General features: G+C 37.5%; 19 protein-coding genes, 2 long non-coding RNA genes and 2 pseudogenes across 28 annotated transcripts in view; 12 read left to right on the forward strand and 11 right to left on the reverse strand.

The window, feature by feature from the left end:
* The first annotated feature begins 3,389 nt into the window (after window positions 1-3,389).
* On the forward strand, window positions 3,390-5,012 carry LOC135641984 (uncharacterized). Its single transcript, XM_065157716.1, has 3 exons — window positions 3,390-3,602; window positions 3,710-3,776; window positions 3,952-5,012. Exons 1-3 carry the CDS (start codon window positions 3,531-3,533, stop codon window positions 4,800-4,802), a joined length of 990 nt encoding a protein of 329 aa, XP_065013788.1. The 5' UTR covers window positions 3,390-3,530; the 3' UTR covers window positions 4,803-5,012.
* Window positions 5,013-10,445: 5,433 nt separating this feature from the next.
* Window positions 10,446-26,145, forward strand: LOC103980559 (centromere/kinetochore protein zw10 homolog). The gene is made up of 15 exons (XM_065157728.1): window positions 10,446-11,081; window positions 11,198-11,335; window positions 11,771-11,944; window positions 12,737-12,895; window positions 14,740-14,973; window positions 15,053-15,196; window positions 16,273-16,365; window positions 16,763-16,858; window positions 19,525-19,653; window positions 19,731-19,808; window positions 22,382-22,540; window positions 22,621-22,777; window positions 22,899-22,981; window positions 25,125-25,252; window positions 25,751-26,145. Exons 1-14 carry the CDS (start codon window positions 10,521-10,523, stop codon window positions 25,206-25,208), a joined length of 2,289 nt encoding a protein of 762 aa, XP_065013800.1. The 5' UTR covers window positions 10,446-10,520; the 3' UTR covers window positions 25,209-25,252; window positions 25,751-26,145.
* A 319-nt stretch (window positions 26,146-26,464) lies between these two features.
* LOC135642010 (uncharacterized) lies at window positions 26,465-32,279 on the reverse strand. Its single transcript, XM_065157760.1, has 5 exons — window positions 31,980-32,279; window positions 31,483-31,555; window positions 29,616-29,680; window positions 27,668-27,777; window positions 26,465-26,887 (listed from the first exon to the last, which is right to left on the reverse strand). The coding sequence occupies exons 1-5, from the start codon at window positions 32,148-32,150 to the stop codon at window positions 26,689-26,691; spliced, it is 618 nt and encodes a 205-aa protein (XP_065013832.1). The 5' UTR covers window positions 32,151-32,279; the 3' UTR covers window positions 26,465-26,688.
* Window positions 32,280-33,813: 1,534 nt separating this feature from the next.
* On the forward strand, window positions 33,814-37,271 carry LOC135641998 (ethylene-responsive transcription factor 3-like). The gene is made up of 2 exons (XM_065157739.1): window positions 33,814-34,779; window positions 36,856-37,271. Exon 1 carries the CDS (start codon window positions 34,101-34,103, stop codon window positions 34,731-34,733), a length of 633 nt encoding a protein of 210 aa, XP_065013811.1. The 5' UTR covers window positions 33,814-34,100; the 3' UTR covers window positions 34,734-34,779; window positions 36,856-37,271.
* Window positions 37,272-38,667: 1,396 nt separating this feature from the next.
* LOC135642005 (protein TIC 21, chloroplastic-like) lies at window positions 38,668-43,321 on the reverse strand. The gene is made up of 4 exons (XM_065157747.1): window positions 42,978-43,321; window positions 41,614-41,871; window positions 39,820-40,026; window positions 38,668-39,203 (listed from the first exon to the last, which is right to left on the reverse strand). Exons 1-4 carry the CDS (start codon window positions 43,269-43,271, stop codon window positions 39,090-39,092), a joined length of 873 nt encoding a protein of 290 aa, XP_065013819.1. The 5' UTR covers window positions 43,272-43,321; the 3' UTR covers window positions 38,668-39,089.
* A 1,403-nt stretch (window positions 43,322-44,724) lies between these two features.
* On the reverse strand, window positions 44,725-49,712 carry LOC135642014 (D-3-phosphoglycerate dehydrogenase 1, chloroplastic-like). The gene is made up of 5 exons (XM_065157771.1): window positions 49,128-49,712; window positions 46,421-46,797; window positions 46,208-46,318; window positions 46,000-46,095; window positions 44,725-45,545 (listed from the first exon to the last, which is right to left on the reverse strand). Exons 2-5 carry the CDS (start codon window positions 46,682-46,684, stop codon window positions 44,874-44,876), a joined length of 1,143 nt encoding a protein of 380 aa, XP_065013843.1. The 5' UTR covers window positions 46,685-46,797; window positions 49,128-49,712; the 3' UTR covers window positions 44,725-44,873.
* LOC135672004 (D-3-phosphoglycerate dehydrogenase 3, chloroplastic-like) lies at window positions 49,105-49,680 on the reverse strand. Its single transcript, XM_065180463.1, has one exon. The coding sequence runs from the start codon at window positions 49,678-49,680 to the stop codon at window positions 49,105-49,107; it is 576 nt and encodes a 191-aa protein (XP_065036535.1).
* Window positions 49,713-50,961: 1,249 nt separating the features above from the next.
* On the forward strand, window positions 50,962-52,206 carry LOC135672005 (peroxidase 40-like). The gene is made up of 4 exons (XM_065180464.1): window positions 50,962-51,222; window positions 51,297-51,488; window positions 51,569-51,734; window positions 51,812-52,206. The coding sequence occupies exons 1-4, from the start codon at window positions 50,962-50,964 to the stop codon at window positions 52,204-52,206; spliced, it is 1,014 nt and encodes a 337-aa protein (XP_065036536.1).
* A 1,860-nt stretch (window positions 52,207-54,066) lies between these two features.
* Window positions 54,067-58,883, forward strand: LOC135642017 (protein PHOX1-like). Its single transcript, XM_065157780.1, has 4 exons — window positions 54,067-54,867; window positions 54,956-56,355; window positions 57,409-57,628; window positions 58,611-58,883. Exons 2-3 carry the CDS (start codon window positions 54,969-54,971, stop codon window positions 57,555-57,557), a joined length of 1,536 nt encoding a protein of 511 aa, XP_065013852.1. The 5' UTR covers window positions 54,067-54,867; window positions 54,956-54,968; the 3' UTR covers window positions 57,558-57,628; window positions 58,611-58,883.
* Window positions 58,884-59,760: 877 nt separating this feature from the next.
* On the forward strand, window positions 59,761-74,396 carry LOC103980566 (probable adenylate kinase 5, chloroplastic). Of its 4 annotated transcripts, XR_671338.3 has the most exons (20): window positions 59,761-60,010; window positions 60,102-60,206; window positions 61,936-62,064; window positions 62,140-62,274; window positions 64,040-64,186; window positions 65,175-65,249; window positions 65,332-65,437; window positions 66,810-66,850; window positions 66,962-67,090; window positions 68,485-68,520; window positions 68,586-68,666; window positions 68,756-68,894; window positions 71,778-71,857; window positions 71,941-72,006; window positions 72,759-72,788; window positions 72,874-72,983; window positions 73,570-73,707; window positions 73,856-73,882; window positions 73,975-74,051; window positions 74,144-74,396. XR_671338.3 is itself a non-coding variant. In XM_009397005.3 (19 exons), the coding sequence occupies exons 1-19, from the start codon at window positions 59,825-59,827 to the stop codon at window positions 73,997-73,999; spliced, it is 1,785 nt and encodes a 594-aa protein (XP_009395280.2). In that variant the 5' UTR covers window positions 59,761-59,824; the 3' UTR covers window positions 74,000-74,396. The 4 variants fall into 4 exon arrangements, 3 of the variants coding, with proteins under 3 accessions (XP_009395280.2, XP_065013869.1, XP_065013872.1); XM_009397005.3 differs by having other exon boundaries at window positions 73,975-74,396; XM_065157797.1 differs by lacking the exon at window positions 65,175-65,249 and having other exon boundaries at window positions 73,975-74,396.
* Window positions 74,397-77,608: 3,212 nt separating this feature from the next.
* LOC103980567 (probable CCR4-associated factor 1 homolog 7) lies at window positions 77,609-78,822 on the reverse strand. The gene has a single exon (XM_009397007.3). It carries the CDS (start codon window positions 78,471-78,473, stop codon window positions 77,664-77,666), a length of 810 nt encoding a protein of 269 aa, XP_009395282.2. The 5' UTR covers window positions 78,474-78,822; the 3' UTR covers window positions 77,609-77,663.
* A 965-nt stretch (window positions 78,823-79,787) lies between these two features.
* LOC103980573 (actin-related protein 2/3 complex subunit 3) lies at window positions 79,788-84,474 on the reverse strand. 2 transcript variants are annotated; one of them, XM_009397010.3, is made up of 5 exons: window positions 84,368-84,474; window positions 83,902-83,956; window positions 80,656-80,764; window positions 80,285-80,554; window positions 79,788-80,137 (listed from the first exon to the last, which is right to left on the reverse strand). In XM_009397010.3, the coding sequence occupies exons 2-5, from the start codon at window positions 83,902-83,904 to the stop codon at window positions 79,995-79,997; spliced, it is 525 nt and encodes a 174-aa protein (XP_009395285.1). In that variant the 5' UTR covers window positions 83,905-83,956; window positions 84,368-84,474; the 3' UTR covers window positions 79,788-79,994. The 2 variants fall into 2 exon arrangements, with proteins under 2 accessions (XP_009395285.1, XP_065013925.1); XM_065157853.1 differs by having other exon boundaries at window positions 84,348-84,429.
* A 683-nt stretch (window positions 84,475-85,157) lies between these two features.
* On the forward strand, window positions 85,158-92,495 carry LOC103980572 (E3 ubiquitin ligase BIG BROTHER-related). 2 transcript variants are annotated; one of them, XM_065157825.1, is made up of 9 exons: window positions 85,158-85,408; window positions 85,522-85,813; window positions 85,901-85,941; window positions 86,737-86,778; window positions 86,862-86,983; window positions 87,073-87,181; window positions 90,768-91,106; window positions 91,207-91,287; window positions 91,419-92,495. In XM_065157825.1, exons 1-7 carry the CDS (start codon window positions 85,214-85,216, stop codon window positions 90,813-90,815), a joined length of 849 nt encoding a protein of 282 aa, XP_065013897.1. In that variant the 5' UTR covers window positions 85,158-85,213; the 3' UTR covers window positions 90,816-91,106; window positions 91,207-91,287; window positions 91,419-92,495. The 2 variants fall into 2 exon arrangements, with proteins under 2 accessions (XP_065013897.1, XP_009395284.2); XM_009397009.3 differs by having other exon boundaries at window positions 90,768-91,287.
* LOC103980570 (aspartyl protease family protein At5g10770-like) lies at window positions 91,289-92,375 on the reverse strand (annotated as a pseudogene).
* Window positions 92,496-92,652: 157 nt separating the features above from the next.
* On the reverse strand, window positions 92,653-93,938 carry LOC135642051 (probable CCR4-associated factor 1 homolog 7). The gene has a single exon (XM_065157836.1). It carries the CDS (start codon window positions 93,516-93,518, stop codon window positions 92,709-92,711), a length of 810 nt encoding a protein of 269 aa, XP_065013908.1. The 5' UTR covers window positions 93,519-93,938; the 3' UTR covers window positions 92,653-92,708.
* A 649-nt stretch (window positions 93,939-94,587) lies between these two features.
* On the reverse strand, window positions 94,588-97,475 carry LOC103980568 (actin-related protein 2/3 complex subunit 3-like; annotated as a pseudogene).
* Window positions 97,476-97,654: 179 nt separating this feature from the next.
* LOC135642068 (large ribosomal subunit protein uL14x/uL14z/uL14y-like) lies at window positions 97,655-100,426 on the reverse strand. Its single transcript, XM_065157859.1, has 4 exons — window positions 100,335-100,426; window positions 99,937-100,221; window positions 98,196-98,237; window positions 97,655-97,930 (listed from the first exon to the last, which is right to left on the reverse strand). Exons 1-4 carry the CDS (start codon window positions 100,345-100,347, stop codon window positions 97,848-97,850), a joined length of 423 nt encoding a protein of 140 aa, XP_065013931.1. The 5' UTR covers window positions 100,348-100,426; the 3' UTR covers window positions 97,655-97,847.
* Window positions 100,427-103,879: 3,453 nt separating this feature from the next.
* On the forward strand, window positions 103,880-107,581 carry LOC103980575 (reticulon-like protein B21). Of its 2 annotated transcripts, XM_009397014.3 has the most exons (13): window positions 103,880-104,781; window positions 104,867-104,929; window positions 105,010-105,072; window positions 105,153-105,215; window positions 105,295-105,357; window positions 105,432-105,494; window positions 105,588-105,690; window positions 105,784-105,858; window positions 105,943-106,087; window positions 106,185-106,254; window positions 106,335-106,400; window positions 106,876-106,998; window positions 107,078-107,581. In XM_009397014.3, exons 1-13 carry the CDS (start codon window positions 104,106-104,108, stop codon window positions 107,275-107,277), a joined length of 1,773 nt encoding a protein of 590 aa, XP_009395289.2. In that variant the 5' UTR covers window positions 103,880-104,105; the 3' UTR covers window positions 107,278-107,581. The 2 variants fall into 2 exon arrangements, with proteins under 2 accessions (XP_009395289.2, XP_065013953.1); XM_065157881.1 differs by lacking the exons at window positions 105,010-105,072; window positions 105,153-105,215.
* LOC135642073 (uncharacterized) lies at window positions 104,441-105,944 on the reverse strand. Its single transcript, XR_010497862.1, has 2 exons — window positions 105,568-105,944; window positions 104,441-105,464 (listed from the first exon to the last, which is right to left on the reverse strand). It is a non-coding gene; the product is annotated as an uncharacterized LOC135642073 (long non-coding RNA).
* Window positions 107,582-109,051: 1,470 nt separating the features above from the next.
* LOC135672006 (uncharacterized) lies at window positions 109,052-114,102 on the forward strand. The gene is made up of 4 exons (XM_065180465.1): window positions 109,052-109,277; window positions 109,589-109,728; window positions 113,645-113,808; window positions 113,994-114,102. Exons 1-4 carry the CDS (start codon window positions 109,052-109,054, stop codon window positions 114,100-114,102), a joined length of 639 nt encoding a protein of 212 aa, XP_065036537.1.
* A 1,468-nt stretch (window positions 114,103-115,570) lies between these two features.
* LOC135642076 (uncharacterized) lies at window positions 115,571-118,607 on the forward strand. Its single transcript, XR_010497863.1, has 3 exons — window positions 115,571-115,716; window positions 115,822-115,951; window positions 118,400-118,607. It is a non-coding gene; the product is annotated as an uncharacterized LOC135642076 (long non-coding RNA).
* A 1,774-nt stretch (window positions 118,608-120,381) lies between these two features.
* LOC135642080 (aspartyl protease family protein At5g10770-like) lies at window positions 120,382-122,047 on the forward strand. The gene is made up of 2 exons (XM_065157905.1): window positions 120,382-120,649; window positions 120,730-122,047. Exons 1-2 carry the CDS (start codon window positions 120,499-120,501, stop codon window positions 121,968-121,970), a joined length of 1,392 nt encoding a protein of 463 aa, XP_065013977.1. The 5' UTR covers window positions 120,382-120,498; the 3' UTR covers window positions 121,971-122,047.
* A 5,575-nt stretch (window positions 122,048-127,622) lies between these two features.
* The window catches only part of LOC135642090 (coatomer subunit delta-1-like), an 11,835-nt gene continuing 718 nt past the window's right edge, over window positions 127,623-138,739 (forward strand). Inside the window, exons 1-11 of one of the 2 annotated variants that reach the window (XM_065157924.1) lie at window positions 127,623-127,726; window positions 128,172-128,225; window positions 130,104-130,143; window positions 131,558-131,781; window positions 132,101-132,343; window positions 133,342-133,510; window positions 134,111-134,412; window positions 134,911-135,097; window positions 135,170-135,323; window positions 137,468-137,530; window positions 137,630-137,726. In XM_065157924.1, coding sequence (XP_065013996.1) covers window positions 128,223-128,225; window positions 130,104-130,143; window positions 131,558-131,781; window positions 132,101-132,343; window positions 133,342-133,510; window positions 134,111-134,412; window positions 134,911-135,097; window positions 135,170-135,323; window positions 137,468-137,530; window positions 137,630-137,726 — 1,482 coding nt within the window. In that variant the 5' untranslated portion in view covers window positions 127,623-127,726; window positions 128,172-128,222. Of the gene's footprint in view, window positions 127,747-128,171; window positions 128,226-130,103; window positions 130,144-131,557; window positions 131,782-132,100; window positions 132,344-133,341; window positions 133,511-134,110; window positions 134,413-134,910; window positions 135,098-135,169; window positions 135,324-137,467; window positions 137,531-137,629; window positions 137,727-138,739 lie in introns of both variants that reach the window. The other variant, XM_065157933.1, reaches the window with a different exon arrangement.

Genomic DNA, 138,739 nt, shown 5'->3' on the forward strand with positions numbered 1-138,739 from the left:
GACAGCTCCTCGCTGTGGGGTGGATGGCGTCCTCGGGTTGAATCCCTCGGCTCTCGCGGGTGATTGTCGGCATGCAAAAAAAAAAAAAAAAAAAAAAAAAAAAAAAGGCCCTCGTGTGGTCCCCGGTCATGACCCCTCCGACGAGCAAGTCAGTCTCGAGAAGGATTGTTAAGAGTTGTCCTTTTTTTTTTTTTCTCCCCTTGGTGCGGAGGGCGGCCCGAGGTTTTTATACTGTTGCAAGGGGGTCGATCGTACACGGGTTGGCGTGGTGGACGCACCAGATAGTGCCTCGATACAGATTTTGTTTTGGCGTGTGGGGAGTGCCGTCCCGGGTTTACTGGGACGAGACGTGTCAAGCGATGCCTTGGGGTATGGATTCTAACGTGGCACATCGCATCGGTTGTGACGTGTCCGACGGGTAAAATATACCTTATCACTTCTCCCCCCGTCAAGATGCGCCGTGGGGTCCTCAAAGGGCCGGGGCCGGGAAGCGTGTCTGGGTCAGAATGTTACGATTGTGTTGCGAGTGGGACCGAGGTCGGCTCGTTGTGGGGTGGTCTGGAGGGGCAACGCCCCGCGCCTTGAGAAGGGTCGAGACTGCTGATTGGACGGTCGAGCCGAACGAGGAGTGGTCGTCGTGCCGTAGGTCGTGTAATTAGTTTGGCGCGACTCGGAGTTATGGACGATAAGTTGCAAGTCGGAGACCGAGCTGGAGCGGCTCGGGCAAGGGGCTAACAGAGACGTGACTCGGGCGTCGGATGTGGCCAAGATGTGAGTTAGGAATAAATCTGAAGCGACACGGGTGAGAAATCGACTGGCGAGTTGTTAGTCGGTAATCGATCTGGAACGACTTGGGTGAGGACTGGGCCGACGAGTCGCCAATCGAGAATCGATCTTGAGTGACTCGGGCGAGGACTGGGATATGCATGTGATGCACATGTGGAGTGGAATCATTTGTAAAGCAAGAAATGACTAGGAGCAATTCATATCTTATCAATGTTACTATGCGATGCAAATAGTTATGGATTTTTGGCCCACAAATCATCTCTAGTGTCGACCAAAAGAAAAAATAACTCATATCTTTACGTCACGTAGAGATGCATGCATGCATTTGAAATTTGATTTTCAGATGCATGCATTCAATTCTAATACTCATTTGGCTTTCAGATGCATGCATTCAATTCTAACACTCAAAAGAAGAGACTATGATTAATCATACCAATTGTAAACAAAAAAAAAGGAAATACTCTGATTATTACGAAGAATTTATATTTATTCGAAATTATTTTAAGAGGAAATGTTAGTGTATTGTTGGAATAAGCTAACACTAATCTTCATTAACTAATCAAAAGGGAAGCTTTCCGTAAGTACGTGCATGCATGCATGAGGTTGATTGACACCATGCAATATACTAATCGTTTGACTTGAGAGAAAAAAAAGGGAGAGATTAAATAACATGGTTTATGTCTCCTCTCATATGGCCTCATCGACGCCAATGATCAAAGTAATAATGCATCTCAATATCACGTTCGATTTCTCCATTATTGACTGCACCAACACTCAAACATTATGAATCTTATCTATACCTCTCTCTTACAACTCATGCTTCATCGTATATACACAACTTAATTTGTCTCGAACCCAATTTCCCAGTGAAGATGAAAAGGAGTTGTCAGCAAAGATGCTAATTTTATCATCGTTAATATGCTTGTAATTCCACAATCTGGTTTATAATTTTATCATCGTTAATATATGCTTGTAAGAGATGCTAATTTTCCCACCATAACTACAATGCCACTCCAAATATATGTCATGATCATATCAAAACAACACTACTTATAATAAAATTGGAAATATTTTGTACCATTGTGTAGATGTAAAGATGATTCTTCTAGTGGATTGTTATTCTCCTAATATTATAAAAAGAGAAGCTGAATGACTGAACCTTCTTTGAGTCATGACGTCTCTCAAATGTTATGAGCTTTTCCTTTTATCGAATACACTGTGACTTGAGTATCAAGAAAGAGGTTTTATCAAACAAATGCTTTAAAAGTTTTCACTTTTTTTTTGTTATCTTTCTTATTTTTATAATTTTATAATTTTATATCTTTCTTTTTTATTTGATATAATCTAATATTATATGATCTTATTTAATTAAATAAGTATATTATAGATTTGATTGGATTATCAATAGAAAATAAAATTTATTTATGATATACTTTCTTAGGAGATGACTTTGATAAGAAAACTAATCATTTATTTTAGACCTCTTGTTTTCGTCTATAAAAGAATAAAACCTTACAATGCATGACACACGATCAAAATTATTGATTTATTTTTATCTTTTCTATTCATTATTTTATTATTTAAAATAGTCTTATGATGGATATGAATGATGGATATGTAACGAAGAAATTTTTGATATTTTCTATATTTTATAGATTCATTCTATAAATACTATTCATAAATAGTGTTTAAGTGTATAGATCCCTCCGAATTTTTTATGATTTGATTTATAAATTCTATTTTAGGGTACATGTGCTCACATGATATTGATAGGCTCCGTAACCTAGAGAATTAATTTTGATCATGGCTTCAAAAACATTTTGATTTAAAAATTGACGGTCTTAGTTTTCCAAAATCAAAGGACAATTTCTAATTTTTTTTATTATAGTTTAATTAAAATTTTAAAACATAAAAAAATTTAAATTTATTTTTAAATAATAAAAAAATAAAAAATCGATAGTTTTAATTAGAACCGAAACCAGCTATTTCAGAATCTTTCATGATCGATTTTGATTTAATTTGAAATCAATAGAAGATTGATTTGATTTCGATTGTAACTCTATTCGATTCGAACCAAACAATTATGAGCTTCATCATAATGATAATTTCTCATGAACCTAGTTTGAAATAAAATCAAATAGTAACACCTACATTCACTTGCAATAGAAACACCCAAATACTTCTTCTAAACTTACCAAATTGTCTTGATGGATTTGACAAATAGAGGCCATAGATTGGTAGCATAAATGTTGCTCATAAAAAGTTGCATGTCCGAGTAGTAACACACCAAACCTTAACCTTTATATTTGGTTTTCTTATTATTTTCAATATTTACAAGTAGATGATGTGAAAAATAGGATATATATATATATATATATATATATATATATATATATATATATATATATATATATATATATATATATATATATATATATATATATATATATATATATATATATATATATATATATATATATATATATATATATATATATATATATATATATATATATATATATATATATATAAAGAGAAAACCCCTTTAAAGTTTCAGGGATTGTTTGGTAAATTCAGTCACTCTCGGCCCTAAAAGGAGGAGAAACGAATGAAAGCGGAAACCGCAATCTTTTTGGTTATCCGTTTCGCTTCGCTCTGCGTCCCTCCGCCTCTTCCTCATCCTCTGTTGCTTCCGTCGTCGATTCTTCTCTCTCTCGTTCTTCAAGGAAGAGAAGGAGGAAGAGATGGGTTCCGACGCCGCGGCCTACGATGCCTCCGTTGCCGCCATCTCTCGCGACATCGCCAGGAAAAAGAGGGTACGAATTCACGAATTCTTTTCTTCCTCCTCCTCTGCCTCCTCATCCTTAATTCGTGTGATTCGATCCCAATTACACGTCTGATTTCGTGTCTTTTTTTCGATCAGGCCAACAGGTCCGCAAAATTGAAGCAGTGCAAGCTCGATGCAAGGCGCGAGCAGTGGCTCTCCCAAGGTATTCATCCGATTTGTTTCGTTGCTCGGCGATTCGTTTGCGGATTTTTTTGGGGGAATGAGCGTGAATTTAGTTTAGTAACTTTTGAGGATCTATTTATCTCTCTTCCTTGGGGATCTTTTGATGTTTTTGTCTCAAAATTCGATTTTGTTGAGATTTCTTTTACGATCTGCAGTGAGGAACAAGGATTGCATGGTGACGAGCAGGGGAGCGCCTGCTGCCTCTTCTCCCCCTCATGTTGCTCTTTCTAAGAAGTTGGATCGCACATCGAAGGAGGAGGAGAAGCATGGGGTTGAGGTGGAGCCGGATGGGTTGAGTTCCCACGAAAGTGAGGAAGGTTCCCCGACTCACAGCAGCCACATGAATGGATGTGCTAACCATAGCATCAGCAGCGAAAGCAGCTTCGGATCCTCTTCCAGAAGCTTTAGCAATGCCGAAGTGGAGGAAGATATTTGCGAGGAGAGAGGGGAAGAGAAAGAGGGAATAGACGATTGGGAGGCCTTAGCTGATGCATTGCCCATCGCTCATGACCGCAATCAACCCAATCTGAACCCCCTAGCTTCCGTCCCAGATTCTACTGCAACAGCCGTTGGAACGAACAAAGATTGCCATGAGGGCTTCGCAAAACCACATGACAAGCCAATGGTTCCTAGAGCTTGGAGGGCAGATGATGCTTTTCGCCCACAGAGCCTGCCCAACCTCTCAAAGCAGTGGAGTTTCCCTGTGAGCAGAGAAAGGCACTATGCAGCAGCTAGGTGGGCTCACCATGACATCCTTTCCGCGCCATCAACATGTCCCATCTGCTGTGAGGACTTGGATCCAACGGACTCAAGCTTCCTCCCCTGTAACTGTGGCTTCCGCCTCTGCCTCTTCTGCCACAAGCGGATTCTCGAAGCAGATGGTCGCTGCCCTGGGTGCAGGAAGCATTATGATCCTATGGCTGGTGGTGAGGTGGGCAATGGGGGAGGAATGCAACCAGTAACTCTCCGCCTCTCTCATGCCTGTAGCATGATTTCACGAACCTAGGGTGAGAGGATCAGCTACTTTGTTTCCCTTTTTGGGTCTTTCCAGTGAGTGTTCTCATCTGCGAGATCTGAGGGTTGTTTGTGTTTTCATCATTATAGATCATATGTTGGATCTTCTTACAAGGAAGGCCATGTGAATATGGGCATAGGGTTTGGGTGTATAAGGACTAATTTTGGTAAATTTAATGCAGCGAATGTTATGTTTTATTCATTTAGATGTGTGTTCATGTGCATGTACAGGAAAAATATCTATCTATAAAGTTGATGCAATATGTTAATTTAAGTTTTGAATTTCCATAAACTGTATGATCAGGGACAATTACTTCTGTATATACTTGTATTGGGTTCTTTATTCATCGACCAGGTTCTTGTATGACAATTACGTGGAAAGTACCTTTTACATAGCATGTTACATATTCATACCTGGTGGAGTTTGGTTATTTTCCTACTTTGATATAGCGAATGATGTATAATTGTCATCCCATCATCTAATGCTTTTGTGGATAGAGCATGTCAATCATAATATACATTGGATTTAGATAGGTGAGAAAAAGTCATGGAAGTTCCTGAGATGCATCTTTGACTTCCAAGAGGGTATGCATTTTAATTTTTTATTAATTGGTACTTCTGTTTTCTTATATTTATTTATTGAATTTTGCTAATTCTGTAACTTCATGATGCAGGTTAAACTTATCTAATTATTACTACACTGCTGGTCTAGTTGTATGATCGTCCTTCATGAATCTTCATTATGCTTTTTTATCACATATTGGTTAGTCTTTTGGTTTGGAGAAAAAAAAATATTGATGTTTGCAATGTTGTCCTTTATGTTACATCTAAATTTATTTTTCTCTATGAATTTATTACTTCTGACATCAAATGAGTTTGTTTTGCTAACTTTTGAAGATTATTTATCATTTGGTGAAATCTTAGTTTGAAAAGTAGCTTTATTGTTTCTTGAGGTTGCAAGTACTATTCATCATTTATTTCTTTACGCATTTCTATGACATTAAATTCCTTTTGGTAACTGGAAAAAGGTATTGATACTTGAGAAGCTGTTGGTCAAGGTATATACACTTGAGTTTTGCTTTATAAAACCATCAAATTTATAGTCAAATTAACTTGTGTAGGTCGCAAAGAGGCACAGTTGCATAATTCAAAATCTCGATATTGGACCTGTACTGGTCCCTGGGCAGACTAGTGTTCTTCTAATATGAACCAGTGTACTGATAAATGGTACACAGCTAGAAGGAGGAGGAGGAGAAGGCGAAGAGAGGAGGCTGAGGAGTGGGGAGGCCATCAACAGCAGATTGGAGATAAAAAAAATTTGAACAGGACCAAGCAAATATCTTGGTCCAGGTGCTGGTTCCTAGTTGGACTGGTGAATACCAATCGGTATTACTGGTCCGACCAGCTTTTTGAACTGAGTTGTTGATGTTAACAAAGAAGATAAATTATTGACATATTTGTCTTCTATGTTGCCAAGCATGCTTTTGTGTGACCTAGATGAATCCTATCTGATAAAGACAAGCTATGAATATTACCAATGAGTTCGTGTCAGTAGGTGTTGTAGCAAGCTAAATTAATTACGCAAGATTGTTGCAAGGAACAACTGCAAAATTCAGGATTCTTAAATAAAAAAAAGTAAGTTGAAGAAAGCAAATTTTAAAAATAGAGGCATTTACAATATTGCAAGTAGTCTAAAGCTAGATAAAGGAATGGAGTGGAAGACTGATGTTGAGTTTCACAAAATCTTCTCCAAAATTTAAGATGAGGATTTAAAAGATTGACAAATTGGTGCTTTCTTGTATTTGTGACTACTGAATAGGTTATTTCTGAATAAAGTTTGAAATAGTATATAATTTTATCTGAAAATTAACAAAGGAACATGTTTTGACAATTGTAAAATATTTGGTAACCTAAAACGGGTACTGTTTATAAATACAATCTACAAGGATGTCACTTATCACCATGGTTATCATTTATCAACTCATTACTGGAGTTTTGGCTATTGAAAGATAATGGTTTGCTTATGCCCTTGTCATGCCCTTGTTAAATGATAGACACAGTTATTAGGTAGTTAAATTTGATGAATTCTTAATATTATCCATGAATGAAGCTAGGTGCATCCGATTTAAAGATCCTATGGAGATAGATTTTTACTCCATTGCTTCTGAAAATAAATCTCTCTTACTGCAGCAGCTTTTCTTTTCCATTATTAGATAAACAAAGAATTCAGCATATCTGATGTCAATTGGTTTGAGCTTCAGAGTTACTACCCCTCTATTCTTCTGAATCAGTTTGATTTGTTTTAAATGCTTGGTTTCTTTAATGTGTCAGATACCATATGCTTGAAGGACATGTATACGGTTTATGCTTCAAGTGTTCTTGCAGTTCTTCCTGAAAACAGGATTTTGCTAGTCTTGGAGAAACATGTAAATATCATCATCCACATGACAAACATGACATATGACTAGTTCAGTTGAATGTTTTGAGTCTACCTGTTTGAAAGATTTCTACTGCTTGTTGGCCTCCACTTGCAAATGGAACTTCTGTATGCTTTCTAGTATCCACCACCTTCACTTATGGATGTTATAATATTTTTCTTCTATCCTGTTGCAAATTATGAAATTATTGTGCAGTGTTAACTTAATGTGGATTCCAGAATGAAAAATCATGTGCTACTACGTGAGAACTGGAACAAGAAGATCTGGAGTTGCCTACAAGTTCAATCATCCGCAGCCTGCCACCCCTGGAATAATATTTTCTCCTACAAGATCATCAGCCCATGGATTTTCTAGTTTCATTATACCCCTATCTGGGAATCAACTAACTAGTGCCCTTGTTATTCGTCTCACCCATATAACCATGCACATGCAACAGAATTGGAGTACTTACATGGTTAGTAGATCTGTGCTTTACAAAGTGTGGGTGAGCTAAATGATAGATATTCCTTTGGCTTTTATAAACCATAACATCCTTAGTTGTTTGGTATGTTACAAGATGCCTTTTCTTCTACTGTGATCTTTGTGATACATTTGCCTGTTTTATATAAATATCATCTCTTAACTGATATTTGTGAAGCACTAATGTGTCAGAAATTAAATGTTTGTTTACAGAATTCAATTTGCAGGTGTTAATATTATTTTGCGAGCATCCTTTCCTTGCATTTGCAAGTCTCAAGTTATTTGCATCTTCATGCAACTGTTGCTCCATTATTAGGGGACAGAGTGGTATATGATTTTGTATGAGGTCAAGTTTATCTGTTAATTAAGTTAATCACTCTATAAACAAATGCGATGATATTGTCAGTATGATCTTCTATTTGGAAGCATCGTTAACTATCTCATTTACTCCCTCTAACTATTCCATCTTATATTTAACTATTCGAGGATGCCAGTTAAGCTAGTGTAATTGGTTTGGTAGTTAAGGCCCAGGGATCAAATCACAGTCTCTCCACATACCATTTGCAGCAAAAATAAAAAAAAACCTTAAAATGATTCTTCTATACATGTTAACATAAGTACAATTTAATATTTTTACAATAGTCATTGCTAGTTTACAGTTTAGAATCCAGTTTCCAATTTAAATTAAGAATCTGATTTACATGTTTACTAACTGCAATATACTTTTATTATATCTATTTGCCTTGGTTCCTTGATGATGATCATGGATTCTCAATATATTCATGTTGTTAGAGTGGCCATGCTTTCATATTGGTACTAAATGTATAGTTTTGGTTTCATATTTTTCGTAAACCCGATACACTTCTTTAGTTTCTTTTAGGATTCTGAGGCTTTTAAAATCTTCATGGCTCATGAGTGTCAATGGACTTTAGTTAATTAGCCAATAACCATGATTGGCCAATACATGGTTTAATGTGTTTTCTTTTCTGCCTTGCTATGATTCTCTATCATACTCATTTTGTAATTTTGTTCTGAAAGCTAAATTGCCCATGTTCGTCACTCGTTTATTCATCGTGTCATATTCTGTAGTTTGTGAAAGCTTTGATTCTCTATCACGCTCATGTTGTAGTTTTGTTCTGAAAGCTGAACTGCCTATGTTCGTCACTCGTTTATTCATCATGCCATATTCTGTAGTTTGTGAAAGCTATGATCGTCTATCGTACTCATGTTGTAGTTTTGTTCTGAAAGCTAAATTGCCTATGTTCGTCACTCATTTATTCATCTTGTGTCATATTCTGTAGTTTGTGAAACATTATGCTGACACCTGAAGCAAGCTTTTAATGCATGCCAGGGCAACATGAACCATATTTCTTATGCCGATATGCTTCCACCCAATCAACTCCAGGCATAAAACACAGCCAGGCTGCAGCATGCTGCTAAGTTTATTTGAGAGGCCTGATCAACCAGATTGTCAATATTACATTAAAACTGGGATCTGAAAATATGTGGAGCCTCTTTTAAGAATCTTCACCCAAATGAGAGGAACCAAGCAGCCACAGTAGGACTCTTGAAGCTTCCTCTAGGACCAGTAATGTTGATTCTCTCTCTTTATCTCTATACTATTCTTCCAGTTCTTCTGCCTTTGGAAGTTTCTAACTGCACTCTTCATTTCTTGTCTCTGTTGATTATTATCAGAGGGTCTGCCTATGTGTGCTCCTTCTATGCCTGCCTATGGAAGCCAAATGTATTATGATGGTACAGCCTGCAAATCTGATCATCCATTCTCAAGACATTATAGTTATATTCTGCTTTCATTTTCTCATGAGAAACCTTCACTGTTTTTTGCAACCAAACGATTTTACAAGTTATGTGGTCATCAGCTGAAAATCCATCTTTGAAGTCATCAAAGTTTACTGATCTTCTCATGAAGTCTGAAACAAACAGTGCACAGTAGAATCCTCAAAGCAAATGAAGATGTGAATCTTTCAGCACATACATCTCCATGCAATGGAGATTAGGCATCTCTGTTTCGTATCTCACTAGTTTTGCCTGTCCTATTGTGTTTTGGCTATACAATATCTGTATTGTAGTTGATGATGAGAGAGGGGTATGGTCTTCTCTGATGTATTGCAGGCAATGTTGCAAGTTAAATGGTAGTCTTCCACTTACAAGGAAATATCAAGCCTGTTGTTGAGGGGTGAGAACCATTTCATGTTCCCATTTTCTGCTTTGTGAAGCTGGTTTGTCAGAATAAATGATCACAAAATTGGAGTTACTGTTTCTGCAGTGAGCAGTTTCTTGTCAAAAAAAATCCAATACAAGTCATTTTTTTCTTCTCTATTTTAATAGAGGACAAAGAAAAATGATAAAGGGAGGTGGCACACTACATACATACTCTCAAACATAGTTAGAAAAATGATATCTGATTGAGAAGAGAGAGAACAAAAAACACTCAGATAGCATCAAATACCCCCTTCAATTTTAGTAATAATCCTTTATATTTGGGAGATTCATTTAATTGAGGTTCAGAAGATTAAAGCATTTATAACACTAGATTTTTTTTTGTCTTTATTATTAAGGAAGAATGCAAAGAATTTTCATGGTTTGACTGGAAGTCAACGTCATGAAGGGGATTAATCGAGACCACATCGAAACGGGGTAAATATTTTAACGGGTCGGATTGTTGTAAGTACCCGATGGATCCGACTCGTGGCCGCTCTAGTAAAAGTAAAACCGACGCCGCCTCCGTCCGACTCCGACCTCTTCTTCGCTTCCTTCCCCGAGAGGTCTTCGGGTAAACGACCGTCGACGCCATGGACGTCCTCTCGGGCTCCATCGACGTTCGCGATCTCCTCCCGAGCGGCGAGCTCGACGAGTCCTCCCCGCTTTCCGCCCCCGACCTCCGCCTCCTGGTCGACCGCCTCCAGATCCGCTCCCTGCGCATCAAGGACAAGGTGCGGTCCTACGTCCTCGCCCACCGCGCCGAATTCGCCGACCTCTTTTCCCGCTGCTCCCTTGCCGCCGCCTCCGCTGACGACCTGACCCGCTCCCTGTCCGGCGCCCTCCGCCTCCTCTCCGACCGCCCTCTCGACCTCGAGATCCAGGACCTCGTCTCCGAAATTACGGCGAAGAGACGGGAGCTCGAGAAGCGCCGGGAGGCGCTGGAGGTGGTGCGGGCCGTCTCCGCCCTGCACCGCCGTCTCGCTTCGGCCAGGGAGGACCTCAGGGCCATGAGATTGGTCGCGGCGGCTGAAGCCGTCAGGGATCTCAAGAAAGGGCTATCCGTCGCGGACGTGGAGGAGGGGGGCAGCGTAGAGAACGAGCCGGCAGTGTTTGGGTTCTTGAGGAAGGAGTGGGCTGAGTGCCTCGATGAGGTAGTTGCGATTTCAGTTCTTGGTGCAAAATCCATATCTTTTTCACGGAATGACTGAACTTTACTATTTCTTCTTCTTCTTCTTCTTCTTCTTCTTCTTCTTCTTCTTCTTGATAGCTTCAAGAGGTGCTTGCCAAAAATGTACTGAACTGTTTCCATTTTGAACCGGAGAACAATAGACTGATTGTGAGATCTGTATCTAAAGTCGAAGATGTTCACTATATCAAGCTCCACCAGATGTTGGAGGCAATGGAGGTGATCTGATGCTTATTTTTACTTTTTAGCATTACGAGTACATTTTATGCTAAGAAAGATAACATGTTCGGGACCGTGCTTATCTTGGCTTCAAAACCATACAGTTTATAAGAACTATAACCAACAGTTATGAGTGATTAACTAGTTAGGCATGAAGCTTATTGGCTTCTCCCCTTTTATGTTTTATTGTTGTTTCAGTTAGCACTTTAATGCCATAGAACTTGTAATGAACTTGTTTCAGTTAACATCTTTTTTTTACCAAAAGATGCTTATGAAGTTATGATAGATGTGTCCAGCCATAAGTAGTGGATGCTAGTATATATATAGATTTTTGAAGGTTCTGTGAGCCTTGTGTTTCCTATTCCAAACTTGTAACTGGCCTCCAGTTTTTTAATATGTTCCCTCTTTCTAATGAAAATTTTACCCTGAATGCAGATTGTTGGTGTTCTTGATTATGGGCTGGCAAGAGTGGCAGATTTGTTGATCAAACGGGTCATTATTACTTCCATAACAAACAAATCCATCAATGTTTTAGTTGAAGTGCATGATGAGGGCTCTCTTGCAAGTTGTGAGACAATTCTTGGCATAGTTCCATCATCTGATTTGCTGGTAATTTTGCACTGAATCCTTGAGCTATTGCTGCTTTGTGCTACTGCATGAAGGCATGCTAACTAAACCAAACAGTTTCTTGGGTAAACGCAAGTGTTTTCGATACCAAAATCTGCACCATAAATGATAAGGAAATCAGACAGTAATTTTTATCTTGATCTTGGATTTCATAGAATCATGAGACTTCTTGATAGAATGCTACTGGAGTTCTTTTTTAAATTTTATTTTAGATGGTCACCCATATGTTAAATAAAGTCAACTAGCAGCTTATGAGTTAACCATATGCTATTTGGTTCGAAGGTCTAGCATTTGCATCCCTATGCATCGATGTGGTCACTATAGATGTCTTAGAAAGAAAAGACATATCTGACCATGATTCCTACCCTTTAATAGGAGAAGAAAATAAAATTTGGGCTTTAACTTAGTTTTTGCTTATGTGACTTGTTTTGCACTTCATTTTGAGAACCTGATATTATTTGGTTGCTAGTGAAGTTGTATTTACCGATTATCTGGCCATGTTTTCTTCCAGTGTTAAGAAGTGTAAATGTTATCAAAATTTTAATTTGCTTCCCAACCTTATTGGACAATAGATTATTAAATTCGTTCCCTTTTGATTAATCCCTTAGATTTATTCCTTTGATTTAATTTCTCTGCACAATGGACTAGCAGTAATAAGTTTATTTAATTTCTTACTTATCCTTGAAGGATTGATTTCAGGTAATTCGAAATGTTTTTCTTTTGCTGTAAATAACTTGTTTTCTGTTAACATTTTTCATTTTTTTTATTTTGTAGGAAGATCTCGATGGAACTTGTCTTTACTCAAGGCTTAGTCAAATAGTAAAGTTCATATACAAATTCATTTGCTTCGAGAATGCTATATGGATGCAATGTTTTGGAAGATTGACTTGGCCAAGAATGGCAGATCTAATTATAACTCATTTTCTTTCCAAGGTGTGTGCACCATTTTTTAAATCTTGATCAAGCTATTAGTCTAGCATACAATAGAATTCTGGTCAGATAGTTAGAATTGCCTGTATTCCTGTATTATATCTTGACATCAGGTTAAAAAGCTTAGTTCCTCAAGTTTTCTATCATTGTTCTCGATTTAATTGGATTCAAATTGGGTTTTTAGTTGGATGGCTTTCAAGTCTTCTAATACTGTTATGACTCTAATTAGATTCATATTGATTTTTTAGTTAGATGATATCCTATCTGATATAGCAAGCAACCTAAGTGGTACAATATGTACCATGACCCAAAATAATGAACCAGAAAATTCTTATCCCATGTACCATGAACCATGCTACATGACATAACCAGTACCCATGTTTGTCCCATGACCTGAATGTTCCACATTCCAGGTGATATGTTCTGTTATTATAAAGCCAATCATAGACTAACTAAAATGACCTCCATTCATTTTTGTTTTCTGATAGCACTTTGGTGCCAGCTAACTAGCCAAGATGCTTATAAGTCAATCTTAGTCTTATTCACTTCCGATGTGGGATTAATCGGGGGTGATATAATTGTTTCACGACCCGGCCTTGATAGGCTAATTGGCCTATCAACTGTATTTGGCCCAAACCACTAGCCAAGATGCTTAAATTAGAGTTGATAGTAGTACACTCATTAGATCCTTATAAGCCAATTTTAATCTTACTTACTTCCGATGTGGGACTAATTGGGGGTGTTACAATTGTGTTGCTTGCCCCCCACCAAAAAACAATAAAAATCACTTGATACACCATCAAACTTGCTAACGTTTTGTTCTAAACCTCTTGAAACTTTATTAAGATTTGTTGGTCATTTTCTTTTGACGTGTGTTTCTTTGCTTGTTACTAATAAAAAGGTATATTATTTCTAGATGTTGATCTTTCACCATTCAATCATATACAAGTCTTAACAATTACATAGATGTTGTAATTGTAAATGGCATGAAATGTGGTGGCATTTGTCATTCATGTTGTGAGCTCAAAAATGGTCCTAGAATGTCCATGAAGTTCTTACCAGTTGAGTTCTTTGTCAAAATGTTGTTCTCTTCATTTAAATGAGTATACTATTATCTATTGTCCAACAAGAGGAGTCATGGACTGTCCTAATCTGTAAATATTTGTCTTCGTTTGTTTGCTTTGTTTTGTGAGTCCCACTTGTTGGTACTTATTCATTTTGAATATAACCTTGTTGGATCATTGATCAAGATATTGTGCCCCTTTGGTTTTTTGTTCGTATTATATGCACATGTTATCAGACATTGTGTAGGTACAATGCAACATTGTTTCCATGTTGGGATTGTGTTATTAAAGAGAACAATGCAATAGAAAATGTTATCTGTACCCTTATTAGGATCTCATCATACTGCTTGTACTGATTGGTATGTTGTTCGGCATATGGGTACACAAGAATTATGATCAAATTGTATTTTTCTAGCCTTGTTATGATATTGCATCTTAACTATTGACTCAGTGGAGATCAAGAAGCTTGACAGTGCCACTAAATGCTTTTTGTTTGATTCTCAAGAATGCTTTGTTTCTCAATTGTATCTTCATTTGACCTCTTGGTTTATACATTTTGCAACAAATGATGGCAGTTCATATCAAATGCTATCATAACAGCTTGATTCTTGCTGGTAGTCAAATAACATTTTGGTGTAGAATTTTCCTCCTGAAATTCGTCTCATCTACATGATACCACAAAGTTATTAAGTTGCCATTTTCTAAAATCATGCCGGGATCGGATTTATAATTATCAGCATAAGTACAAAATTTGAATAATACGCTCAAAACTGTCTTTTCTAGGCTGTGCCTGATGATGCTTCGAAGATTGCTGGCTTCCAAAATGTCATCAAACGTACTGCTGATTTTGAGACCTTTTTGAAGGAAATGAAATTGATTTCATCAACTGACAGGAATGAAGAGAAGTTGAGTTATTTTGCTCATGATGTTGAAGTTCATTTTGCTTCCAGGAAGAGGAATGAGATTTTGGCAAGTGCTAGAAATTATCTTCTACAGTTCAACTATGATCTGCCTTCCGTGAGTCAAAATAGATTTTTCTGATGCTTGACCATCTTGTGTGTTGCATTCTTTATGTATATTGCCATAAATGTTGCAGGAGAATATGTCAAGTGTTTCCTTACAGGCTTCTGATGGTGGAGAAAATTGTGTGTCTGTTGTTGGTTTGCTTTTCCAGTCTGATAAGTGTCTTGTTTCTAAGGCAGTCTTTCACCTAATGGATCTAGTGCACAGAGCACTTAAGGTATGTTGGCTTTACTATTACAAAACTATATTGTTTTCTCTACACAAAGAAACACGGTCTATCATCTTAGCAAATTATTAGCATGCTTGAAAATAAATTTTAACATGCCCTGTCAATTACACACCTTAAGTATTTGCATACTTCCAGCTAACTTGACCGATCTTACATGACCTGTAGAATGTATTTTGTTAGGACAAACGTGAGAACTAAGAAGCCACATCATTAAACATTATGTGCAATATACTGCAAATCTTTGTAGCTTTCTTTTCATTCTTCTCTTTTGTATTTTTTACTTGCATTTGTTGTGTCCGTTTAGCATGTGTATCCGACTGTCTGATTTGTTTTTATATATAATGGAGATATGGAATTCACCAGGAATAAACTACTTAATAGATCATATTTGATACTTGTGTCTCCATAATGAAAACGAAAAATTTTAGAGGTTGGACATATAAGAAGTCTATAAGAAGAAAGCCTCTAATTGTCAAGTTACTTGGTAAGTGTGCAGCTATAAATTTGTATTTGACATGCAGAGTTAGAAACATATCCAATACATTTCCTAGAGTTGACTCAGGTCTGGGTAACAATTGTAAATTGAAGATCAATGGGAATTTGAGTCTGTGATTTAGCAGTCTCCTTTTTCTAATGAAATAATCTTTTCTCTATAGAGTTTGAACTAATGATCACTTTACATGTAATTGGTATGTCAAAGGGAATATTTTTTGTGCAATTTCCAGACAAACCAGTTGTTTTGCCTTGTTCATACTTGAGAACAAGTATGCTTGCTAGGATTTCATGTGCTAGGTGGTGTGACCCAATGCCCAACCATTTCAATGGCAGATCTGTGTCGTGTGTTGATGTATATTCTTGTTGCCAATGTGTAGAACTTTCATTGATGAACTGCCTCTCTCTCCTATTCTGCAAGGTGAAAATCCTTGCATGGTGATCTCAGCTACGATAAATTCTGTCATTTATCTCCTTTGCTTGTTAGTATGCTTTATTTTGCTTGCATTTTGTTCTCTGACTAGCAGATAATATCTTTGAATGCAATTTTGATTAATGAACAACCAGTGCAGGATGCTTGTTTGTCCCCTACAAGAGTGGCAAAGGAGTTTTATCATGCTGCAAGGGATGCTCTACTTTTATACAGAGCTGTTATACCCATTAAGGTCTGTGTAATCGTTGCAAATACCATATGGATTTCTTTAGCCGAATTCTTTGACCCTTTGAAGTTTGAATGATTCTATGTAAAATTGCAGCTTCTTGGTTTTGCATAAAATATAATTGCTTGGTATAAATAGCATTGACATTATACTTTTTTAAAATAAATTTGCTATTTTTTGGAGAAAAATAAGCTTTAGATTGATGCATTTATGCTAGTAATCTATCCTCCTTGAAAGACAACAAAGATTTCCAGTTCTCCATAGTACATTTTGTAATTCAGCCATATTCAAGAATTAATAGAAGTATTAACACATCATATTTATTCTGCATTTTGTAGTGTAGAATTCATATGCATCTGTATTATGACAAGTTATGCTTACTACTTTATGTTTGTTTGTGAAGCTAGGGAAGAAGTTGGAGAGTATTAGTCAAGTGGCAATTATTATCCACAATGAATGTCAATATTTGTCCCAGGAGAATCTTGGACTTGCCTTTGAGGTTTGTGTCAATTTGCATTCTGCAATATTGTTCTTTATATAGCTTTAACATCAAGGTGTTTGATTAAAATATTTTTGTTTTTCATGTGACTAGTTTGTCAAATATTTTCAACACGTGGCAACAGCAACATAAATATTTGGTGTTGCAGTAAGAATATTGAAGTCTCTCTCAAAGGCAAACTGTATAATCAAGGAAAAAATGTGCAGTTTATATTATAAATTCAGTTTTACAATGTTCCAATTCCATAGGGAATTTTGTTCTTCATTAGGTTGGACATATATAATCATTTTTCTTTTTGGGTTCTTCTTAAACATGTAGATTTTCTTAATAGTTGCTTAAGTAGAATTATGTATAGATTTGGTCTTTTCCTATTTTATGCTTGCCTTAGAGGTTGATGCTGTTGCGTATTAGAAGCCTCAGTTTAGAGCAACCATAAAGTTGTTATCTTTCTTTGTGTCAATGGAAGTTGCAATACTGCAAGGACCTATCTTTCAGTTTGGCATCATGTTATATAGTGAGCCTGCCCCCTGGTCAACATTTCTTTGCTAGGAACGTAGGATCTTTTCTTATGAACCACATTGAGTTGTCTGGTGTGTAAAAAAAGTTCTAGACCATTTCTTGATGTTTAAATCTTAACATCACAAGAAAAAATGATGATAATACATTTACGTATATGTTTGCGTGTACAAATTTTTTGTTGGGAGGACTGAGGCCTCATTTCTATCAACTCAAAATTAGTTGGCTCTAGTGTGTAAAAAAAGGTTCTAGACCATTTCTTGATGTTTAAATCTTAACATCACAAGAAAAAATGATGAGAATACATATATGAACCACATTGAGTTGGCTCTAGTGTGTAAAAAAAGTTCTAGACCATTTCTTGATGTTTAAATCTTAACATCACAAGAAAAAATGATGAGAATACATCTATGTATATGTCTGTGTGTACAAAAATTTTATTGGGAGGACTGAGGACTCACTTCTATCAACTTAAAATTAGTAATGGAGACTAATCTCATATCAGCTTCATCTAACAACCTATAATATGTTTTGTCTAACATTAGTAGAGAATTATTTGAACTAGTTGAATTTTGATGTCATTTAACAATATTTAAATGAGGGTCAATCATTTTAATCATCAAGGTAATCTAGATCGTGGTTTTTAACTTTTATGCATAAATTATTTTATACATTTTATTTTTGGTTTTTTAATATTATGAATGTCATAGATGATGTCTAGTAAATCTAATCATCAGTTTAAAGCCTCCATGATTGATTTTGAGGTGATATGATTAAGTCTTAATCCTGCCAGTAGGATATGTATACACACATGTACTTGTTTATGTATGTCTGGATCAAGGTTCGCAATATCGTACCGTACCGGTATTTCGACCTGGGCTCGGTACCGCTGCCAGTAGGATATGTATACACTACAGTGCGGACCGGTACCGGGCGGTCCGCGTACCGCTGGCCTGTTGGATCGGTACATACCGCCCATACCGGGTGGTACGATTCGGTATGGCAGACCCTGGTCTGGACAGACATATATATTCATTTATACATACATGTATATATATGGAAGAACTGTTTTTGGAATTTTACATTTTCACTCTTTCCATTCAAACATGTGCACCAGACATTTGCAGCATGATTCAAACTCTTGACATCATGACTGAGCATGACATGCCTTAACTAGTAGGATGACTCCAAGATTATATGGAAGACATTTTTCTTGCTTCTGTTGGAGCAACCATAACTCCTAACAACTCCTGACCTCTGGACCACTGGTTGGTAATCTTGTGCATGCATAGTAAGTCCAACTTATTACATCACATCTACACCTTTTCATGTCACTTTTTAATTCATATGCATCCAAAGACAAACTCATGATCCAACATTTGGTACATGATGCTAGCATGTGCACTGAATTTGTATTATCATGGTCTCAGTGCAAGCTGTTAAGATGCCTAAATGTTGACCCCTCTAGTTTGGTCTAGGCAAAATGCTGGTTGCACAGGCAGGAGCCTGGAAAATGTACGGATAAAGTAATATAAATTCTACATAAAATTAAGTTTTAACAGTTAAATAAAATCTTAATTTGAAAAAAAATTATACATCATACTCAAGTCTCCCAAATTGACTTTCCAATGGAGACCATGTAAGGAGCTTTTCATCCATTGTTTCATGTTGAATACTTCAATTATAATCCCAGGACTTATTCACTTCAATCTCTTTTGCATGTGGTTTGATGAAGGTTATCACTTAAAATATTAACATAAATAGGTGCAGAAGAAAAAAAGGGAAAACATATCATAATAATCACTATAAGGTACTAATCATGGTTGAAAAGGCAAGTATACTAGAAGATTTAACAAATTGACATTGTTCTTAATTTCTTATTGTATGTCACACAAGTATGTAAAACAATTATTTTGACATTGTAGCTTGTTCCAAAAAACACTATATTGCACATGTTTACTCACAATTATAACTATCTGTATTTTTATCTATATTTTGATTCATATATCCTATATTAATATTTATTTGAAATAAGTGACCATATCATGTGTATATTATTATGTGCTGAGTAAGATATTGTTCTTCGAAGGAGTTACTGTCATTTGTTGTTGCATTAACCATCATGTATGCTATGAATTCTTGATTTTCAGTACCGTGCAGATTTTCCAAGTGGCTTGCAGAAACATGCAGTGTTTGTTGACATTGCACTAAGTTTTCATCAGATGGCAGAAAATATTCTTCAAAAACAAGTTCAATTAGTTGTTAGTAGTTTGAGGGAGGTATGGTTTCACAGTTTATTGATTTCACTCCCATATCTTGATTGCATCTTTTTTACCTGATCCTTCATGGTCTTCAGGCTATTGATGGAGCTGATGGTTTTCAGAATACCCATCAACCACAGCATTATGAATCAGCAAAATTTGGTATAGAGCAGGTATATCAGTTCAATATTCTGTGTTATGCGACATGCTGTTCCTTCATACTTGGCCAGGTTATATGATATCACAAAAATCTTTTGATGCCAGAGCTTTCATAATCTTATTGAATTTCCTAATCTTTTGATGCATTTTCAGTGCTAACAATTTTCTTTGTTTTTATAAATTTTATTTATATAATATCTTAGACTATTCAAATGCACATCGCCTGTCATATAATATAAATGGGGATATCCTGTATTTTGTACTATTTCAAAACATTGGATGAGGGCAGGATGTGCAAAATAAGTTTACTTCCATTTTTAGCTAGGTTTCATGGGTTCTATGTGGAGTTAATCTTCATTCTTTTTATTTTTCCTTTTTAATTGGCAAACAGGGAGGAGGGATGAGGGGGTTTGAAGGGTTGGAACAATTATGAACGTCTAACCCTTCACAACCATAACTGAGGTAATCTTGAGTTCCATGCCACCACGTGGAAGAGAGCTCTTTTCTAGAAATATCTAGAGAGAATTACTTGAGGTCTAATAATTATTATAAATATTAGGAAAAAATCAAGAATGTCGTTTGGTCAACCTAGAAGCATGGGTAATACCAAATTTACGTTGTACTGGTGAATAATAATGCATCAACCAAGCAACTGTACTTATCAGTAGCACTTGATGTTAAGGATGAGCATACACCAGGAAACAGCCTAATTTAAGGACATTTACTGGTTGTCAACAGCAGTTGTGGTGTTCTTTATAGGCACATGAAGCATGCCAAAGCATGGACATGAGGTGCAATAGTACAATCAGATTTTCATATCCCATAGGCAAAACAGTTCTACTTGAAGTGTATGACTCATGCGCTCAAGTGCGAGTCATTTTCATAAACACATTTATGAAAATGAGTGAGTAGCTAGATATTTCATTTGTGAAATTTAGTCATTTTCATAATAAAATGTCTCAGTTCTACTTATTCATTTTCATAAACAGCTCTAATGAACAGTTCTACTTAAGTCTATTTATTTTGCTATTAACATAACCACATTTTCATGGTTGAAAAGATAGTTCGTAGGGTTCATATTGGCTTGTTCTTAACTGGCTACAATTGATTTCTCAGCCATATGACAAGATCACTAGCAGTCTTGCTGGAAGTCAGCAGGGATCAAAGAGGAGTGCAGATGGAAAAATAACATAGAGCTTTTGTCAACACAAAACCTTGGGGTCACACCAAGTTCACTGTCACTATCATTAGTTGATGCCTTGCAAGTTGCTGCCAAGCATGGTTGCCAATCTCAAGGTCAAGGATGAGTCTTGAGAGAATATGAGAGAGTGGGAAAGAATAAATTAGGAGTCTTAATCACCAATTACCCATATGGTGATCGCACAACCACAACGGGACCACCATGCATGCTGTTGGAAACTTTGGATAGAGAATTACTAATAATGGGAAAACTAATCTTAATGTGGATACATATAGTTAAATCTTTAATTATTTTGAAATTTTGATATATATTATACACCATCAAATACTATTCTTTTACCTTTGAAAATAGCCTTCAATATCATCATTTTTTAGATATCTTTTAGTATATATCTTTTTTTATTGTTCTTTTTAATCTTTTAGATTTTTTATTATGTTAATAGAAAAATAAATGAGTAAGTAGCTAGTAAACAGAAGTCATTTTATCAAAAAATTAATTTTAAATAAATCTGAGCCCAAAGGATGTGTTTATAATTTATATGTCATTAAAATGTTTCAAACTTAAAAATTTTAATTTAAACTTGTAAATGCATTCTAAAAATCATTTTTAGCAAAATAACACTAGATTTTGAAATTTTGTTATTTTTGACAATATGATGGTTCAATAATGTGTCAACCATGAGAACCTATCGATATAATTAATTATTTCTGAAAGAAAATGCTATAAACATTGAAAAGGAAAAAAGTTTACATTATTTTTGAAAAACTGGTGCCCTGTTTTGCTCAGGCAAACACTTCTTCTGTGCTTCTCACTTCAGGTGATTATGAGATTTTGTGCCTTGAGAGTGCTCTTTGCCTTTGGCCAACATGAAAAGCCTTAATTAACTTGGAAAAATCTCATTTTCATGTACTAGATGTTATATATCTTGTAAATGTGAACGAACTCCTATTGGAAAGGTAAATTAAGATTATGAAGAACATCAATTGAGCATTGATAACTTAGGTAGCCACAGAATAAGAACTCTTCCAGTTATTGGGGATATAAATCATATTTAACCTTCATTTTTAGAGAAGAACTCGAGCCTTCATTTCTTTTTCTGTTGCGTGTTTATTTTCACATTATCATGTCACTAATTATGCTTATTTCCAAATTTGTGCTAACATTTTCGTTTTGATATTTGACAAATTTTGTGCATTGAATACAGAAACCTCTAGGCCTTGTAAAGTTTTAGTCTTAATTATTTGCTTTGATAATTTTAGTCGGATGTTCTATTGGTTATGCTTTTCAACCACATTATTTTGACCTTTTGTATCACTATTAAGAAAATTTTGTTAGTATGTTTTTACTGGAACTACACTTTGTACTTATATTTTCTTGTGCCAATAGGTTATTTTTATTATAGAGAAAGCACATATTATGTGGGAGCCACTCATGCCAGCTTCAACTTACAAGAGAGCTATGTGCTCAGTAATGGATTATGTCTTTTCTGGAATCACCAGAGATATGCTGCTTTTAGATGATTTGGCAGCTGAGGAGACTTTACAGGTTCTCTTGCTAGCCTCTGTCTATATCAGTGTAAGCTGTGTTAATATTATATATCACTAAATTTCTTCACTTGGTTCAAGCTACAAAGACTGATCCAGATGACGCTAGAGAATCTCTCTTCTTTGTTTGAGTCACTTATTGCTGATGTGGATGAAAAGGAAAGGTTCTTGAATCAGAATACGTGGAGTCAGTTAGACAAGATGATGTCATCTTTACCTAAATTCCGCAAGCTTGCAGGTATCGGGTCAGATGTAAATGTGATTATATGCTGACACATTTTATGTGACACATGATGAATGTGAAGTCTCTGTACCTATGTGATGTTCTGTTTCTCAACTAATGCAATTTATCTTGCTAGAACTGTATGATATGCCGTTAAAATCAATCACCGCAACATGGGAAAGTGGAGAGCTTCTCAGTTGTGGCTTTACATCATCTGAGGTATATCTAGTATAGCATTCTGTGTTAATAAGTTTAAAGTTATGTGTATTGAAAGTCATTCGCTGATGATTCTTCTAAAATTTTTTATATTTCACATATAAATTTATCATGATCGCTTGACATGATAAATCATGGCTGTCCTGGCATATAAATTTTATATCTGGGCATGAGATTCTGTCATTTAAACATTTCTTCCTGGCTTTAGTTGATTGAGGGAGCACATGCAGTTTACCGGATCTGAACTAAAGAGTCTGTGTTGTATATGATACAGTCGATTCTTTTAAATAATTTCTAGTTGTATTGGACAGAACTCTTTTCCATTCTAAACTTAAAGTCTGCTTCCCTTATATTCACCTAAACTCCAGAAAAGTAACTTACATGACAATGACTCATGGCACGAAAAGAATTATGATGTTCACAGTCCAATATTAACAAGTTGTGGTCAAAGTATTTTTCGTTGTAATTTCTATCAGGTGGAAGTTAGATGAATACATGCTATCTATTGACTGGTAAGAGAGACACCCATTGCCCTACCAATTAAGGACATCTATTTACTGCTGAAAGATGTCCAGATAATCTTAAATTTAAGGCTTTTTATAGGTTGACTATGACATGTAATATCTGTTGCACATACTGTAACACCAGTTTGATATGTGGTTCTCCTTATAGTTCTTCCTGAGGCTGATATTAAAAACAAAAAGCATGGGCATGTGTGAGTTACTTTGCTTCATCTTGAGGGCAAACTTAGGCAAGAGAGAGACTTGTGCAAAATCCTAAAAGTTGATAGGCAGGTAGATATCCTTACCTGACTGGTTGCATTTTAAAGTTTGTGCAACCAAGGGTTAACCATTTGAAGTTTTTCTAGACTTGGAAAAAGTCAATGGGAAGAGCAGATAGCAAGCTTTGACATAAGGATCTAAAATTCATGCCAAAGGCAAAAAAAAATCAAGCCAATGAGCCAATGAAGCAGAAATCCATTTTAAGTATATTATATGACTTGAATTTAAGATATTTACAGTGACAAGTATTTCATTTAGTGAATTGGTTTCTTGTTTCATTTTCGTTTTTCTATCTAACAGATAAGTTGGTCCTTTTTGAGTGACTATATAGCTTAGTATTGTTTGGTGTACACATCGACTTGTATTTACCAATCTGATCAGGCACTGTTGATGGACTATATAACTCGGTATTGCTTGGTGTACTTTTCATGTTTATTATCTTTCCAGTGATGTCATGAAGTATACAATGATGTACTGCTTGATGAATCGGTTCCATTTTTATAAATTGGGACTAGTATTTGAAATCTTGCAATGAAATTTCAGTTATTTTGGTATTTCTTCACGGGGAAATTAGGAAAAATATTGGAATCTGAAGCTAAGGTGATCACTCAGGATATATGGATGATGTCCAATATTGTAAGGCTGACTTGAAATTTTTTAAACAAATATGACACTTGAGAAATTTCACGGATTGGTAATATTCTTGAGATTGGAAAATATAAGCATCTTAGTTAGATCAAACTTGAAAAATATTTTTGTGATACTTGGGTTATGCAGAGTTTGAACCCCTCCAATGTGAGAGAATGTCATGATCCATACGGTGAAGCAAGATTTTTATTTGTGGATACCATGTGAGAGAATACCATGCGTGGAGAAACGCTAGCAGAAAAAGTGCAAACTCTAATGTTAACTCAGTATATGATTTCTGGAGAGTGAATTGTTGTGACATTTAACATTGCCTATATATGTTGGCATTGTGGAGTTGCCTATCTAATGGTTTAATTTACATCTTATTGGAATGATTTCAACATCATTTACCCCTATAGTCAGTTTTCAAAATGTATGATGATGCTTACAGTGACATGCATCTACATAAACCAGAAATTACATAATCGGCCTTGAAATGACCCATGAATTGGCTTCCTTCTATTTTTAAGCTGAAAAATAGTGAATATATGCTATTAGTTGGATGGATGTTTCTCACGCAACATGAAGTAGCTCCAACTGACTTAGTTGCTTAAATTGATGTTAATTTGCCATAACTTGTGTATCTTATAAATTCTGTTTTGAAGATGAATTTTTATGCTTGTACTCTCATTTGGGAGAAAATTATTGTAAAATATAATACTCTCTGGCTTTTGCAGGTGGAAACTTTTATCAAAGCAATCTTTGCAGATTCCCCATTGAGAAAGGAATGTTTGCAGAGAATAAAAAGTGCAAATGATTAGCTGATTCTTATTTTCCACCAAGACTTAACCAGACTGTTTTAAAGGTCGGTCTTCTTTTTCTTGGCAGAACTTATCTTGATCAGTGTGTTCTTTATGGTTATAGTTAATGTACAGGAGCACATATCTGCTAATGGGGCATTTGAATTGATGCATGAGTATTTGGTAACTCATGCATGAACAAGTGCCTGATCTACAAATGCTAGATGGCTTCTTTGGATGCCTCATTTGCAAATGTTGCAATTGTTGATGTCTGAACTCTTGCATTTGGGGGTTGTGCTTGTTGTTAGGAAAATTGAGTAAAGTTAAGAAAAACGTTTTCTTTTGGTGGCAGATTTTTATTTTTGACAATGTTCAAATGCTTAAGTATAAAAAAGCATAGGAATATTTTTTATTTCAGTATCTTTTGAGTAACACAGTGCTTAAGTATAAATATATTATTATTATTATTATTATTATTTTAAATATCAGTGCATTCCTTTAATATTTTTCCTTTGCTTGACGAAATGCTTGATGTGTTAACATGTGTGGATACATGCATCCAGGGATAATGCAGCAGGAAAGCAAACACGCCATGCATTGTGGATCCTTTGGTATGCTTCTAACTTGGGCACTAAAACGAGGCAACCACCAACCAGCAGGGCTCAGTGAAAAATTGATGGTTTACACTGGTCGATAGCCAAAATATAAGGATCTTAAGATTACTAGGTTTCCTAATGCTGTGTATTATTATTATAGGATGTAGCCATCAAGTGTGACGAGTTTTGTGCGATGCACATGCTGCCCAATTTCTGTGTTTCCATTGCTGCAGATGTTCAGTCATGCCATCTTTTTTGTTGGCACAAATATTAGTATTATCTGTTTATTTCTTTGGCTGTACTTGAATTAAACAAGCAATTATATTGCTGGAGTACCAAATATATACGTAATTGATTGATCACATCTCATATGACTCTTTAAATTGAGCAACCTAACTGTGTTTTTGTTCTCAGTTAAAATAGCTGCTGCAGGTGGTTATGTTTATGTTTGAGAGGAGCCCTATTTCAGTGTATATTAGGTATTTAGTTTGACATACACATCATATCAAACCAAGTTAATTGCTACAAGACTTGTAGGCAAAGTTCACTTGCAAGTAACTGTACTAACAATCATACATCAACTAACATCAACACATCTTTGAAGACTAATTGTCACCAAAAGTTATGTACCTTTGATTCTTTGTATTAGTAATGACCGATCAGTCGCAGGTTTCAACCGCAGAAAACAAAAAGAGTGATCAGCTTCATTGCAGAAACAAACATCACCATAAACACTTGTTTCTCCTGCTTGGCACATTCAATGGACACAAGAATCTGAACAAGAACGAGAATAAAATTATATCACAAGCGACTGCCGCCAAGTAGCAGTTGGTATTTTTGCTTCGATAGCTATTGACAGTAATCTAAAAGTATGCCTCATCTGTGGAAAGTTGATGAAGGTTTGTTTACTTGTTCGATGCAAGCGAACCAGTATCAGCTATAGTGGGAATCTCTGCAGATTTATGGACAGGAGTTCTAAATCGTACAAGGGATTTTCTCAAAAGCTGCCATCTGTTTGGTTTGAATTGACCCAGCAACTTGAGCTGCTCTCGGCGAAATTTTCGATTGGCATACCATGATCCACTGCGCCAACCAAGCCCGTAGCTGCATTTGAGCAATTGCAAAGACGAGATGTTTAATACGTGCAGAAAGAAATGTGTTCTGCCATTGGCATCTGTTAACGACGAGCAGAAAGGAAAAGAAAAAGCAAGTTCATTCATAGAGAAGAACTACACAACCAAAACCATTTGCTACAGTACAAGTTTATCGAAAGAAACATACTGCCACAGTGGCATTGCTCCACTGCATCCTAGTGGACCAAGATTCAGATCATAAGAACAGTCTTTGCTTGCAGGAGTAATACATTATATATTGGCCCTCAAAAACTGCACCTGCAGGTGCCTCACTTGCCAGGCCACAAGTAAGGTTCTATTGCCATAACAAATATACTGTTTCACGTGTTGCCAAAAGAGTAGGACACTGTGGATATGGATCACAACGAGAACGTTATTTTTCAGGTTTCTAGAAACTAAGATAGACATAAAGATAGACCATGTTAAAAGAACATGCTGCTTATATTTCCAGGGTTATGGTTTTCATGCCTCTGATTGCAGGACTGCATTTGAATAGCTTCCTGAGGCTATTTTGCCTAGGACATTAATGTTGAGGTAATTTGGATCAAGTGAGAAAAGCTTTGTTGGGGATCAAATAATTAGTAAGCATAGATGCTCCAAGAGGAATAGAATGACATTTCTCAGAGATCATGTTAATGTAATCTGGAACCAACCACTAATGTTCATTATTTTTGACAATGAAGTAATACTGAGTGTCAAGCATCAGGTAGAATATTAAAAATAGCATACAAGAAGATAATTAGGAACAAACCCGATGACAAGAGAAGTTCCAGCTACTGCAACGCAAGCTGAAGTGCTGATGTTTCCAGAACTTGCAATTTTTTTAATCTCCTCATGCTCAATCTTATAGCTATTTTTCAACTGAATAACAAGAACACTTTCCAGTTTAGAAGATCCTTAAAATTCATTCAGTAAAAGCTTAAAACATAAATGATAAAGGTTTTCACAGAGCTACATGACATTCATTGAACATTATGACCAAGCACAAAGAAAAAATGAGATAAATACTGTTAATTTGTGATCAGACTAATTTAAGCCATAGATGCACACAAGAATAACCTCAGCATATATATGTTAAGGCACAATACATATCAGAGTATGTGGTCATGTGGAGATCTAGAGATCAATGTCAATATTTTACTGATTATACCGACAGGAGCAAATGGAAAACATGATATTGAAAAAGGAAATGGCTCTCATACTAGAACTTGAAGCAGATGGAAAAAGAGGACTGCAGAGCTACATGACATTTACTGACTTGAATAGAATAAACCCATTCAATCATTATCTCACTCCCCTTGCTCCTAGTATTAGTAATATCAAACTTACTAGGGTTATCTTATTCTGCTCAATTGTGCCTGCCATTACACATTATGGAAGATAAACTGGATCAAGGTTTTAAATGCCACATTCATTCTGCCCATGCTGATCAGAGAATGTTATATCAAGTGGACCCAACCCAACCATGAAGTACCTCATATATCTGCCAATGCATATATATTGGCATATCACAAGTAAGGTATGCAATTTCGTACCGTACCAGAGTTTCGACATTCGCTCAGTACGGTACGAAACCATATACCGCTCGATATATATATATATATATATATATATATATATATATATATATATATATATATATATATATATTTATTTATTTATTTATTTATTTATTTATTTTTTTTTTATGGCAACGTCGCCTTTTTCTTCTCCCACGCGATGTGACGTCGCCTCGGCGACGTCGTCGAAAAAGGCATCGCGACGTCGCCTTTTATAAAATATTTATACATAAATAAATAAATAAATAAATAAATATATATATATATATATATATATTTATCGTTTTGTCCGATAAGGGACGGTCTATGTACTGGTAAACTGATGGACCGGTATGTACCGCCCGTACCGGACAGTATTATTCGAAATTGCTTACCTTAATCACAAGTACCACAACATATATGACAATGTGAGATATGGAACATTAGCAAATACCATTATTTCAAGTTGTCTCAAATGGAAAGCTAGTTATGATGTTTGAAGAATCATTGAAGGTATAACAACATAAGTCAAGAATGAGAACATTAAATTTTCAAGAGACATATTAAAGATGTGGAACCGTTAGACTAAATAATTAAGGCAGATTTGGATAAGATTTTATCAATGTTGCTGCAACTATAAGAAAAACATGGTCTTCTTAGCATTTAATTAATTGTAATATTGAATTACAAAAACATCAGAAAGATGTTAAATTTTAAAAATGGCAAAATGCTGGGGTAATGATGGTTAATAACTGAGTGATACAAAGTTGGAGATAAATCAGTGATCAGGGAATTGCTAGCATTTATATTGGAAAAAATACAGATGGAACTAACATATAACTTTTCATCTATCACAAGTGCAATCCATTTAGAGTTGAAGTATTCTAACAAAATTTTCTATTGCAATAAACACATTAGCTAAGCAATTTTAAGCTAGTAATAATACTGGTAGCCTACTCTTTTGAGGAAGCTATTGATGTGCAAATGAACATCTAACAACTTGAAAGAACAAACAATGTTCAGCAATCATTTAAAAAAAAGGGGTAACTACATCAGATATTTTCAACACTTAACATAAATAAGAAATAAAATCATAAAAAAACTTCGATCTACAATAACTGACAATAGCTTTTAGATTAATGACAAAACATAAAAACTTACAGCTTGTTCCAATGATTCAAGTTTTTTCTCAACATTTGATTGATGGATCTGACGTAGAGTATAGCCTGCAACATCATTGGAGAAAATTTCAGGATACTGAATTGAGAGATAGACAAAATACATAATCAACTAACTTGGCTGGTAATAAAAGATACAGAAATTAACACCATTTACAGTTTCCAAGGACAAGTAGCATGTGTGTGCCTTCATAAATAGACCAAGATGACCTAGATGGAAGCGTATGCCTATTTCCATCAAGAATAAAACATTTTAATCACTACAAGGTGACACCAACTTATATAACTAGAACAACTCTTATGCTGACACCAAATCCACAAATCATAACCAATTACAACAACCATCAAGGTAGCTGCGAATCCTAGCTGAGTACCTGTTTAGAAAATTTTCATTTTCCTATCATTAAGAAGATGCCAAAGCCATACTTCTAAATGTCGAACAACATTGGGTATCACAACTAGTGATACAAAATGTACCAGTCACTACAAAATATACAGACTAGTGTCTAAAACCAAAACAAAATTTTCAAGATGCTTCTTGAGTGTATAACCATGTTAAGGAATTGTCCCATCCATTTCCAGAACCCTTCATAAAGCATCCTCATGATGTTGTCAGTAGGCTGTATATCTTGATTCTCTTTCACCTTGTCCTTGATTATGCATATTGCTAATCCTCTCAGAAAACATTCATTTAAAATTTCCAATTGTATGTGCATCCTTCTAAACATTCTATTCATGTCAAATTGTGCTACTTGCTTCACATTAAACATCAGGGACAAGGTTGCCATTCTATAGGTTAAGTAAAAGTTGCGAACTATCTTATCAGTCAAAAAAAGCCAAAATTTTAGAATTTAGACAATTAAATCAAAACCATTAGTCCACTGATTTGTGAAAGGGATCCTGAAAAAAAATCTAGGAAACCAATAATCAACTCTTAAACCACACATTTATGTTCTCTTCTATATGATTAACAATGTGTTACATAATCCTTTATTTTCTCTTGCTTACTTGGAGACACTTATCCCTTGAATTTAATCTCATTACCTCGTGAATGAATGTTCTGTCCTCCGCACCAGTGGAACAATAGTTTTTTCATTTTTCTTCTACATGATGAGTTTTAGTTCCAAGAGAAGGATGATGATACAATAAAATAATCAACGTGAATCAGACAATGCAAAACACAAGACAAGAAAAGATTTGTGTGTGTGTGTATGTCACACCTGTTGATAAGTCAGTAACTTTAACATCAATATTATTTTTTTACAAGGGTAAATTTAACTCAGAGGATATTTTAGATCTCACAACTAATAATCCTTACAGCGTACAATGCAATCATACATAACATACACTTGCTTCACATCAATTCCATTTGTCCCAGTCAATTTACAATCCTCCAGTCCTTTTAAAATTATTTCCTGATTTATAGCTCTGTTTATATTGAAATCTATTCTTATATTAAAATATTTAATTTTTTTTATTTATGAGAACATATATTACTTGAATGACCAAAAATACCAAGTTCTACTTTTGAGAAAAAGAAATTTAGAACATTGAAATCACATCCATGGCATCAATTAATTTTATGGAAATGCTATGACATTATAACCGAAGAAGAGTTGATAGGTAACGATAGCATTAAATATGATGGCCCTTCGTAGGTTATCAGAACCCAACTTGATCATCCATATAGCTAATCAACTAATCAGTTTGTCCCGTGCAATAGATTCAATATATTTAGGACCTCTTGAAGAAGAAATTAGAAGGAATGCATTTTGCTTCCACACAAGTTCACATACAAGAAAATTTACATAACTAAAATAAAATTACAGCAACGAAAGAATGAATTTTACCTCCCCATGCAGTAAGAATGGAGGCAATAGACGTTCCAATAGTGAAGACCACTCTATGAGTCTCAAAAACTTCCTGTATAATTCATCCCACCAAAACAGAGATATTAGGGAGGAACTTTATATAAACTCAATATAAACGTGATGTCAGACAATATTTCGACAACTCCAAACACCAAAATGATACTGTCAATTTACGCACCAAAAAAGAAGGCCAAATTACCACATAACTTTCACAAAAAGGCGCAGGAGAAAGTAATCCAGAACGCAAATTTTAAGGCTAATTCAGCTATTTCAAGTTTTATCAACCAATTAATCCTGGACCCAAAAAACCATCCTCACATATTGAACAATCGATAACCCATTACTAAACAACCCCCATTCAATTGACAACCAAAAGGAAAATACAAAGAAACTTGATTCAACAAAGCAATCAAAACTGGAACCAAAACGCTGAAGAAAGACACCAAGGAACCAGAATTAAGAAAAAGAGTAGCCACCTTGGTGGAGATATAGGTGTCCTGAACCGCCGACCAGGTATTCGACGTCTTCCTCTTTAGATTGGGGAAGGCCAGGCGCTTGAAGGCGGAACCCTCGTCGGCGCCCCAGATCCGCGGGCTCACCGTCCGAAAGATGGCCCTACCAGAGCTCCGCAGCCGCTGCGGCAACATCTCCTCCTCTCGCCGCTACCGATAGATAGTCGCCGCAAGATTGGGCGAGGATCACAGAAGGCGGAAGGAAGAGGCGACACCGTCCCACGCCCTTTTCGCAATTTGCTCCATATTAGCCCTCGAGATTGCAAGCGTTATATTCTAGTCTGAACGATGGCTCGCGCTGCGGCCTCGATAGCACCGACGAGTGGGTTTGGATCCGCATTACGGCTCGGTGATTTGGGAACCGTTGTGGTGGATACAATTGACCTGATCCGAACCGAACTCGATTCGTGGTTTTCGGTTTTGGATGCTTGCGCATAACGGGTTGATACGATTAACCCGATTAGAAAATGGGTCGGGTTCAAATACACTAATTTCTGATAAATACTAATGGAATCAATATATATATATATATGAAGAATTTAGATATTTCAAGGGATATATATTACATTAAAATTGATCAGCTCCCTTACTGCGATCGGTGGCCTCATGTTACGCGCAGTCACTGGACCGAACCCGGCCCGACGGACGGTGTCTCCTCGGCCCACGAGAAAGGCGCGAGATGAGAGCGACAGGATCAACGTCTCTGGCGGGGACCACGTGGAGTTGCGGCGGGACATCGGGCGGCTATCGTTCCCTGACCTGTCCCCGTGTCGCGATCCCGCACAAAGATACGCCACGGAGGCGCTGCCAAAGTTTGCAATTCCAGTCGCTGGTCGACACCGCGTCGAGGAGCGCCCCCCGAGGGCACGAGCCCATTCAAACGTCTGCACGTACTTTGAGGGGCGCGGGCGGGGAGGCGCGGAGCAGGTGTTGTCAGCTTTTGGTTGGGTAGGTGCGCGTGTCTGGGGCCCACAACGAGTCGGATCCAAACACGTACCGATCAGAGACGCGATGGGATCGACGTGATTTGGTGGGTCGTCGTTGGCTGCCCGTTCGAACCCAATCCGCGACACGGACGCCGTATCAGCCACTGCTGCTCCTCGAGTCTTCTCGCTCGAGGTCTCTTCTTTCTGTTGTCGTCCTTCCTCTTGTTTCAAACGTGACAAGTGATGGGGTTCTGCACGAGCCCACAAGGGTGATTTCGTCATTATAGTGATGTGAACAGGCGTAGCCGCGTGGGGTTGAAGGGTGCGGGATAAGGACGTGTCATCAGGGCGTCCGTATAAAGTTTATTGATGCACACGAAAGATCCACCGTCCGTTTCGCCCCCCACACCTCATCGTGCCACGTGACGGGCAGATGGAATCCCGTGTTGTGTCAGCAACGTGTTCGTCAGCCGTGATGGAGATCGAGCCGGACGTTTACATGCACGTCCTCCACGAACGCGCCAAGCTACCACGGCGATGATTGGAGATTTAACGTGGGGCACGGTGGGGACCCGCGTGAAGCGCGTCAAGAATACAGCGGACTGGATTAAGAAGACGATTCCTGAGGGGTAATGTGCGTGTATACACGTGACTTTGTTCACACTTCATGGCTTCACATGTTAGCTGGTTTAATTGCTTATGGTATGCCGATGAGTCACATGTGATGATACCACCATCCATGAGAGATGATGATGGATAATAATAATAAATAAGGCTTATCTCATGGATAAGCACGAGGGTAGGATGGTCATTTAATATACGTCAAAAAGGAAATGGAAAAAATTAAAACAAATGCCCCGAAATGGGCAAGAGTATGGGGTAGGGTAGGGGGAGGGGGGAGAAGGGAGGAGAAGAGGGGGGGTGGGTAGCGGAAGCGGAGGTGACCGATCGTAGCGGAAACAAGCAAAGCGGTCAAGTCTTCCACTTTTTCGCTTGGCGATCGCTCGCTCGCTCGCAACCGAGTAAAGGAAGATAGGAGAACAAGGTTGAGATGCTGAATTTTTTGTGCCCTTCCAGTGGTCGATCTCCTATCTCTTGCCTTCCCTCTGTTCTTCCTCGTCCTTGGTGAGAAGATTATTGCGTTTGATTTGTGGAAGACATGCGGAAGGGCCGAGTTCCGGCGGCGGCGGCGGCGGCGGTAGAGACGCGGTTCCGTGGCGTCCGGAAGCGGCCGTGGGGACGGTTCGCTGCAGAGATCCGGGACCCATGGAAGAAGGCCCGGGTGTGGCTCGGCACCTTCGACTCCGCCGAGGACGCCGCCCGGGCGTACGACGCCGCTGCCTGCGCCCTCCGCGGTCCCAAAGCCAAGACCAACTTCCCCCTCTCCACCTCCTCCTCTCCCACTCCCCAGCACCTCCCTCCCTTCCGCCCCTCCGCCACGCGGTTCCCCTTGGGCCACCGCGGCCACCAGCCCCCGCCGCCGACGCGGCCCACGTCCAGTAGCCACAGCAGCACCGTGGAGTCCTGCAACGGGCCCCGTCTGCCCGCGGCGGCGGCGGCGGCGGCCACGCCGATCCACCTCCGGACGGCGCACCTCGGGAGGCAGGCCAACCCGCCGCCCCCGCGTGTGCTCGCAGGCGAAAACGACTGCCACAGCGACTGCGGGTCGTCGTGCTCCGTGGTCGACGACGATGCCGACGTCGCATCGGCGTACAGGCAGCCGCTGCCCTTCGATCTCAACCTGCATCCCCCGCCCGAGGATGATCTCCACGTTACGGTTCTTCGCCTCTGATGCTGCGATCCCACATCTGAGAGGAGAAAAAAGGGTCCTTTTAAGAGTTGCGTTTTTCCTTCTCTCATCACCACTATTTAACGATGTGTTCTTTCCGTTCTATATTTATGGCATGGATTGATTTAGGATCTATTACCAATATGATTAAGAGTTTTAAGTATTTCAATGTATCAGAGTAGGTAAAAAGGTTTTGTCTGGAATCTCCGTGTCTCCTTCTCTACAAAAGAGCTCTGATACGTCTGAGTTAGATCTCCTATCTAATTTATTTATCTATCCAATTGTTATGATCTTAGTATTCTATGGATCTCCTACCTTGTAACATTTAGCGTGTGTTCACAAGGCAAGATAAAGATTTTTAAGCATAAATTAGAGAAAGAAATGAGAAGAACCAGGTGGGGTTTTAAGCATTTGCCGCCGCTTGAGTAGTAGATGATTGAAAATGATCATGATACACTGGAAAGATCGGAGTTGCAAATGAGAACGTTGATAATTTGTTTTTGTGGATCAGGTTCTTGCTGGTGATGCTTTATTTGCTTAATTTCTCTTGTTAATGGAAACACACCAAGGATTTTCTTGTGGATTTGCTGCTATCTAGTTTATACCTACATTTTAGTTATTTATGCAAATGTGATCGTCGATTCGGTTAATGGACATTATTGGACATGTTATATCGAAACCTGATTTCCCTGTAGATCCAAGTTTTGTGTGTTAGTATTGCTTATTGTTATTATGTGGCTTGAATATGTGCCTTTCATTTCTTCTATTGTGCATAATAATCTTTGGACCGCAGAGTTTTTTTGGATTGCTAGCTTGAGTTGATTTATATTAAAGTTGACTTTAGATTATAAGTTGCCAAATCTGGTGCATTGTTATGTGTACATTTATCTGGTATTTTCACATGAGATCTGTATGCTTTATTGCAAGCTCTGGTGTGAGAGTTAATAAAACTGGGGATAGTTCATGGTTCAACTGCTTATGAATTTAGCTGAGATATCCATATATATATAACTTTCAGAATGTCATGTGCCCTAGTCATGTGTTCTTATGATACACATTACATTGCATATCTATTATTTGTTTTGCACTTTGTTCATCCATTTGGGTCAGATTCATTGTTTAGTTTTACATGATGATATTAGTAGTTTCATTAATCCTTATGGTCAGCACACTTTTATTGAGCCATTATTTTTTAATGTTCTAATTCAGGTGGATTTAACCACTCTTCTGGGTGTTGCCTCTTAGGACTTGATTTTGCTTACCATAGTGTAAGCCTTGTGTGGATTTAACAACTACTAGAGATTTTTTTGATTTGTTGGCTATCGTATCATATCATCAAGAGCCCGTGGAATGGCAGGCAAAAGTGATTTAAGTTTTAGGATTTGCAAGATGGTGTCTTCTTAAAATGAATCATGTCATTTTAAGTGTGGTGAGAACCCTGATTTAAATGGCTATCGGCAGGAGCAAAAGACAAAAAGCTTGCTTACTGGTTGAATATGGTTGTAGGTTGACAAATATACCATAGATTCTGGTGAGAATTGCCGAATGGTCATGCTATATCGATCCCAATAACAATGTCATGTAGAACACCTGTGCCTAAACATCCTTTAACTAATTGCAGACAGCATTTACTTGAACTAGAAACCGAAGCCTAGTTTATGACAATTACCTGAATTGGACATATGGCTGCTAGCTGAGATTTCAACATGAAACTCAATCTAATCGGAATTACTGCCTTTATGTTGATAGTTATATCTTTAATGGTTTTAGCTTCAATCTTAATCGATTATACTATTTCTTAGATTTTTATTTTCTGTTCTTCAAATTCTAGAAGGAATTGCTCCGAGGATATTATGATGATATCTGATTTGTACGGAGACCGGTGAGAAGTTATATCGAATTGTGGACAGAGTAGTTCTCATAATGGTTGCAGTGTTTTCTACCTGGCTGTATCATACAACCATTCATCTGCTAACTGTTTGGCCTCAATAAAATCATGTAAAAGACAATATTTCTTGGAAATTCTAATATATTCTCTCGAGTATTTTTCAAATCTTCTTCTATTCAATTGTTTCTTTGGTTGGTTGTTAATGGTATTCAGCAATGTTGTTGACTTGATCTCCAGCTCTCACGCCCTTGAAGAAGATGATGATGCTGTAGACCATACTGAGAAGAAGAGGAAATAAGAGAGATAGAGAGAGAGACATAAAAGACCAGATACAGAGAGAGAATGAAGATGGAAGAGCACGAGGAGAAAAAGGAGAACAAAGTCAGCGATGTCTTTTGACTTCGACAGAGAGAGCTGCGAGTGTTGAGGAACAATGGAAAGGATTGAAGCTGCAACCAAAGGCAATAAAAATGTGGAGAACGTCATGATACTTTGTACCCTTCGTCGTTGTCGCCTGGTTCGTTGCTCGTCACCCTGCTTGTGATGTAACAATCATGATGGACACTGTTTGTGATGCTTCAGATTTCAAATGTGTTGTGGACTAATGCTGATCTGATTAACGATAGATAATGAATCATATACTTTGGTACTGATTCGATTTTTCTCTGCTAACTATAAATGTTGAATGGTAGTATTAACGATGGGAGTCTGTGTACTGTTACATTCCCAAATCCGTAAGTCTTAAATGGCTCCTACTTTCTCACTCTAAATCAAGGTTCGTAATATCGTATCATACCGATATTTCGATCTGGGCTCGGTACCGGTACGATACGATATATCGAGCGGTATATCCAGATGTATCGAGTAGTACACTCAGGTGTGTCGAGTACTGTAGCATTGTTACAGTGCACCCTATCGGTATCGCCCGCAGATCTTGCTCTAAACAAACTCTTAACGAAGTAATATGCTGCGTGGTATGATTCGAATTTTATCTTAATCATTAATCTATTTAATATGTTTGGATCATCCAATTTAAATTACATCCAAATTTAATTATAGATTTTATATATTAAATTTAAATCTATCATGAATTATATATATTATTTAAAAAATGATATTTAGTAAATTAATATATGAAGCACAGAAATAAAGTGTATATAATTGTATAATAATTCTTGTTAAGGTATTTAGTTGCATAATATTTATCTATCATATTGATGGGAGTCTTTGTGTATGATAATGTATTTATTTCCTAATATTTGTTTTAGGAGTCTACTAGTCTTCACCCTCTGTATCGTTGGCGCGGTCAAAGCGGATCTCCTCCATGACTTTGCGTGGCTCGTATCAACCCAAACCTCTGTCTCTCTCTCCCCCTCCTTTTAAACCCCTTCCCTCCCTCCTTCCCTTCTCGCTCTGCACTTCCGCCTCGTCTTAGTCTTAACCATCGAACAACCACCATGGCTTCTCTCCGTGCATGGATCATTCTCGCCGCTCTCACCTGCATGCTTCTGACGAGGCCGGCCGCCGCCCAGTCCGGCTCCGTTGCTGCGACCACCGCCGAGGCTGCTGCTTCTCACCCCTGTGACCCCACCACCGGGAGATGCCGCCCCGGCGACCCGCGGGCGCCGGAGAACCAAGAGGAGGAGGCACCGAACAACTTGCCGCCCGGGACCGAGAAGGCTGAAATGGGAGGACCCGGCGACATGGAGGACTTCCAAGGCTTTGCGCAGGAACTGGTCGTGCTGGGTCACTGAGGACGCCACCCTACCAGGTTTCGTTTGATGTCATGGCTTCTCTTCGAGTCATTGCTTTGTTGCATTCCAGCGTTGCTCCCATGCTTGTCCGTTTTCTTCTTCTTCTTCTGTCAACTAGATTGCGTGATCTAAATTAGTACCACAGCGACATGTATAAGCAGTTGATCGAATCAACGAATTAATTGCAGTGTCGTTTTGCTTTCGCAAATAATTATTTGAGGTTGAATGTTCGAAATATTATCATATAAATTTCCAATGTCAAGAAAACAGAGAAACAAATCAACAAGCTTAACCGTGAGATAAAGTTCTATCTTCGTCACTTATTCTTTATCAAAAAATAATGATAATAATATAAAGCCCCAACTATTTCTGCCTTTGATCACATGGGATAATATTTCTTCTGATATTTTGGAAGAATCACAATATTTGATCTACAAAGTAATCGGCCTTTTTATCACATCCATGCGAGCACCAGAGATCCCTCCATAATAGCTGAGCTTCTTGGACATGGTTAAATCATCAAGAGGCGAAAATTATGATCTCTAGAACTTGATTATACTCTTCCAAGCATCAACACACTCGACGAGTTGCAAATGCATAATGTGGCAGTTGAGCCATCTGCTTCAAAGTGTTCAACTTAATTGGCACATAAGCAGCATGAACCGCAAGGAGTGGCTACAGCAAAGAAGCGGCGAAGAAGCACGTTGTATCGAGAGCCTATGCAGCTTTGAGGGCTGGAACAGATTCTGAGTGTGGCAATGTGACTGAGCGCAGCAGTTCTAATGAGAAAACAAGACCCAAGAAATGTGACAGGATCATGTTGGCAGAAGCCTGTAGATAAGTTGCAACATGAGCAACCAATATATGCAAATCGAGAGATATAATCATGAATACATTGTCTCAGTGTACCAAATAATCTTGTGTTTCATGCGATAGGCATTTGTACGACGATGATACTCTTAGAGAAGCATAAAACAGGCATGACATGGCTATTGTCAACCGGGAATCATTTGGCACAACATTGCATATATATCACTCTAAGTACTATAAAATGATATATATATATATATAAGCTTACCAAATGAAATTCAAATGATTGGCGCACACACATAAAGCAGGCATATTGTGCCAAATATTAATAAGAAAACTACAGCTAAAAAAAGAGATCAAATGAAAATTTTCCTCTTCTTTTTTCCTCTATAGGCAAAAAAGAGAAGAGTGTAGGGCGGCAAAAAGAAGGGAAGAAAATTCTATAGACAAACACCAACCTATAAGCATGAAGACAATCATTTTCGATGTACTCATTCATTATACTATAAATCAGGAAAAGCTATGCTGGTTTATTTCTATCCTATATAAAATAAATTAAACTATCATTTAGATAAGCAATAGAAGGAAGGACAAGTAAAATAGGGTTTCAGGAAATATGTCTAATCCACAACATTACCTGCACTAGGAACACATCCAAGGGCAACACAGGATTCTGACCAGGGGATATTATCCCCTGGTAGTTTGGAAGTGCCGATGTAGTAAGTACTTTTGCGAACAATAGCCCAACAGTTGCTTGCATGCCAAGAATTGCAGCACCCATTCCCAGAAGATTTAACCCTACACCATTTTTCAAACTTTTTACTACATCAGCTCGTGGAGGTGCCTGGAAACAGCCATAAGATGAGGCTTCATAAATTCAACCAAGAACAAATAAAATTTATTGAAGAACTTCACCAGTTTAAATTGTGATATAATCATGCAAAATGACAAGAGCAATGCTCTGTGCCAACAACAATAGCATGAATGATGTAAGAAAGGTGCTCAACACTCCTCTTTTGCCTTGTGCTCCTAAATTTTGTTATTAGCAGCCTAGGTTTGCTCCAATTATTAGACAACTACAATTTTCTATACTTTTTTACCTCACACACGACATAAATGTTTTGGAGCTCCATAATGTGAAAATGTTGAAAAAGAATGTCCAACAAAATATTCTGGGCAAAATAAGTTTATAAGATTAAGGTCTCAGCTAGGTTTGCATCAATAACATCAAAAAAACATAAATTTAATCGATTGCTCTTTCTTATATATATATACATGTATCTAAGGATCCTGAACATTTTAATATGTACAAAAAAATAACTTATTTTCTTCACCTTCTAATTTATTTTACTTTTCATTCTTTTTCATGGACTTTTTTTTTGGGGCCTGAACTGCAGAAACCAAGCTCAGAACAAGTGGAATCACCAGACAATGGTAATGCAGTCTGGCTTAAACCAAATTCAATTGGAAATTTTAGTCACTATAGAAAAACTGCAGGGTTTTCCGACAAATTGGGTGACAAAGGTGTAGCTCTTACCAAATCCACCCAGTTGAAAAAAATTCAATAGGACTTACCTAACATTTTCAGGTTTGGACTGCCATCGAGAGAGATACTTTCGTGCTTAGCCAGATGCTTTAAAGATCAAGCAATCCATTCAAATGTTAAACACAAGCCTTATTCCTGTAACAGGGAATCCAACTGGTCACAATCATATTACTCAAGGGCATCATCCAAGTATCCGTAATGGCACCAGGCTAGTTATTAAGTAGAACTCCAAGGTTAAAAAGACTCTTGAATATTATAAGTAGGAATAGATGTCGATGCTCAATCTAGTGTCAACTCAAACTCATAGCAAAAGCAAACTTTTGAAAGGGTTTACCACAGAACCAAGAAGGTAATACAGTAGTTGAGTGATCTAATTATTATCAAGATGAGAGTTATTTTGAAATTCCCATTGAAGAGGGTAGACAAATAGCAACAGCTAAACTTTAATGTGTCTTCTTCATCTCCAAGGATTGCATGCACCGACTTGGAGCAAGCATTGGTGACACGTGGCCATGCCAATCTTGTCCATGCCAAAAGGCACACGAGCTGACTCGAAAGGCATGTACGTAAGGCAATGATTATCTCCTCAAGTAATTCCTTATCGTGATTCATGATTAGTGTTTTAAAATAAATCCAACAAGATAACTTCTAGAAATAGTTCAACAAAATATGACCCATATGCAATCAATTGCTTCAAAGCAGGTACTGTGTCCAGTTACCCTTGGAAGGTTCTTTTCTCAAGCTAAATTCAGGTTAGAATCTAAAATTAACATGACTTGAATTGGTGTTGTATTCATTGAACATCAAATAAAGCTAAATGACCACCAGTTTGTTGATTGGCATGTTTACTCTGAGAGAGAGAGAGCGAGAGAGAGAGGGGTTCACCTTTGAAGGTTCATTTGCTGTTCTTCGCAGCCTTTCTGATAGTCGTATGTAACCAAATGACCAAAAGACTGAAATAAATGCTGCTGCAACACTAAAAGCAGTGGTATAAAATGTAACCGGTGACTTGATATTTCCAGTGACAACTGTGGAGAATGATAAAATAACAGCAGCCACCACAGTGCACACTAGCTGCCACCAGAATCCTAGACTTCCCAACCGCTCAAAGTGTCTTGACATGTTCCCTAATTTTTTGGAGGCCTGCTCAAGAATAAGCAATGACCAAAAACAGATAAAGGTCTTTAAATAACAAAATATTGTTAATTTTATCAAATCAAAAAAATTACAGATGGGCACAAATCAAATTTTGTAAGTGTCGTCCATGAAAATCATTACCAGACGAAGATCCAACACCAACATCTTGAAGACAACAACACAACTATTTTGTGTCAATTGCATTGATGATTTACTACAACTGAGCTCTGTCAAGGAAGATGTGGACCCTAATGCCCTTTTCATCTTTTTCAAACCAAATTTTACTATGTTTCCTCTCTATGACTCCAGCACTGCTAACCTACATCAGCTCACCTAGTTTCATAGTTAATTTAGGTGCATGAAAAGCACCCTAATGGGAGTGTATGCATGGGTCCTCTAATCGACCAACAAAAGGAATTAGCATATAACCCATCAAGGACAAGGACTGCTCCGCTCTCTCAACATGCTGCCCTTAACCACAACACCACCATGAACCATCAACATGCTTTTGCACCACACATTTGAATGCATAAAACTAGGCCAATCTAGATCATCTTGGCTATAGCAAAACCTGCAAAACTTAGGCCAAAACACAAACGAATATCTCATATCACAATCTGACAGAAATAATTTTCTTTTTCCTTCTTCATACTCAACAACCCCTACATAGCCTGAATTTCGCATTGACAAGACCATTTCAACATAGACAATTACATTTGTATCAGCTATAAACAAATCCATCCAAATTTTGGTGCACAACAAGCTAGCCATGTTCCATCTTATACTTAGTTCGTCATTGCCGACTTCATTCCAAGGATCTAATCAACACAGTCAGTATGAGAAGAAAAAAAAATATCTTTTGTAGATCTGACCTCATTTTCTACGGCTCTAATCAACAAATTCGAACAACAATCCCTCATTCTTCGCCACCTTATCCTCTATCAAACTGACAAACCTAATAAATATGATAAATCAACATTCAACTAAAGAATCAAAACCGAGACAATGCCAGAGAAAAGGGACATCGACGCCTTCCTAATCCAAGCAACGTCGCTCTTCCGGGAAGACCCAACAAAACAACAACAGGAACGAAAAAGAAACCCGGGAAGGACCTGGGCAAGCTTGGCCCTCTCGGACTTTCCTCCAGAAGATGCGAAGCTCGCGGCCGCGTTGACCGAAATTCCGCGCTTAGGCCCGAGGAGCGGGGATGGGTAACCGGGGAAGAAGCCGGTAGGGAACGGGGACAGGGCTTCGCTCGAAGTCGAGAGATATGGGCGGCGAAGGAATAGAGGAGTTATGGTGCATGGCGTGCTGGGGAGGTGAGGCAGCAGCAAGGAGGTAGAGGAGGCCGGCCGGAGCAAAGGGGCGGCGGTGGACCGAGAGGTAGGTCGCAACAGCGCCTGCATTTTGGAGTTGCTGCTTTCTGTGAGTTTAGGTCAGAGCGAAGTCGACTGCCGGCCCTCTTTTTTCTTTGCTTATATATATATATATATGTCAGGTTTTTTAGGTTTTAGAAAATACAGATATATATATATATATATATATCTGTATTTTCTAAAACCTAAAAAACCTGACATATAGAAATATATTATTTATTTTTATTTTTATACATATTTTTAACTTAAGTAAACTAATGTTAATTTTTTTAAAATTAATTGTGTGATGATAAATTCTGAAAAGCCTTTGTTAAGAAATGACCCAATATATACTTTGACAACAAACATGATGAATCTCATATATGATGAAGATGATTATTTAATACAGTATTAAACTTCAATTATCTTTATTGGATGAGTGTTGACCTTTCCTGCCTGAATAAGATCATTATGCTTTCTTAATCAAAGTCCTATAGCAAGCTCTTCATACATCTAAGCCATAATTTTTAGGGGTGTTTAAAGAGGTTCAAATGGAACAAGGTCAAATTGCATCAAACTAAAAAATGGATTCGGTTTAGTTAAAACAAGATAGCTCATATTAATTAATTTTTAATTTTATATAATTTAAATATATTTATAATAAACCATTTTGGTTGAATGAATTGATTCAGTTTAACTGAATCAAACTAGAATTTTTATCTAATTGGATTATATTTTTAAAAATATATTTAAAAAATATTATTTTAATATATGTTAAATAATTAAACTTATGCATAATTATTTTTTATTTTTTATTGAGAGATACCTTAAATGAATAATGACTTCACATTCAGTCTTTTTTTTCTTGATGATGAAGATATAAAGTGATGCATACAAATCAATAAACAGATTATTTACGAAGAAGAATTATATAAAAAATAATATATATTTTTTTTCTTGATGATGAGAATATACAGTGGTGCATATAAATCAACAAAAGATTATTAATGAAAAAGGATGATTAAAAAAAAGAGTTCATACTTGAAACGGTAGAACAAATCCAAGAAGGGAATGAAGAGAAGAGCCATAGAGCCAAAGGAAGAGCAAATAAACTAGCTAAGTTTGAGAAGAGATTTTAAGGTTTTGGGGATTTTTAAGTTAAATTGGTATATTTTAATGTAAGATTGAATCAATTCGATGTGAACAAATTAATTGAATGGAAGAAAAATACTCTTCCAACTATTTATAGTCTTTAAAATCAAATTATTGATAAATCAATTAATCAAGTTTTTCGGTTATATTAGAACACCCCTAATAATTTTATTGCTGGGCTGACATTTAATATTGAAATAGAAATTACAATTATTGTGATTAAATGGGAAAAGAACTTTTTTCCTGTAGGAGTTCTTAAAACTTGTAAAAGATTCTTCTTCACACTGTAATTATTCTCAGCCAAAAACCCTTGCAAACTCGAGTACAGGATCAAAATCGTCAATAGGAAGAATAAAAGGAAAACATATAATAACAACATAAAATATCCAATAGAAAGAACATTTAGTTCATCATAAAGGGTGCATTGACATGTAAATAGTAGAAGACTCATGCATGCTGAGATAGACTGTAGTTCGCAGCTCCTAATGACTTTGATATCTGCTACAGTTTGAGGAAAACAAACTCTTCTACGGCAGGTATGTCCCCAATTTTCTTGAGAGCTGCTTTGGTGGGTTCCTCGTCGACACCGATAGCCATGACTGCATGCTTTCGAGGAGCGATCCTGCCAACACTCATGTAGCTCACATTCACATTCTGCTCACCCAAAATGCTGCCGACAGTGCCGATCATCCCTGGCTGATCAACCTGCCTGCACAGGATTAGACTTCCTTCCATGCTAGCATCCACTTGAAATGATCCAACCTTAGTCAGATGGGGTATGCCATCCTTTACCCTGCCTTCCACTGTTATTTCTCCCAGTCCTGAGACAGCTGTGGGAAATTTAGACTCCGCATTGGCAATGTGGACCTGTATGGATTCGATAGGATCCTCTGGTGACCCATCCAAGGGGATTCTCTCCTCCGTGATACGAATACCTCTCTTTTTGGCAGTATAATCAGCATTGACGAGATTGATGTGAACATCTGATATTGGCTCAATAAGACCCTTGGTAATCATAGCTCGCAGCAATCTAGTGTCGAGATCCACAGAAGTCCTTGCCGATGCATAGGTCACCTTCACTGATTTCACGCCACTGCCTCCTGCCACAAGTTGGACAGCTAACCTACCAAGCTTCTCAGCTAGGACCACAAATGGTGCAAGCTCAGTCAGGACCTGGATGGGAAACAGAAGAAAAAATTCATATTAACTATCATACACAGAATAATAATAATAAGATTTTAAGAAAGTTGCATAGTTGAGATCATGATTTGCATCATATGAACTCAAGGTTTGAAGGCATGCTTCTCAGAAAAACAGCAGATATGGAAATGGATTATGTAAACTTCACAGAGAAGGAAAAAACATAATGAGGAATCCTGATCATGCCAATAAATGATAAACTTATGCCAATATTGGCTAAACCAAGGTCAAAAACCAGTCAAATGCTCAAACAACCATTGTTGTCTGAGCCTCAGCATGATTTCTTGTTGACTCCCTGATGATGGTGACAGTTGTGGTGATGTTAACATCAAGAGTTTGGAGCTTATATCTTTAGATATGCTTCTCTTGATTCCTTTAAGATATATGATGCACAATGGACCAAATGAAAATAGAAAGGCAGTCATACCTCAGGAGGAACCATCGGTGCATTTACTGCAGTAGCAGCAAGCTCCCCCTTGAGAGCTCCAATAACAGCTTCAGCTATTTCAATTGCCACCTCTTCCTGCATATTGATTCCGACATGAGAACCAAACATAAACACCTTAAAGTTTCATTTATGTGAAGAATTCTAATTTTCTTACAGAGTGAGAATATGAGCATGTTAATATTCATACCTGTGCTTCAACTGTGCTGGCACCAAGATGTGGTGTAGCTATAACTTTCTCATGCAGAACCAACTTACTGTCTGCAGATGGAGGTTCTTTCGTGAAGACATCTAAAGCAGCCTGAATGAACCAGGACATGTTAAACTATCCAGCTTTCTACTACTCCATTTGACTTCCAAAAGCCTGATGGACAAAAGATTAAAAAAAAAGAAAGAAGAGCACCTGTGCTACCACCCCAGAATCCAATGCCTTCACTAAAGCTTCTTCATCTATCACACCACCACGTGCAACATTTATAACTCTTACTCCTTTTTTCATCTTTGCAAAAGCTTCATCATTGAGAATTTTGGAAGTTGAAGGAGTTAGAGGCATATGCAATGAGATAAAATCTGCACTTGCTATAGCTTCATCAAAGGTTACCAACTCCACCCCCATAGCATGAGCACGATCAGCAGCAGCGTATGGGTCATGTGCAATGACATGCATCCCCAGTCCTTTGGCACGGCGTGCAACCTCTGATCCAACTTTCCCAAACCCCAAAATTGCAAGTATCTAACCAACAAGTGATACACCAACATACTTGTTGCGTTCCCATTTACCTGGAAATAGTAGAGCAGCATATGCCATAAGCAAGTAGCTTGAACGGGTGCTATGCCTTTAGCTCAAATCCATGCAGGTACAGCATTTACAAATTGATTCATAACCATGCAGGTGCAGCATCTACGAGATATAGTCACTGCTGGAAGTTCATTAGCAATAATCCTTCATGTATAGATTTTCATAATGTGAAATACATAATTACAACTTACAAATATTCATGGTGCATCAAAGACACAATCATGTTACTTTATGACTTTAAGTCACTAAGAGTAGAGATATCATTGGTGAAGTTGTAGCTTCATAGATTTGCAAAACCTATGCAAAATTTCTTTTTCCAGTATAATTGGAACCTATGGAATAATAAGAATGATGTTAATTCAGGGATAGACGTCCCAAAATGTTCAATAATACAGCAAGATATCCAACTCAAGCTGCAGAACTTAAAGAAAACACAAGTACACATAGTTTTTCATTCTGAGTCATTTATAATCTTCGCTTCATGTAGTTGTCCGTGTAAATATTTTTAATTTACTTAAGAATAAGTTCTACATATATTCTCTTTTGATCCCATTTATATACAACTTTTGTAGACTTCATAGTATGTCATTATGAGTTCAACAAATGTTTTGAACTTGTGCAGTTGAAGGCCCAGTATAAAGGTGATTAGTTGACCATCCTCTTGGTAATTTCAGTTACACTACTTTCTCATGCCGAAAGGGTTAAGTACATGCATGATGATATTAATAATTCTAAGAACACCAACATAGTAATTCAATTTAAATAAATTAGTACCATAACTACCCACACAATTTCAAATACTTGGGAATGCATCTTTAAAAATATTAATCACATTTGTAGAAGAAGAAAAGACCATAAATACTTATTAACAATTATTAACAATCCACTTTCTAATAGCACAGACCTATTAATGACTTACAATTGATGGTAGTAAAAGAGGTGGAGAAATAAAGAAAATTCACATATCCAAGCAGAACAAGTAACGCTAGTATACAGTAACCTACATAAGAAGGTGAGATGACTAAACTAAGGATGAAACAGTTTAATTCTACTTTATAAATGAACATTGTCACTGTTGAGATGATTACTATCAATAGACAATGAACATTAACCGTCAGAACTGAGATGATTACCATACAAAGACAACAAATTATTGACAACATACGGTGAACTATTGTTGATCACCCTTTTCTTTTTTGTAAAGAACTACTGATCACTTGATTAGATAACTGAGAATAATCAAAGAGCAATATATCATAGACTTGTGTATAAATAACTTGACCCATAAATAGCTTAGCTTTTGTCACCATATTGATGAGAAAATAAGTTACAGAGTGAAAATACAAGAAACAAGTAATGAACTAAGTTTTAGTTGTTTCAACTTTCAACCAAGGAGAAGTCTGGGAGTACTTTAATTAAAATATATTGATTAGCTTAATTCATATTTGAAAATAGATGAAAAATAAAACATTCAATTTCATAACTAGATTGACATGAATTTGGTATTCTGATAGATGTTGCTATGAACAGAACTATAACAAACCAACAGAAGTGGCATTCTCCATCATTTGTTTCCTTTCTTTTTTATAATTAAATTGAACAGAGCATAACAAGACAGTGCAAGAAACAGAAATCTAATAATAACTTAAATTATGCAATGTGTTGTATACATCAGCATGGTGAAAGAAAATCATGTACCTCGATATAAGCCCAAATAACATGACCCACATATTTCCAATAATGATGATGGACTTGGTTTCTATTATATTTCATCATTTTTCTCCATTGACAGCAGGATTTTGTAGCAATGTTATCTTTGAAGCATTTACTTAACAGCTAGAAGGATAAGTACTTAAAGTTTTCATGCGGAAAGCATCGCTTTTGTTTCTAACAAGAAAGATGACTGATTCTCCGAAAAGTAGATCATACAGTTCTGCCTGATCCTAAAGACCTTGCACAATCTAAACTCATTTTTAAACACTTAGTAATCCCTTCATTCCCTTCATACACTTAGTAATCCCTTCATTCTCTGAAAACTAGATCTTACAGTTCTGCCTGATCCTAAAGACATTGCACAATCTAAACTCATTTTTAAACACTTACTTCATATATTTCTCAACAATCGGTGAAGGAGAAAAAGAAAGAATCCGTGATCACGAACTACCATAGTGGTCAGCCAAAGATCAGATGGAATCGGCAACTTTTCCTTTTTGTCATGAGCTAAACGATTAAAGAGAGAGAGAGGCAAGTGGAACCAGAAAAGTTGTCTTTTTCCTCTATCGAAACTATCAAAAGGAAAGAAAGGTTCGACCAGCTTTCATGGAAGCATCAGATCTCGCGATGTTGCGGGCCATAGCGGTGAGCAGGGCGATCCCATGCTCGGCTGCAGCAACCGTATTCGCGGTGGGCGCATTGACCACGAGGCAGCCATGCTCGGTGGCGGCGGCGAGATCCACATTGTCGATCCCGACCCCAGCGCGCCCGACCACCCTGAGCTTGCCACCGGAGGACTCGAAAACATCTCGGCCGACCTTGGTGCCGCTCCGCACGATAAGGGCATCGCAGAGCGCGATCTTGGCGCGGAGCTCCTCGGGGGAGAGGTTATAGGAGCAGTCAACGTCGGCCAAGCCCTTGAGAAGGGCCAGCCCGGCCTCGCCGAGCTTCTCGGCGACAAGGACCCTGGGTTTGGAGTTCGCGCCGCCGGTCTCGACGGCCATAGCCACGACTCGCGGGCGGCGGTGTGGGAAGAGGGAGGTAGCGGGGAGGCGAGAAGGGACGAGGAGGCGGCGGGAGAGGGAGGAGGGGTGGTGAAGGCGGAGGGAGGGGGCGGCGAGGCGGTCGGCGGGGGCCAAGGTGGCCGCCATTTCGAGTAGGTCGGGAGAAGGGGAGATCGAAGTGTTGGGGGGGGGGGGGGGGGGGCGGGACCCGAAGGATCGAGTCGATGGAGCGTAGCGTCGTCGAGTACAAGGCTTCGGACCTTATGCGGTTGTCACATCGTTCATGTAGTGCTCAAATCGGGTCGGATTCTTATCTCTACTGGATCCGTTATCTTCTATCGTCAGACGAACAGCGAGTCAACGGTATATGCACGTGCATGGCACGTGACATAAAAGTATAGAACATGACATGTGTACTGCACGTGTCTCAAGGATATGCAGTGGAGGCCCACGAAGACAACAAGTTTCTTGCCTCTGGTCATGGCTGATGAGTCTGGGTCTCCACGATTGCAAGAAAAGGTCGTATCATGTAGAAGTTGGATTCATTAAGATCCATAGAGAAAAGAAGTATCAGTTGCATAATCTTGTGATGCATTTAAGTACACTGGTAAATAGTTTGGGAGATCATTAATGCTATGACATCAAGCATTATTGAACAAAGATGTCATTCTCGAATCTATTAGCTGCCATCACATATCCTAAAGCCACAGTTATCATCGTCTTCAAAGTAGTTCATGCTTTGCATGCAGCCTCTCTCTCTCTCTCTCTCTCTCTCTCTCTCTCCTCCCATGGCCTATAGTTGTTGAAGTTTCTGCCACATTGAGCTCACCATATCTGCTACTCTCATGCCACTTTTCCCTTTGATATGTCAACAGAGGACGAGACGGTTTCACCGACTGCACTACTTCGCTAATCAGAAGTTGAAGGAGTCAACCTTTCGTTCACCATGGCAGAGAAAAGGTGGATTCAGGTACCAATACACAAACACATTATTATATGGTGCTTCAAGTTCATTGATGGATTGATCGTTAATGGATGTTGCAGCAAAATCAAAAGCTTTCAGCTACTGTGCAGAATACAGAGGCAGACGTGAAATGATGGTCTGTGGGGAGCAGATGCTTTCTTCTGATGGCTCGCCTAATGTGCAGTCCCGCTTCCTGCAAGCTCCTTTGTTAAGTGCATCACTTGAGATTACCCTCGTCAGCCACTAGCATGAACCGAATGACTTGTTCGACGTTGTTTCTATTCCTCGCCATTCCTACTTCCATCGATGGTCCTGCGTGACCTACTCACGTCAAAGACAACATACTTGCATCTCTCTCTCTCTCTCTCTTTCTCTCTGGTTTGTCTTTATATAAGCAGAAGCTATGGGTGTCTTCTACTTCACAAGTCGCAACAATATCTAAGGCTTCTCACTCATAAGAAGCGATGGTTACCATCATAGTTTGTGCTATTCTTGTGCTTGTTGTAGCCGGCCAGCTCAATGCCTTGTCCAAAGACTGCATAGGTGTCGGCGGCGGTGGTGGTAGCGGTAGTTTTGACGGTGGTTCCCTAAACTTCGACTTTTATATCAGTAGTTGTCCGCAGGCAGAAGCCATTATCTTCTCCGGAGTGCAACAAGCCATGGCGAGTGACCCCCGCATGGCCGCCTCCCTTCTCCGCCTTCACTTCCACGACTGCTTTGTTAACGTGAGTGTAACCTCGTCCTGAAACCAAACAGAAAGCCCGAAACTAACATGCTTTGTCTATGATTTCTTTCCAAGGGTTGTGATGCTTCGGTGCTTCTCGATGACACCCCAAATCTTGTGGGGGAGAAGACCGCCGGCCCGAACTTGAACTCGCTGAGGGGATTCGATGTCGTCGACGGAATCAAGACCGAGCTAGAGATGGCGTGTCCTGATACTGTCTCCTGTGCTGATGTCCTCGCCATTGCGGCTCGAGACTCCGTCGTGCTGGTTTCTTCTGCTTCCCAAAACTCGATGAGTCTTTGCTCGGCTAAGCCAAGGTCACAATCTCATTGCACTCCGTGTTGCAGTCAGGAGGACCAACATGGGTGGTGGAGGTGGGACGGAGGGACGGCGTTACTGCCAGCCTTTCGATGGCTACCGCCAACATCCCGGCTCCGACGTCCGACGTTGCCACCCTCGTCCACAAGTTCCAAAACCTCGGCCTCTCCACGAAGGACATGGTCGTTCTCTCAGGTACACGCCCTCCACCGACTTGTATTGCCTTCGTCTCCCACAGCCCAACTTCTGATCTCGAAGCTGTCAATGTCCAGGTGCTCACACGATAGGAAAGGCACGGTGCTCGTCGTTCATATCTCGGCTCAACGGGGGAGGCATCGCCGACGCCGCCGCCGACCGTATCTTCCTCCAGTCACTGCAGCAGCTCTGCGCGGGTTCCAACGGGACACTAGCCCACCTCGACTTGGCCACGCCGGCCACCTTCGACAACCAGTACTACGTTAACCTGCTGTCGGGGGAGGGGCTCCTGCCGTCGGACCAGGTGCTGGTGAACGGGGGCGGGGAGGTCGGCAGCCTCGTTCAGGCCTATGCGATGGACCCGGTGCTATTCTACGAGGACTTTGCGGTCTCCATGGTGAGGATGGGGAGGCTGGCGCCGCCACCGGGGAGCGAGGCCGAGGTCCGCAGGTGCTGCAGGGTCGTGAATTAGCTACTGAGAGTAAGTAGTGTGTCAAGAATAAGTGTGTGTTTGTGTTCAGGAAATGGTCTGTAGTTGAGGATGCAGTCACAGTAAGGTTGATTTGGTTTGGTGTTGTAGCTTTAATCGTGAGTGCAGTATCGTGGGAATGGATGTGTTCTTCCTTTCTTACAATAAAATAAGTCAACCTAAATAAGCACCATTTGTCAAACATTTGGTCTTCATCATTTCCAATAAAATTAAGCCCATAAGCAAACATTTTAGATTAATAGTACATCTGAATCGGGGATGAACATATTTGGTCATCTCGTTTTTTTCATCGAGAAGACGTACGGTTGATAAGACTTGGAAGCCAAATACATTATTCACGATCAAAGTGAACCTGTTAGTAAGATATCATTGGTATTCATGATAGATGTAAAGAAAAGATATCAATGATTCAGATGTGTATGTAAAGGAATAGAAGTCTTGAGTAAAAGTCCTAAGAATCTTGAATATGAGTCTTAATTAAGTACGAGTCCTATTATGAATTAAAGTTTAGAAACTTTATAAATAGTCATGTATTCATCATCTTTTGATAAACCCTTATAGAGTTCCAAGAAGATCGATCCCCTAAAGAGATCAACCCTAAATTTAAAATCTATAAGTATTCTAACAAAATGCAGTCAAAAAAGTTTACGGGCACCGCAAAGCTTCTGTTAGAAGAAAAATAGGAACAAAGAAACAAAAGCAAGCTAAAATAATAAAACACAAGTTAAAAATTAATTGAAATAATAACACTAAAATATAACATGATAAATCCTGATTGAAAGAAACATCCACAGATAAACTAAAAGGCATTCACTATAAAAGTTAGAAACATAAATTTTTCTCTAATACAGGAAAAAAACAAAACATCTTCTCTCTTGTAAAAGAGAAACTCACAAAGGTAAAAAAACCAGAAAATAAACAAATGGAGTCGAAGATTTTCTCTTCTCACTTCTCTTTCTTCCTCTCTTTTTCATTCTATATTTTGATGCCTTAGGCACAACAGGGGAGAACTCTTTTCTCACTTCTCTCTTTCTTCTTCTTCTTTCTTCATTCCTTTCTTTAATCTTTTCACTGGTCTTCGGATAGTGGTTATGTTTGAAAATATATATTTTAATTTATAATTAGAAAAAAATAAATGAATACATAGTTTTGGAAAAAAATTTATATTTTAAAGATGTATTGAGGTATCGTTTAATAAAATTATATTTTAAAAGTTCATTAAGTATTTTATGACAAATTAATATTTTTAATTTTTATTCAAAAGTAAATATATATATTTTTTATTTTAATTAATAAAGTAGATAAATAAAAAAATGAATGTATGTAATCATAAAAGTATTTGTATGGTCCAAATATATTATAAACAAAAACATAATTATATAAATAAATATAAAAATAATTTTATTTTTTTATTAAAAATATTAATTTCTCACTAAATTATTTTTGACAATCTTATAATTTTAGATAAAGTCATAAAGTAATTTTAGAAATTAAAAAAATTATATTAACATATCATAAATACTAACACAAAATATTATTAATATTTAAATATTTTAATATATCAAATATGATTTAAAAAAAACTTATTTTCCCATATTGGTTGACTTGGTCGACGCAAGAACAGTCAAAGGCATGGTTTCTTTTCCTCGAAGTGTTCTTCGGAAAAGAAAGTTTCAAAAGTGCACATGCCGTTACTCTTCTTCAACACGAGTTCTTCCGGCACACACCAACGGGTCAATGCTCGAGAGAAGCGTTCAATTGAATAATGGGAAACCCACTTCTCGCTTTCCATTTGTCTCCACTTGGTTGGCTCTTCCGTATCGATCCCGAGAAGTCATGGGAGCACGAGGATACCACCGCCCGCTTGGATTCGTTATCCCGAGACCACGAAATAGCGAGGCGGTTGGGAAGAACCTTTTGATGCCGTCTTCTCCAAGTCTCCTCTCTATGCCACACGGCGAAGAAGCGATTGGTTTGCGTGTGCCGAAGTTGGTAGGTGGAGATTCTGGTTCGCAGGAGTAGAGGCGGTTGTTCGATAAGGGAAAGGCGGGATTTTTAGTTCGTCCTGGGTGGTTTCTTCTTGGCGTCGATTTCCTCGGAGAAAACCGCTCGCTCTAGCCGAAAGATTCAGTCCTCGCGGAGAAGGAAGACGAAAAATCTAAGATAAGTTTTGATCCCGCACTTGCCTGAAGCTCTTTTCTAAATTTCTGCAGGAATAGTTTGGTTTCTGGGTGCAAGTTTAGGTTTTCATTGGCGGGTAGGGAGTTTGAAGCAAATCTTATTGAGGGCTGTTATATTAGTTGGAGAATCTTTGAAGGCTGTTCTAGTGAATTAGAGAGGGAAAGATGAGATCTTTGATGCGGGATTAAGGTTTCATAGCTATTCGATTGTGGAAAACTAGCTGTTGTGACCAAGTCTCTTTTTTTCTGCTTTCTCAGAGTACTGTCTTTATACTTGATCTTGATTTGTTTGTTCTCCGAAACTTTTGCACCTCACCGATCAGCGATTTCGAGTCGAAAAAAAGATCTTTGATTCTACTGGTGAACAAGTCTCAGAGGTTGCCTTTCTTTCCGAGATAGGGGAATGTAATCTTGCCGTCGAGGCATCTCCCGAGTATAGTAAATCCCTTCCAAGAGAAGCTAGGTAGTTTGAAGTCTTGAATAAATTGGAGTTGGCTTGTAATTCTGAATTTGGAGCCCAACATCCTCACAGCCTAGGAGATTTCTGACAGGGTAAGGAAGGCGATGGAGAAGAAAGACATCATATCGGATGACAGTGCCGTTGCTTCACTTCAGGAAGTTGTGATTCTGAAAGAAAGGTCAAAGAAGAAGAAGAAGAAGAGCCGGAAGGCACAGGAGAAGGCGATGACAGAGAAGTATGTTGAAGTTAAGGAAGAACCTATAAGGGTAGTGAAGTTAGTCTTAGGGGATGATATAAGATGGGCCCAAATACCAGCTGATTGCAGCATGATACATCTGAGAGAGACTGTTGGTAAAAAATTCCCTAATTTAAAGGCCATCCTTATCAAGTACAAGGACAAAGAGGATGACTTGGTGACGATCACTACATCTGAAGAGCTAAGGTGGGCTGAAGAATCTGCAGATCCTCAGGGTTCACTCAGGCTTTATCTAACAGAAGTTAGTCCTGAGAATGAACCATGGCTTGCAGACATAGAAACTAGTTCTTCATTGAAAGGGCAGGGAAGAAATTATGTTGACATTTCAGAAAATGGAAGCGGAAATTCTGACGAGAAGAGCTTGTCAACTTACATTGATGACTGGATCGTGCAGTTTGCTCAGTTATTCAAGAACCAGTTGGGTTTCAGTTCTGATGCATATCTGAACCTTCATGAGCTTGGTATCAAGCTGTACTCTGAGGCAATAGAAGATACTGTCACGAGTGAAGAAGCCCAAGAAATTCTTAAACTTGCTGAGGGGAAATTTCAAGAGATGGTGGCTCTTGCATTGTTTAATTGGGGAAATATTCATATGTCTCGAGCAAGGAAAAAGTTGTTCTTGTCAGAAGATGCCTCCAAGGAATCTGTACTTGAAAGGGTCAAAGAGGCATACAAGTGGGCTCATGCTGAATATATTAAGGCAGGCAAGAGATATGAAGAAGCCTTGAAAACTAATCCTGACTTCTATGAAGGGCATTTTGCACTAGCTCAGCAACAGTTTGAGCAAGCAAAGCTTTCTTGGTATTATGCTATTGGAAGCAACATAGACTTAGATGTTTGGCCTTCAGCAGAAGTCTTTGGGTTATTCAATGATGCCGAGTATAACATGGAAAAGGGCACGATGATGTGGGAAAAGATGGAAGAGCAGCAATTGAAGGAATTGACCCAGCCTAGAGAATTAAGAGGCCTCTTGGAGAAGATGGGTATGAATGGTTATTTCAAAGAGCTGCCAACAGAAGCAGCAATGGAACATACATCTAACATGAGATCTCAGATAAACATGCTATGGGGCTCTATGCTCTCTGAGCGTTCTGCTGTGGAATTCAAACTAGGTCTTCCCACGTGGGAAGAGTGTCTCATGGCAGCTGTGGAAAAATTGAAACTTGCAGGAGTTTCCTCAGCTAATGTTGCTGTTATTATAAGAAACCACTGTGCCAATGCAACTGCCCAAGAAGGTAAAAAGTATCTCTTATTAATATTGTTCCTTGATTTTGTTTTTCCAAAGTATGATGAAGCATTTATTCGACACCTCAAATCTGCAGGTGCAAGTCTTGAAAGACTAGTCCCTTTTAGAATATATCTCAGTTCATTATGTATCATGTTATGGTACTACTGCACACCTCAATTTAAATTCTCTAAACATGGTTTTCCATGTTCTTCTACTGCTTTATGATTTTCACAAACAACCAATAAGCCAAGGTATTAATACCATTGCTTGTTAGATCAAATCATAAGAGATTACGTAAATCAGGAATATCAAATCACATCTATAGAGATCACGTAAATATTTCATTCATGATATTATGAAGGATTATTTATATATTAATTGGTGATTCTTTATATTTGTTCTTGATTGTAATCATCTCATATATCTTACCATGTATGATCCATTAGTCTTTTCTATATGTCTTATCTTTTACTGTTGAATTTGATTCCTATATAAGTGTATAGTTATGTAACACAAAATATATGTGTGAATAACAATTCTCATGTTCTTGGCAACCGTTTTATATTCCCCTAGTTCTTTTAAATTGCTCTGATACCGGGAAGGAACAAGAGGTACTATTCACTCATATGTTTTATGTTATATGACTATACACTACACTTATATAGAAACCAAATTCAACCAAATTGGCAAATTCAACAATCAAATGTAAGACCTATAGAAAAAGTTAATTGATTGTACATGATAAGAACATGGGATGATTACAATAAAAAATAAATATAAAGAATCACCAACTAATATCCACAATATCATTAACGAGTGTCTTTAATATTTGTGTTCTGATTTTGCAGATGTGATTTGATATTCCATAATTTCTGTTCGTATGATTTGATCTAGCACTGCTCATGTGAAACTTTAAAAGAGTAATGACTCATTAGCCTTTTGGACAACTTGCATTTTTGTGTTCTTGTATCTTTAAGCAATCACAAATGCCAAATAGGCACTCACGTGTCTGCTCACTGCAGTATTGATCAAATTGCTAAGTGCCTTTTCATGATTGCAGGGTTTTCCTTTAAGATTGATGAGGTGGTTCAGGCATGGAATGAGATGTATGATGCTAAAAGGGGGATGGATGGTTTGCCATCTTTTCGACTTGAGCCATTGTTTCACCAGAAGGCTCCAAATTTGTGTCATATGATGGAAAATATATGATACATATCTACCAGCGTCTGTCAAAAAATACATGAGATCAATGAAAGCCTTGTGTCTTTCTGTCATCTAAGGTGCATATAAGTAAAACTTTTGCCTCTGTTTTGATAGCTAATTTGTTTATTTATTTGGTTGAGTTAATTATTTTGTTATATATGTTATTTACAATCTAAATATATAATCTGCTATTTCTAAATCAATTCTCTTTTCTAATATCTGCTATCAACCTTATACAATAGTAGTCTTCTCTTGGAGAACATATCTGTAAGCCCTCGACTTCAGACATACATTCTGTAAGTGCTTCTACAGATGCTTGATATGCTAGAATGAGCTTTTTTTCAGTGCTCTTGGGGTGGGGTTTTTTTTTTTGGCTTATAAGATTGGAGAGATCAAGTTATTGGAGTTCATTATCCTCAAGTTATTCTAATTCAAAAATATGCTAAAACTAAAGAAGCAGATTTATGCACTTAGCATGTGCATGAAACAGTTTGGTACTGACCAGTATATAGAGGAAAAACAGTGTCTGAAGTCAAGAATGGCTCATCAAATCTTGAATGCTGAACTATGGCTTTTATGGATCCCTTTCTTTCTAGTGAGGCCATCTTGATCCTTCTCATCAGGCAGCTAATTTAGCCCATCAATTAGTTCTACTAACAAATATGGCCAGAGTTATGATACATATAAGTAAAGCTGTATGTGAACTTCAAGCTGTTTCATTATGTGCAATATAGATTATATAGTCACTCATCCTGTCAACCAATTATTGGCTGTATTGACAGGTTTTGGCAATGCTTAGTGCTTCAGTTTGATGCAGTCTCAGAACTTGTTCAGAGGCATTGATTTGTGTACCTTGTTATTTCCCTTCAAATGCATTTCTACATTACTACTAATTAGGCAGTGCCTTCTTTCCTGGTTGCATAATCAATTGCACTCTTCTGTTTTAGCTATTTTCTGGAATCAACAAAAGTATTTTTATACAAAATTCTTTCTTAAATGTTATTGTCTTGTTTTCTACCTAAATCTCTCTTTAACAAGAGCTGGTTGCTGTCTCTACAGATTTTTTCTGCATGGATGGAGATCATAATTTGGCGGACACAATTGACTCAATACTTTTTGGTCACACAAAAATTACATCATTGATTGTATTTGTTGCAACCATCATTTGTTCTTTGGATATGTTATAGAAAGTTCTTTCCTTTTGGCCTTCGAAGGACAGTGTGTGTGATAGTTTTTGTCAATGGAAGCTTATGCCTTGTACTTAAACAAGTTCTGGTATGATCATCTGTAATTGTTTGAGAGTTGAATAGCAGATTGTTTTTGGTGGCATTAGTATGCTCTTGCTATGATGAACATTAAATTTATCATTCATTTTCTAACAATTCTTTTGTAATAGTAAAAATTAATAAGATTAAAAGGATGGGAGATTATAAAATATGGAGTTGGATTTATATTTGTAGAATATGATACCAAAATGATCCTAGTTGTGCAATACTATTTGAGAAAGTATTAGTGGCTGAAAGTATTCTTCTCTTCATAGCCGTATTGATATGAAAATAAAAATAATAAAGATAGCTTTGATATCTTAAAAACAAATCCTAAGTTAATTTGTTGATGTTTTAATTTTTATTTTTTATAATTAATTATTGGATCCTAATCTCATAAAATAAATAAATATAATACCTTAAATATTGATTTGGTGATGATTTATCAGATTCATTTATAATAACACACTCATTTATCAAAGAATAAAGGTTCGAAATCTCGCCCGATTTGATTATAGTGTATCAAACTCATTTAGTTTAGTCGGTAAATATTTAACAGTTTAAATGTCATTTATAATAACATACTCATTTATCAAAGAGTAAAGGTTCGAAATCTCGTCCAATTTGATCGTAGTGTATCAAACTCATTTAGTTTAGTCGGTAAATGTTATAGATATGCATTCTACCTTTGTCACTTACATTTTATTAAAAAATAAATAATTATCTTATAAAAAAAAAACCATTGTAAGTAGAATAATTAGTGGGATTAAGTTGGGTTTACAGAGTTGAATTATTCTCGATCCGACGGTATCAAATCAGTAGGAACCGTGTCTTGTATGCCGACTTTACTGTAAGCTTTGTAGCAGATCCAAGTGGATGCAAAGGAAGTAGTGGTTCAAAGCTGCTCGTTATCATCTATCCTCCACATTCCCTCCCATCTCAGCCATATAAAGAAGCCCTCGGAAACCGCCGAGGAAGGGTGAGAGACGGAGAGAGCAAAGTGACGCAATGGCCACCGCCACAGCCACCGGGATCGCCATAAACCACCGCCGTCGACCCGTCGCCCCGGCTCTCGCCACTCTTCCTCCCTCCTCTTCCTCCGCCTTATCTCCTATTCGCCCTTCCCTTCGCCTCTCTCATTCGCTCTGTTTCCTGTCCGGGAACCATTATTCGAAGCGAAATCCTAAGACGAGGGTCTGTTATTTAGGCGTCTCTGATGCTTCCTAACTGTTTTGGAGATCTTTGCTGCGGGTGTTGATGTTGCTGTCGCTTGTTACTTGGGCAGGGTTTAGCGGTGGTAGTTTGTGCTGCGACGGAGCCGCTGAAGGTGATGATCTCTGGGGCTCCCGCGTCCGGGAAAGGAACTCAGTGTCAGATGCTCGTAGAGAAGGTCGGTTCTTTTATCTTTTTGTTATCCATCATTGTTTTTTATTTGCTTGATCGGTGATTGTTTTTCATTATGACCGTTTACGGAGGTGACCCAGTTTGAATGAGAGCAAAAATATTGATTATGCATGTTTCAAGGTGAACATGTCTAAAAGTGCTCCAACAGTTTAATCGTACACTCATGTTGATGTGGAACCAATTAGTTTATCTTTTATTTACATAAATTTAATTAGTTTAGGGATCTTTTAAATTATCATATGACAACATTTACTCAACAGGGAGACAAAGGAAGCAAATGCAAAAACATGAAAGAAATTAAATTTATTTTTGATTGAATATTGTGAATCTTGACTAAAGATTTATCTCTACAAATAAAAAAATCTATCAATTAAGAATATCATCAGGAGAGGATGATTATTTTTCAAACCAAATTAGAATTATTACCTTCTTCAATTGGAACATATTATATATTTGACTTAATACAATTGTAATCTTTCTTATTTCTGTATTTTCCTTTTTATTCTTGTACTTGAGCCTATAAAAAGGGGCTAGAACATTGTAATGCATCAATAAGAAAACAAATCAATGAATTGAGTTATTTTCCCATGTTGTGTATGAGTGGTGCGAGGCCACAACTTGCTTTCTCGATAGAATAATTCTATTGTCCATGTGTGGCATGTGCAGAGGTGTGAGGCCTTTATCTTAGGAGTATTCTCCTTGAGCCAAAACGAGTCTGGTAGTATCCTTTTATTTTTCTATTGTCTTTCGGTTACTAACTTTTTTTCTCTCTTTCTATTCCTCTACTATCAAGAAAAAAAATTCGCTGGCACTCATACTACATCACATTTATTTTTTGAATAAAATAAGCTTCATTAGCACTGCTTTAAAGAGACAATCAATTCAGAATACAAAAAAAATATGTAAGTCTGCTTCCCAGGAGTGAGCCAACTCATGTGAGCATCCAGAATTAGCAAAACAAATTCACATTTTACTAAGATGATAAAATTTGACAACCTTGCATTCCCAGCGACAAAGTGACTTGCAGGATTTATCCTAAGCTCCAAGATACCTGAGCTTTTTTATTAAGATAATCGATAATTTCCAAAGCATCTGATCTGATAATGATATTTCTTCAACTCTCTAGTGTTCACCTTGAAACTGCAACATGTTCACCTTTAAGAAATTGCTTCTCCATTGATATTCAGTCCAGTTGTATTCATCTTGAAAATTGCAGCATGTTTGTTGCTACTATAGATATAATGAAACTACAACCCAGTCTAATGTTACCATAGGAAACATATTTCCGGATTTTGTAGTTGTCACAATTTAAAGCAAAATGTAAAATAAGAAAGAAAACATTTCATGATTTTAGGTGCAGCCCTGACTAGGAACATAAAGGGCATAATTTATTTGTCTTGAGAAGCTAGACTGCAAAAGTGGGTTCAAGTTTTGGTTCATTTGAAGACAATCTACCACGCAATCTCACTCCTAATACATATATGTGCCATGTTTTACATTTTTTTTGTTGTGAAACTATTTTTGGGAGTTGAAATTCAGATTTGTTCGTATATTTGTTCCGTATAATTCTTTCACTGGCATCCTAAATGTATGCGCTCAGTTGTAATGTTAAATAAGATCAGATTCTTGTTCTTGGAACTCATGGAAACAAGTTTTGTGGTTAATAGTTTGTGGCTTTTCAAGACATTTCCTTTTTCATGTTATCCATATTCCAGTATGGTTTGGTGCACATCTCTACTGGAGATCTTTTGCGAGCGGAAGTATCATCAGGAACAGAAATTGGAAAGAAAGCAAAAGAATACATGGACACTGGCATGCTTGTCCCGGATGAAATCGTTACTGATGTATGGTACACCACAAGCATGTTGCACTCTCTAAATGTCATTCCAGTAACTTCTAACTGATCTGATCTATGACAGATGGTTGTTTCGCGGTTATCACAAAAAGATGTGAGAGAGAAAGGATGGCTCCTTGATGGATATCCAAGAAGTTCTTCACAAGCAGGGAGTCTTGAAAGGATGAAAATAAGACCAGACATATTCATTGTCCTTGAAGTATGTCGAGTATAGTTGCAAAGAAATTATTTATTTTTGTTAGATAAAATTGATTCATTTTAGTGGTAAAATTTAAGTTTCCGATGCTAGAGAAGTGTGTCAACAAATGTCCATATTGCTAGTCGGTACCTAAAAGATCTTAACTGCTCGTCTGTTAAGCTTTTCAACCAAATAACAATACAGCTATGGAATGATTATTTGAGTTGTCTGAGTTAGGAAATCTTGTAGTTCCTGATCAAGGTGATAGTATCTGGATGCTATTAAATGTTTGTTATGAAATCTTATGTTTTACATAGCTGAATTCCATCTTTCATTTTTTTCATTCTGATTCATGGTACATATCTAGAGTATAATTCTTTTAATATTTTCCTCTAGAGCTAAAAGATTCTTAAATAATTAAAGTTCAAGCTTATTCAGTTCTTAAATTGTGAGAGTTCTTATGTATAAGGTCTATGCATGCAGAAATACATGAGTTGATATGAATAACAGAGAATCGTTTAGGAAAAATACACATTAATGCACATTACATCAGAATTGCAAGGGTTGCTTATCATGTTTAAAACAGTTGTAGTGTCTAATAGTGTTAGGCTAGTTTGCATAGTTGAGCTAATGTACATTACAAGGCTTCAAGTCATGGTTCGAGACTTGTGCCCGTCATTGGTTAGACCGTTATGGATCTGGTATGTACCAGTTGCTGGTTGGAACAGTATAAATTTGGTATATACCATTGGACCGGCACATGGTATGGTGGACATACCAAAGAGAAAGAGGAAGGAGGAAGATGAGGAGGAGGTGGAGGAGGAGAAGGCAAAGGAGGAAGTGGCAGAAAAGGAGTACTTGAGGGGGAGTAGGAAGTGATGATCTGCCATCACACTGTGGTAGTGATGGCGGGGTGACAAGTAGGACAATGAAGAGCAGAGGAGTAGGGAAGAGAGGGATTTTGGGAGAAATAAATGGGAAGAGAGGGTTTTTGGGAGAAATAAATGGAAAGAGAGAGGAGCTTCTATGAAAAAAGAAAAAAGAGAAAATTGAAAAAGGGGACAATTGTAAGAAGTTGTCACAAAAGAAAAGATAGGGAAAAGATAGGCGTATCGGGCGGTAGGCTTATCCTTTGTACCTCCAATTTTTATCATTGAAACTGGATGGTAAGCCCGGAACCCTAAGGTTACTGCATGATAATCTCTGTTTCAGACTGCAAAATTGCCTGGTCCACCTACCTACTGGTCTGACTGGTTTTTTAATTGGTACACAGCACATAGAATACTGTGAGTAGGAATAAGTGAAGAACAGATGAATTAGCATGCCATGTAATGTAGTTTGAAGATGAATGGTTATGCTGCTTAGCCGGAAATCCGAGCAAATGATTGAATAAAGAAGGGCGTGTGGTTTACATGTTATCATCATTATTCACCATTTACATGTAAGCAAATTTAAAGGAGAAGAAATCACCATGTATTCATCTTCTTTTGAAAATTACCCCGTAACTTGATAAACACAAGATTTACATATGTAAAATCAAATCTTCCTTGTTGAATTACTCTGGAATCTATTGAATAGTGAACATTTGTGCTTAGTTTTTCAGTTATATTGTAGAGTTAGACCAAAAGTAATTTAACATATGTTTACAGTATGATAGGTATCTTAGAAGTCTGACAAGGTAACTGTGTATACTCCGAATTAAATTAATTTCAGATTTAGTTGATCTGCTTCGCTGACCCATGACCTTGGCATTTTGACTTTTCATAGTTTACCTGTTAACATTCAGGTTCCTGATGAAATTCTAATCGACAGATGTGTTGGAAGAAGGATGGACCCAGTTAGTGGCAAGATTTACCATCTTAAGAACTTTCCTCCTGAGACAGAAGAAATTTCTGCACGATTGATTACTCGAACTGATGATACTCAGGAAAAGGTCAACCTTTCTTTTTTCACTGTTTTTCATGCTACGTATTGCTATTTGCTTTTTTTCCAAAGGAAACTAGTTGAAACCAGTGGCAAAATATTTAACTTCATTTAAATTAGGGTTTAGATACAAGACCATACTGGCTATCTTCAATGGATTCACCAGTCTGACCTTATAATGGTACACAGTATGCTGCCATACCAAAGTAGTGCCAGCAAATGAAGCATATTTTTATTATTTTCTTGGTGGTACACCAAATTATACCATTGTACCATACAGCTTCATTGATAAATTGGTTAAATCAGTGATTGTTATAATATATAATGACTATCAAAAGTGTTATTTAAATGAAAATGACAACCAGAACAAGTTGTTTCCTTTCCAACAATATTTAAGACATTTTCCTATGCTTCATTATAACATATATGATTGTTTGGTGATAAGTTGATGGCTTTTCTGGTTCTTTCATGGCTTTTTTATTCCTACCATTTAACTTACTTTTATAAGTTTTTTTCTTCTCATGATGTGCTTTAATCCACTATGCTTTACATTAATCATATGTAGAGTTTCCCTATTGGTGGTAAATCGCTTGTGGGAAATTTTTTTCTCAAGTCTTAGTGCTCCTGGGTTGCTGTTGCAAATTTCATGTCAGCTTACTAATTCTACATTGACATAAATGCTGTCAAAAAATCCAAAGGTGGTGTCATTTGAAAAGAATAATTTCTCTCTCTTTTTAAAACATTTTTTGTTGGTTATTCATGTTGCAATTGTTTCCCTTCAAACATTCTCTAGATATTGCAAGCCTCTTCATCCTGTAACTTTGAGTATTTTATGTATGATGCATTAGGCTTTATGAGTCCACCAGGCACATGAGTTAAGATTGTCGTCGAGAAATTTATGCATTCCTAGAATTTTGGATATCATTGTACATCAGAAGTTTATTTCACTATTTCTTTAAAACCAAGTCATCTAAGTGTAGATTCTTTTATATGGCCAGGTTAGATCGCGTCTTGAGACACATAAACGGAATTCTGATGCTATCTTGCCGACATACTTTGACTTGCTGCAGAAGGTGTTTGTTACTTCAGGTGGTGTATAAATTTTATAAGAAATTTGAGCAAAAAAATCTTATATAAAAAATGCCAATAATATAGGTTGATGGAAATCGTCCGAGAGAGATTGTATTTCAAGAAATTGATGCCCTGCTGCAGAAGATTCGTACTGATGCTGTAAAGTTCAAGACCTTGGAGGTAACTAATGGTAAATACATAACTTACAAGGCCACAAACAAATACTACTAGTCAGTTGCAGCTTCATCATCTGAAGCAATACAATGAAACTTTAATTACATAAGTATATAATCAGAAAACCATTATAACCTGTGGATATTAAATTTTATTTTAATGAAGGGATAAGATGGTTGCACTTGATATTGATATTGGCTTAAACCAACATATATCTGTGAATGGTCTTAAATGATTAATATCATTTGTCTACTTCTGAAACTATAGGGCATGACAGTTTCCACCTATGTTTTCTTATAGGATGGGAGTTGATCATGAGCTTGTTGTTTTATAAGGCCTTTACAGAATCTTATGTACTTCACTATATTTTACCTCGGAAGAATGGTGTATTTCTTTTAAAACAATTCAGTTATGCTATTTCTTCGTATCTTTGTAGAATTTTACATCTATAAGTTAGGGGCAGCAGGTTTAAGCATGAGAAAAAAAATTGCATCAGGGATAATGAAATACAAGGCAGAAAAATGACATTAAAAAACAGCAAGATGGTACTCATTATGTAAATAGCTAATTGGAATCCATTTGGCCTTTCATTTAGCCTCACATTATAAAATCCCTTATTTCCTGGGTCCATTTTATTTAGTGGCAATTTTAAGAGAGAATCAGCAGTAATCATTTGGGTTTGAAATATGGCAATGTTGTTCCTTAACTGCATTTATTGCAACAGAAGAATTATCCTTTCTATATATGGTTGTCTCTCTTAGTTCTTCTCGAAGTCCTACTTTGTATCCTGGGTTTAGAGAAGGAACAAATAGATCAATTTTATTATTAATGGTTTGCAGAATTCTAGTTATTAGGATTTATAGAACTTTCTGTAAATGAACAGATTACTACTTATTATATCACTGGATGACATAAGTTTACGTTAACTTTTCACAAAAAAGACCTACTGGGCCCTTTACTCCGCTTTTAGGAATAAAAGAGAACTTCCTAAAAGCAAACACATAATAGATGATATATGCATAGTCAAGGTTAGATTAAAGCCAGTCAAGCACCCGAAACATAAAGTAATTATTGTCCTTTATTTGCAGAACTAGACTTCTTATGTAAAAGATATCAAATATCCTTTATAGTTTATAGTGTATAAGTCCTAAGGATGAAGAATTTTACATGCTAAGCAACTTACATTTTGCTTGATTAAATTATATGCTTGTGTTTTACTCTAAAACTCTCAAGCAAAGATTGTTTTGTTTATGCTTTAATAAGACAATTATGTTCCTTATTGTCCCATATTTTTTATTGTCTAGAAATATAAAATACTTTTAATTGTCATTTATGTTTGGAACAATCACAAATTATGATCTCTTGTTGCATTTTTTTTTCCTTTCTAGGAAACTCAAATAGCAATCTGAAACTGGCAGCTTCAAGCAGGGTACATATAAATTTGTTAATTTAGTAAACTCTACAATTGTTGGCAACTGGTTCATAATAATGTGTTAGCTGATTGCATAAATTTCTTTTTTGCTTCAAATGCTCCCCCCAGGATAACTGGCGAGGTATTCCTACAAGGTTGAATAATATTCCTCATTCCAAGGAGATAAGGAAATATTTCTATGATGATGTGCTGCAAGCTACTCAAAATGCTATAGAAGACAAAATACGTAGATTGAAGGTCAGCTATTTGTAACTATTTCTTCTTGTTAAAGTTTAGAATATTTGATCCAGTTTATAACAAATCAAGATATTCTTTACTTGTCTTGTCTATTTGCTTGTGCAATCTGAAATTTTGACCTTGTTTTCGCTCACAAGTTAAGACCTATAATTTAATGTCAAGATCTATTCATGGTTTAACTTGCCTCTGATTTATGCTCCTGACTTGGGAATGATTAAATCTCCCTAGAGGAGGTCTTGCTTTACTTTGTTTAGATATTTTTCAATAGGTGAACTTGTTTCTTGGTTCCATTAGCTTGGGTGGCATAATGTGCTGACTTCTAACCATGCTGTCTTCGATTATTCATGCCTCTCAGTCCTACCCCTGCCATTGATACACCTGTATGACGCTTCAATTGCTAATGCTCTATGATGCAATTCATCTTTCGATTTTTATCATTAGAGACTACCATTCAGGACACTGGCTGGTTCATAGCTGAAACATGTGTATAAGTTGAGTGATTAATCTCTCTTTTACTAAGTGTCTTAGATCTTTTATCTTCTTTTAGGAAAGTTCTTATCATATTCTCATCTATACAGAATCAGTTCCAATCCTCAAGGAAATTTTACCTTTTTTAAATCATACAAAATATGTTCTTAATATTCCTGTATATGCTTACTCTCCAATTACTTCATATTCTTCTTTTAATTTGTTCTTGGTGCACTCAATTTGGCATAAGGCACTCTGATACTTAAATGATTATAGGTGTCATAGTTTCATTAGTGCTCATGATTTTTTGAAAAGGTTCGCCCAATAGAGACAGGAAAAGAAGGGAGTTGGTTCTTTTCTAGTAAAGAGTAGCATTTAAGAATTGATATATAATCGTCATTGGACTTTGAAGAGCCACTCCACAACAGATTATAAAATTCTTCTTCACACCAAATGCTTTCATTCATGAACAACCTAATTTTCACATAAAAGGTTGATATCTTTTTATTCTATACTATTTTTATAGTCACAATATTATATATATCAATATGAAAATGAGATCATAGGAGGGAACTTTCTCTTTGTGCCAAATTTAGCATGTCAGTTGAATTGCTTTAGGATTCCTTCATTCTTTCATCATTCATCCATATTCCTGATTTGGCTCTCATTCAGATAAGTACCACTAGTGAACCAATCAGTTACCTATCCTAAGTTTGTGGTTTAGTTTGATCTCCTTACTGGCTAACAGAATTACATATGTGGAATCCTCCTAGTTTAGTTTAGCTATTTACTTTCATAGTTATTAGTTATTAGTTATTACCTTGTTTCATCCTTGCCATTCTCATGTGGGTTATTTTGCTGAAACTAGTATTTCTTCTGCAAATTAATTTGCTAGTATAGATTTTATTGATCTGCTGGTGTTGCAGGTGGAGATCAACATTCCAGAACTTAACCCAGAAACGGTAAGAATATTGGTAATTCTTATATATAGTTGTTTCGAAGATGACAAAGCCCTTTTCCCACACAGGATGTTTATCGAATAGGAACCCTTTTGGAACTTGTACGAACTCTTGCTCTTTCATTTGCTGATGATGGAAAGCGTGTCAAAGTAGGCCATCAATTCTGGACTAACACAATTTAAATTTGAAGTTTTCGTTTAGTTGTGGAATAATGGTTGATTTTATTCATGTTTAATAGGTTTGTGTTCAAGGTTCAATGGGAGAAGGAGCACTTTCGGGAATGCCATTGCAACTTGCTGGAAGCCGGAAGATTATGGAATTTATGGATTGGGGTGAATATGGTGCTCTGGGAACCTTCATTAATATTGGGTCCATAGGTCTGAAATAAAACTATTTTTTTTTTAATACTAGAATTACTTCTTGTTAAGATGCTTCAACTTTTATTCCTTGCAAGTTCATTAACTGTGTTGGGCACGACTATTAGAAGCCAAAATTTCAAATATAAGTCTAGTACTGATACCGGCTCTTTAGCATACTGGTACTGGTACTGTTGGGCACATCTGCCCTCATTTCAATCTATACAGATTGAAACCCCATTGATCTATACAGATTTAGTTGGAGGAGGTGGAGATGGAGGAGAGAGAGAAAGAGAAGATGGGTAACAGAAAATGTGAACTGTCATTATTATTTTCTTAGAAAAGGACATGGATATCAGGTGTTAGGTTGTTGTCTAGTACTTTTGTGTACCAACCTATTTACTCCTCATTAATTTCGGTATGATGATCTTATACTGAACTGAACAAGATGAAATCACCAGGTTTGGTTAAATATTTGCTTTATCGGCTAGGACGGTGATTTAAAATTTTGAATCTGGTTAAAGACAACAAACAACAAATAATGTTGCAACTATTTGGGGTTTGCTCTATGGATTTTTTTTTCCACCGCTGTGCTCTATCGGAGGTAATATCTTTAGTTAAACAAGAGTATTTAAATTTTTTCTTATAGTTTTAGTCAAGATTCGTTGTACCGTAACATATCGCTTAATATGGATGGTATGTACTGATCCAATAGGGAACCGATATGGGTGGTATAATGGTATGCCCTCATGTATCATATATTGGTACACTCGGTATGATTTGATATAGCTCAGTACATATTATACTGACAACTGATCGGTATACTGGTACGTACCATACTGACAACTGATTGGTATACCGGTACGGATTGGTAAAGCGAACCATGGTTTTAGACTTTTGGTTTTAGTAAAGTTTTTTAAGATCTCTACTTTTTGCACCACTAATGTTAATTATCTCACCGGAACTATTCACAGCATCTATAGTTAATTATCTCTAGTACATGTCTATACAATCTTAGATGATTCTCATCATCTTTTTCTCATTCAATGCTACTTCTGATTGTTCATGAATGAAATATTATCTTTCATACTAATTCCATACATCAACCTCAACATTCTTATGCCATTTGCACATACTTCGGTAAATATTGTTCTCAACAGTTTAGTACTCAAATCCATAAAGCATGACTGACCTAAAAACTGTCAAATAAAATTTTCCTTCAAGATAAAAGATGGTCACACAATTGATGCCCCTTCCCACTTTAATTGCCTAACTTATTCTCTAAGATAAGAGATAAAAGTAATTGGAATCTCACTATCCTTTTAAATATTGGAACTTTTGCAGGATAGACCACACAAATTTGGAATCATTATGCTAAGTAAAAAAGAATACTACAGCTATAGACCACTTAAGGCATTTAACAGACCTAAAACATATCATTTTCAAGCCTGCATAATTTCTCTTTTTGCAGTAATTTCCTGTTTCATGATGATTGACCTGATTTCTAGAAGAATATTTTCTGGAGAACGGATCTAATCTTAAACCTTGTTCACCATTCTCTTTCTATCTCACTGCTTCTAGACCCTTGAAATCTATGTGGTCACAAATATACCTTCTGCAGATTGAATTTTAAATAATCTAGATGATCAGTAAACTCAATAGTTGTCATATATGCTTCCAGAAAATTTAGAGAACAGTATTCTTGTTAAGTTTATGATTCTTCAGCAGCTTGGTGAGCATTCATTCTTTTGTTTTTGCTTTTTGCCTTTCATTTCATTTTGTAAAAAGCAAAAAGTTAACATTTGCAATTGAAGATTTTCCATTCAATTTATATCTCTTAGACATGCCCTAACTTTCCTTTATAGTATTTTTCAAATAAAGAGGTTATTTTTTTTATTTATCTATTAATATATTTTCTCATTTAGTAGTGTAAGGATGTTAGTTGCTATCCTATATGGTCTATAGCTATTTTGTAACCACCTAATTCTGCAGTTATAAGAAGCATATATATTAATGCTATCCCCCTCTTACAACTTTGAAGCATCTGCTATGTACGCCTTCTAATTGAAATCCTATGCATCCCAGATGGGACCGAACCTGTAAATACTTATTAGAAACAGCCAGATTTAAACATCATACTTATTGAAAATATAAACTTTATTTTGAAATACCACAACACTACTTGTTCTATTAAACAGATGTATTTGATCTTGATTTTCTATGACCATAACCTTGAAACATATAGAAAATAGACACTGGAGTTGTTAGTGAATTGAAGAAAAGATTACGTGTAAACAAGGAAGCTCAGATGGCAACAACCATGAGAAAGTTATTCTGAGACACCATGGTTTCTTCAATAACAATTGGATGAAAGTCAAAGAACATAATCTGATCAGGATGATGCATCTTAATTTCCACTGCCTGTCTTGAAACCAGCCTTTTACCCAAGTACCAGTGTAAATTTTTGGTGATTACTTGGACAAACTTGAGCTCATTAAACTTATTGATAGGCATACATTTGTCTGTCGTTGAACTTTACTGGTTGTATCTATCTTGTTGTCTACTATTTCAAATGACAGTTAGCAATTCAAATTTATCAAGAACTGATAAATTTCTCAAATGAGAAGATAAATTATTCCACAGATATAAAGTCAAAACATGATTGCTTGTTATAAGCTACAATCCAGTTGAAGCACATCAGTACTAATATGCATTGATGTACACCTTCACAAGAAACCTTTTGATAATGTCATGGCTCATATTTTTTTGCTTATGTAATCATGCAGGAATTTACAGCTGTCGGCACTTATCTGATTTTCATTTAGGAACTTCGTAACCAACATGTGTGTTATATAATATATAAATTTTTCCATTTCGATTTGTAAATTTTTTATGAAATTCTAGGTGCCAGAGAGGTTGAAGAACAGGATGATCTATTTATTCTTATGGCTCCCCAGAATGCTGTTGGGAACTGTATAATTGACGTGAGTAACTGGTCAGAAAACTTTCTCTGTTCAGAGTACATTCAGTTATTATTTGGCTGACTAACCATTAATTGTATGTTTAGGATATGAAAGCTATGACAGATGCAGCTGGTGACCGTCCTGTGATTCTCGTCAATCCTCGCCTTAAGGTTGTACAAATGTTTCTTTGTCTTCCTCATATTTCTACAACAAAGGGATGTAAAATTCTATTATCATCTAAGATGAAATCAGATGTAGGGGATTCACTCTCTTCCTCAGTGTACCCAGTTGAACCACTTGATCTACTGTGGTGTCCCAAACACATTGCAAGAAAGATGCTTAAGAACAAAGTCTATTTGCTATATAGAATTCTCAAAAAAATAAACCTTAATTGATAAAATCATGGCAATAATTTCAGCACATATTTATATTTCAGACAAGTGCACTAGAACATTGTTAGGCTTGTAGCTTGTTTATTAGCTCACCCTAACTTCTTAAGATGCCTTATGTGCTCATAAACAAGGCTAAGTAGGGTATTACACTGCCTTGATAGGGATTGCATTTAATAAGATACTTCATCTCCATGTAGTCTATCTATTTGCTATCTTTCGTTGTTCTTGTTTAGACAAGAACATTGAGCCATGTTAGTAACTTTCTCTCGTAGTGACCTTTTGTAAACCGATGGCTTTAGTTCATACTGCCAATTGCTGTCAATTGTTTTACTCTCTATTCTACCTTTTTTTTAAAAGAGCGATCAGCTTCAATTGCTTGTGTGTTAATGAACATGATTATGCTGTGCCTATATAGTAGTTACATTGCTCTTGCTTGTTTGATGATCTTGAAGTTTTCTTAGACCAGACTTACATGGAGATTTTTGTCTCGTCTTTCTCCTAACTTTCCTTGCCCCACGTGATATTTACAGGATATGCCAGCATCAAGTGGCATAATGCAAGTAAGCGAAACTTTTCACACTGTCACTTGCTCTTCAAAGACTCGTCTCTAACTGTTGTTTCTAATCAATGCCTCAAATATTGAAGACAATGGGAAGAGAAAAGAGATTAGAATATGCTGCATCATTCGAGAACTGTTACTTCTTTCGGCTACTATATTATGCAGGAACACAGTATCCAATCATGGGCGCTTTAAGGTTAGCTCCCAGAAATTTGAGTTCTTTTGTGCTTGATAAGTCCCAAGTCACATGCAGTATGTACTTGGTAATAACTCTTGAAGGTTTTTTTTTTTTTCTGTAAACATAGACAACAACGGCAGTCTAGCCGAAGTGAAAACTAAAGGAAAATGCCATAACCTCTGAAACATTTGTTCCTTTATGATTATGGATTCTCTTGGATAGCCATGTTTATGGAAACCAAAATAATCTGTGTAGGGTTTCAACCTTTTCAGTTTTCTATTTGTTTGCAATTGTTGCTGAGGACATACAATTTCTTATGCATTTGTAACCTTGTTTATTACACAGGAAGTACTATATATTCAATGTAGATGTTTGTACAACACAGAACAGTTTTATTATCGTTTTTGGTTTAAGATGGACCACTGTAGACCATCAGCTCCTATTTGGGATTCAATAAGACAAGTTTACTTGTGTTCTCAATTTCTCATCATGCTATTCTTTTCGTCCCTATTCTTTGTCTGTTACTAGATCAAATGGTCCTTTATGTAGCTGGAATCTTATAGTACACACATTTAATTTAACATCATCAACCTCCTTGGTGCAGGATGTCTTACCCACATGGGTATGAACTTTACAAGAGGATTGATGAATCATATGGAAAGGAGAAGTATAAGCTGATAGCCACATTTCCTAAAAGGCCAACCAGTGAGGAGATCAATGCTGCTTTTGAAGGAAAACCGAGGCAAGCAATCGAGTCTCCTTGTTTGATCCCTATCTTTATTCCAAGAAAAAGAAAGGATAATATAGTTCGTGAGGAAATTATTGTGTATAAACAAAAATCCGACTTCTATTGTTCTCCTTAAACTTAATTTGCTGTGTCATTAATGCAGAGATAGAGAGAGAGCTACCGGGATCTGGTATGGTACATCACTTACCACGAGAATTCAGTATCAGATGCTTTTTAAACTTAAATAAAAGATAATGTAGAACAATCTGACACCATGTTTAGGGGTTTCTTGAGTGGTATACTATGAGCTGGAGAGAGCATTGGGCAAAGCAGGAGGGCGATCTGGCATTCAGTAAAACGTGAGTCCCCTTTACTTTTACGTAATAATTTGAAAGGCATCATACCAGTTTCATCTTTCTCATTTCACCATTCTGATATGGAACTGCTGCAGGAGAATGAAGTTTAATCATCTTCTTTTTTTGTGTGTAATTATTGCCATTGTAAATCCTTATATATTGAGGGGGTAGAGGTTGAGAGTTGGCAACCACTCGAAGCCTTCCTTTGCTAGTTTTTGTCTCACATGTTTCCTCTGCTGCACTAGCCATTCTTGTTCTACTGCTACAGTCGGAGTAAACGGATGGTTTTAAGTATTACTGTACGTGAATGCAAAATTACCATCTATAATTGCATCATGCTTTTGTCAATTTATGAGGTAGTTTATAAGCATTTTATATTAGTTAACAGATAATTTTGTAGTGCAAAGAAGAAGTCTTATTGCTGTCCATATGAGAATAGAGCAATTGACATGTAAGTTTCCTATGAAAATTATCTTCCACAATCATCTGTAGGAAAATTTAGACCTTATGACGATTTCAGTTTAATTATAGTGTGATGAACTGCAATTTATGTCCGAATGACTTTACTTCTACGGAGAAAACATATTTCCTGTATTCTGCTAAAGCTCAGCATTGATCTCCATGTATGTCCAGCATTGACCTCATCATGTAGTTTTCACAATTTTATGCAAAATATCAAATAAGAAAAAAAATTAGAGACCGTAAGGAATTAGAGAAACCTTTGAAACATCAATCGTTTTCTTGAACATACATCAAAATATGCATGGGTATCAATGATTGATGGTGTGGATATCGATGATGCTTGTTCGATGATGGATATAACTGATATGGGTGGGTTTACACATTTGTCCTGTGGCCGATCTATATAAAGATATGATCAGATGAGATTTCATAATTTTAATCTAACCTTGGCTTTGTAACGTAGCAACAGACATTCTTTCTAACTATAAATTGTTTATAATCATAATTTGCAGTTTTCTTACTGATCTTTATTCTAGTTAAAGTAACATCTTCAAAGAAATGATCTTCTCCACTCCCAAGGGCAAGTTGCTGTATCAATCATGATAGAAATGATCTTCTCCACTCCCAAGGCAGAGATACAAAACCATGTATGTTCCATATGATATCAAGAAATAAGCAAAACAAAAGATCTTTAGGTGCTAACTTAGCCAGCTGAGACAGCATGTTCCACATGCACATCCAACAATTTAAGCAACTGGAACACTCATGAGCAAAAGAATTATATTGCATCGAACTTAAGGGGGGCAAAGGGTAAATTCTAGAGAAGAAAACAAAAAATGATGATAAGATCAAAGTGGATAAATAACACACTTTAAATTCAAAGACATTCCTGAATATAATATGTTGTACTACTTGATGTAGCATACAAACTTACCTCTATGATTCAGAAAAGATGGTGCAGCAGATGGTACATTATACCAGCATATCCCTAATCATATGATCAGTAGCAAACTCTGTATGTGTGCATTGCAAACTTGTTCATATCAGGAAGCTCACTTTTCCCCAATTTCTCAAATGTGTCTTTCTCCTATAGGCGCTCAGAAACTCACTTTGTACAGTTGACAGCATAGATTACAGTTATAAACCTGTTAAGCTGTTAGTCGAACTTACCTTTCAACAACATACTCTTGGATCTTCTTTCTGCAGACCTCCATGTTCTATGATCAAGGAAGTAAGTCATAAGAAGAAAAAATATTAAATTTTGTTCACGGATTCTCTCAAGTATTGGATCAAGGCAGATATCCAGATCAATAAATGTATTTAGCAATAGATTGATGGATGCTCCTCATTCAGCAAACAGTCATATAAACATCTGAGACACAATTTACCATATACAGAGAGGCCATACACAACAGGCTTTAGAACACTACAAGAAACTAATTACATCTCCAATGACCATACTAGAAACTAATTCATAAAAAAAAAAAAAAAGGAAATATATTAGGAACTACATGAGTATCAAAAAATCAAAACCGGATATGTTGGATGATAATTCTAGGTAAGTCAACTTATATAACACGCATTTGTTCACCGGTGGTGTTATCCTCAAAGTCGGTCACGATGCTTTGGTTCCAACTTGAGATGGTCAAAGCTTATCTTACTTGGATGTTGAAAGAATGACGGGGATGGTTCGCCGATGTGGATCTAAGTAGTCGCTACGTAATTGTCGCTCTTGGATCGTCAGAAAATGACCTACTGAAGATCAACATCAAGAATTCCGACTCGGTCCCTCTAATGCTCGAATCAATAGTGTATCTGAAGTATAGCGGATTTAGGGGATGCAAAAGAGAGAGAATGAGAGAGTAAGGGGCTAATTACATATTACATCCTGTACTTGGACCCTATTAGCATCGCGATCTCTTTCGTTTCCAACGACTTTACTTGTAAAAAGATAATTTCAACATCCCACGTGTTAGATTCAGAAGGGATATTGAAATTATCCTTTTGCCATCACTTTCGCGTCGATCCTCTGTCGATGCAACTAAAGACGTTAGGACAAATGAGGCTATTTGTTTCACTTTTAGAATTATAAAGATCCTAGTATAAATTTTTTATGTATAGGACTTACAAATGCTAATATGATCCAAGTAAAGGGGGTAATATATAATTAGCCCGAGACCATTCATGATAAGGACCGTTGGAGTTGGAGAGATATGGCCTAACTGCTCTAAGGTGACATAACCACTCGGGTGGTGGATGACATGATCTAACTACCCATGGGTGATCATTCAATCATTAAGATGACATAATTGTTACCAAAGTGACAGATGACATTTGTTGCAACATCTTGGGCTCAAATCCCGCCTACACTACTTATCCTTTCTAGCAAAAGAAAAAAAAGGTGACAAATGACATGGCCTAACCACGTCTAGGGTGGTGGTTCAACCAAGTTGGCATAACCACCGCCGAAGTGGTGAGTGACATGGCATTATCACCCCAAAGGTAGTGATTGTAGCCTACAAAATGGTTGATGATGCATGCAACAAGTGCCGCAACTTGTACCGATGTCCATGTGTCAATGTCACATGGTCAATTTTGTCATCTATCAAGTGGAACATCAATATGAATTTCCAGTTGAGGCAAGCCCAACTCTATTTTATTTGAAATAGCCACATGTTGCACAAATTCACTTCAAAAAGTCAACTAACCTCATCAGAATATGATAAACTATGCAACGATTTCAATCATTCGTAAACAGAGAACCGATTAGACTAAATTTTATATTGCATGGATCATCCATTTATCTAAAAATTGAAACAAGAACATATCGGATAAAGAAAGACAAAAGGATCCAGATTATGTACCATAATTGCCATAGAAAAATCTACCTGCCTATAAAAGATACAAGAACCAATAAATTGGCATGCTCAACAGATGATATCACTCTTAAAAGCTATTGCAGCATTTTGTTCAATGACAGAAAACGCAATATAAATGCAGAATCTAAGGAAAGCAAAGAAGTCATAGTAGATGATGATGATGATGATGGTGAGGATGATATATAGAGTAAAAAGGATAGGCAAGAAAACACGATCGCATATCAAACAAAGTTTTTTATTTTTCCTTTGTCGAATTCATTAGAGACTTCGATCCTTATTCGATATCGAGACCATACATAACCCCAGCATATCGGTCAATTGATCCATCAAAGTGCTTCTCCATCAGCTTCCTAAATGCCCGAGCAGTAAGCAAGCTATCTGACCCAGCCTGGTGGCAAGTCCCCACCCTGTCGACCTCCAACTGCTCGGCTAGCTTGTTGAGCCCCCCGTGGAGGCTGTTTGAGAACCTCATCAGGTGCTTGATGTCGTACATGACCGGGAAGAACGTCCTGATGAGCTCCGAGAACCCCTCTCGGGTCTCAGGAAGCCTACGGCAAGTTAGGATTTTTAGAAGGTACCCGAAGTCGTAAGCACAATGGAAGGTCACCCAGCGGACGGAATCATTGAGGACAACGCCGGACGCCATGAGGAGCTCGGCGAACCGGTTGGCATCCACCCCGTGCTCCCGATTCCTCTTGAAATCGATGTCGGACTTCCTGAGGAGGTCGATGGAGTCGGGGTTGCTGATGTCACGGTCAACGTCGAACTCCCTGAAGTTGAACTGCCACACGATGGGACGGCCGCCGTTGGCGGAGGCCGGGAGGTTACCTTCGGCGTCGGAGAAGGTGAGGCCTAGCTGGATGAGGTGGAGGAGGTCGACGTTGGCGCGGAGGATGTGGTAGTTGCTGTCGGCGACGGTCTTGAAGTCGCCGAGGGGGCGGATGGCGACGCCCGGAAACTCGGTGTCCATGGCAACGAAAGGGAAGTCGTCGACGACCTCGCGGATCACGGCGAACTCGGCTTCGAGGTTGTCGGCCCAGACGTCGCGGAACTCGACGCCGGCGGCATCGTCGCTCTTCGACATAGGTTAGGGATCGGGTGGGTTGCGGGACGGAAGAGGTGGTGCATAAGAAATCCTAGATCTCGGTGAGGAAGCGGATCGAAACCTAAATTGGCAGAGGGGAACAAGATCTGAGACCGAGACGAAGCTATTTGTAGATCGAATTAGGATCGGAAGAAAAAGAGAACGGGGACGATTAGGGTTCTTGAACGCGATCGATGTAGCAGAAGGGGAAAGGGCAGAAAGAGGAAACTTTTCCTCACAGTTTCAGTTTCGTGTCGGTGACGAAAAGAGGGGAAACGACTGTGGAAGAGCGAGCAACAACAAACATGCATTCCCCATCCTCTTCGGATTACACGGCTCGCTGGGAATACCACGGCACGGCTTTAAAGAGGAGAGAGCGAGTGGAGGAATGGGCGTGCCGTGTCCCGCCGGAACTGGTTAACTGGTACAAGCCCAACTTAGTTAATTTTTTCCCACCCACAATGTATACAACCATTGTGATTGGTGGGAGAACCGGGCCCCACAGTAACTCAAGTGGCGGAACTTTCTGCCGAATCATATGGCTGGTAGCACGAAGCGGTACAACTGCATGCGTAAGTAAAGTAAGTTTCGTTCGTGAGCAATAATTTGCCAACCAGCCAGAGGGGACCACTCTTAATAAGAAGCGAAACAGGCCACGGATGTTAATGGGTGCGTGCATGTGACATGGCCGCGCATCTGTGCTTTGTACGCGTCGAAAAGGAAGAAGGCGGCGTTTGGTCCGACGCATGTGCGAGTTAACTTCATTCATGCACACACCGAAGGTTTGCGTTTGGTGGCATTCTGGTGCAGTATACAACCTGCAGAAGGCACAAACGCACCCAAGAAATGCATTACTCCAACCATAATCCACTACCATACATGGATCGAGTTTTTTGAGTAAGAAAAAGGATTGATCTAAGTTACTAGGCATGGAAGGCATTATATCGTTACACAGGTCATAGGTCTTACTGCAATGTGATGAAGATTTCTTCAATTACAAAAAAAAATTTACCTGTGCATAAAATGAGCATGAAGACTGTTGTATACTTTGGTCGTGAAGTATAAGACCACGTAGCGGATCATCCTATATCACAAGTCAAAATTAAAAAAAGTCAACCCAACGAGAGAAAGCAAACACATCAACATAATGCGTACCTATTTCAAATCAATGACAAGGATACAAGGCTGAGGTGTAGAAGTCTCGGTTGTCGTTGGACACTCCATATCTTGTCAATATCGACAAGAGTCTTGCTCATTGAGCCATCCTTTTCCAGTTGATCTGAGACAATTTGGACAAAATGGAAATATAAAGAATGACCAAACAAAGACATTAAGGACCTCTTTTACAAGACTTGTTTGCATACAGCGTTCTTATTCCAGTACTATACTCTGCTTGTTCACTCAACAATTTGGATATCATCAAGTTTGCAGTCCCCAGTTGAATTGTGGGAGGATCAAAAGCAGGTTAATGGCTTTACAGTTCACATGCTACATTCACAAATTCCATTTGAAGCCAAAACACTAGAGAACAACTATATTCATGAACTTCCTCTTTGCGAAAGCTAGCCACCATTTGTTAGGGGTGCCATTAGGCCTATAAGCACAGTTAAGCAGCCTTCCACTTGTCTCCTCTCTTATCTGCTTCAAATAGTTCCTGAATAGTTCTGCAGTTCCACAAATTGATTTTGATGTTAAATAATATGGTTAAGCAAGTTCCATATGCACATTTATGTATTTAGATAAAAGAGAGCCTAAGTTAGTTGTTTTAAGCCAATTGCTATTTAGTATCAGATGATGACAAGAAATAATACCTGCTTCATCCTGAGACTGTGGAACGGAAAAAAGACCAGGAAAAGGAAAACCTGGTTCTCCAGGCACAGGAACCTTCTCTAGGCCCAAATTAATGATAGCTTTGGTCCCCACAGCAAGAGTTCTGCAACCCTCCAGCCGTTTCAGAGCCACATTGATGTAGAATGTCAAGTAGATAAGGAGCTTGTCAGCTGGGCTCTTGATGTCAAAATTTTTAAAGAAAACATTTGCTCGAAAGAAAGTTATTGCCTCATCAACAATGTCGATTTTGTCTGGAAAGATGTAAATACCAAATGAGTGAAAACTCACATACTAGATATTTGGTCTGGAACAAAATTTGGATATTACAAACAACTAAGGGACATGAGACAACCTTGATCTGAGACAGGAGCAGGACCCTTAATATGAGTTTTCAACGGAAGAAGGGGGCAACCACAGGCTTTCGTTATACCTTCTTCATCAACAAAACTAGAATGATAAACCTGCCACAGCAGGATAACCTTAAATATTATGGTGATTACTAGCAACAAAAGAACAACTTGTTCATTAAACAAGATTCAAAGATCCAATATAAAGAAAATTAGCGATCTCCCATGAGGATGAATCTGAAAAATAAAAGAGTTATCCCCGTGACAAAGTTCAGTGCTAGTTTTTATGGTAAAAGAAGCTACCTAAGTTTCTTTTGTCACAAATTGTGGTCTTGCTACTTGTAAACTAAAGTTCTACTTGAGTAGTTTCTACTTTATACCTCTTCGCCCCTAACTACAGGATCATCATGTTGTACGACCATGTAACCCTTACAAGACATTCAAGTGTTCACATCAATTGTTTCTCCATCCAAAGGATTTTATTAAAGAGTCAAATATCATTTTATCACAACACTATGAGTACTGTACATATTACACTTCCAGTTTGTGTTAACTAATCAAGATTCCAGGGACATGGAAACCTAAAAACAACTAAAATCTTTCAAAGTTGTTAGTGAATCTGTGACTTTTATATTTCAAACTCACGTTACCTTAACACAGGTACATCCATGAGTTTGACACCCCCGAAGATGTCAACACAGAAAAAGTTTTCCATCTCAGCCAACACATATACTGCCTACTGTCTGTCTCACAATGTTAAAAAACTAATAAATAGTTTCTGCATTGGCAAGGAATTTTCTGTACCACCATTTTATGTGTTTGAACTAGCGAGATACACTCTCAGGCATTGCCTGTTTCACGCTCATGGAAAGTAATCTTGAAGGTGATAATCTCAATTCATTGTTTTTTAACTCGTTGCAATACATAAAATAACAACAGTTCTTAATGTAATAATTCTTTGACACTTCAGATTCCTGGTTAAGGAAGTTTCTTTTGAAAAAATCAAACAAATTTAGTATTTACTTCCATGAAACTCACATTCCAATATGATTTGGTAAATGTATGTGCAGATTCAGAAACTACACTTTATTTTTCATAACAAGTCCTTGAGGTAAGAACCTTTCTGTTCCAAAACACCCAAAGCAAGGCAGTGTTTTTCTACACCATTATTTAGCAACAATATCACAATAGTTGCAAAACCTAAGGGGGAAAAAACTCATTCACTCCATCCAAGAGTAAAACTCGTATATATGGAAATGATATTTCTTCTTATTTAATAACCAAATCACAGCCCAGCCTAAATATTCAGCTCTAACTTCCAAAAATTCCTTAAATCATTACAATCAAATAATCACACAAATCCAAGAAAGGCTTATAAAGTTGGTTCCTTGGGTCTTCCTCTTGGCAGAACTACAAAAAGAAGTAGGAACGTTTTACATTTTAAAATAAACCACATCTATGCATATGCATTTTTTAAATTTCTGACTTGTTGTTTTGCACGATAGATAGCACCTTTTATTGTCTTATCACCAAACATACATGAAACAACACTAGGATCCTTTGTGTCCTTGAAATATTTATACTTCCATGCAGGACCCTTTTCTGAGTTTCTTACTGACAATTCATCTGAAATGCTACCTATTGTAACCATGATTCAAGATTTCAAAGCTGCAGCGACAATCCAAAACACTAAAAGGTAGCACTAATCACTATAGCAATAACAATAATAATCGACATTTTACTACTGATTCTCTATAGCAGGCAACTGCTGTTCTCACAAACATAGACAAACAGCAAAGAAGGCAGCTGTTCTAAGTTTAAATTGACAAACAGCAATGAAGTGGCAGCAGTGAACGGGGAAGAAGGCAGCGATGAAGGAGGAAGAGGGAAGAGGTAAGAGGCTGTAGTGAATGTAGGAGGGCTGCGGTGAATGGGGAAGAAGGCAGCGATGAACAGGGAAGAGAGAAGAAGCTGCGGTGAACGGGAAAGAAGGGAGCGACGAACAGGGAAGAGGGAAGAGGGAAGTGGTTGTGGTGAACATAGGAGGGCTGCAGTGACCAGGGTAGAGGTAGGAGGGAGGAGGGAGGAGGAGAAAGAGAGAGATATTCCGAGAGGGAGGGGAAGAAGTCGCTGACGCTACCGTCAGAAGAAGATGTCGTCGGAGGAAGACGCTGCCCTCGGGCACTGCCGTTGCTGCTGGAGGAAGACATCGTCGCTGCCGCTTCTACCGTCGTTCACCGATGGGAGGAACTCCGCCACTGTCCATAAACACAGTGGGAAAAGGGTCTTCTGCGTTAGGGCACAGCTCGTGCGTGGTTTCAATCAAACTTCGCTGTCGTTGACTCAGGCTTGATAGATTAACTGGTTCAATTGAACCAAATAGGATTGTTTAGTTCGACTCAGGCTCGACTTGGCCTGAGTTGAACTAGGCGATCAAGCACCTAGGCCACGCATGAGTGAAGTCACACCTGCCCAACCCAATAGGCAGGCACTCAAGCCTAAGCTTCACCTCACTCGGACACCTAGGTGAGCACCCGGTGACTTCACTGGCTAATGTAACAACTTTAAACACATAATCCAAAATCAAATTCTCTAGAAAAGCATAAATTTACAGAACCAGTCCTCCACATGCAGTCCTGGCCATCAGATGAGCCACAGAAACAAATAATTTAATGGAAGGAGATTAAACAATAAGTATTTATGATCAACATCATCAAAAATTTTCTGACATCATAAAGAAAGATAGTAGAGGACAGACAAGAGATCAACAAGGCTCAAGTAATTACGCTCCTATCATCATTATTTTAGATATTTATTATAAGCCAGTGTTTCAATGCCCAGTTCCTCTCAACCAGAAGATGTACATCATTCCTGGATCGATGAATAATTGCAACAACAAAAAAAAACATCAATGGAGAATTTTGCTGAGTCAGGGTAGCTTGGTTGTAATTGACTCAATCTAGACAGTATAACAAATCAAAGATGATATGTTATTGAAGTAAATCAAATCTAGTTGATTCAAAAGATCATTTTTGTTATTGAAGTAAGCAGTCCAAAAAGTGGTTTGAAATGTTTTACCAGCTAATGGTTAAGATCAAGTTGCAAAAATCAATCCATGTAATAAAATTATATTCCAGATGTTGCTTAAATACATGGTAGCACAACAAAGACAGAGCAACACAAGCGTTCCCTTGCATCAATAGATCATAAGATCTAAAAAGAAAATTCAAGAGCAAGACTAAAGTACATACCATTTTGTACGAGTCTGAACTCCAGCCAAACTAGAACTAGTCCGATTAACACTGTCTGTCAAACGAAAAAAGTAACATGATGTTAAACCATTATAAACGCAGAATGAAATCTTGGAAAAACATGTACATCAGAAAAATGAGAAAGATCACACAGGGAACATCTGAACTTTCATTTCACATCCCATATTTTCACTTCTTTACAAGCTGACAACAAGCCAATTTACTGATTTTACATATCGCAATCGAGAATGGTAGCAGATCTAACAAAGAGACGAAATTTTGGATCTAGTCATGATATTTCCCACATAAACTAATTACCAGTATGCATCGACCCAAGCGATATAACATGAGATCTAACTGCGGCCGCCAGATCCACACACAAAAACGACACATTCAAGAGAACACTCATGACGGCGCCAAAAGATGAATAGAGATCAAGAACGAACGCGGAAGAGGGAGAAGTGACCTGGGCTTCAGATCTGAATCTAGGGTTCCAGCGGCATCCCGTCGAAGGATTGAAGAACACGGGCAGAAAGAGGGGAATCGAACGCCGCGAGGACGAGAGAAACGGATCAGCATACCGGATCTATAGGACGAGGGGTAAACGGGTCGGATCTTGGGATCTTATCCGACCCACACTCTGAACTGATCGCCTCACTTAACGGATACATTCGATCCAATCCGGCCCAGCCCGTCACGAGAAGACATAAATTTAAGTAAGCTATAGACATGTAAACTTATTATTTCATATGTACATATATTCATATAACATTGTTTGATTGATTGGTAATTACGACGTCAACTTAGTTGTGCTCTATATATGGGTTTGGATTACTGCCTTTTTAAGAGAAAAGTTCGTTCATATTATTTGAGTCAGGACCTTATGATGATGGCAAGATTTTTGTTAGTTAGTATTTTTATTAATATATTATATATATATATATTATATTTATTAATCATATCATTATGTAATTTAATTCTGCTTAAGTATTCTCTGAGATACGAGGAAATTATCTATTTATTAAATCTTCATGAAAGATAATTAATTTTTTTTATACATGACACCTCCAAGTTTGTATTACCCATGAATGTACCTGTCTCTTCAACTACGTTGCTTCGTGAAACTTACGGTGCAACCCTTCATACTACCAATCAAAATGTGGGTAATTGAGGCAAGTACAGTTAAACGAGTGGAAAAGTATTTACATAATAAAATTTTAGAATGACTTCCACCGCAGCTGAACCGCGTCTCACGACACGCCTCTTATTTAGTCTCTCTCCGGTCTCTCTTCGTTTCTTCGGCGGCGTCATAATGGCCGGAAGTAAACACGACACAGACGAAGGGAACCCTAACCCGATTCCGACTCCTCCACCGCTCGCCGGGGACGCACCGCTATCCGGGGAGGCGACGTCGCCACCCCTTCTGCCGCCTTCCGCCCGCAGGCCCTTCACCAGCCTCAGCCAGGTCGATGCTGACCTAGCTCTTGCCCGCGCGCTTCAAGAACAGGCACCTCATCACTGGACCTCCTCCTCCTCCTCCTGCTCCTCTATGTTCGAATCGTGTTATGGGGTCGGGAATGAGGGTTTGGGCGTTCTTTTGATGTTGGCGGTTGGGTGCAGGAGAGGGCGTACGCATTGCTGAGGATGAACGGTGTCGACGGCAGTGATTACGAGAGCTCCGACGCCGATAGCTACGATTATGAGGAGGAGGAAGTCGAGGAGGGCGTCGGAGACGAGCCGGACCATGTGATCGAGGAGGACGCGGGGAACATCGAGGGGAGCGATTACGACCAGGACGCTTTCGATGCTAATGATCCTGATGTTGACGATGAGGCATTCACAATGGCGCTGCAGGATTCTGAGGAGCAGGAGGTGGCTGTTCGGTTGATGGCCCTCGCAGGATTGAATGAATGTTAGAGAATGCTGCTTTGAGTCATTACTATCTGTTGGATTTCGGTATATTGGATCTTGAATTGACTGTTACTTTGTTTCTTTTCAGGGGTGTCAGATGATCATGATGATTATGGCGATAACTCTCAAGTGAGATGTCAATTTTTCCTATACCACTGTTTCATCACTCTCGTAAATTCATTAACTTGATTATGAAGTGCAAATTAGACTTCCATATGCTGTCGTTTGAATAACAAACATGCCTTGTAGTTTTCCCCATTATTTTGTTTCTACCTCATCTTTTTTTGGATACTTAAGCAATCTTTGTTTTAATTCATTCTACTATTTCTCACTGTTTTGCAATGCTTTCTATGTATAGTTGTATTTCTGTTAGATGTTTTTCATTTAAATTGCTTGCTTGGTCTGTAAAATTGAATAAAATTTATGAGGCTGGATCCTGCGATTTTGGTGTTTGAACATTGTGAGCTGCAACAGCTGCTTCTGGATATAATTCAAGCTGACTAAAACTCAAGTTTTATGCCCATCACACTCCATCAGTAAATCTTAATTGAATGTTTTTAACTGGGTTTTGATAAAAGAAAACCAGCCCTGAATAAGGATGTGGCGCAAAGAAAAACATACCTGTGACATGCATATTATTTGTGCTCAATATGTAAGGATGGATGTGAAATCATATGTTTTTGCCCTGTTTCGCAAACCACAATTACGGATGTTTATACTTACCTCACTAATTACTTGAATTTTTTATTTTCTCATCAAAATTTATCATTGTACAACATAAACAGCCAAACTCTAATTCAAATTAGATTTTTATAAGAAATGAAAGAAATGATTTAATCAAAATTTGCTTTTTTAGTGGAAAGATGCTTGTAATTTAATAATAGACTTATGAAATTGTCTTACATATTACATATTCTATCTCAGGATGCCTGGCAAGAGGTTGATCCAGATGAATACTCATATGAGGCAAGAGATCTTTTTCCTCCAAAAACTTTGCCCCTCTTATAAAACTTCATTTAAGTTGGACTTTGATTTTTCTTCTTCTTCAGGAACTAATTGCACTAGGCGAGGTAGTTGGAACTGAAAATAGAGGCCTTTCGGTTGACACAATATCCGGTTTGCCTTTAGTAAATTACAAGGCAAACAATGTCCAAGACAGCAATGCTGAACAGTATGCATACATTTCTCTCAGGCTTCTAGCATTATTCATTTATATAAGACTTGAAATTTGTCTATGCAACAATTGAATGAAAACCACAGATGTGTCATATGCCGGCTGGAGTATGAGGATGGTGATTCCTTGATGCTGCTTTCTTGCAAGCACAGATATCACTTTGAATGCATAAACAAGTGGCTACAAATAAACAAGGTAACACTCTAGAAAAATGATAGGGCTTTGTTGTGTGTTCAGTAATGTTTGAAGTTATTTACTGATGAATCAGGCTTGCATTAGAATATGCATAAATAACAAAACCAGGGTGGTCACTTTCTTATGTACCATGTGTTTTTATTTGAGCCTGGATTATTTGATAATAATTGGTCATATTCTGGAGGAAATTTGAAGTTTCTGATGTCTGAGATTCAATTTTGGTAATTAGCTTTGTATCTAGCTATAAATAGACATATAGGTTCATTAGAATGTATAGTTTTGTTCTTAGATTGGTTCCACTTATCTGCTTATTATTGGGAGCATAATTTTTCTAACAATACAGGATTCTTCTAATAGGCTATGTATGGTTACAGAATCCTTGACAATTTGTAAAATTTCTATTAGTTACATATGAGTTCATTGCTGATGTGTACACCTTATTATACCTTATATAATGTTTTGACTCATATTTTGCAATAAGTTCAAGGAATGATGTTTTCAAATATTATATTTCATATATTGTTACATTTCTTGCTCTGCCAAAATCTGAAGTCTTCTTGGAACAAGACATCTAACTAGCTTCTTTAAATATTATTTTAGATAGAGCCTGACAAGCCTTCTCTTAAATTTTGACATTTTTTAGTTTAGTTACTGCCTTTACCATAATCTAGCTTAGCTTTTGTTTAATCATTTTCCAATTTCGCATTTTGCTCATCTCATCAAATTTGGGTCTAGTTTAATAATCAATTTTTAGTGCTAATTTACAAAAATATGGGTGATATACAAAATTGTTCAAATTATAGAGGAAATAAAATCATGAGTCATGCTATAAAACTTTGGAAAAGAGTTATCGAAAGTAGGATAAGGCTTGAAACAAATATCTTTGAAAATCAATTTGATTTTATGCTTTGAAGATCAATCATACAGGCTATTTATTTATTAAGATAATTAATGAAAAAGTATAGGGAGAAAACGAAAGATTTGCATATAGTTTTTGTTGACTTAGAGAAAGCCTATGGTAGAGTTTCTAGAGATTTATTATAGATGATTTTAGAAAAAAAAAGTATCCACTAATTATATTGATGTTATTAAAGATATATATAATAATGTAGTTGTTAGTTTTATAATTATAGGGAGTGTATCTAGTGAGTTTCCTATTAGCATAGAATTATATTAAGGATCTGCAATAAATTCCTACCTTATTACATTGATACTATATAAACTTATTAGTTACTTAGATGATTGACCTCTTTGGTGTATGTTCTTTATTAATGATATTGTCATAGTTAATGAAAGCCCAAGTGGAATTAATTATAAAGTTGATATATAGAGACAAGCCTTAGAAACTAAATGTTTTAAATTAAGTAGAACTAAAACTGAATATATAAAATGTAATTTTAGTAATTCTATGAATAGAAAAGAGAATATAGTTAAGTTGGATGCACAAGAAATCTCTTTTAGTAAAAGTTTTATGTATCTTGCATCAGTTATTTAATAAGATACAGAGATCGATGAAAATATTATTCATAGAGTAAAAACGGAATTGAAAAATGACGATACGCATTAGGAGTCTTGTGTGATCATTGGATACCTTTAAGATTTAAAAAAAAATTATAAGGCAATTGTGAGACTAATAATGATTTATAAATCTGAGTGTTGGGTAGTTAAGAAGCAACATATACAAAAAGTTTATATTGTCAAGATGAGAATGTTGAAATGAATGTGTAGAGTTCTTAGAAAAGATAGGAAAAGAATACGTATCGCTTTGATGATGGATAAGATAAGAGAAAATTGTTTAAGACGATATGGGCATGTGCTTAAGAGATATCCAGATGCTGTAGTTAGAAGAGGTAAAATGATTAATGTTAATGGTACAATGAGAGGTAGAAGAAGACCTAAAAGGACTTTAATAGAAATTATACATAAAGATTTAAGCATTTTGAACTTAACTAAACATATAATTTTTTCGTAAAAGATCAATGTAGTTGACCCAAAATAGTTGGGACTTATGAGTTTGTTGTTGTTTAATAATCAATTTGGCAATCATAATTTTAATTACCTGTAATATATGGAATAATCAATTTCTTCAATGAGATGTTTGACTACTCATATCATATATATCATAAATAATTTAGGCTTTTGATTGGTTTTGGTTTTGTTAAATTTTCATAGAGACAAGTAATTTAGGATAAAACATTACTGAGTTTTAGCCTTGGTAGGGACTTATGATGACTGAAACAGGCAAGCACCACAACAATAAGGAATTGGCATAACTGTAGGTTTTGTCAGAACAATACATCTTGGAAACAACTGTAGGTTACAAGCTACAACATTTGGATTATCAATCATTATTTTTATGTTTGACAGTAAAGAAATTGAGGAGAGAAGTTTTATGAACAACTTTTCTATAACCAATTAATTTCAAGCAGACTATTGTTTTGGTTATTCTAAAACAAAAAATCTCTTGAAACTGATACTCTTTACACAGAAAAGTCATTTCTGAACAAATGCCATGTTATATAAACAACATTTAAAATTGGAGTTCCATTTTACAGCTTTTTTTTTCACTGTGATTGTTGATCTGCACTGTGTACCGTAATATACTGCCAGAGTCAGCTTGATGCTTTTCATTTTTGAGTTTACACCACTACATTATGTCGGATCACTGTTTTCCTTAAACTTGTCTTGCATGCTCTTTTCCCCTGCTCTTTTTTGTTCCATTAAATCGTCAGCCTAGTTTTATTGCATTTTGTGTACATGATGGCCCTCTTTTGGGTCCATGAACTTGGCTACGGCTTAGTTCAGACTTAATATTTAGTGAGTTATGAATTCGTATCTTTCTCAATTTAAGAGGAGCTTCCCCCTTTCTCTTTTCTGCATTTTGTTTGGTTTTAAATCTAGTATCAGTCTTGGATCTTCAGAGTTATTTTAATTAACAGAAACATGAATTAACTACACATTAGAGCCAGTACAGATTACATTAAAGATGGAGCATTGGACGAAATTTTATTTCCTATTCGTGGATAGATTCCAAGTAGTTTTTTAAAGAGGATGGAGATCTTGAGTAAAGAAAGGGCATGAATGTATTTGTCAGTTTTGGTAACTTTTTTTTCCATTTTGGTGCTTACTTGAGCTTCTTAGTTTTTTTGTTGGCTTTAATATACTAGACCATGTATATAGATGGAGTAATATTAGTACCAAGGTAGCTGCTTGATTCAAGAGTTGTTAGATAATGCTATATATCTTCATTTGAACTTCGAGTGTGGATAGTTCAATAGTATACTTTCATTTAAAGTTGGGATAGCTTGTAGTTTGTGCCACAAGACCTACCACCTACCATTGCTTATGATGGGAGGGTCGCCTCTGTGCCAGTTATATTATTGTACTCTTAGCTCTTTTTCTGGTATTCGATTGATACAATGTTGCTCGTACTATTTTCTTTTTTACAAAAGGATGAGTGAGATCTCACCAATTTTATTACTATACTCTTGGCTCTTGGTCTGGTATTTTATTGATACAATGATGCTTGTACTATTTTTCCTAACAAAAGATAATTGAAATCTCACCAATGTATTTTCTCCTGTAGGTATGTCCTGCCTGTAACGCCGAGGTATCAACATCAGAGAACAAGTAGAGATCTGCATAACCTGATGAAGAGACCATCGTCTTCTGGAGATGCTTTTAAGGAGATTGCTTCTATAGAAAAACACCGTAAAGATGTCCCACCTATCAATGCATCGCAGTTGGTGCGACTTCCATATATGTTACAGTATAATGGAACCCGTTATCATCATTAATGTGGTAAAACCTTTTCCTTCTTTGATGTTCTAATCAACACACCACAGAATTGTATGATTATTGTTATCCATAATTGTAACTGGAATTCTGAGTTCAGTGACCATCAAACTCGAGATGTGGGTGCCAGGTATTATCATTTTTTTTCACAAATCGAAAACTCAAAATTAATGGTTTGCTCCATCTATTTTTGTAATTTTGTTTTCCTAAAATCTTTGTGTAATTGGAAGGCTTCGCATCATGGAAGACATGGGAGGGGAGAATGGCTTTGCCATGCAGAAGAAGAGCTTCATCCACGGAACAATACCAAGGTACTTACAATCCCAGAATTACATTAGAACAGCAGTCACAATAGTCTCCTTTCTCAATGTCAATGCACACACGACTGGAACTAATTCAAATGTGTCCCACTCATGAGCTTTTCATGTCATCGACATTCCAGAGATCAACTATAAGCCTCTTCAGCACATCCTATTCTGGACGCCACAGTATCTTCATACACCACTCTGATTCTTCTGCTGATAGTTCCCGATGATGCCGACTTGGCCGTCGAACTGAAGACTGGCGATCGCCAAACAAACCTGAGAAGCGTCCTTCTTCACCAAGTACAAGATGCCGGTGACGTCCACGTTCATCTCCGCGCCGCCCTCGAATCCAAACCTCACCTTGGGGACCTTCACCTCCTCGTATGCCGACAGGTTGAAGCAGGTCTCCAAGATTGAGAAGCTCGGCGCCGGCGGATAGCCTGAGAACTGTCTCACGAACTCGGCCTTAAGCGTCTGGTAGATCGAGGGCGGAAGCCGGGTGATCACCGTGCCCGAATCGATGAGGGTTCTACCGTTGGAGAAGCCGGCGGCATCGAGTGGCACACCGCCGATGCTCGCGCCGGTGCGGTTGAGGAAGTAGAATGGCGCTTGCCGAGATATGATACCATTCGAGTGTCCGAAACCGGCGTGGAGTTCTTGTAGAGAGCAGGATCTTGATGAGTTGAGGATTCTTGTGGGGAGGCAGTAGGAGAAGAATCCGCCGAACTGAGAGGTGGTTTGGAAGACCAGAGAGAGCTGAGTCCTGCCCAGCCCCATGAGACCGAAGGTTCCGGAGGCCGCAGCCGAAGATGAAGCCGTCGATGCTCGTCCCACCGATGTCGATCCTCTCGCGGCCCAGCACGCCGCGAGTGTAGGAGACATCTCTGCAGCTGAGGGCGTAGTTGCAGGTCGATCGGTCGGCGCCACAGACGCCGGCCTTCCCGGTGGCCGCCTGAAGCAGGTGGTGGAGTTGCAGGTGATGCTGTGGTACGAAGGCGAGGCGGAGGCGTTGAAGAGGCGCCCTGTTGGCTGTAGCAGGAGCAAGGCTTGCGTTGGACCCGCGTCAGGTCGTCGCCGGTGTCGACGACTTTCATTTGCTAATCAACTTAATTATTAATTGATTTACTTCATATGAATTTTACATAGTAAATTTTATACATTTCATTTTTATGTGTGAATCATGAGAAAATAAAGATTATATCTGATTTTAGCAACTTCATATTATTATTATTATTATTATTATTATTATTATTATTATTATTATTATTATTGTTATTATTATATATATATATCCATTTTATTTTATGAAGCCCGAGGATGATGATGACGATATATAGAGCTAAAAAGGATACGGAAGAAAACACAAACGCATACGAAACAGAGTTCTTTATTTTTTCCTTTCTCAGATTCATTAGAGACTTCGATCGTCATTCGATATCGAGACCATACATAACCCCAGCATATCTGTCAATTGATCCATCAAAGTGCTTCTCCATCAGCTTCCTAAACGCCCGAGCAGTAAGCAAGCTATCTGACCCAGCCTGGTGGCAAGTCCCCACCCTGTCGACCTCCAACTGCTCGGCTACCTTGTTGAGCCCCCCGTGGAGGCTGTTTGAGAACCTCATCAGGTGCTTGATGTCGTACATGACCGGGAAGAACGTCCTGATGAGCTCCGAGAACCCCTCTCGGGTCTCAGGAAGCCTACGGCAAGTTAGGATTTTTAGGAGGTACCCGAAGTCGTAAGCACAGTGGAAGGTCACCCAGCGGACGGAATCATTGAGGACAACGCCGGACGCCATGAAGAGCTCGGCGAACCGGTTGGCATCCACCCCGTGCTCCCGATTCCTCTTGAAATCGATGTCGGACTTCCTGAGGAGGTCGATGGAGTCGGGGTTGCTGATGTCACGGTCAACGTCGAACTCCCTGAAGTTGAACTGCCACACGATGGGGCGGCCGCCGGTGGCGGAGGCCGGGAGATTACCTTCGGCGTCGGAGAAGGTGAGGCCGAGCTGGATGAGGTGGAGGAGGTCGACGTTGGCGCGGAGGATGTGGTAGTTGCTGTCGGCTACGGTCTTGAAGTCGCCAAGGGGGCGGATGGCGACGCCCGGAAACTCGGTGTCCATGGCAACGAAAGGGAAGTCGTCGACGACCTCGCGGATCACGGCGAACTCGGCTTCGAGGTTGTCGGCCCAGACGTCGCGGATCTCGACGCCGGCGTCATCGTCGCTCTTCGACATAGGTTAAGGATCGGGTGGGTTGCGGGACGGAAGAGGTGGTGCATAAGAAATCCTAGATCTCGGTAAGGAAGCGGATCGAAACCTAAATTGGCAGAGGGGAACGAGATCTGAGACCAAGACGAAGCTATTTGTAGATCGAATTACGATCGGAAGGAAGAGGGAACGGGGACGATTAGGGTTCTTGAAAGCGATCGATGTTGCTGAAGGGGAAAGGGCAGAAAGAGAAAAACTGTTCCTCACAGTTCTCGTGTCGGTGACGAAAAGAGGGGAAACGTTTCCGCCCACAAGAACCGCGTTTCCGCCATCCTCTTCGGATTACACGGCTCGCTGGGATGCCACGGTGTGGCTTTAAGGAGAGAGCGAGCGGAGGAATGGGCGTGCCGTGTCCCGCCGGAACTGGTTAACTGGTACAAGCCCGACGTAGTTATTTTCTTCCCACCCACAAAATATGCAACCCTCGTGATTGGTGATAGGATCGGGCCCCATTGGTAACTCATGTGGGGCAAGATTCTGCGCGTTTATACGTCAATTTAAAGAAGATTTCTTCAATTACAAAAAAAAATATATATATATACCTGCGCATAAACTGAGCATGAAGACTGTCGTATGCTTTGGTCATGAAGAATAAGGCCACGTAGCCGATCATCCTATATCACAAGTCAAAATAAAAAAAAAAGTCAACCCAATGGGAGAAAGCAAACACATCAACATAATACGTACCTATTTCAAATCAACGAGAAGGATACAAGGCTTAAGAATGATCGAACAAAGACCAACGAGAGAAAGCAAACAGTCAACCCAATTAGAGAAAGCAAACACGTCAACATAATACGTACCTATTTCAAATCAATAAGGACACAAGGCATAAGAATGATCAAACAAAGACCAACGAGAGAAAGCAAACACGTCAACATAATACGCACCTATATCAAATCAATGAGAAGGACACAAGGCTGAGGTGTAGAAGTCTCGGTTGTCCTTGGACACGCAAAATCTTGTCAATATCGACAAGAGTCTTGCTCATTGAGTCATCCTTTTCTAGTTGATCTGAGACAATTTGGACAAAATGGAAATAGAAAGAATGATCAAACAAAGACCAATTCAGTCTAACACCAAAGACATTAAGGACCTCTTTTACAAGACTTGTTTGCTCATTCCAGCGTTCTTATTCCAGTACTATACTGCTTGTTCACTCAACAATTCAGATATCATCAAGTGTGTAGTCCCCATTCGAATTGTGGGAGGCTGAAAAGCAGGTTAATGGCTTTACAGTTCACATGCTACATTCACAAATTGCATTCGAAGCCGAAACACTAGAGACCAACTATATTCATTAACTTCATCTTTGGAAAGCTAGTCACCACTTGTTAGGGGTGCCATTAGGCCGTTAAGCACAGTTAGGCAGCCTTCCACTTGTCTCCTCTCTTATCTGCTTCAAATAGTTCCTGAATAGCTCTGCAGTTCCACAAATTGATGTTGATGTTAAAGAATATGGTGAAGCACATATTATGACACGAAATAATGATAGCTTTGTTTTAACCCAAATTAATGATAGCTTTGGTCCCCGCAGCAAGATTTCTGCAACCATCAAGCCGTTTCATAGCCACAATGATTGTAGAATGTCAAGTAGATAAGGAGCTTGTCAGCTGGGCTCTTGATGTCGAAAATTTTAAAGAAGACATTTGCTCGAAAGAAAGTTATTGCCTCATCAACAATGTTGATTTTGTCTAGAAAGATGTAAATGCTAAATGAGTGAAAACTCACGGAACAAAATTCAGATATTACAAACAAGTAAGGGACATGAGCCAACCTTGATCTGAGACAGGAGCCGGACCCTTAATATGAATTTTCAATGGAAGAAGGGGGCAACCGCAGGCTTTCGTTATCCCTTCTTCATCAACAAAACTAGAATGATAAACCTGCCACAGCAGGATAACATTAAATATTATGGTGATTACCAGCAACAAAAGAACAACTTGTTCATTAAACAAGATTCAAATATCCAAAATGGAGAAACTTAGCCATCTCCCATGAGGATGAATCTGAAAAATAAAAGAGCTTATCACCATGACAAAGTTCAGTGCTAGTTGTTATGGTAAAAGAAGCTACCTATGTTTCTTTTGTCATGAAAATTGTGTTCTTGCTACTTCTAAACTGAAGTTCCCCTTCAGTAATTTATACCTCTTCTTCTCTAACTGTAGGATCATCATGTTGTCTGACCGTGTAATCCTTACAACACATTCAAGTGTTCACATCAATTGTATCTCTATCCAAATGATTTTATTAGAGTCAAATATCATTTTATCACAACACTATGAGTACTGTACATATTACACTTCCAGTTTGCTTTAATTAATCGAGCTTCCAGGGAAATGGAAACCTAAAAACAACAGAAAACTTTCATAGTTGTTAGTGAATCTATGACTTTTCGTTTTCAACCTCACGTTACCTTAACACAGGTACATCCACAAGTTTGACACCCCCGAAGATGTCAACACAGAAAAAGTTTTCCATCTCAACCAACACATATACTGCCTACTGTCTGACTCACATTGTTAAAAAAATAATAAATAGTTTCTGCATTGGCAAGGAATTTTCTGTACCACCATTTTATGTGTTTGAACTAGCTAGATACACTCTCAAGCATTGCCCGTTTCACACTCATGGAAAGTAATCTTGAAGTTGATAATCTCAATTCATTGTTTTTTAACTCATTGCAATAAATAAAATAACATCAGTTCTTAATGTAATCATTCTTTGACACTTCAGATTCTTGACTAAGGAGTTGGTTTCTTTTTAAACAATCAAACAAATTTAGTATTTACTTCCATGAAACTCATTCCAATATGATTTGGTAAACAAATTTAACATATTTTAATATATCAGTGTGTAAACACATAGTGCTAAAATCTACAGCTATTATTGTCAGAACAAGAGTTTTCCACAAATCCTTAGATTTGTGGCTGCTAATTCGCTCAACAAGCTATTTCAATCCATCTCTTGACATGCCCAAAGGCATCGCCATTCATTTACAATTGATGCATTTACTGACTATCCTTTAAAAGTCACATAAAAATCACATAAATCATCTGGATAAGCAAATCTCTCTCATTGTCAAAACTCAAAAGCATGGATCCAAGCCTGGTTCTGCGTCCAAATACAATTCTGAAAAGAAAAAAAAAATCTATACGCAACATCATCATATTTCCTCTTGGGCATCTCTTTTGCTTTCCCTTTTGCTCCTCGTTTCAAGGCACAAACATAAGCAAGAGCAAGAAATCTAGGCACAGGACAAATCCTCTAACCAAATGTGCACCAATCTATGAACAGATAATTATTAAGCGAAAAAAAATCAATTATCACATGATCCAATGATATAATTGAGATAGGAGGATCAGAAGCAGATCTAACAAGAGCAAGACCGAACGAAACACCCCAATAGATAATCTAATAAGAAAATTTTCGATCGAGCAGAGGGAGAAACAAGAGGTACCGTTTCCTTCTTCGATCGAGTTCGGGCTTACGAGATCAAGCGAGGACACAAGAGATATCGACGGGCAGGAAGGGGGGGGAACAAGAACTCCGGGAACGTTCGGAACGCCGTTCCTTTACTTGGTGGAGAAGGTGGATAGGTAATTTTGCTCCGACACCCTTCAACTCTTGACAAATCATATACTGTATGTGCTCGCTTTTTGCTTGACCTGTAAACGGATCGGGTCAGAGTAGCCCCGATTGGATCCGATAAATAAAGGATGCAACCTTCGTTTACCACCAAGGCATGTATCAGATTATATTTTGGTTGAATTGACTCAGACCAGACTCGAACCTATCTAAGTTTGATTCAATTATCGTATATACTTGTGGAAACGTGCATGTTTCACGAACCGTGTTGATAATAACTTGAGTGCTAAATTGACTATAATTTGAAGATAATAGAGCATCTCAACCTGCATCCATTTTGGATAATGAATAAAGATAAAAGCACTAGGATGTGCAACCAAATCAATCTTAAGTCTAGAATTAGAATATAGTTGGATAAACTAAGAAAAATAACACTATAGCATTCTACAAAACAAAATGTTATCTTTCCTATGAAAGCAATCAATACCCATCACAAGATCATTTCAAGACTATAATTCGGGTGAATTGGTTTCACTTGCAATGAATAATAGAAGAGGATGGTTCATAATTTAAAATGGGTCTGAAGAAATTCTCCTTGACATGGACCAACTAATAACCAAACCATTCGATATGTGTACCAAACTATTTCTGGAACAAATATGATGCAACCTAAAACATCTGTTGCTCATCTCAAGCACCATTAAGTCGTTACACGATAGCATTTGCTGCACTAGCAATTCTTGGCCACAGATCGGCACATTCCTTCCCGATGGGTCCCGTGATAGCAGATCCTGTAATAGTCAAGACGATTAACAAAGTGTTTATGTTCCAATACTCAAAACAAAGATCATATGTGAGCGAGATCCTGAAAACACTATAGATTAAATTGATATCGCAGTTTTGACTAACCATATATCGGTTTTTTTATAACATTACCGCTTATAGATTTTCACAAAAAAGATTTAAGAATACACGAGGCTTATTTTTAATTATGTACTTAGATTTCTCATGTTTTAACTTTTAAAGTGAAAAGATTACCCACAATATGATACATACCTTTCATTTCTCCCTTCGGATTAACAATGACTCCAGCATTATCTGTATCATTCAAAGGGTAAAAGCATAAGATACCTTGAAGTGTGCAAAACTAAGTAGGATCGCATATAAAACAACTACAAAAATCCCTCAAGTTACTGCTACCTCAGTAGAATATTAAGAAAATTCAAGCAAGATAATGTCAATTGCCAAACTTATTTAGTAACAATTCGATTTTGAGATGAAATGGTCTATTGTAGAGAACAGGGATTACAATAAATGCAAAATCATTATCACCCAGCGACGTGTTTCACGCTTGCCTAGGCGCTCGAGTGAGACGAAGCATGAGTTCCTCGATGGACCCTAGGTGAGATGCCTCAACTTGGTGTCGCAGAGACAAGCACTGTAGTTGAAGCACTGGACATTCTAGGTGCTCATCTCGGTTAAGCCAAGCGATCCAAACTCCTCTAACCAATCCAAACCTAATTTCCCCCTCTTCCCCTCCTCTCCAAATCCAATTCTGACCCAATCTAAACCTAATCCCCCTACACGATCCAATTAATTCTCCCACCCATCCATCCCTAAAAATTATGCTCTACCCTACTATTGGCTTTCCACGGCCACCGCATCTCCTCTCTTCGTCCACTGTATTTCTCCTAGTCCCTCTCTTCCATCCTGTTCTCCCTGCCCCTCCCCTCCCAATGAAATCTGCCACGGCTGACCTCTTGTCTCTTGGTTTCCCTCTCCCTCTTCTTCTGAGGGAGAGAACATGTAACATGATTTACTCGAGTGAGTGCCACAAGCAATAAGGGATCTTGGAGCTTTACAGCACCTAGTGCTTTTGACAACTCTATTATAACAATTATAGAAAATGACTTGGCAAAACCAAACCAACAATATCCCAAATGACTTAGTACTTAAGCATATGATATATACATAAACAACATCACAATGATCAAACATTGCAGACTCAAAGATAAGAGAAGCTTTCAAGGAATTGAAACCAGGATTTCTAAAGACTTGCAAGGGAGAGTGTCATCAGCAGATACAAGAAAGAACCTTGAGAGCACCAGACACCTACTGATGAAGTCTACTTTAGTCATCCATCACAAAGGAATTCCAATATCACCTAGAACAGATGTCACTTGGAGGCCCATTTACATGAACCTACGCAATTGCGGTTTAGACAAGTATCTCAAAATTCTAGAGCATTAAGACTTGAAAACTTGATAATTTATTTCAAATCCAAGTACCAGAATAAGATTGACCCTCTTTGCTCAAGAGCACTTCTGTGCATTTTTAGTTGTCAACCATCTGAAGTGCCATAAGAAAAACCAGCCAGTTCCTTCGGAACACGATCAGAGAATTCTTATTCTCCAACATAAGATGAATTTTCGACCAATTAAAGACCCAAAATTTTGCATTATTGCCAATTTTACGGGTAATGATCAAACTTAATTGAGAATGAATCATAAGATTGAACTAAACTTTTCAAGTAAACCAACATAGAGATGTGCTTAGCACCTCTAGCTGAACTATGCTTCTATGATCTCAAATTTCTAGATCGATCCATAACAAGAGACAAGAGTTCCTATATACTAAAAGAGATGTTCGATGGAAATAGCTCAATACCATCCATCCTACTACATGTAATCATCAAAAGGCATTCTCAAGTCACCATATTATCAGACAAGTTAATATGTGCAATAGGCCAAGAGCATTGAAAGGGTCACAGATTGCAAACCGAGAGCAACCAACGCACCTTCGAAGTACATATAGACGCCGTCCTTTCGGCGCCAGGGCTTGCGCTGGCGGACGATGACAGCGGGCATGACCTTCTTCCGGAGATCAGGCTTCCCCTTCTTGACGGTGGCCATGACCATGTCTCCGACGCAGGCCGAGGGCAGGCGGTTGAGGCGGCCCTTGATCCCCTTGACGGAGATGATGTAGAGGTTCTTCGCCCCCGTGTTATCGGCGCAGTTCACCGTCGCCGCCACCGGCAGAGCCAGCGACATCCGGAACTTGTTCCCCGCCGTCCCTCCACGTCCTGCAAATCCCGGTACAACAAATCCCAATCAAACATCTCACACCGCCACAGATTCTGGATCGCGAAGGGTCCATTGATGGATCTCGCAGTAGTGGTGGAGACGGAGAGGTTACCTCGCTTCGACATCTTGGAAGAGCTCGCGGGACGGCACCGCAGAGACCACTTGGTAAAGCAAACTTGGAACCCTAGGGTTTTCGGTGATGAGAATAACCTTGGGAAAGGAGTAAGTGGGCCGGTGGGCTGTGTTCACTGGCCCGTTACAGTGGGCCCAAATTGGTGGACAAAGGGATGCTCAATGGAATTGGATTGTTCTCCATTTGCTAAAATAGCAACAAATGTCATTGTTTTATTTAGATTTTTGTTGGTAATAAACAATGATTCATCTTTATTTTTTCTTTAATATTTGTTGTAAAATCAATTCTTTGATGTGTTCTTGAACTTTTACATGTCATCTTAGTAAATGTATAAGCTTTTCAAATATGAAGTGGATTATATTTATTCTTTTGTTAAATAGTTTAAGGATTATTAGATAAATATTCATTACATGAAATTCTTATTTTCCTAGATTGTTATATATTATTACAAGTAAGAAATTATCAAAATTATTTGGAAGTCTGAATTCATAAGATAGAATTAATAGTGATATAGAAAAATGATATTTGACATATTATCGACACCTCTGTATCATTTGATCGACACTATGTTATTATATTAAAGTAGGATATTTGAACTAATGAAAGAATCATTAAATGATTTCGAGATATTAGAATTTGGTAAATAATTAAATTCATAATAATATATGGTTAACTCGACTAATTGATCTACGTTTCGAAGAGAAAAAATAACTTGATTGAGAGAATTTCAATCGAGGATAGAAAATATCAGTATTTTGCATCTTATATCTTATTTCAATCAAATAATAAAAAATATTTGTAGCTAATATAATGACAAAAAAATACTCATATCTTTTATATATTTTGTTTATTTCAGTCAAGTTATTTTTTAATTTATTAATTTATTAATTATAGACAAAGATCTTAAATTTAAATTTTAAATGAAGAAATATATTAAAAAATTATTTTATATAATATAAATATTATAATTATCGACTTAAGACAAAATATTCCTCTTGTGTGGTATACTGTATAGCTAATATGACATCTCCAATAGATAAATGTGGATTTTTAATTTGTCAAAAAAATAATAACCATATGAGTAGATAACTAATTGGCTTCTTTGTTTGCTATCATATTTATAATCATAAAGAGCAGATAATTAATTGGCCATAGGTGGCACACTATTGCAAAAGCCTTATTTTTCTCCATACCATTAAATTGAGTGTTCCTCTCTCTAATTATGGTTCACCTTTTGCTTTTCCCTTTCCTATGCACCCCCAGCTTGCTTTTTTGATGAACTAGGAAGATACTATGGCCACTACAGTTCATCATCAGTCATGGAGATTGACTCAAAACAAGCATTATCATGGTCATGTCTACACCAACATTGAATGGTCAGAATAAGAATTAAGAATTGCCTAATACTCCAGCTGGAGGACTTGCATTATTGTATGGCAGTGGCTTGCTCTATAGAAATAAATTGACATGTGATTCATCATTGGTTGATATAATATTATATCAGCACAGCTGCTCATCTCAATGTCATCAAGTTTATTGATCAGTAAAACACCAAAAGAAGAGCTCATGAATCATCATCCCATGTTCAGCATTTCATGTGTAATAATTAAAATTTATATTTGTTCTCTTGGCAAGGACAGCCACTCAACAAACATTGTGAGAACATTTCAAGCAGGCCCACTGATGAGATGGTCCTGAGTTAGAACAAAGATAAGCTCTTGGACATGGGTTCAATCATGACTGACCCTCCCAAGGTAAAATACAGAGGGAGGGATAACACCAAAGCAGAATCTCCTAAGCCACAGTGAATTCACATGGCTTAGTAATTGTGTCTAATTCTATCGATCTGTGTAATATTTTTTAGTGCATACTTGGTGATATTAATTATTTTTTTCAAGGCTGTAATAAAATAGAGGGATCTCTTTTTGTTGGTAATGCATTTGTTGGACATTTTGGTGCATACTTGGTGATTTTAATTATTATTTTTAGTCCTATGATAAAAGAGAGGAATATCCTTTTGTTGTTAATATACCTATTCGATATTATTTAGAATTTATTGCTACTTCTAGGTGGACAAATCTTGTATTTATTGGATCTCATTTTACATGGACTAATAATAGAAGTATTAATATTAGCCTTGATCGTGTATTTTCAATAATTATTTGTTGAATCTATTTGGTAGGTTTTTCATTAATCATACAGTTTATTTAAATCATTATCCTTTATTCTTTTCAGTGGTTTTTAATTGGCATTCTAAATATCAGAATTTTTATTTTAAAAATTTTTAGATGGATTTTGTAAGGTTGTTAGATCCAATTCGATTAATGATAATATTATTATATATTATTATTATTATTATTATTAAAATTTTTAATTGGATTTTGTTTCCAACGACGTTTCTCTCTTATGAGAATTAATAATAATTTGAACATCTAGATCCAATGCTAGGTTATCATTCTTGAGGATAAAGACCCTCCGTCTCACCTTACCAATAGTGAATCGTCTAAACTTACTTGTCTTTATAATCACTTGAAAGTTGAGCAATGAACCTTGATTAAAACTCGTTGAATTAAAGATGAGAAAAATATATTATTATTATTATTATGTTACTTTGAGGCAAAGTACAACCTTATTAATTCCATTCGGATCGGAATCGATTACCTACCATATAGACATATAGATATCAGGATTTTTTTTTGTTAATTTCTATAAATAACTTTGGACCCAACAATCCATTTATCTTATGTCCGACCTTCTATATCGTGTATCGATGATTCTTTATATGATTTTTTGATTTATTCTTTTAATCGATTCGAGATTTGGTACTCCATTCAATCTTTGGGCTATGGTAAAAATGTATAGTTTTATTATTGAATCCCATCGGGATGTTGGAAAATGTTGTATATGATTTTATCGTAGATGACCTTCGATTCTTTCTAAGATTAATCACATAAAATGTTTGTTGCCTACCCTTATTTCTAAAAGAGCAGTTTGCCTTATAGTATTCATAATAACATTTTTAGTATTCAAGATTTTGCTCATTCTCCATTTTAAGTTCTAAAGCAAAAAGCCTTATGTTATTATCAAGATTGATCATAAGAAGGCTTATGAATGTCTCTCTAAGGCTACTATTACTATTATTAATGCTCTTATGAATTTTAACTTTCCTGAGAAGCTTCCTAATTGGGTTTTATTTCATCTACTGAATATGTCAGTAATCACTCTTCATTTATCACTTGATATACATGAATGACATTTTGTTATGTTTTAAAGCTAATCAATGATATTTTGTTTTTTTTTTTTTTCAATCTACCAACATTTTCTTATTATTATTATTATCATTACTATTATTATTATCATCATCATCATCATTATTATTATTATCATTAATATAGATTCCAGATTTAATTCGGTGTAAGAGTTGAGTGTATTGCATATAATTTAATAGGATGAAAGAAAATTATTTAAACAAAGTAATAATAAAAAACAATGAAATATGGCTCTTAAGCAGCCACCTGCCATGTGAACCTTCTTGGCTGGATTCAGCAGTTTCTCTTAGCTTCCTCTTCCCCGTGTCTCCTGACCTCACAGTACTCGATCTCCCACCGAATTGAGAGAGAGAAGATAAAGAATACAGAGCAGAGGAGGCAGAGGGCAGCAAAAGAGAAGCCTTCCGACACAATCCTTCTTCTCCATAATCATTGCCGCATTTCTTCCACTCCAAGGCAAGAAAACAGAGTGGCAGTGGGGATGCAGGGCAGCGCCAGGAGGAGGAGCTTCACCAGGAATGGAGTGGTCGCGGGCTCCGTTTGGGAGGCGCGGATGAGGGTGGACGCCGTGAACGGCGGGATCAAGGTCTTCAACGGCGAGGAGAGCCGCGACGGCGACGGCGACGGCGACGGCAACGCCGACGAGGAAGGAATGCGAGTCTACCGCAGGCTGCGGAGGAACCAGAGCGACAGCATCGCCGCCGGGCGGCGGAGGAGGATCTGGACGCCGCCTCCGTCATCGGCGTCCTCGATGAATGGATCGATCGGCGGAAGTCCGATCCCGCTGCACAAGGCGCGGTCGGAATTGGCCGAGGATTCTCGGGAGTTGGGAGGGGTAGGGCGGGTGCGGGTGCTGGCGATCGGCGACGGTAGTGAGGGTGTCGGTGGAGATGATGGGGAGGTGGAGATGGAGGATGAGGTGGGAAGGGAAAGCTTTGATGACAAGGAGATGGATCTGCCGGTGGAGAAAGGGAAGAGCGTGGAGGAGGAGGAGGAGAAGACAATTAACCAGGTCCACGAGATTCCTGCGTCGTCGCCGCCGGTTGTCGAGAAGAAGCAGAATTGTGCTGAGATTGCGACCTCACCAGTTGCAGAAAAGCAAGAGCAGCAGCAGAGTCAGAGGGCAATCGATCCAGATCCTATCGAACCAATTCCTTGTAAGTTGTTTATTTCCTCATGGATTCACGTAATTCCTTCAAAAAATACAGGAAAATAAGTAGAATTATACTGTCTCATCATCAGATTCAGAAAAGAAGAAGATGAATCACAGGATAGTTGACCAAGATCCTGTCGAACCACCTCCTCGTAAGTTCTTCTTTGTTTTGCATTTCTGAAACCAGATGTAGGAAACAAGCAGGGTTTTACTGAGATTGCATCATCTTCAGATGCAGAAAAGAAGAGGATTAATCACAAGATAATCGATCCAGATCCTGTCGAACCACCTCCTCGTAAGTTGTTCTTCGTTATGCATATCTGAAACCAGATGTAGGAAACAAGCAGGATAGAACTGAGATTGTCTCATCATCAGATTCGGAAAAGAAGAAGATGAATCACAGGATAATCGATTCAGATGCTGTCGAACTACGTCCTTGTAAGTCCTTCTTCTTTATGCATTTCAGAAACCAGATGTAGAAACAATCAGAGTTGGACTGAGATTGTATCATCTTCAGATGCAGAAAAGAAGAAGATGAATCACAGGACAATCGACCCAGATCCCGTCGAACCGCCTTCTTGTAAATTGCCTTTCTTCCTTGTTGCTCTTTTTCCTTCTTGATCTGACTCTTTCTTGGATTTTGCTGCTGACCAGTTGAAGGGGCAAAGAGAATGTTTGACAGCAAATCTGGGCACCACAATAGATTGCAGAGCATTGGTGAGTTGCTACATCATCCCTAACAATCTGATACTTTTGTACAGATTTCTCATATCCCTACAAAAGATCATACCAACATGCTGAATTTTTCAGTGGATTTGGTTATGTGGCGAGAGATTCCGAAGTCGGCATTTGTTTTCGGTCTCGGAACATTCATTCTCATGTCATCTTCCTATGCCAAGGATCTCAATTTCAGGTGAGGATTCGACTGGCTCAAATCAGCATTTCTCAGGGATTTCTTGAAGAACCAGATGATGTAGCTAACTTCATCAAGGTTTCAATGCTGCAGCTTAATATCAGCAACTTCCTATCTTGGTCTCATCTATCTCGCACTAATTTTCGTTTACAAGTCCATCTTGCACAGGTAATTCCTCCCCATGAGACCTTCCATAGATCATCACTTTTCCTCTTCTTGTGTTTTGGTCACAAATTATACGTTATGAAGCAGAGGAGAGAGTGTGGAGTACGATGAAAGCTACATGGTGGGTGAAGAAGAGGCCATCTGGCTTCTAAGGCTGCTCCTCCCTTACATAAATGAACTACTGCTTAAGATAAGGGCCCTTTTCTCTGGAGACCCTGCAACTACCATGAAGGCAAGAGTTTGGCTTCCTCGCTCTGTGTTTTTAGCCGCCTGTTTTCTTACCACCCATGCAGCTTTCTAACACCGGTAAATTCATGTCGCTCTGGCAGCTGGCTGTGCTACTTTTCGTCATGGCCAGGTGTGGAAACTCCATCACCATTTGGACCCTCTCGAGACTGTGTAAGTTTCTGGATTTCGACAGAAAGATTCAAGTTCCAAGTTACCATGCAGTAGATTGATATGCTTGTAATCTTCTGCAGCGTTCTTTGGCGTCTTCACCGTACCAAAGATCTGCTCTTCCTATTCCACCCAGCTGGCGAAATATGGTGAGCGACAAGCGTTCTTTTTGTTACATACAAAGCTCAGAGAGTGAGTAATGGCTCTCTGCATTTGGTTCCTAGATTGCAACCCATGGTCAGCTTTGTGCTGCATTCGATGAATTCGAGACGTAGCCTCAAAGTTACTCCTTTGTCCTTTTCCACGTGCACTGGGGTTAACGAGGAAGCATATTAGCTGTGTGATTCAGACTCGGGATCAGATCTGCTAATGCATGTGTTAGGACAGTGCATGTGTCTTCCTGAGTCTTCCAAGAAATTACTGCTTCTTGTATGATATGGTAGTTCTTGAGGAAATTACCCTCAAATTATAATAGGAATCATTGACGACTTTTTAGTCAGCTAAAGACCACCAACTTTCTAATTCTTGAATGATATGCCAAGTTTATTTTTGTTTGTTTCCATCATATCAATTATGATCCTACACATGAAGCTAAGCTAAATAATGAAACTGCATTACATGCAGGTAACTTCTGGGTGGAGAGGATTAGAGACGGGTGGGAGTCATGCAGCCACAAGAAGGCGGTGGCAGCCGCCATCTTCACCCTCATTTGGAACATCTCCTCCACTGTTGCTCGCATCTGGGCTGGTAAGGCTCCTCCTCTAACAACACCTTCACCAGTTGTTGCCTCGTGATCTATACTCCTTGATGCAATGTTCTCGAGCAGTGTTCATGCTGGTTGTGGCTGTAAAGTACTACCAACAATGTGTAGCCGAAGAGTGGCCTGGGCGAGAAGAGGTGGTGGTGGTGGAGGAGGTACAAGAAGTTTCCAAGCCGGCACAGAGCCTGGTGCAGGCCCCCGGGCTGCACCACCGACACAGAGGTGGGACAGCGGTGAGAGAGAGAAAGCAAAAGAAGGGGATGTAGGAAGAGGTGGACAAATGTGAGTGCGTGGGTCCCCCGAAAGCAGTAGAGTAGGACAGCGTAAAAGAGACTCATAGGAGCGAGAGAAAGAGACGCCGAGGGTGGAGGGTGGAGGGTGGAGGGTGGAAGGACACTGGAACTTTGGAAAGCATCTTTAGCAAGGAGATCGATTCTATGTGCGTTGTGCGTTTCCATCTGGCTTTTGTCAGGGGGAAACGGTAATAAACGTAGCCTCACAGCACATGGCGTCTCTCTCTGCTGTTCCCTTTGTTTCTTGGGATGAATCGTATTTTGTTCTCTTGGACCACTGACGTCATGAGCCATCTTTTGGACCACTGATGCCACCAACCATCTGATCTGATGCAGTGTCAACGATCGATCGACTAATTTTATAGGTTTGCACCGCCCATTCTGATCCTATAAATTAATATAATGGTTAACGTTGCCTAATAATTTATATTAAAGAAAGAAAACAGATACGAAGAAAGATAATTAATTATCTTAGAATTATTATAAAAGATTAAAATTCTTGATGACTAACGGCCTAGTCATCAAACGGTCGTAATCGATGATCAAAATCTATTAAAATGATATTGGTCGAACCCATCAAAGTTGATCTACAAGTTTATACATGCAGTGAGTTAACTCATCAATCCTATTCGATTAATTGATGTGTGCACTGATCAACAGAACAGGGCCAACATGATCTTCTTATGTTTAATGCACTCATCATGACCTTTACGACCAATGCATCTCTCATCACTCAACTCAATGTTTCCTTAACAGGGAAAACGTAAGAGATGCTTGATGTGACTTTTAATATCTTGTTATACTTAATGCTCCCTAACCTAATTTGATGAATTGTGTGATGCATTTAGCATAGCCTTTGTGGCCTGAAACATCCCCTTTATATGGGTTCTTTTGATGAGGACAAAGAAATATTTAAAGAAAATATTTAAGTACCCAACATTACCCAAAGTATTTCTCTTATGTATGATGCATTCAAAACATTTAACACATCTTAAAATATCCCCTTGAGCATAATGCATTCATTTAAAATAAAAAAATTAATTAATCCCTTTCGATATACTCATCCAAGATTTAAACATCAAAATATTTAATGTGTCTTAACAAAATAAAGTTGATCCTTATAATCTTCTTGTATGATACATGTGTTCAAGATAAACGTGTGAATCTAGTGTGTGTGAATCTAGCGTTTTGCATAGTATTGGAATTAAACTTGTTCAAGTGTCATAAAGAGATTTATTTCATCAAAAGAAAGGTTCATTGCATCAAGTGGGATAAACATTATATCAAGAAGAAAAAAATGGATTAAAAGTATCTAGAAGGATAAGTCAAATTAATTATTGATTCTTAAAAGAGTTTCTTGAAAAAGAATGATTCATTTGAATGCAATTAATGTAATGTATCTTTGGGGACTATATAAATCCCATATGTTGGGTCACGAGAAATAAGAGAGTTTCTGAAATTATAAAAATATTTTTCTTAAGAGAAATATAAAAAATTAAAGCTTGTCCTACTCTTCTTCTGTTTGATAACTCCATCCCCTCTTCCTATCAAGTTCAACATTTGATATCAGAGCATGAGTTAAGCTATGTCCTCTTCCTCAAGTGTCATCCAACTCCATATCCTCAGATTGACAAAAGAAAATTATGACATATGGTGTATCCAAATGAAAGTTCTTCTAGGCTCCCAAGATGTATGAGAGTTTGTAGAAGATGGATTTGCTGAACCAAGTCCAGTAAAAGAAGGAGCAATGAATGCAGAAGGAAGAAAACAACTCAAAGAAAGAAAGAAGAAGAAGAAAAAAGCTTTGTTCTCGATCTACCAAGGGCTTAATGATACAATGTTCGAGATTATCGCTCCAGCAAATACTTCAAAGGAGGCTCGGGAAATGCTTCAAAAAGCATTCGGTGGTGTTAATAAGGTAAAGAAACTTCGTCTACAAGTTTTACGAGCCGAGTTTGAAAAATTACAACCAGGTACTTCCGAAACTATTTTTGATTACTTCTAAAAAAGCATTTCTATTGTTCATCAAATGAGACAAAATGATGATCAAGTAAATGATTATAGAGTAATAGAAAAAATATTGAGATCTCTATATTCGAAATTTGATTTTATTACTGTTGCGATTGAAAAATCTAAAGATTTAGAAAAAATATCTTTAGAAGAACTTATGTTCCCTTCAAGTTCATGAACAAAGGATTACAAAAAGAGGAGAAGACAAAACTATGGAGCAAGCATTACAAACGAAGCTTACTCTTGAAAATAAAGGAGAATCAAATTCTCAAAGATGAAGAGGATGAGAACAAAGAGGAAGAGGAGGCAGAAATCAGACCAATCAAGAATCTCCAAACATTGAAGGTGGTGGAGAAAATTCTAGCCATAGAGGCCGAGGTTATGGTCGAGGACGTGGTCGAGGCCGTGGACATAGTAGAAACTCTAAAATGTATGAAATACAATGTTACGTTTGTAAAAGGTATGGATATTATTCTTATGAATGTTATTATAATCCTAACAATCAAGGTGATAAGGCAAATTTTGTTGAGGAAGAAAAAAAAATAAATCAAGTTTTATTAATAAGTTATGATAATTTGAAAGATGATCAATCTATGACATTGTATCTAGAGACAGGAGCCTCAAATCACATGTGTGGCATCAAAGAGCTATTTTCAGAAATGGACACAAGTTATTCCGGGAACATTACATTTGACGATTTGTCTCAAAGATCATTAAGAGATAAAGGTAAAATTCTCCTTGAACTTAATAATGACAAGGAAGTATACTGTTCCTGATATGAAAAATAATATTTTAAGCTTGAAACAATTACTTAAAAAAAGTTATGAAATTGAGATGAAAGATATGGCTCTCTCAATTCGTGATAAGAATAAAACACTGATATCACATGTGAAAATGACAAAGAATAGAATGTTTCCTCTGCATTTAAGTATTTTTGATCAATCAAATTGTTTTAAAGCTGATATTGAGGATATTTCTACACTTTGACATTTAGATATGCTCACTTAAATTTGAGGCTTTAAAACTTCTAGAGAAATATAATATGGTGACAGGAATGCCAAAAATTGATTGCCCAGCAAAATTGTGTAAAGTATATGTCATGGGTAAGTAAGAAATAAGACATTTCAAAGTGAGAAGGGCAAAAAGAGTATGAAATCGACTTGATCTGGTGCACTCAGATGTTTGTAGCCCTATCAATCCAGTATCACTTGGAGGAAGCATGTATTTTCTTACCTTCACTGATGATCATAGTAAAAAAACTTGGGTTTATATGTTAAAAGAAAAGAAAAAAATTTTAAGCAAATTCAAACAATTTAAGGATTTGGTTAAAAGACAAAGTTATTGTAAGATTAAATGTTTAAGAACAGATAGGGGTGGTGAATATATATCAAATGAATTTGAAAGTTTTTGTAGAAATAATGGAATTCTACATCAATTCACCATGCCATACACACCTCAACAAAATAGTGTCTCAGAAAGAAAAAATAGGACTATCCTTAATATGGTCCGATGTATGTTAAAAGAAAGAAAAATTCTAAAAGAATTTTGGGGTGATGTTGTTGCTTGTGCAGTTTATTTGCTTAACAGGTTTCCGACAAAGCAAATTGGTAATGTTACACCAGAAGAAACATAGAGCTTACAAAAACCAAGAGTTGATCATTTGAGGATTTTTGGAAGTGTTGCATTTGCCAATATACCAGAAGAGAAGAGAACAAAATTGGAGGATAAAAGTCAAAAATGCATTTTGCTAAGTTATCCAGAGAATTCCAATGGTTAGAAACTCTATAATCCTATCACAAATAAAGTTGTGATGTCAAGAGATGTTGAATTTGATGAACAACATATTTGAAACTGGAAAAGTGATGAGCAACATAAGAAAGCTATAACTTCAGAAGAAGATGATATAATACAAGCAAGCACCGAAGTGGCTTTGCCAGAATCATCACCTAGATAAGTTAGATCTCATGATTCAAGAAGTTCAATTATAAGAAGGACAAGACCGATTCAGGACCTATATGATACTAACAATGATGAACTTTCTTTATTTTGTCTTTTTGCTATGATCCATTAATATTCGAAGAAGCTTATAGAGATGAAAAATGACGACAAGCTATGAATAAAGAGATTCATGCCATTAACAAAAATAATACATGGGAGCCTACTACACTTCTAGAAGACCACCAAGCTATCGGTGTTAAGTGGGTCTTCAAAACAAAAAGAAATACAAAAGGAAAGGTGGAGAAATACAAGACCAGATTGGTTGCAAAAGGATATAAACAACAATATGAGATTGACTATGAAGAAGTATTTGTGTCAATTGCTCGATTGGAGACGGTAAGATTACTTCTCTCTAGCAGCTCAAATGAAATGGAAGATTTTACAAATGGATGTCAAATCAACATTTCTTAATGGAGTTCTTGAAGAAGAGGTATATATTCAACAACCCCTTGGTTTTATTATTCAAGAACAAGAAGACAAAGTATACAAGTTAAAGAGAGCTCTTTATGGGCTTAAATAAGCCCCACGAGCATGAAATTCTCGAATAGATACTTATTTTATTCAAAATGATTTTTCTAAATCTCCACATAAACATACTCTCTATACGAAATCTAACTCTAATGGAGATATCTTGTTTGTATGCCTGTACGTAGATGATTTAATATTTACAGGAAATAGTAGCTCCATGATTAAAGATTTTAAGCACTTTATGAAAAAAGAGTTTGAGATGACCGACTTGGGCTTAATGACTTATTTCCTTGGTATCGAAGTTATACAAGATAATGGAGGAATATTTATCTCACAAGAAAATTATGCAAAGGAGGTTTTAAAGAAGTTTTCCATGGAAGATTGTCATCCTACAAATACACCTGTTGAATATTGCATCAAGTTGACTAAGGAAGATGAAGGTAAATACATTAATCTTACTTATTATAAAAGTCTAGTTGGATGTTTAAGGTATTTGACATGCACTCGACCTGATATACTATTTGGAGTTGGTTTAATAAGTAGATATATGAAAGTTCCAAAGACATCTCATTTAAATGTTGCTAAAAGAATTTTACGATATATCAAAGGAACAATTGAGTATAAAATATTCTATTCATCATCTAAAAAGTTGAAGCTCATTGGATATAGTGATAGTGATTGGGTCGGAAGCTACGATGATCGGAAGAGTACAACTGGATTTGTATTTTATTTTGGTGAAGCTACATTCGCTTGGTCTTCAAAAACGCAACAAATCGTTGCTCTATCAAGTTGTGAAGCAGAATATATAGTAGCTTCTTCTGGTGTTTGTCATGCAATATGGCTAAGAAAATTACTTCAAGAGCTTCATATGCCATAGGAGAAGTCAACTAAGATTTATGTTGATAACAAATCAGCTATTGCCTTAGCCAAGAATCCAATCTATCATGAAAGATCGAAGCATATCGATACAAGATTTTATTTCATAAGAGATTATATCAAAAATAAAGCAGTGAAGATACATCATGTCAAGACAAGTGAACAAGTGACTAATATACTTACAAAACCTCTTAAATTTAAAATATTATAATAACTTTAAAAAAAACTTGACATGCTGGATGAAACAAATTTAAGAGGGGAGAATGTTGGAATTAAACTTGTTCAAGTGTTATAAAGAGGTTCATTTCATCAAAAGAAATGTTCATTGCATCAAGTGGGATAATTATTATATCAAGAAGAAAAAAATAAATTAAAAATTTATAAAAGGATAAGTCAAATTGATTATTGATTCTTGAAAGAATTTAGAATGATTCATTTGAATTAATGTAATGTATCTTTGAAAACTATATAAACCCATTGGTCATGAGAAATAATAAAATTTCTAAAATTATAAAAATATTTTTATTAAGAAAAATTTAGAAGATTAAAACTTATCTTGTGTTTGATAACTCCATCCCCTCTTCCTATCAAGTTCAACACATAGGAGTCCATCAGTTATCCTCTCGACTATGGTGTTGCTGTGTTCCATGCATGGTCGTCGATGTTATTATTGCTCCATCATCTTACTGTGCTTCCGTATCGTGTCGCCTTGATACTTGATATTACAGCTGATCTTTATAAGTGTTTCTCCGGTGAAACCTTCAACTGCTGAAGCTTATGGTTTCTGCTTACCCCGTGTGTGTGATTCTTGCTGTGCCTCTTTTAACCCTTTAGATTCATCTGACACTATTTAATGGATTAGTTTCAATATTATGCATTCGGTTTTTTATTTAGGTGATGTATCAGCTTCATTTTCTCAACTCATGAATGGCGGAGACCATGACAAGTTCTAATTCTTTGATTGAATGACTACTTGGAGATGCTGCAGGACAAGGAGGGAATCGCCCCGGATCAGCAGAGATTGATTTTTGCTGGGAAGCAATTGGAAGATGGCACAACTCTTGCAGACTACAACATCCAGAAAGAGTCGACACTTCATCTGGTTCTGAGTTTTCGGGGTGGAATGATGATCAAGGTCGAGACACTCAACAGGCAAAGAAATCGAGATCTACTTCGATCCCACCGATACAATAGATAGGATCAAGGAACGGATTGAAGAGAAAGAAGGGATTCCACCTCCGCAGCAAAGGTTTGTGACCACCAACTGTGTGGCCATCGGACTGTAATCTCATGAACTCTTCCAGGACTCTGACAAATCGGTGTGGTTTCTCGTGCAGGCTTATCTACTTAGGGAAGGAACTCGCTGATGACAAGACTGCCCGGGAATCCAACATCGAGGATGGTTCCGTTCTTCACCTTGTGCTTGCTCTGAGGGGTGGCACTTAGTGAGGACGTCAAGAATGTGTTCTGTAACCATTATGTGATGAGCACATGATTTAAGCGTCAAAAACATTGTTTGTATTTGCTTTACAGTGTTCATTTTCCTTTATGTGTCATTTTCTCTTTGTATTCTTTTCCCTACTTCAATTAGCAGATAAAACGAAGTTGAAAACGTGGCTCCAAGTCAAACACCATATCATTCTCTCAACCAAAAGGAGTACAGAGGTCCTACTTGTGGCTCGCCCCACGGTTGTCACCGGCGGTAGCCTTTGCGACGTCGGAGGCTGTGGTGCCTGGCCGGGACTTGTGGTACAGGGTGAAGCAGCCGATGGCGGCGACGATCAAGAACCCCCCGGCGGCCATGGTCATGAGGCTGAATGGCATGTTCCGCCGCTGGTGCAGCACGCCGCGAGCGTTGGCCTCCGGCGCCGCCCTCCTCGACGCGTCCCCGTTGGTGTTGCTCATTGCTCAGTCACTCTCCCTTCTCTCTATTACTCAACGTGGAGGGAGAGGAGGGGGTTTTGGAGGCCGTGGGGGCAACGGCAGCCATGCATGCGTGCGTGGTGGAGGGGACACGTCGCCGTCGAACGGTCCTTCACTTGTGAGACGTGGGAGCATGCATGGCTTCCTCTTGTACGCACCCAATATATAGGATTTGGTTCAGCATCCGTCCTCCGACCCGCTAATGCTTCCCTCTGAATCATCCCTTCCTCATCTCTTATCTTACCGGATCATTTGGTTCAGCATCCGTCCTCCGACCCGCTAATGCTTCCCTCTAAATCATCCCGTCCTCATCACTTATCTTACCGGATCATTTGGTTCAGCATCCGTCCTCCGACCCGCCAATGCTTCCCTCAAAACCATCCCTTCCTCATCTCTTATCTTATTGGATCAGTCGGACATGTCACATGCCATGTGTTCCTTCTTGACATGCCATGTAAATATTATAATTAGTGGTGGAGCCTCTCTATTATGGGGATGACAGATGCTACATCATTAATGATGGCCTTCCTTGTGTGTCTGTATCGCATTGATGGAATCGGTCAATTGCCAGCACATGACCCCTGCGACAAATGCAGGCCCATCCACGTGTCGTGATCCATCTCACCACATCCGGAGCATGCCTCCAGCCTTCAAACGCCGTACAGTGTCCAATCAGGAAATGATGCGGATGTCTGGTCACGTGATCATGATATCGGGCCGGCCGCATTTTGCTCCTGGTGTCTCGGTCAAGACAGCTCATCCTGACCTCATGTTTGATAACCAAAATAAATACTTTCCCTGCGCTTTTTCTTTCCGCCCTACCACCCGCGCCATTGGACAACTAAGTGGAGCCCAGAAACATAATCTTTAGGGCCATGTTTTCTTCCAATGACAAAGCAGGTAGACCGATTCCGTAGGAGTTGATCTTAATCAACGCCAGTTGGGGTCATCCCCGCGTTCATATTTGCCACGGAAAGGTCAAAAGAACAGCATTCGAAGAGGGCGGAGAAGGATTGAGCGAGAGCGAGAGCGAGAGCGAGAGAAATGGCTTCGGAGCGTTGCTGCTTGTTCCTCGAGATCCTCATCTCGATCATCCTCCCTCCCCTTGGCGTATTCCTTCACTACGGCTGCTGCAGCGTACTGATTCCCATCCCAATCTCTCATCTTTCTTCTTCGTTTCGCCCCTTCTCGCTATTCTTCGGATGTTGATTTGTTTTTTTCCTCTTTTTGTTTCATCCGAAGCTGGAATTCTGCATCTGTTTGCTGCTGACGATTTTGGGGTACATCCCTGGGATCATCTACGCCATCTACGTGCTCGTGGCGGTCGATCACCAACCCTACCGGACGAGCTACTATGAGCCCCTTGCTTAGGGTATGCATCTCGACTCTTTGGATCGGTCAACTTTTTTGTTGCATTGCTCTATTAGTTTATTATATGATTCTGCTTAGGATTTGGGTGTGTTTAATGTCATTATGCTTAGATTTCCGAGTTTCGCAGTTACATTCACATCATACTTCCATTTCCACGTCAAAGATCAATTCTTGTTGCCGCATTCTAAAACTTGTTGATAGCCATCGCCGATGATTTGTAATTTGTGGTACACTAATTGCTATAATAGTGCACATATTCTTCTTTATTGCTGCAAGTACCAATCACATATATCGGCTTCATACTGGAAGGACAATTGAAAGGGAGAAAGATTGTTTTCGTGAGGTCGGGCTCGTACTGGTGATCCTTGTCTCATGATGCCTACATTCTGTAAACCTCAATGGGTATCCACTACAGGGTTGTGTTTTCTCTAGCGTGTTCAACCCCACAAGTAGCCAATGCATACTTACCTCTTATGGATTTCAGAACAATGATTCTGCTCTAATGGAAGACAAGACCAGATTATTTGAGTTACTTGACTTGCTATCAGATGTTTTTCATACTAATATGTACCACGCAAGTTAATTAAATCTGGTGACTTCAGCATTTATCCATATGCTTTGCCAATTTGACTACATGTCTTACAACTGAAAATAAATATTGTGAATAAATCATATTCTAATATATACATAGAACAGAGAGATGATTAACGTTGTCTGCAGAATTCTGTTATAATCTTTATTTCTACTATAAACCATAAGAGTTTATACATTCGTGTAATGAAGGAGTAATTATGAAAAAAAGAATTGGCCTTTTTCTTACCCTTCCTCGTTTAGGCCATCAGTCACATTTACTACATGTCGGAAAATTTTGAAGCTAATAACGTGGAAATCGTTGTTTCATTTTGAAATTGACTTTATTTCATAGCTTAGTATACTTGGACACTTTATACTTATGTATGTTATCATCAGGGTACTCATCAAAATAGATTTTCCAAAGACTATAGCTTGCTAATTCTTTTTTAACCTGCCTGCTTCATTATACACTATAAGGTTTATTAGCCATCTTTCAGTGTTTCTTATTTTCTTTTAACCTTTCAAAAGAGTTAATGTTTTGATCTGTATCGTATTCACACTTGTAATGGTAAATCAAAAAGTACTCTTATGTTTAATATCTTGGTGGCTGTTTTGTTACATAGGTGCCTAGTTGGATTGTATTTTTATGCTGTGTTGTTGGATACTGCGTTTCTATGCTATCCATGGCATAACATGTGTGTCTTTTACCTGCGTTTCCTGTTGAAGATATGTGATAATTACAAAGAATCTGTGAGAGTCTTTGTGCATTTGACTCCATCAAGCTGTATTATGGTATTCATTGGTTAATACACCTTTAAAAGACACTCCTGGATAGATACCAGGCAATGAAATTATTAGGCTTGCTTTCAAGTTGTTCCTGGTGAATAAGATTCTTAGTTTCTGTGGGAGAACCAGTTAATTGGAATTCTTGCATGTTGATTGTTGAGACAATTATCTAACAACTAGTTGCACTGTAACAATCATCTAAATGACATGCTTTAAAAGTACTTTATAGAATAGGAAGTAGCATTGTAACAGTCCCATTCTTTTGCCATTTTAAAATTGAACTTATGCATACTGTAGGAAACCACCGCTTTTCTTCCAAAGATTGCTCATCTTTTTAGACAGAATCTAGCATTCATCAGTCTTCTTTTCCTCTCACAGACTGCAATATTACAGCTAGGAAGCATATAATTCACTGCTGTTAATTCACATTTGTGATCTGTGCATGCGTATAAATTCATGTATTAGGTGGGACAGCTGTAAAAGATTATTATAAGTTATGTTTGATTGTTGTCACACTTTTACGGAGGGTTCTTGTCAATTTAGCAATTCAATACCAATAGAATTCACAAGACAACAAATTTGCTGCTCAATGACTAATTCTACACAATTCTAATCATTCCTTTTGAATGTCATTGTGGTTGTGTCCTACATAGTCATGTGGTTTCTGTCATTTGATATTTGTCTTCTGTAGGAGAGTCAATCACGAAAAATCTATTAATATTTGACATTGTATAGGTTAATGATTTTTATGTTTTCTGATCATAGTTCATGTTGATACTCTGGTGCACGGAGATAACTGATTATAATTTTTTTTTAATGACCAAAGTAGATGCCTTAGGGAAAAATAATGTTTCTTCTGCTTGACTATACTTGGCATGCAGAACGAGAGCTAGTGTCTAAATGATTGCTGGTCATAAAACTTGAAGCTAAATGAGGACAAACCTATTGCACAAGTAATTGTTGTTTGCATAGATGTGATCATGTCATATTCAAGTAATTCAGATTGTGATTCAGATATGTAATCTAATTTTGCTAAATGTTACAAAGTTCACATACTCTTGGCTGATGTCTTTTATATCTCTACATGTAGGATGTTCCTTTGACGATGGAGTATTGCTCAAAAGAATTGTGAGTTCCAGGCTTGTGTGATTTTCAAAACTCTTGCAAATGCTTAGTATTATTGATGTCAATCATGTGTATGGTCTTTATTATTATCTATTGGTAATATGTGAAACTTTCTTGTGAAAATTTCAGTGGTTTTCAAATGAAATTATGTGGAATCCATTATATTTTCTTGACATGCTTTTGCAATTATGTATGGTTAATTATCAATTTTAGTTTGTGATCATAATTAAATTGTATTGTTTCTATCATATTATATGCCATCACAACATTGATCTCTTAAGGTGCCAACACATCAATGAATTTAGTTTGCCTATTGATTGGTATGGCTAATTACCTTTACATGTCATGTGTTGAAAATTACAAATACCATAAATGTTCTTACAAATATCTAGATCATGAAAACAATTCTTTTGGAAAAATTGCATGTAAATTTCTGAAGGTTAGTGACTTTTATATTTATTTATCATAATACACATTTAGCATATATATCCTTTCAAAAAATTTAAACTTACACATATGTCATTGTAATTAATCTTTGTTAGCTATTATAAGATAATTGTTAGCTAAAATTCTCATTTCACTAATACTCTTTAAAAACTCATTAGGATACTAGAAAATGATAAGATGATTTTCCTTGAAAATATCTGCATTTTAGTTATTTTTTAACAAGTACTCCCCATTTCAGTTTTTCTTAAATAATACCTCGAACTCAAAAGTATTCAAACTATCTCTCTTCCATCATCGCTTCTATTATTGTCTATTTGCGTATCGTCACTCGTCGCCTCTTGTTATTGTTCGTTCGTTCGTGTATCGTCGCTTGTCGTCTCTTCTTGATCGTGTCTTTTAAAAAAGGAAAAGAAGAATATAAACAAGAAGAATCAATCATTGAAAATAAAACTGGAAAAGATAATCAATCATTGAAAATGTAAGAATAATCAATGTTATTTAAAAGGACAGAATAACTAATGTTATTTAAAAGGAAGGGATAACCAGTCATTTCTCATGTATAACAGTAGCACCCTGAAACTTCTCATGTATACCATTAGCACCTTGAAACTATTTGTTCTTGCGCCCTTGCTTGCTCTGTGCTTGTATCCGGCATATTCAATAATGAAGTAAAAAGAAGGACGGGTGAGCATCAAGAAAGGAGAGAAAGGATGACTGATGATAGAGGAAGAGGAGGAGAGTGAAAGGTGGGCAACGGGGAAAGAGGAGAGAGAAGGAGATGGCAGGAGAGAGGAGGAGAGGGGGATGGAGAAGTGAGGTGGATGGGCGGACGACGACAAGGGTGGGTTGCGTCGACGGAGGCGATCCCAATGGTGGAAGAGAGGTAGTGGATGGATGTTAAGAAGAAGGATCCTTCTTCACATGTTAAATTAGTATTACTAAATATGTGTTCATCCAGTTACTAATGTATGCCTAGTCCCATAGTATTATACATTATCCATGTGAAACATGTGGTATACTTTGATACATCCATGTAGGCATGCTTGTATATTTAGGATAAATTCACCCAAAATCAAGATATATTTGGGGTAACAAATATACAAAGTCAATTTATTTTGTTGAAAAAAAAGGGTTTCATTGTACGAAATTAGGGACTTTGTTTGTACAAATTTACTACGTATATAAAGTCTCTAATCATAGTTAGATGAAATATGCGTTCTTCTATAGCAACAATACGCAACGCGGTTTCTATTCCTTTGGTTCTGAAGAGGCCAAAGAATAAAGCCTTGGCTGCATCGAGCGACAAGACCTTCTTCACCTTGCAGTCTACCCTCGCCTCGACCAAGACTCACGGGCGGTGTTTAACCCCATGCATGCACAACGTCCGACCAAAGAACCGGAGACGACGACAGCGAGCTAATATGAATCTGACTCCATAGCTTCAGTCACCCACCCGTGAATCTCCAATAATTCCACGACGTGAGCTAATGCCTCCAAATTGCCCACGCGTCCTCTTCTGTACCCTTTCCAAGTCTCTACAATTCCCCAGACACCCTCCTTCCTCTTCCCCCTCGCTGCTACTGTAGTCGCACACACCATCGTTCTAGGCTATCTTCAATGGCAGGTCTTCCCATCTCTCTCCGCCATCGCATCTTTCTTCTTCTTCTCGTCGGTAGCAGCGTTCACTGTTCCAGAGAGACGTACTCCATACATGAGCTGCAATGGGGGAAGACAAGCGCTTCTCACTCTACCTCCGGGAGGCGAGCACGTAATCATCTTGAAAGCTATTAGACTTGTTAGTACTATACCACTACTTCCACTGATCTTGTTATGCTGCTGAATTCTCAGGAACGGCTGCTGGCGCAACGATACTAGAAATGAGGCAACACCTGCAGTCCCCAAGGTCAAATCTGAAGCTCCTGATCGATGACGAAGCTCGAGTCGAATCACTCCAGTACAGAATCAAAGATCCGATGGAGATGGAGGAGTCTACATCCGAAGCGCAAGTGCCTCTCGTCTCAGGTATCAAACTACAGACCCTCAACTACGTGGTGACCATGGGAGTGGGCGGCAAGAACATGACGGTCATCGTCGACACCGGCAGCGACCTCACCTGGGTCCAATGCAAGCCTTGCTCCTACTGCTACAGCCAAAAGGACCCCCTCTTCGACGCCTCCGCCTCGCCTTCGTACCACAACATCACCTGCAACTCCACCACCTGCTACTCCCTGCTTCGGGCGGCCACCGGGAAGGCCGGCGTCTGTGGCGCCGACCGGTCGACATGCAACTACGCCCTCAGCTACGGAGATGGCTCCTACACCCGCGGCGTGCTGGGCCGCGAGAGGATCGACATCGGTGGGACGAGCATCGAGGGCTTCATCTTCGGCTGCGGCCTCCGGAACCACGGCCTCTTCGGTGGAACCTCCGGTCTCATGGGGCTCGGCAGGACCCAGCTCTCTCTGGTCTCCCAAACCACCTCTCAGTTCGGCGGATTCTTCTCCTACTGCCTCCCCACAAGAATCCTCAACTCATCTGGCTCTCTGGTTCTTGGCGATGATCCTGCTCTCTACAAGAACTCCACGCCGGTCTCGTACACTCGAATGGTATCAGATCCTCGGCAAGCGCCATTCTACTTCCTCAACCTCACCGGCGCGAGAATCGGCGGTGTGCCACTTGATGCCGCCAGCTTCTCCAACGGCAGAACCCTCATCGATTCGGGCACGGTGATCACCCGGCTTCCGCCCTCGGTCTACCAGACGCTGAAGGCCGAGTTCGTGAGGCAGTTCTCAGGCTATCCGCCGGCGCCGAGCTTCTCGATCTTGGACACCTGCTTCAACCTGTCGGCATACGAGGAGGTGAAGGTCCCCAAGGTGAGGTTTGGATTCGAGGGCGGCGCGGAGATGAACGTGGACGTCACCGGCATCTTGTACTTGGTGAAGAAGGACGCTTCTCAGGTTTGTTTGGCGATCGCCAGTCTTCAGTTCGACGGCCAAGTCGGCATCATCGGGAACTATCAGCAGAAGAATCAGAGGGTGGTGTATGATACAGTGGCATCGAGAATAGGATTTGCTGAAGAGGCTTGTAGTTGATCTCCGGATTGTCGATGACATGAAAAGCTCAGATTTGAATAATTGATGTTGAGAATGTGACTGCCGTTCTTACGTAATTCTGGGATTGTAAGTAGCTTGGAATTGTTCCGTGGATGAAGCTCTTCTTCTGCATAGCAAAGCCCTTCTCCCCTCCCATGTCCTCCGTGATGAGACCCCTTCCCATTACACAAAGATATTAGGAAAAATAAGAATAGATAGAGAGCAGACATTTATAATTAATTTTGCATTATACTGTAACATATATGCAAGTCACACCAAGTGCTTCATTTACAATATTTTCCTTATCAGGTTAACTGATGTAAATCTAATCTTGTTCTCTGATGTTGATACCTCCACGTTGCAGACAGAAGAAAATAAATTGGTGTGATTTCACTTGTCCTTATGCTAGGAGGAATAGTACAAGCATCATTGTATCAATAGTATGCCAGAACAAAAGCCAGTAATAAAATTGGTGACATCTCACATATCCTTTTGTTAGGAAAAATAGTACAAGCATCAATGTATCAATAGAAAAACCAGCACAAGTGGTAACGAGTACAAATAATATAATTGGCACAGAAGCGACCCTCTCGTCATAAACAGTGGTAGGTAGGTGGTGGATCTTGTGGAACAACTGACAACCTATCGCAACTTTAAATGAAAGAAAGTATACTGATGAACTAACTATCCACACTACTACAAGTTCAAATGATATATATCATTATCTAAGAACTCCTGAATCAATTCTATAGACATGGTCTAGTATTTTAAAGCCAACAAAAACACTCCCCCGAAAAGAAAGAAGTTACCAAAATTGAGTCCCCATGATTTTAGGCAGATCTTGTGACAAATACAATTATGTCCTTTCTTTACTCAGGATCTCCATCCACTTCGGAAAATTATTTGGAATCCATGTAAGTGTACAAAATAAAATTTAGTCCAGCTCCATCTTTAATGTAACCTGTACTGGCTCTAATGTGTAGTTAATTCATGTATCTATCAATTAAAATAGCTCTGAAGATCCAAATAAAGGTCTGTTATGAACAGAAGATACAAGAATGATAACTGGATTGAAAACTAAATGTAATGCAGAAAAGAGAAAAGGGAATGAATGATCCTACTGAGTTGAGAAAGATAAGAATTCAAAATTCACTGAATATTAAGTCTGAACTAAGCCCTAGTCAAGTTCATGAACCCAAAAGAGGGCCATCAAGTACACACAATGCCAAATAACTAGGCTGAGGATTCAAGGGAACAAAAAAGAGCAGGGGAGAATAACATGCAATACAAGATCAAGGAAAAACAGCGATCCAACATACACAGTTGTAATGGTGTAAACTCAAAAATGAAAAGCAGCAGGCTGACTCTGGCAGTGAAATATGGTACACAGTGCAGATCAATATTCACAGTGACAAAAAAGCAGTAAAATGAAACTCCAATTTTAAATGCTGTTTATATAATATGGCATTTGTTAAAAAATAATTTTTCTGTTTTTAAGAGTAGCAGTTTCAAGAGATTTTTTTGATTTAGAATAACCAAAACAACAGTCTGCTTGAAATTGATTGGTTACAGAAAAGTTGTTCAGCAAATGTCTCTCCTAAATTTCTTCAACTGTCGAATGGGAAATAATGATCTATGTCCGAATGTTGTAGCATGTAACCTACAGTTGTTTCCAAGATGTATTGTTCCGACAAAACCTATAGTTATATGCCAATTCCTTGTTGTTGTGCAACTTAGTCTGCTTCAGTCATCATTAGTCTCCACCAAAGATAAAACTCAGTAATGTTTTATCCTAAATTACTTGTCTCTATGGAAATTTAACAAAACCAATCAAAAGCCTAAGCCTCTTATAAATCATTCTCCTCAAGATCACTACTTTTCAGTTATGATAATTACTTCTATCTGATATCAAAAGCCTAAATTATTTATGGTATTTATGATATAAGCAGTCAAGCATCTCACTGAAGAAATTGATTATTCTATATATTACAAGTAATTGAAATTCTGCTTCCCAAATTGATTATCAAAATAGACCCAAATTTGATGAGATACTGGAAAAGGATTAATCAAAACCCAAGCCAGATTATGGTAAAGGCAGTAAACTAAAGAGTGTCGAAGTCCAAGAGAAGGCCGGTCAGGCTCTATCTAAAATAATATTTAAAGAAGCAAGTTAGATGTCTTGTTCCAAGAAGTCTCGATATTTTAGCACAGCGAGAAATGTAATAGGATATGAAATATAATCTTTAAAAACATCATATCTTGAACTCAACGCAAAAGATGAGTATAAACATTATATAAGGGACAATAAGGTATAACATCAACAATGATCTCATATATAACTAATGGAAATTTTACAAATTGTCATTCGAAGGATTCTGTGGCCATAAAATTGTGAAAAGTCTCACATAGCCAATTAGAAGAATCCCACGTCGTTAGAGAAATTATGCTCCCATTAATATGCAGCTAAGTGGAACTAATCTTAGAACAATAATATACACTCAATGATCTTATATGTCTCTTTATAGTTAGGTACAAAGCTAGTTACCAAAAATGGATCTCAAATGTCAGTAACTTCAAATTTCCCCAAGAATATGACCACTTATTATCAAATAATCCAGGCTCAAATAAAAACAAATGGTACATAAGAAAGTGACTGCTCTAGTTTTCTTATTTATGCATGCTAATGCAAGCCTGATTCATCAGTAAATAACTTCAACTATAAATTTCGCTACAGATACAAACAAAAATAAACAAACTACGGATATGTAATGAACACACAACAAAGCCCTATCATTTTCACTAGAGTGTCACCTTGTTTATTTGGAGCCACGTGTTTATGCATTCAAGGTGATATATGTGCTTGCAAGAAAGCAGCACCAAAGAATCACCATCCTCATACTCCAGACAGCATATGATGAATCTGTGGTTTTCATTCAATTGTTACATAGATGAATGTCAAGTCTTATATTAATAAATAAGTCTGACCGAGATGTATGCATACTGTTCAGAATTGCTGTCTTGGACATTGTTTGCCTTGTAACTTACTGAAGGCAAAGCGGATATCGCGTCAGCCGAAAGGCCTCTACTTTCAGTTCCAACTACCTCGCCAGTGCATTTAGTTCCTGAAGGAGAAGAAAAATCAAAGTCCAAATTAAATGGAAGTTTTATAAGAGAGGCTAAATTTTCTGGGGAAAAAAATCTCTTGCCTCATATGAGTACTCATCTGGATCAACCTCTTGCCAGGCATCCTGATAATATGTAATATATGAAGCAATTTTATAACTATATTATTAAATTCTAAGCATCTTTCCATTAAATAAAAAAATTTTGAATCAATGAATTAGAGTTTGGCTGTTTATGATGTACAATGATAAATGTTGATGAGAACATGAAAAATTCAAGTAATTAGTGTGGTAATTATAAACAACCATAAATGTGGTTTGCGAAACAGGGTAAAAACATATGATCCATCCATCCTTACATATTGAGCACATGAAATTATATAAAAAACAGGCATGTCACAGGTATGTTTTTCTTTGTGCCACATCCTTATCCATGACTGATTTTTTCTTATCAATGGCCAGTTACAATCATTCAATTAAGATTTTACTAATTGAGTGTGATGGGCATAACACTTGAGTTTTAGATCAGCTTGAATTATGACCAGAAGCAGCTGTTTCAGCTCACAATGTTCAAACACCAAAATCGCAGGATCCAATGTCTAAAATTTTACAACCAAGCAATCAAAGACAACCAAAATTCAAATCAAATGTTCAAAGTAACTAAATGCAATTTCTCATGACAAACCAACTCAAGGGGTTACGGTTTCTCTTATAAAGAAGCCAGACATCTAAGATTTAGCAATTTATTAGCAACTTAAAGGAAAAATATCTAACAGAAATATAACTATACATAGAGAGCATTGCAACACAATGAGAGATAATAGAATGAAACTAAAACAAAGGTTGCTTAAGTATCAGAAAAAAGATGAGGTAGAAACAAAATAATGGGGAAAACTACAAGGCATGTTTGTTATTCAAATGACAGCATATGGTCTAAAGTCTAATCACTATCAAGTGAATAATTTTATGAGAGTGATGAAACAGTGGAATAGGAAAACTTGATATGTCACTTGAGAGTTATCGCCATGGTCATCATGATCATCTGATACCCCTGAAAAGAAACAAAGTAACAGTCAGTTCAAGATCCAATCAACCGAAAGCCAACAGAAAGTAATGAACTCAAAGCAGCGTTCTCCCACACACATTCAAACCTGCGACGGCCATCAACCGAACAGCCAACTCCTGCTCCTCAGAATCCTGAAGCGCCATTGCGAATGTCTCATCGTCAACATCAGGATCATTGGCATCGAAAGCGTCCTCGTGTAATCGCTCCCCTCGATGTTCCCCGCGTCGTCCTCGATCACATGGTCCGGCTCCCTCCTCGTAATCGTAGCTACCGGCGTCGGAGATTCCGTAATCGCTGCAATCGACGCCGTTCATCCTCAGCATTGCGTACGCCCTCTCCTGCACCCAATCGCCAACATCAAAACAACGCCCAAAACCCTCACTCCCGACCCCCACAACACGATTCCAACATAGAGGAGCAGGAGGGAGAGGTCGAAGGATCAGGTGCCTGTTCTTGGAGTGCGCGGGCGAGAGCTAGGTCAGCATCGACCTGGCTAAGGCTGGTGAAGGGCCTGCGGGCGGAAGTCGGCAAAGGGGGTGGCGACGACACCTCCCCGCATGGCGGTGCATCCCCGGCGGGCGGTAGAGGGGTTGGAATCGGGTTAGGGTTAGCGTTCCTTTCGTCGGTGTCGTGTTTCTTCCGGCGCCGCTTGCTTCACCGTTCTCCATTACGACGCCGTAGAAGAGAAGGAGAGCGGAGGGAGACCAGACAGGATGCGTGTTTTCAGATACTGTTCATCCGCGGTGGAACTTATTATTACATTTTATTATGTAAATAACTTTCTACTTAAATAAGGTTACTCGTCTGGATTACCTATATTTTGATTGGTACTAAGAAAGATTGCACGGTAAGAAGCCTGTAGTTTTAGAGACAGGTAAGCGAAAGGGTGACACAAATTAGAATAGGAGGATCCGTAGATAGACAAATTAATTATCTCTCATGAAGATCTAATAAATGGGAGAAATAATATTTTTTAAGAAAAAAGATAAAAATTGTTGGAAAGTTACTGTCGCTATTTTGAAAAAAAAAAAATTCCAAAAACATTTGTGATGAAATAATATGTGGATTAAAATGGCTCATATACTATGAACTTTTTTCTTCAAAAAGCAGTAATCCAAACCCTATATATATAGCCCAATTAAGTTGATGTCGTAAATGTCAATCAATCAAACAATGTATTTATTATATATATATATATATACGTATATATAATTATAAATAAATAAATAAATAAATAAAATATGTATATATATACACACACATAAAAGTTTTGAGGTTTTACATGTCTATAGCTAAGTTCAATTTATAGTGGTGGGCTGGGCCGGATTGGATCGAATGTTCACGTTAAGAGACTGTACATTGTTTCATATTATTAGATTGGATTTGTTTCATAGTGTGGGTCGGATATGATAGTCAGATCCGACCCGCTTACCGCTTGTCCTATAGATCCGGTTTGCCGTGCCGTTTTTCTGTCGTCCTCGCGGAGTCCGATTCCCCTCTTTCCGCCTCTTGCAGTCTCTCCTTCGATAGATCTCCGCTTGAACCCTAGATTCAGATCTGAAGGCCAGGTCACTTCTTCCTCTTCCGCGTTCGTTTCTTGATCTCTATTCCTCTTTTTGCGTCGATCTCGAGTATTTCTCTTGAATGTATCGTTTTTGTGTGTGGATCTGGCAGCCGCAGTTAGATCTGGCAGACTGGTAATTAGTTCATGTGGGAAATAGCATGACTAGATCCAAACTTTCGTTTCTTTGTTAGATCTGCTACCATTCTCGATTGCGATATGTGAAATCAGTAAATTGGCTTGTTGTCAGCTTGTAAAGAAGTGAAAATATGCTGTTTCTGTTTGTTTTTCCGTCGGGTTTTCTATACCTGTTCGTACGGTTTATGGGATGGGAATTGAAAGTTCAGATGTTCCTATGTGATCTTGCTCATTTTTCTGATGTACATGTTTTTCCAAGGCTTCATTCTGGGTTTATAACGGTTTAACATCATGTTACTGCTTTATTTTGCCAGATAGTGTAATCGGACTAGTTGTAGTTTGGCTGGAATACAGAGTCGTACAAAATGGTATGTACTTGAGTCTTGCTCTGGAATTTTCTTTTTACATCTTATGATCTATTGTTGCAAGTTAATGCCTGTGTTGTTTTGTCTTCGTTGTGCTGCCATGTATTGAACAACACCTGGAATATAATTTTATTACATGTATTGATTTTTGCACCTTGATCTTAACCATTAGCTGGTAAAACATTTCAAACCAGTTTTTGGGCTGCTTACTTCAATAACAAAAATGATCTTTTGAATTAACTAGACTTGATTAAGTTTGGATTCATATCATCTTTGATTTGTTATACTGTCTAAATTGATTCAATTACAACCAAGCTACCCTGAGTCGGTCAAATTCTCCACTGATTTTTTTTTTTCAATTATTTACCAATCCAGGAATGATATATATCTTCTGGTTGAGAGGAACTGGCTATTGAAATACTGGCTTATAAAATAAATATCTAAAATAATGATGATAGGCATTGGAGCATAATAACTTGAGCCTCATTGATATCTTGTCTGTCCTCCACTATCTTGCTTTCTGATGTCAGACAATGTTTGATGATGTTGATCATAGTTACTCTTTGTTTAATCTCCTTCCATTAAATTATTTGTTTCTGTGGGCCATCTGATGGTTAGGAATGCAGGAGGATGACTGGTTCTGTAAATTTGTGCTATTTAGAGAATTTGATTTTGGATGTGTTTAAAAGTTTTTACATTAACATGATCAAGTGTTGTGTTTTCCTACCATAGATGCTGCAATATCAAATAACATGGTCTAGACAATGATAGTTCATCTATGTGGCCTGAAGTGCTCGGCATCAGTATCAATGTGAATTTCGACATGTATTTTTTTGAAGTACATGCTGCTTTGTCATATAGATTTTCCTTATTAAAGAAAATTACTGTGATCAAAGTGGATTATCCCTTTTTTTACATGGAAGTTTGTAAATTTCCTGGTTAACTGTTTTTACTGTTTGGAAGGCAATTAATTATATAACTATGTTCATTGTTCCTAGTGGAGCTACTAAAGACAGCCATCACTAGATTGTGTGCCGTTAACTAACTAAAAAGCAAATTCTTTCATATTGATCATATCTCGAGAATTGGTAATCGAACTGTTTAAGTACTTGCATTTCAATGATAGAGCAATATCAGTTGTCCCTGTAAATATGATGTCCATCTTAAAGTGAAAATTATCATAGACATCATTTCAGTGCTTCATGCAAAAAATCTTAAAAAAGAAAACTTTCATATATAACCCTGAAAGTGGTATGCAATATTTCATGAGACTTTGAGGACATTCTCTATGTTTTCATTCATCAATAGGTAAATCCAAAAGTAAGGCTTGTTTTAGGGGTACATGTGAATTCTTTCTTCATGGGCATGTAGGAGTATCTTATCACGTATGGTCATTAAATGGAATCTACATGGATGCGATAGATAAGTTGGAGAAATTACATACGTGACATACTTGATAGCATGATTACTGTCATGTGCTAGTTCAATACGAAATAATGGATTAATTAATTTTTTTCTATTTTTGTGTAGATTAGAATCTCACCCCCTTTCATCACTTTCTCTCATTATTACTATCTTTCTTTGTTCACTCTTTGGTTTTATTTGTTGGTAGCACAATGCCAAAAATGATAATGAATATCAGTAGATGGGAGGGTATCAGCAATATTGAGCTAAAATAGTTCAATATGGTGTTCGTTCCCACTGCTGAATAGGAAATCCTTATGCATGGACTTGTAGTTTTGTTTAAATTCAGGTGTATGGTCTTTATAGTTTATAATATGTTGCTAATTCAACCTTCAATATTTTATCTTACCCTATGCCAGATTGAAATTATCTTACAGATCCACCCCTGCTAAACCCTTTTTTTTTATGTCTGATCAGGTTGTTCTTGCAGCTTCTATCATAACTAAGTCTGGAAAAGGTGAGTTCCTATTCCTTTATTTGTTTCTTTTTTCCAATTCTTCTACATCAAACTATGATAAGCTGATCTCAATTAGAGATTCTCCACCACAAGTAACGTAGGAATATATTCTTTGTTTAAACTTATCTTCCTGAAAGAATTTATATTGATAGTATAAGATCTGATGTTGCAGATCATGACTTTGGATACATAATTCTAAAATAGTCGCAGTTGTTTTTCAAGCCACTCATATAGTTTCAACATTTTGATTCTGGACAATGAATATGTTCCTGAACTTTCTTGCTATTAAATGAAATATTTTCTAAACTCAGAGCTTTATGTTTTGTCAAATTACATTTTCTACCTTGATTTAATCAGGTCTTGGTTGCTTGCCATCATTTTTGAAAATCCTAAGAAGCTCAAACATTTGTCGTAGCAATTCCTAGCATGTTTTATCTTGTTCAACTATAGCACCTCATCGTATGATTCATTGTTAGTTGAAAAGGTTTTAAATACTGGTCAAATGGCAGATTTGATTTACTATTAGACCTGCATGACACTGAGATACTGAGCTGCCTGTTAACTTGGAAAAAATTGGAAAAAAAAGGGTGTACCTAGCGGTATCAAATTATATCGGAGTAGTATGTTAAACCATGCTCAGATGAATTTCGACCTTTGACTTCTTCCATTGAGGTTTGTGGCCAACATTTGTAGTATTCAGACAGACCAACCGGTTATGGACTCAGTGGTCTCGTGTGGAAACAAATGATTGCCTTTCTTCTAAATTTTAATGTAAATATTTTTTTTAAAAAATATTTCTGAAGTTCTTTGAGGCATAGTTCGATTTATTTTTGTTGTTTTAGATATATTGGTCTCCAGTGTTTATTTTAACCTTTTGAAGTATCAGTTTTACATATATCACAAGGGATCCTAGTCTCATAAGTTTTGCTTAGTTACAGACTTCACATGTTTTCAGATGCATGGATTTCTACCAATATACTCATGTTTGTTATAAATAGTTCACATTTTACTTGCTTGAATATATATGGAATTGAGAATTTTGTATAATTAGGGTACTTAAATAACTGTTTGATTAGCACCCTTTCATTGCATTTTTCACTTACAGGTGCATCTCTGGTTTATCTCATTTTTGGTTTTTATACTGCTCAAGTAACTGGAAACAATGTTAAACATAATTTTGCAAACTTAGTGTTTTGATAATTATGAAGTAGAAAGTTTGCTTAGATATTTTACATAAATCTCAGGTTTCATTAAAATCCAAACTTGCTTGCTGCAACTTGATTTCATGGTTGTAATATTATCTAAAAAGCAGCCAAGTGGGTGAGACATCCACCAATGTAGTAGTGTCTGAGAAGGGATCGTGATATGCAATCTTATTTAACAATTATTTTTTTCATTTTGACTTGTGTTGCAGTGTTGGTTTCAAGGCAATTTGTGGACATGTCTCGAATTAGGATAGAAGGATTGCTTGCTGCATTTCCAAAGTTGGTGGGAACTGGAAAGCAGCATACATATGTTGAGACTGAGAATGTTCGCTATGTGTACCAACCAATAGAAGCACTTTATCTGCTGCTTGTTACAAACAAACAGAGTAATATTCTTGAAGATCTGGACACACTGAGACTTCTGTCCAAACTTGTATCCTTTTTACACCAGATTGTGAATTTATACCGGTTTTGCTATTTACGCTAGATGATTGCTTTTCACTCAGCAGAGTGAATCTTCTTTGCTATCATGGAATTACATCTTTTATGATTTCATGTACTGAACATGTGTTGGTTGTTCTTTCCCTCTATTTGGTCATAATTACACTGCTTAGCCTTATGTTAATGCAAATATTGCTACATTAGTTGCTTGGAGAGTTAACTAAATTATCTTTTCTGTTCATGTTCATGGTTTTTTGAAATTTTTTTATAATTAAAAGCTGGACAAATTTGTTTCCTTAAATGGTATATAGGTGCCTGAATATTCACCCTCTTTAGATGAAGAGGGCATATGTAAGATGGCTTTTGAATTGATTTTTGCTTTTGATGAAGCCATCTCACTAGGGAACAAAGAAAATTTGACTGTTGCTCAAGTTAAACAGTACTGTGAGATGGAGAGCCATGAGGAAAGATTGCACAAGTTGGTCATGCAAAGTAAAATTAATGAGACTAAGGATGTCATGAAGCGGAAAGCTAGTGAGATAGACAAAAGCAAGGTATGTATGAACATTTGCTGCCTCTTTATTAATTAGTTAACTTCTTTCATATGCATGATGAAAATATATGTGAAAGAGAACCTCTGCTGTCTGTGCATACAGTGGAATTGTCTTTTTTTACATTTGATGATGGAAAAACGATCATGTTTATACAACAGCTCTTCTCATTTGATTATCATATTTCAATGGTTCTATGGTATCAGTTTGAGTTACGCTAAGTAATATTCTATTTTGAGATCAGAATGGTTCAAAATTGCACCTTGTATCTTCTGTGCACAATTAATTATACATATGAACATCATTGCAACTACAATTTGTTTTTATCTGAAAAAGATTGTCATAATTGGTAGGTTCTTTAATATATTATCCAACCCTTATATGAATTAATGCTGGAGACTAGGCTTCACAATCTAGTATAATTATTTAAATAATGTCAGATTCTGGGTCTATATGCAAATTGAGGGTTGTTTATACATGGAAGATATCTTTTCCAAGTATATATACAAATTATGATCATAGTCAATGTTTTCAATGTCAGCAAGTGGATTATATCTATTCTTAGCTTATCTATATGCAATTTGTTGAACTTTGTTCCACATGTCAAGCAATGACGCTGTCATGTCACGCCTTTCGTGCCATATAGCACATGCATTAGTTGTATACAATATTATTTGTAGCATGTACATGACTGGGCACTGTTCGTAGTGTGTATGCTAATTCTAATGTTCTTAAAAGTTCTGCTTATGGATTTTTAGAAGTTTTCTAACCTTGGATAAAGTATCAGCTTCCTCCCCCCCCCCCCCCCCCCCCCCTCTCCTTCTTTTAGAATTACAGTATCTAGCAAGAATATTGATGTTAAGTGTTGCAAGAAAACTTGCATAGATGATTTTTCTTGATTAAAAAATCTTCATTTCTGTATATTTGTAGCTTAATTTGACTAATATTAAATTGCAGTTGTTATGATCACCACATCTCATATCTGTACTTTGTTTTGACAGATTGAAAAGAACAGAGGCGATAAAGGAGGGTTTATGTCTTTATCTGGCCCTCGAAGAATTGAGAGTAGCTTTAGTGATATGAGTATTTCGAGTTCTGGAAGTGGCTTTGGCAGTGGTTCTGGATTTGGATTGGGTGCTGATGTTGAATCCTTCTCTAGCAAGCCCAAAGGTATGCACCAATAGCATGCTTCTCAAATTAGTGTCTTTATCTTGGTTTACAACTATCTTCATTTATATTTTGAATGGTAGGACAACTTATTTTAGTTATAATTTAGATTTAGTGTATTACTTATGTTTTGTTTCTTCTATTCTTAGTGGAATGTTGTAGTACTGTTTTTGCACCTCAACTCATCTTTCATATTTCCTTCACAGTATCTCTTGTTTGTTCTCTTGCTTCTCTCTAATATAATTCACTGTGAAATAAATGTTTCATCATCTCTAAGACAACCTCAACCTGTACTTGAATTGCAATTATGCATTCATCATTGAATATTATATTCTGCATGCAAAAGTTTATTGCAATATAAAATCTTGAGTTATCACCAGTAGAAGAGCCTATATTGGATTACTGAAGTCCCTAATTTCCATTTTAATATAAGTTGGAAGGACTTTTACTAGCTTTTATTTCTTTAGATCTTGTGTTCAGTTTTAAAAAGTCAAGTTGGTTATTGGTTAAATGATACTTTTACTATTGTTAGCTAACTTGTGTTAGTATGGGGATGGAGTGTTTTGATGATTCATTTGTCTGCTGAACACTCTGCTGTTTCAGGTCGCCCACCTGCATCGGCTAATGCCCCCCCCAAAGGACTTGGTATGAAGCTAGGCAAAACACAAAGGACAAACCAGTTTTTGGAATCACTAAAGGCTGAAGGGGAAGTAATTCTTGAGGATGTGCAGCCCACTGCTGCTCTGTCAAAGTCATCTCTTCCGCCAACTGATCCGGTCACATTAACCATTGAAGAGAGATTAAATGTTGTAATCAGGAGAGATGGTGGTCTTAATAACTTCGATATTCAAGGAACACTTTCTCTCCAAATTCTTAATCAGGAAGATGGATTTGTCCAGTTGCAGGTTCTCTTCCTCATTCATATCCTTACACAATAATCATATTGCCTATGCTGCAACTGTCACACTTTTATTGTGCTTTAAAATAGTCTATGTGGATTACATGTGATATTGCTCTGCCTGGTGAATATTCAGGAAAAAACTTCAGTCATGCTACTACTGTGGTGTTTTTCTTTAGAATAATTGCACATTTTTGGTGGACCAATCATGTGATCTCAGTTTAAATTTTCTTAGTTTCATGAACCACACATTGAGTTTGCCAAGAGATGATAAGAAGTAGGTGGATAGAGTTAAATTTGTTGCTATGACATATATGCTGCTAGTGTAGGAGAAAACTTGCAGAAAGAGTTTTCTGCAGTTCTATGGTACTTCATGCATGTAAGAAAACTTCTACTGATGATGTCCTGGTAGCTTTATGCGTGAAATTCAAGTAAATATATTTCCCTTTTCCTAAGAAATCTTAGACAAAAGTCTACTCAATTGTGTGCTGTATCTTGTTTACAGATTGAAAACCAAGATGTTCCTGGCCTTAGCTTCAAAACCCATCCTAACATCAATAAAGAGTTATTCAACAGCAAGCACATTATAGGCTTGAAAGATTCCAACAGGCCATTTCCTACTGGTCAAAATGATGTTGGCCTTATGAAGTGGAGAATTCAAGGAATGGATGAAGCTGCTTTGCCTTTAACTGGTGGGTACTATTTTCTAACTCAAATATTTGTCGACAAAGTGGAGAATCTAATTATTCCTCATTAATCTGCAGTAAACTGCTGGCCCTCTGTGTCTGGCGGTGAAACTTATGTTAACATAGAGTATGAAGCATCTGAGTTGTTTGACTTACAAAATGTTGTTATCTCCATACCTCTCCCTGCACTTAGGGAGCCACCAAGTGTGAAGCAGATAGATGGAGAATGGAAGTAAGTATTTGAGTTTCTTTTCCTTTTTTCTTTTAGGTGGATCTTGTTTATGTAAAACTTTGAATAGTGTTCATTCAGAAATTTGTCAAGGATTTTATTCTTTTCTGTACACAGTTAATCCTGATTCTGTTTTCCATATTCAGTAGAACCAATAGTTAAATCTGATGTCAAATCGGTAAATATATCGAAGCTTCTAGCATTGCTTTGACTCGTCTTACAGTTTCTTGATTTAAGAATGGCTGAGACTGTTGAAGAGTTTTTCTAATGCCTTACTTTGAAATAGATCAAACAGTAAATAGCAAATAAGGCATTCCAGCAGAAATTGTATTCCACACTGTATTCATATATTTTGGTCTCTGACACAGGAATGCAGAACTAAAAATTGTGTGTATCTTTTGAGATCTTTTGACTTCAATGGCATGTTGAGGAAATTAATAGGACATGTGAAAGCAAACATGTATCGCTGGGCTAAAGTGGGAATCAAGCTCATTCTTTAAATGACTTCATAGAAGGAATTTTGAAAGTTCTACAAATTTTGCTGCACTCTGGAATCACTCAATTCAAGAAATAAATTATTTTGTTGTGCAGCTGTAAGAATGTCTTTTTTCATCATAAACACAATTCTCTCAAGAAAGCTTCCAAATTTGCTGGTGACTTCTCAAATTTGTAATGGAAGTATAAAGATTTTTTTTACATAAGTAGTGGATAAAAAAGGTACCATCAAATCTGACCAACAAATTGCTAAAGAAAAAAACCTTGGCCTTTGTAATGTGGCCATGTGATATGTCAAATACATGGTTGAGCTCATGGAGAAACAACACACATGGCATTTGTAAAGGTGCACGGAATGCATGGAAACAATATATATGCCTTTCCTGAAGGTTTACAGCACAGTATTGATAAAAGAAAATAGTATGGCTGTATATGGCATCCAAAAACAAGTATTTCCTTTTGGCTATTATGGAACAATCTTGTGCCAATTGACATTTTGATTTCAATCAAAAATATACAACAGCACACACTCATAACAGCTCAAGTGGTAGGAACCATACTGTTCAATTTCAATTGGTCTAACTGTTCAGACTTTAAAAGTTCTGACCTTATCATTTGAGACCAACTAGGCTTGAACCTGTAACTATAGATGATATGCTTCTCGCAATGGTTTTGGATTCTGTAAACTGGACCAAAATTTGGTAATAAGCTTAAGAACCTTAGAATGATTTTGTGAGTACTTAGTATAGTTCATCATAATACCTACTTGATATTTTTAATATTTCTTTGTCAACATATACTAACAAAAGTATACTGAATATGTTTTCGATTAGGTCTTAGTAAAAAAAAAAAAGTCATGTACAGAAATTTTTTGAACAATTATCTTTAACTATTTAGAGTTACAAAAAAGAGTTATAGATACTTGAATTTTAAGCCTTAGAATCAGCAACACTTCACTTGTCATAGAGCGTTTTAGGGCATAAGTTAGGGAAATATTTTGGAAGAATCTGTTAAGAATAATTTGTAATTGAAATTGATTCAAATGTGAAATAAACTTAATAATAAAAGCCTAACTAGTAATACATAATTTCTTTGTTTTTGAGTGGAAATGTCTTGGGACTTTGAGGATTTTACTTCAAAGGACTCTCATATAGGGAGGTTAAGAATCAAATATTTGTAGTAATAGTTGTTTTGTTGCACTTACATAAGAGGCTGAAGTAATGCTGTTACAAAAATGGAGATAAACAACAGGAGTACATATACTTGCTCTAAGGATTCAAATGACCTGTGAATTTGTTGCCTTTTCAATGGCCATAATGCTGATATCCATGAAGACAATTGGAGACCTGGCGTAGCAATGAAGAAGTAACAAAATTTGAGTAGGGTGAATAGAGTAGGAAATAAGTCAAATGTATATTGGCTAAAAGTTGAGCAAGTAGAGTAAATCTAGAGGTTTTGCAATTTTTTAGAGATTTCTTGAAGAATTCAGTGAGAGTAAGATGAAGCTATCTGTTTGCAACGAGTGTTAACACCAAGGAAAGCTTGCTTGATCTTAGAATTGTGTTTTTCCTCTTGCTGTTGACTTTGAATTACTACTTTTGAGATACTTTTCATTCTTGGTGTTGTTTAATTGATTTGTTAATCATCTTCAGGTATGACTCAAGAAATTCCACATTAGACTGGTCTATTCTTCTTATTGACCATTCCAACCGCAGGTATGATAAATATGTACATGCATGCAAATCCGCTTGATATTAGAAAATCCTACATCTGTTAGTGTTAATCACTTCCTCTCTAATTTTATCTGTTGTCAGTGGATCAATGGAGTTTGTTGTGCCTCCAGCTGATTCATCAGTATTCTTCCCTATTACCATCAGATTTACTGCTGCAAGCACATATAGTGATGTTAAGGTGAGTGATCAATGGTTGCAAGTCTTTTAAGTTGCTCTTTGTAGGTTCTATCGCAATTTTAACCTCGTCATTGGGTGAATTATTCCCCTTTTAGGAAAATTAACTGGTTAATATTAAAATTTTACACATCTTGAAGAATATGAGCCAAATCTGTAGATGTGCCATTTATGTATAAATATCTATTGAATACAATGAATATCTGTTAGCTTACTATACTCGCCCATTAAATTGGAGTGTTCAAACATGGTGGTGAAGGCAAGAATTAAGTTTTCATTTGCATGCCTTGAATGTGCTCGCACAGTATATCATGCTTGGATTAAATGAGCCAGCAACATGAAAAGAAGAGTATTTTTCCTACCAAACCGGCTATAGGAAATGTCTTTTGCTTTCTTTGTTCATGCCAAACGGGCCATGTATCATTGACCTCCCTATTCTTGATTGCACTTTGAGATAAGAACAATTTCAGATATAAATGTTGACAATCGGTGCAGCATCCTTTGAAGTGGACATTAAAACATAAAATCTGAGGCAATTTTCTTTATATACCTTGGCTAGTTTCCCGAAGATTACAACTTAGACCTTTTCTTGTTTGAGACATTGGATTCTTATTTCAGTTCTGTTACTCTTCATGATATATGTCTGCCTCAATATCTTTATTGTGACTCAGGCCAATCATAAATTGATTTTTGTAATAACAAAAATATATTCATCTACAAAAAAGTTTGATTTTGCAGATATCTTTAAGAGCTTATTTTCTCCCTATTGTTACTCACTAAGCACTTAAAATTTGAATTGTGTTTAATTAGTTTTATTTTATTCCAATATTATACATCTTCAACCGCATCCATTTAACTGTCACAACACTCGTGAAATTTGTCATGTATGAGACAGTTTTTATTCCTTTTAGTGTATTTTTTCTTGTCTTGTAGGCCCAGAAATTCACACTTTTCGATACATTTGTTATGTTCTAATCAATTGCTCTTTGATTATTTCCCTTTTTCATGTTGATTATT

Source organism: Musa acuminata, chromosome BXJ1-4 (genome assembly GCF_036884655.1).
Source record: "Musa acuminata AAA Group cultivar baxijiao chromosome BXJ1-4, Cavendish_Baxijiao_AAA, whole genome shotgun sequence".
In the NCBI taxonomy this organism is placed as follows: domain Eukaryota; kingdom Viridiplantae; phylum Streptophyta; class Magnoliopsida; order Zingiberales; family Musaceae; genus Musa; species Musa acuminata.

Coding starts and splice junctions, on each gene's coding strand:
- LOC103980572 (XM_009397009.3), top strand. CDS start 85,214: ATGGCCGGAAGTAAACACGACACAGACGAAGGGAACCCTAACCCGATT. Junction 86,779..86,861: donor CAGATGAATACTCATATGAG/GCAAGAGATCTT, acceptor CTTCTTCTTCAG/GAACTAATTGCACTAGGCGA. Junction 86,984..87,072: donor CAAGACAGCAATGCTGAACA/GTATGCATACAT, acceptor TGAAAACCACAG/ATGTGTCATATGCCGGCTGG.
- LOC135672005 (XM_065180464.1), top strand. CDS start 50,962: ATGGTTACCATCATAGTTTGTGCTATTCTTGTGCTTGTTGTAGCCGGC. Junction 51,489..51,568: donor CTCGAGACTCCGTCGTGCTG/GTTTCTTCTGCT, acceptor TCCGTGTTGCAG/TCAGGAGGACCAACATGGGT. Junction 51,735..51,811: donor GGACATGGTCGTTCTCTCAG/GTACACGCCCTC, acceptor GTCAATGTCCAG/GTGCTCACACGATAGGAAAG.
- LOC135672006 (XM_065180465.1), top strand. CDS start 109,052: ATGAATGCAGAAGGAAGAAAACAACTCAAAGAAAGAAAGAAGAAGAAG. Junction 109,278..109,588: donor GTTTGAAAAATTACAACCAG/GTACTTCCGAAA, acceptor AAATTCTCAAAG/ATGAAGAGGATGAGAACAAA. Junction 113,809..113,993: donor AAGGTCGAGACACTCAACAG/GCAAAGAAATCG, acceptor TTTCTCGTGCAG/GCTTATCTACTTAGGGAAGG.
- LOC135641998 (XM_065157739.1), top strand. CDS start 34,101: ATGCGGAAGGGCCGAGTTCCGGCGGCGGCGGCGGCGGCGGTAGAGACG.
- LOC135641984 (XM_065157716.1), top strand. CDS start 3,531: ATGGGTTCCGACGCCGCGGCCTACGATGCCTCCGTTGCCGCCATCTCT. Junction 3,603..3,709: donor ACATCGCCAGGAAAAAGAGG/GTACGAATTCAC, acceptor TTTTTCGATCAG/GCCAACAGGTCCGCAAAATT. Junction 3,777..3,951: donor CGAGCAGTGGCTCTCCCAAG/GTATTCATCCGA, acceptor TACGATCTGCAG/TGAGGAACAAGGATTGCATG.
- LOC135672004 (XM_065180463.1), bottom strand. CDS start 49,680: ATGGCGGCCACCTTGGCCCCCGCCGACCGCCTCGCCGCCCCCTCCCTC.
- LOC103980573 (XM_009397010.3), bottom strand. Junction 80,555..80,655: donor TGCTCCTGTCTCAGATCAAG/GTTGTCTCATGT, acceptor ACATCTTTCCAG/ACAAAATCGACATTGTTGAT. Junction 80,138..80,284: donor ACAGTCTCAGGATGAAGCAG/GTATTATTTCTT, acceptor GTGGAACTGCAG/AACTATTCAGGAACTATTTG.
- LOC103980559 (XM_065157728.1), top strand. CDS start 10,521: ATGGACGTCCTCTCGGGCTCCATCGACGTTCGCGATCTCCTCCCGAGC. Junction 11,336..11,770: donor AGATGTTGGAGGCAATGGAG/GTGATCTGATGC, acceptor CCCTGAATGCAG/ATTGTTGGTGTTCTTGATTA. Junction 22,778..22,898: donor TAAATTCCGCAAGCTTGCAG/GTATCGGGTCAG, acceptor TTATCTTGCTAG/AACTGTATGATATGCCGTTA.
- LOC135642080 (XM_065157905.1), top strand. CDS start 120,499: ATGGCAGGTCTTCCCATCTCTCTCCGCCATCGCATCTTTCTTCTTCTT. Junction 120,650..120,729: donor TACCTCCGGGAGGCGAGCAC/GTAATCATCTTG, acceptor CTGAATTCTCAG/GAACGGCTGCTGGCGCAACG.
- LOC135642010 (XM_065157760.1), bottom strand. CDS start 32,150: ATGTTGCCGCAGCGGCTGCGGAGCTCTGGTAGGGCCATCTTTCGGACG. Junction 27,778..29,615: donor TTGAATCATTGGAACAAGCT/GTAAGTTTTTAT, acceptor CTTGTTATTCAG/TTGAAAAATAGCTATAAGAT. Junction 26,888..27,667: donor GGAACTTCTCTTGTCATCGG/GTTTGTTCCTAA, acceptor GCTCAAATGCAG/CTACGGGCTTGGTTGGCGCA.
- LOC135642014 (XM_065157771.1), bottom strand. CDS start 46,684: ATGCATGTCATTGCACATGACCCATACGCTGCTGCTGATCGTGCTCAT. Junction 46,096..46,207: donor CCAGCACAGTTGAAGCACAG/GTATGAATATTA, acceptor ATCAATATGCAG/GAAGAGGTGGCAATTGAAAT. Junction 45,546..45,999: donor CACCGATGGTTCCTCCTGAG/GTATGACTGCCT, acceptor TTTCCCATCCAG/GTCCTGACTGAGCTTGCACC.
- LOC135642068 (XM_065157859.1), bottom strand. Junction 98,238..99,936: donor CGTCTATATGTACTTCGAAG/GTGCGTTGGTTG, acceptor TGAATGATACAG/ATAATGCTGGAGTCATTGTT. Junction 97,931..98,195: donor TCCGAAGGGAGAAATGAAAG/GTATGTATCATA, acceptor TGACTATTACAG/GATCTGCTATCACGGGACCC.
- LOC103980575 (XM_009397014.3), top strand. CDS start 104,106: ATGCAGGGCAGCGCCAGGAGGAGGAGCTTCACCAGGAATGGAGTGGTC. Junction 104,782..104,866: donor TCCTATCGAACCAATTCCTT/GTAAGTTGTTTA, acceptor TCTCATCATCAG/ATTCAGAAAAGAAGAAGATG. Junction 105,216..105,294: donor TGCTGTCGAACTACGTCCTT/GTAAGTCCTTCT, acceptor TATCATCTTCAG/ATGCAGAAAAGAAGAAGATG.
- LOC135642005 (XM_065157747.1), bottom strand. CDS start 43,271: ATGCAGGCGCTGTTGCGACCTACCTCTCGGTCCACCGCCGCCCCTTTG. Junction 41,872..42,977: donor AGAGGGCCAAGCTTGCCCAG/GTCCTTCCCGGG, acceptor ATTCTTGAGCAG/GCCTCCAAAAAATTAGGGAA. Junction 40,027..41,613: donor CAGCAAATGAACCTTCAAAG/GTGAACCCCTCT, acceptor GGCTGTTTCCAG/GCACCTCCACGAGCTGATGT.
- LOC103980566 (XM_009397005.3), top strand. CDS start 59,825: ATGGCCACCGCCACAGCCACCGGGATCGCCATAAACCACCGCCGTCGA. Junction 60,207..61,935: donor GTCAGATGCTCGTAGAGAAG/GTCGGTTCTTTT, acceptor TCCATATTCCAG/TATGGTTTGGTGCACATCTC. Junction 68,895..71,777: donor CATTAATATTGGGTCCATAG/GTCTGAAATAAA, acceptor ATGAAATTCTAG/GTGCCAGAGAGGTTGAAGAA.
- LOC135642051 (XM_065157836.1), bottom strand. CDS start 93,518: ATGTCGAAGAGCGACGATGACGCCGGCGTCGAGATCCGCGACGTCTGG.
- LOC103980567 (XM_009397007.3), bottom strand. CDS start 78,473: ATGTCGAAGAGCGACGATGCCGCCGGCGTCGAGTTCCGCGACGTCTGG.
- LOC135642017 (XM_065157780.1), top strand. CDS start 54,969: ATGGAGAAGAAAGACATCATATCGGATGACAGTGCCGTTGCTTCACTT. Junction 56,356..57,408: donor CAATGCAACTGCCCAAGAAG/GTAAAAAGTATC, acceptor TCATGATTGCAG/GGTTTTCCTTTAAGATTGAT.